At 29.1% G+C, this 144179-nt stretch overlaps 2 protein-coding genes across 3 annotated transcripts in view; both read right to left on the reverse strand.

Annotated features, from left to right (window-relative positions):
• Nucleotides 1-8426: 8426 nt before the first annotated feature.
• On the reverse strand, nt 8427-91003 carry Brr2 (U5 small nuclear ribonucleoprotein l(3)72Ab). The gene is made up of 38 exons (XM_075366036.1): nt 90773-91003; nt 87309-87472; nt 86750-86921; nt 83258-83450; nt 81528-81682; nt 77757-78003; nt 73945-74289; nt 72447-72640; nt 70296-70451; nt 68501-68671; nt 64325-64495; nt 64014-64194; nt 62858-62973; nt 62228-62338; nt 59781-59912; nt 58813-59042; nt 55264-55420; nt 53479-53585; nt 52794-52893; nt 50451-50598; nt 48744-48903; nt 47801-47929; nt 45406-45627; nt 42610-42727; nt 38744-38882; nt 37386-37573; nt 35203-35322; nt 32152-32364; nt 30318-30554; nt 25829-26031; nt 24647-24797; nt 22513-22737; nt 21615-21702; nt 19513-19781; nt 17085-17261; nt 16671-16913; nt 12563-12686; nt 8427-8709 (listed from the first exon to the last, which is right to left on the reverse strand). The coding sequence occupies exons 1-38, from the start codon at nt 90815-90817 to the stop codon at nt 8597-8599; spliced, it is 6414 nt and encodes a 2137-aa protein (XP_075222151.1). The 5' UTR covers nt 90818-91003; the 3' UTR covers nt 8427-8596.
• Nucleotides 91004-101205: 10202 nt separating this feature from the next.
• LOC142324912 (transmembrane protein 245) overlaps nt 101206-144179 on the reverse strand; it is a 60449-nt gene continuing 17475 nt past the window's right edge. The window contains exons 4-14 of one of the 2 annotated variants that reach the window (XM_075366037.1): nt 139899-140080; nt 137753-137937; nt 130703-130827; nt 126390-126518; nt 124553-124720; nt 120699-120891; nt 113789-113973; nt 110108-110208; nt 105439-105569; nt 103511-103685; nt 101206-101794 (exon numbers count right to left, since the gene is read on the reverse strand). In XM_075366037.1, coding sequence (XP_075222152.1) covers nt 101641-101794; nt 103511-103685; nt 105439-105569; nt 110108-110208; nt 113789-113973; nt 120699-120891; nt 124553-124720; nt 126390-126518; nt 130703-130827; nt 137753-137937; nt 139899-140080 — 1728 coding nt within the window. In that variant the 3' untranslated portion in view covers nt 101206-101640. The remainder of the gene's footprint in view (nt 101795-103510; nt 103686-105438; nt 105570-110107; nt 110209-113788; nt 113974-120698; nt 120892-124552; nt 124721-126389; nt 126519-130702; nt 130828-137752; nt 137938-139898; nt 140081-144179) is intronic. The other variant, XR_012756436.1, reaches the window with a different exon arrangement.

Consider the following 144179-nt stretch of genomic DNA (forward strand, 5'->3'; position numbering starts at 1 on the left):
ACTTCATGTTTAACAAACGTAAATCTAACACCATATCTGCAAATCACCTATACAAATACTCATAAATTTAGAAAACTGTTTGATTTAAAATAGTAATATTCAATAGTTAAATAATACTTTGGTTGAATGCTGAACATTAATGTTTCAGAATGTTTTAGAGTAATTGTTAACTATATTTATTACACACTCTGCTAAAACAAACATTTAATTTGATAAATTGCATTTGTGTACTTACAAACACAAACAGTGAATCAATTATTTTAATAAATATCACAAAAACTAACAAACAAGGTACACACTAAAACCAATAAAAAAGAAATAATACAAAAATGAAAACTTATATTAATGCATTTTAATTACACGGATCTTCTAAATATGTGACGGAGACTAGAATTACTATAATTATGATTTCTTAAAACAAACAAGTATATAAAGATTATTTATTAATGTTTAAGATATCAAACAACTGAGTACGGCAAATATTTTCTCATAATTAAATTAACGTTTAACTATAAAACCAAAAATGTAAATTGTCAAAAGTGAAAAAAATATAAGTATCTTTGCAACAGTAGAAAAGAGTTGGCTGTAGATAAACCTTCCTTAGTTGTACTTAACCTTACCTCCTTTCACAATGTTCTCAAAATTGTAATATTAATTTAATAAAAAATGATGGTCTGGAATAAGAAAAGCGGCTAACTTTGACTTGTATTTTTGAAAAATATTCATGTTCATAATAATTTACAAAATATGATAATCAATTCCAGTTAAAAAATATTACTGACCACTGTGTAAAAAATGAAAAAACTACAGAATTTTAAACAATTATCCCTCTACATCTCAAAGACCTAAGTTAGGGCTATATCTCCTCAAATTATTATTACAATAAAGTCAATTTGGATCAATTTATAAGATATAATTCTTATAAAATTTTAATGATCCTATGAACAGTTACAATATCATGGTTTTTGTTTAATAATAATATTATTTAATAAAACTTAAATGTTCCAGAACTTTCTCAACACTGAAATTCTCTGCAATTCATTTAACACACATAAATATGTGCTCAAATAATTTTCATTCCTCCTAAATAATAGATCTAGTTAATTATTTTCTTTAATACAATGTAGGCTTCCAATTAATAATAAATCAGAAACTTAATTTTATAAACTCTGGTTATTTTAACAGATTGCAAATTCTTTAAGGGATGATCAAAAATCAAACTGTACTATTTTGATAAAGTGTTTTAATTAACACTAAGGTTGCCACAATCATTAAATATTTTCTATGCTTACTTGTATTACTTAAAAATGTTAAGTTATCATGGTAAGGGTATTCCATTTTAATTCAAGAAATTTTCAAACATTTTATTGCATCACTATTTTTGACTTTGATGATATTTGGTATATGATAACTACCCACCTTTTAGTGGCCAAAAAATATTGTTTTATATTTTTTTTAAATGTTAATATTGAGTAATAGACTATTTTCTAACTCGCCAACAGCTAAAAACAGCTGTTTTCATCACTTTTTTCATGAGCTATAGCATTCTTATTTTAATCGTACAGAGGGTCAAAAAGGGCTTTTTGGAAACAGTAGGATGTAACTTCATCTTAGTGTACTCAAAATTCATTTTGTTACATAACCAAATCTTGTAATGTTATTGAAGTTACGTTTAGTTTATTTATTTATTTTTTTTTTTTTTTCAAATTTTGGGCCCAAAATAAATAATGGAAGGGCTTAGAGTAACAGGTCTGTTTTTTTATCTTTTAATTCTTAGATACTAGTAGTATTTATAAAAAAAAATTAGACTGTTAAGAGAGTTCTTCATTAAGAAAAAAAATGGCCACCAAATCGTAAGATTTTGAAAATGTCTCGTTTTTGGGGTTCCAAAAACCCCATGTGGGACAGGTGGCAAAAATCTTAAATGTTTACAGCAGTAAGTACATTTTTATGTACTTTAAAACCATATAAAATTTATTTTGTATACTCAAAGGAATTGACGAGTAAATTAAGCCATCAAAACCACTAAAAACACTGTTCCTTCTAACCATGAAAAAAGTATCCTAAAAATTTGTAGCATGTATTTTTTTCAGAAAATAATGTAGGCCTACTATACAAAATATTTTGATATGCCTATAATGAGATAGCCTATATTCTAGATTGTTTTTACTTAAAGAATGACTCATACATACAAACTCATGTTTAAACATGAAAGTGAATAGAGATGCATGGACATGTTTGCATAATCCTGAATGAAAACATTGTAGAAGTTACTGTTTTGATTTCAATCTGATATGTTGTATTGTTAATACTGTGGTTAGGTAATGTACACTTGATTATAAAGTAATTTTATTAACAGTGAACTTCTCTTTAATGCTACATCTTTTATTTTTAATTTTATTAATTAGAGAAATTTTTATTTTAGTTGTAGAGAAACTGGGTAAGACAAAGTGAGGTGTAATTGGTAGTTTTATAATTTATATAACTGTATTGTTATTGTAAGAACCTTTGCATTTTATAAAAACGGATTATGGAGTTTCAATTGGCATTCACACTGAAACAGTATGTCAAAAATTAACTTACAATAGATTTTAAGTATTGTACGATATTTTAGAGTTTACTGAACAGCAAATAGCATTGATATCTTTAAAAAGTGGATGTACTAAAACAAAAAATACCTGTACTTTTCATAAAACTGAATATTTAGATAAATATTTTCATATTAATAGGAAAAGTTGCTCTAACCCATTTCATTGTACATTAAACCAGTTAAGAAATCTCTTTGAGAAATAAAAAAATTCTTTGACATTTTCAACAAGCAATCTAAATTTAAAATTAATTCCAGGCAGAGCCCTGTATACAAAATTCTTAAACAAAATACAAAAACCACAAGATTATACAGAGAACAAACTGGAGTCAAGATATATTTGAGCCTCAATGTATTATAGTAGAGTCGGTGAATAAAGTTTGTTCAGTACTTGGCATTTCATCTGTTAAGGTTCAAAAATTATCAAGCAGTGCAAAGGAACCAATTTTTAAAAATAAAGTTGCAAAAATAGCCATGTCAGTTAGCAGTAAATTAAACAATTTCTTTAATTTAAATATTTCTACAGAAGAAACCAGTTTACTTCCACAAAATTATGCTGATTTGGATAGGTAATATTAAGAAATAATCATTAAAATAAAGGATAAAATGAATAACAGTTACATCAACCCAGGAAAAAATTAATATTTTAAAGTTATTACCAAGCAGCGGAGCATTTCAAAACATTGAAAATGAGTTTAGTGTTAGTCAGTATTTAGTCAATCCAAACAATTAGTTTAAAACGAATGGAATTTTGCCACAAATCGGAAAAAAGAAACCCAGTGAACACACCAACAGATGCCAGGCAAAAAGGATTGTGAAAGACAAACTGACGGGAAGAAAATTAATATTCAAAAAAGGCTTTTCTTATGTAACTAGAATTGTACACAGTCTTCAAAGAAAAATATAATTTAAAAATTGGTTTTCAAAACTTGCTGATTCAAGACCTACATTTTGTGTTCTGGCTGGTGGGTGTGTTCACCCACCAAAATGTTAAACTTATGTTACCTGCTCTAAAAATGAAATTTTATTACAGAATTCTCCTTTCAACCACGGTATATTATATAAAAAATGAAATGTGCATGCTGCCAGTATGAAAAATCTCCAGGCAATGAAGTGCTCAGATTACTGCAATAGAGCTGGAATGATTTTGATTCTGAAATTATCTTCAAACAGTGGGTTTCTATTGACTGTTGTGAACTAACTATTCAAATTCAAGATAAATGAAGATAAACTAACTGAAAATTTAAATAATCTAAAAAGGCATCATTTTGTTGCAAAAGAAACAAGCTAATTTTCTCAACATTAAAAAGAAAAACTTTGAGAGCGAATATATTACAACAATGGGAGACTTCTCTCAAAATTTTCCTTTTGTGATACAGGATAAAGTTCAGTCATATCACTGGTCAAAAATTTATGCCACAGTATATCCATTTCTCATATATTTTAAAAAAGAAGGGAAATTACAAAGCCAAAGCTACTGTGTGATTAGTGAGTACTAGAAGAACAATATTATATCATTCTGCTGCTTCCAAAAGCAATTTACAAATAAAGTAAAAACACTGCTACCAAAAGTTAAAGAATTTTTTTTTTCTGATGGCTCCTCAGTCCAGTACGAAAATAAAAAAATTTTGATAAATTTGTACTACCATCAAGAAGATTTTGAAATCACAGCTGAATGGCATTTTTTTGACTCATACCATGGAAAAGGACCATGTGATGGTATTGGTGGAACTGTAAACAGGACTGTAACTAAAGCAAGCCTTCAAAGAATAGTCAACAATCAAACTGTTTCACCTTTTGAAATGTACAATTATTGCCAAGATGATATGAAAAATATAGCATTTATTTCTGATGTAATAAAAATGTTCAAGAGACTGAAGAATACCTCAGTTCTCGTTATCAGGAAATCACAACAATCCTAGAAACAAGAACCTTTCACAGTTACGTTCTAACAAGTCAGAAATGTATTTTGAAACCCACCGGGTTGGTCTAGTGGTGAACGCGTCTTCCCAAATCAGCTGATTTGGAAGCCGAGAGTTCCAGCGTTTAAGTCCTAGTAAAGCCAGCTTTTTTTTTTACACGGACTTGAATACTAGATTGTGGATACCGGTGTTCTTTGGTGGTTGGGTTTCAATTAACCACACATCTCAGGATTGGTCGAACTGAGAATCTACAAGACTACACTTCATTTACGGTAGTTACCGGAGGCTAAACAGGAAAAAAAAAAAAAAGAAATGTATTTTGAAAGACTGGGCGACCTCTGAATCAGGACCTATCAGTTCTATTCAATAAAACAAATGGCAGGAGCACTAAGTTATGTTAGTTAAGTTTGTTATCAAAAAGTGCAAGATTTAATCATAACTTCCATTAGCAGGAGTAAAATAAGGTAAAAGTGAATTGAACAACTTGTTAATGTATGTGAATTGGTTATCATTTTGTAATTATTATTTATGAATCTGTAATTGACTATTTATTATCAATTTATTCATTTTAATAATTCCAGTTGTAATTTTTATAACATGAAAAAAAATAACAGTATTTTTGGATATTGTTTTTAGCGGTTTTGTTGGTTTCGTTACTCATCAACCCCTCTGAGTAACAAAATAAGCTTTATATGATTTTAAAGTACTTACTTCTGTAAACATTTCAGATTTCGGTAATTATTTTGTTGAGGTGCCTCACCCCGAAATCACAAAAAACATATCAAATTCATTCAAAATTAATATTTATTCATTTAATGATGTATTTTGGGTGTCGGAAAATAGAAAATTACTAAAAATTTACATAGTGATACAAATAACACATAACACAATGAAAATCGAAAAAAATACTTATATCATAGTGAAACATTATATTTAAAGATATAAGCATGAAAATAAATAATATAATCTAACCAAACTTAACCTACGCTCGCTTCGCTGGCTAAACTTGACTAATCAACAGTAAGCTCTTGATGATTGCGGTTGCATTTTTCTTGCTCAGAGAATTTGTGGTTATTATTGCAGTTTTCGTTAATAGTTCTGTTACTTTTTCGTTTTGTTGTTTGTTTTTAGTTGTTTAGTGATGTTTTTAGTAGTTCTGTTGCGTTTTGTTGAGTTTTCTTCTTTTTTTTATTTCTATCACTATGTAAATTTTTTACTAATTTTTTTTTCTGACACCCAAAATACATCATTAAATGAATAAATATTAATTTTGAATGAATTTGATATGTTTTTTTGTGACTTCAGGGTGAGGCACCTCAACTAAATAATTACCCAGATTTTTGCCACCTGTCCCACATGTGGTTTCTGGGCCCCAAAAATGAGACATTTTCAAAATCGTATGGTTTGGCAGCCATTTTTTTTTTTTTTTTAATGAAGGACACTTGGTAACAGTCCAATTATTTTTTATAAATACTACTAGTACCTAAGAATTAAAAGATAAAAAACAGGTCTGTTACCCTAAGCCCTTCCATAATTTATTTTGGGCCCAAAATTTGAAAAAAAAAAACTAAACGTAACTTCAATAACATTACAAGATTTCATTATGTAACAAAATGAAGTTTGAGTACACTAATATGAAGTTCCATCTTTACTCTTTCCAAAAAGCCCTTTTTGACCCTCTGTACGATGTAAAATAAGAATGCTACAGCTCATGGAAAAAGTGACAAAAATGACTGTTTTTACCTGTTGGTGAGTTAGAAAATAGTCTATTACTCAATATTAACATTTTTTTAAATATAAAAAAATATTTTTTGGACACTAAGAAGGTGGGTAGTTATCATATACCAAATGTCATCAAAATCAAAATTAGTGATCCACTGATTTAAACAGCCCAGCATTTAAATACTCACTTGCAATCTTTATTAAGAATAGTTACATTCTTAATAAATAACACACTTCTATCAAACCAGGCCTTACTATTTTCATATAAGTCAACACAATATTTTGGCTTTCATGAAAGAGCCTTGATATTCTTCTGTTGCCATTTTTAATAAATTACCAAACTATTTAAAAAATCCTCACACCAATTTATTAGAAATATAATTAAAATATTTTATTTTATAGGAACCATATTATCCTAAAATACATCAATTATTATTAAAGCCTTCACATAAAAAAAGAATGTAAAAAAACATTTAATTAGCACACAATATATTAATTATATTTAGTATTATTTATATATTATTTAGTGTACAATTATTTATTATTTAAGTTACTTTTTAAATATTTAATACTTTTTTAAATATTACATGTTACCACACTTCATACATTATCATTATTTCATGTGTTTACTCTTAAAATAATAAGCTTTTCATGATACTCTCCACTGATCAAGGTTTCCCTTGATCCAGCTAAGCAAATGCTGGGACAGTTACTTTTTTAACTGTGGAAAAATACACCTACCAATTCCTGAAGTATCATTATCTACTGATTAAAATAAAATATTAATTTTCAATTTTTCAGTTACACAATTAATTAGGGTATTTATATTTTATTATTATCAAAACTATTATTTATTTGTCTTTGTCCATCTCGCCATACCACATATTAAAGAAGGGATATTTTTTCTCTAATTTAATTATCTTGTTTCTCCCCATTTTTAATCTAAACAATGTAATTTTTTATTTCAGATATTCCAATCAACTTGTTAAGAAGTGAAGTTGAACATCAAGAACTTCTCTGTTCTAATCTGTGTAATTTAAAATGTTGGTAGAATTATTCTTTTTATAAATATATATTTAAATAAAACTATTTTTTGAGCACTTTTTTTTATAAAAAGCATCAGGCCATGAAAATCAAGATAAGTTTATATTTAATATATCAAAATTATTAATACTAATTTATTTTTTTATATAAAGTAATACTTATTTTATAAAATAAGAAAATTAAATTTTATTAACATATTAAGGTTAATAATAAAATTGATTAAAAAATATATTTAAATAATGACAATTAATATTCAAATTTTGTTTATTTTTAAAACCCTCCTTTCTCAAACTAGAAAAAAAATTAATAATATTTTATTACTTAAAATATTATGAATTAAATTCCTTTTTTTTACAGTGGAACAAAGGAGATGTTCCAATATTTTTCCTCTATATACCATAAAACTTTTTTTTACCTTTTTTATATACATCCCACTAATAGTTCTAATTAGTTCAATCCCTTATGCCTCTTACTTTACACATGTGCTTGTTACTATAAAATTCTTGTATTTAATAAATCTGCAAAAAAATACAAATTATTGTAATGTAAAATTTCTGAATTTCAAGTTGAGAAGTATTCAGCTTGATTACTTAAAAATAAATTTTATTTTATTATTATTACCATATTTTTAATTTTGGTTATATCTTACTGTGCATAGTTTATTTTGAAGTTAATCAGAAGTACAGATAGTGTATTCAAAAGAAACGAACCAAGACACCAGAGAACTTATCAGTTTTTCTCAATGATAAAATTTTAATCCTTAATGGACAAGTATTATTCAATGTGCATCAGATGAGGAGGGACAGTGAAATGGAAATTTGAAAATTCTAGTTGTGATCATGGCCACCCAGAGAAAAAAATGTTTTAATAACTTTAAAAATGAATAGATAAATTATTAAAGACAAATTAAACAGATACAAAAGAAAAATGAACAAATGCAAGTAAAATAAAAATGACTTTTATGTAGATATACTTGCTACTGCCCAAACTTTAAGGTATCAATGACATATTCAACAGCGTATTACTTGTAGTTTTACAAGACCTATAATACTATCAAAAGATTAGTTTACTGCAGTAAAACACAATGATAAGTCATACACAATATAAACTGAAAATCATTTCATTGTATAAAGGGAAAGTAAAAGAAAAAGTCAAATATTTTAATGTATTTACAAAAAAAGAATGTAATATCTAAACAGAATATTAAACAGTACAGAATATAATAAGTCAATATACTAAACATAATGTTCTATCATTTATAAACACAAATAATAATTATCAAAAAAAGTATATACAAAAACTTTCATGAAACCTGATTTGCTTAATCACTTTCACTTCCAGATTCATATTCACCAACATCAATGCTGAACTTATATTCCTGATCACAACCCAAATATGCATCACTCATAAAGTAAAGTGTATATGAATGATGACCTGAAAAAAATCATCAAAAACATAATTTAGTGACAAAAAATGTATTTTAGGTTAATGTAAATTTAAAATTCATTTACTTTTCAGCTAAATTGTTTCATTAATAGCTTTGTTCATAATGATTGTAATGTCAAAAACATAATATAAAATGAGAGGATCAGTTATTTCTTTTGGATTAGTCAAATTCTACTTTAAAAAAATAAACAGATAACAGATAGTGAAAAAATTGAGACAGAATGTAGCAGAAGTAAACTGTTAATAAAATTGTACTATAAAATAATGCAACATACATTACGTATTTTACAAACCTATTTCAAAATAAATGGTTTATATATTTTTTACAGGTCTAACAGTTATGCTTTTTTAATAAAATTCTGTTGATTTCTTTTCTAAAAATTAGTTTCTTTCTAATAACATTTTACTTTCTAAAAAAACATATAACTACTAACAAATACAAGTCTCAACAGAAATATTTCAATGGTGGTAAAAAACAGGTAAACAAACACCTTCAGTTCTTTTTTTTTTTGGTCGATCTTGATGACACCTTTAGTGGTTAACTTGCACTGTATCCAGGATGTTAATAATGAATGAAGTGCAGTTACATTCTCCTCAACAGGCTCATATATTCATTTTTCGAAGTTGACACAATTAACAAATTATAATTTTTGTTTTTTTTTTAAATGTACAGTTTCAGTTTCATTTTCATCAGATTGTTCAATTTCTAAACAAAAATTTAACATAAATGAACAGCTTCTGGTCGCATGCTTCATTACAAATTACAAGTATTTATAACACAAACACCAGTATTATTTGTTTTACCTTCAAAGTATACTGTAATGTGTAAGTTACTGACTGTTCATTAACAAAGACAACCTTGACAGGGAGTCTTATTCTCTAACACTTTGGGGGTTGGCATCCCCAAGGCCCTAGGACACTTGTCTGTGCAGCTTTTCTTCCTATTACACACCAACCTGCTGAACTCTTTACACTGTACATATACAAGGGGGGGGTACCAAAAACGTTTGAACTATCACTAAAAAATAATAGAGACAGAAACTTAATCTTTAATTGTTATTCTTAAGATTTCTCTACATCCCTTGAATGATTCACATGACACTTCTCCATGAAATGATATCAGGTTCAGTATGTTATCACACCTCCTGGATACTGCATTACATCTTTTGTGTATTTATAATAGAATATTTTCGGATCAGGTTTTTCCAGACTCTTGGTCAGAAGCACAAAAACAAAAAAAAATAAAGTACCCTGTGCTAGCTGATGGAACGAATTGTTAAATGTTGTCTTAACTGCCTCGAACAATCCAGTTTCCGCCACGACAGATTATCAATCATGTAGTTGCTATTGAATCATACAAAAGAGCCTTCCAATTCCCCAATGCCTTGCTGCTGCATTTTTTGATATGCAAAAGGCATATATGACTTGGCTTGGAGGAGAGGAATCCTAAATAAACTTTATGAAAGGGGTAATCAAGGGAATCTCTCTTTGTATTTATTAGGAGTTTCCTCTGTATTCAGTCCTTTCAAGTTCAAGTTGGAATGTCAGTATCTGAAAATGTTACACTAGAAAACAGAATGCCACAAAAAAAGTGTACTAAGTGTTACCTTCTTTGCCACAGCCATAAATACCATAATAAAGTGTGTCCATAAATCCATTATGCATTCATTGTTTGTATATGATTTTTCAATTTATGTTAGCTACTGGCAAGAGTATGCTCCAAAACACAATAATCCATGTAGAATTGTAATGTAAAATGACTGGATTCACGTTTTTCCTGGAGAATAAGAAATGCATTTGTTTTTCCCACTTGAGGGACTGATGCGAAATCAGTTGACCCACAACTGATTTTACATGGTGAACTAGTTGAACCATGGACACAGGTTAGATTTTTAGGATTGTGGTTTAACCAATGACTGATGTGGATAACACACTTAAAGGAGCTGAAGGTAAAATGTTTAAAAATGCTAGACATGTTGAAAGTTTTATCTAGTACTCTTTGGAGAGCAGATCAAGTATGCATGTTCCACTTCTACCAAGCTCTGATCCATTCCTGCTTGGACTACAGCTGCATGACTTATTTATTCACTCAGACCATCATTCTTAGAATGCTTAATGCAGTTCATTCATCTGTCTTGCTACAGGTGCATTTCGTTCAAGCCCCGTGGTAAGTCTAATAGTGGACAGTGATAAGAAATCTCTCACCGCCTTCTTTTCTCTAAATACACAATCCTCCAGTACCTCCTGTTATTCAACATTATTTCCCCTCTTTGATTACCCGTAATTTACAGGAGGATTATTACCCTCCTATAAATTATTGTTTTAGTCTTTGTAGATATCGTAAAAACTGCATGAATCTGGTTATCTTGCAACAAAAGTTTTATATTATAAATTGCATGAATCCTGATGCTTCAGTTTATACAAACGTTAATAACTATATGACATTAATAAGGCCCAACATATCAACACATACTTGTCTGTTCAGATTCCATAAGTGCACCTTTTATCTCTGAAATGACAAAACTGTGAGCTTCTGCTGAATCCTTAGTCATATTGGAATTTCAGACAATCAGCATGCTGATCGTGCAGCTAGAGGCTTGTTTGCAGCCTCCTTTCACTAACTGCTTTGTTTCGAATGAACCTGTCTGTTTTCTGAAAAGCGTGGGTCATGCTGAGTAGTAGAGTGAATGAAATACTAACAATCAACAATAAACTTTGTTCAGTTAAGGTTACAACTATGTCACTGTGAAGTTTTTCATGCAGGAATAACTGTTGGGAGAAGGTTATTATTTGCCGTTTGCTAATAGGGCACTCTAATCTCACTCATGGGCACTTTATGAATCAAACCAATGCACCCGTTTGTGTTCACTGCAACTGCCAATTAATGATACTCGTTGTGGACTGTTTGTTATGTGGCATTGCATTGGATATTTAGATTAGAAACTATCATCCAAGATATTCTGGGAAATGTGACAATGTTATTGAATATCTTGTTTCTTATTTGAATATTTAATAATTTAATTATTGAAATATGTTTTTGTGTTTTATTTTGTTTTTTAATTTTTTTTTATTTTTCCTGTGACATTTTGCATTTTATTTGGTAATTTTATTTTTTAAATTACTGTTATATAACAGTGATATTTAGCATTTGTTATAACAGAATTAGCTGGTTTGTTGTAGAAGCACTATTCCAGGCAATAATAATGAATTTTCATTGTGCATCCCCAAAAAAACACAAAGCACAGGCAATGGTTTCTCATAAATGGCTGGATAGAAAGAATGACTAGCTAAAAAATATTAAGTACCGATATAATGTAACATATGCTTTTTTCTTTCAGAAGAATGAGCCACATCTAAAATTACTTGTATGTAAGCAAGCAAACATTTAAATTACATTATATGATAAAATGTAATATATTAAATACTACTTATGGTTATACAAAGACCAAAAGCAAAAACTTTTCACGATAGTCAATTTTTCAAGTAAAAAAACTTTAGTGTTATCTAAACAATTACTATTAAAATACCAACATTGGCTGAGATCAGAATAATATACATTTCATGATAATAAATACTTAAATGAAAAACCTAAAAATTAATTATATGTTAAATTCATTTTGAAATATAAAATTAATAAGCTCAATTGAAGCATAACCCCTTGCAAATGGTAATTTCTTATTCTGTACCTATTTCATATTTCCATAATAGGTAATGTGTTAGGAACACTAAGATTAGTGCAGTCATGAGTACATTAACAATAAAATGAAAGAGAATAGAATTCCAAAAAAATGGATGATACACACAAAAAAAATTATTTAAAAAAAAGAAAATACAAACTTACCTGGGCTAGGAGCAACGAAATCTAACTTAACTTTTGCCTTTTGTTGTAAAGTTAACCTCTTGATGGACAAAAGTGAATTGGCTTTTGGATCTCCAATTACAACCCACCATCCTTCTTCACGTTTCTGTAACAAAATGAGGGTCAATACATATTTTTTTTTAGTTCAATAATTCTGTTACAAATTCAGCTCATGAACCCACAGTTACAAATTGTAAAGGATTCATAGTCTTTATCCTAATTTAATAATAGAACTGTCTACTGCAACTTAGAATCATTAACCCAACACTACTTAAGTCAAATTTCTTTGGGTTAAAATACAATCTTCACCACACTCAAGCTATATCAGTACCAAAGAAAAAGAAATCAAAATCTACAGTAACAAAAACAAAATGTTAAATAAAACTCTGTAAACAATTAAATAAACACAAAGAAGTACTACTAGAATACCCTTGATATTCTACTAACTAGTTTTTTTTTAAGAGTAAAAAAAATTTATAGGTCTATTCTCTTAAAATCATTTACATTAAAATTAACTATTTATACCTTATAACCATTCACATCACCTGATGCAAATATATTTTTAACATCTGAACGTTATATAAGGTATTATTAACATCAGTTATAACGTCAAGTTGACAAAGTGAAGTTCATGTTCATGGAGGAGCGCAATACAGTTGTTTTATTTGATTGTAGACAGAGGAGATATAACACAACAGTACAGTTTAAACTTAATACTACTGAACAAAGTGACAAGCTTGTCAATCCATCCTAAACAAGAAATGTTGTGCGTTTAAAATAAGTTACTATATTTTATTTATTTTAATTAGAAATAACATGTCTACAAATTATGTAATGCTTATAACTACATGCCTATTTTAAACGTTTAACCCATAATTCTATGACTCGCGCATCTCTGTTTGTCATATCATTACTTAAACTAAAACAAATTGTTTTAAGAAGTTTATACTTTATTTACTTGTATATAATTTTTTTAGTACGATATATTTTCATCATGCTTGTGTTTTAAAGTACATTAACTAAGAAAACAATTGCTCTTATTACAAAATAACAAACCAAAAGATAAAATTCATTTTTTATACAAAAATTGTAGTATTAAGCAGAAGAAAAACTGGCATTTTATTATTAAACAGTGAAATTAAAATGACATCAATTAATTAATTCATTAATATGAAATCAATATAAATAAAGCCTAATAAATAATATGCTATGTAACACTATCATGGTATGTGTCTGTGTCCATACACACAGACAATAATGTTCAAAACAATAATCTCACAACAGAAGTCACAGTTACTTTACTCTAGTACCACTGGAATGTGACTGTACACAGCAGTAGTTTGTAAACTCTCAAAATATGAACTTTGCTTTGTCGAGTTGTAAGTTTAAAGTGTAAATATTTTTGAAATTTTACAAAATACTTATTCAAATAAATATAGGTATTTATACATTTACATGAACATAAGATAATAACAAATAATTTAAAATAAACCATCATAGCAGTAAAATAACTTTAAAATTATTTTAATAACTTAAGGCTATTTTAACAAAATAGTTAAAATAAAATAATTTTATGATAAAATTATTTTATTTTATTTCAGAGGATTTATGAGGTCTTAAATAAAGTAATGAGACTAGGTTTTTTTTTTTGCCTGCCAAAGTGGCAACACTTTTCTTTTCTTTCTTTTTCCTGTTTAGCCTCCGGTAACTACCGTTTACATAATTCTTCAGAGGATGAATGAGGTTGATATGTATGAGTGTAAATGAAGTGTAGTCTTGTACATTCTCAGTTCGACCATTCCTGAGATGTGTGGTTAATTGAAACCCAACCACCAAAGAACACCGGTATCCATGATCTAGTATTCAAATCCATGTAAAAATAACTGGCTTTACTAGGACTTGAACGCTGTAACTCTCGACTTCCAAATCAGCTGATTTGGGAAGTTAACCACTAGACCAACCCGGTGGGTTAAAGTGGCAACACTGTAAAGTTACTAGTAAACACATGGTTTTATGAATAGCTGATTTATACTAGGTATGTATATTTTTAGTCTATTGTTGCCACATGAGATGTAAAAAACTTTTTGTGAAACAATTTTTTGTTGTGCATTACAAAAATTGGTGAATCTAATTATGTGGAATGTTGTGCAATCAAGTTTTGAGTTAAACTCGGTGAGAATGCTGCTGAACGTTTTCAAAATTGGAAAGGGCGTATGGAGATGACACTCTGTCATGAGCCCAAGTTTTTAGATGGTTTAAAGCATTTTCAGATGGCCGGGAATCAGTTACGTACAATCCACACTCTGGAAGACCGTTGACATAAAAAAATGACAATGTTGAGCGAGACTTGGTATGGTATGACTGGCAATTAACTGTCACAATGATTGCAAAACAATTGAATTTGAACTATATCATCAAATTTTGACAAACAAATTGGACATGAAAAAATTTTGAGCAAAATTGGTCCCAATAAACCTCACTGTTGAACAGAAAAAAAACAACATGAAAGTGTGCTGCAATCTTCTACGACAAATTGAAACTGATCCTGATTTTCTAAAAGTGTTATTACTGGTGATGAATCTTGGACATTTGAGTATGACGCAGAAAGGAGTGGCACACTTCAAACTCACAAAGTCACAAAAAATGCAGAAATGAACAAATCAAAAATCAAAACCATGTTTATTTGTTCCTTCGATAGTAATGACATTGTCCATAAGGAGTTTTTGCCTACAGGACACTGTACATCAACATGTTTGCCAAGAAATTCTTGAAAAACTGTGGAAAAGAGTTGCCCACGTGAGACCAGCTATCAAAGACAACTGGATGCTGCATCATGACAATGCACCTTGTCACATTGCACTCTCAATTAATGAGTTTTTGGCCAAGAAAAACATTCCTGCATTTCTTCAACCACCTCATTCACCTAACTAGAGTCCCTGCAACTTTTTCCTGTTCCCGACTTTAATAAAACACCCCAAAGGACACCATTTCAGAACAATGGAAAACATAAAAAAATATAAACAACCATCTGAAGGATATTCCAGTTTCTGAGTTCTAACACTGCTATGAAGAGTGAGAAAACCATTTGAAGAGTCCATGTATAATTGGATTGTAAATAAAAAGTTTTTTCTGAACCAGTCTCATTATTTTATTTACAGACCTCATATATATTTAATAAAAGACATGAAAAATTATTAATTCTGAAATGTAAGGAAAAGATATCTAAATATAAGAAAAGATCTTCTTCTAATTGTTTCATAAGTCTGGTTATCTACTACGAAAATAAAAATTGTTTACAGATGTCAAAAGTAATGTTAGATGGTTTATTTAAAGATAATTTTATTTAAAATCAACTTTTGATTTAAATTTATAATTTCACCAAACCAATTATCACAGCATATTTTTATCTATTCCTATAATATTTCAAGTTTGATACTTAAATTTCTTACTAACTTCTAATATGTTATATATTTCATTTTAGTGTTTCAATTTTTAGATAGGAAATGTGTAATTCGATTTTTGTTGTCATATATCCTTCCAAATCTTCCTCATAACGTTTTCTGAACTTCTAATTGTCATACCAGAACACTTTTTTGTATAATTTTTGCTACTTTCATAATTTCATTAAGGAACAGTTATTACTCATACAATTGAAATAAATTGTACATTTGGAAAAAGAATACAAGGGCTCAATTTTAAAATGATAAAAAACCTTAAACTTAACTTGTCTAAAATATTTTATTTCAATAGTATAATAAAAAAAATACACCACTCTGAAAATAAACAACTGAACAATGAATAATAAGTTAAGAATGATAGTTATTTTAATAATTTTGTTTTTTAATGTTACTTTCCGTACACTATCAAAATCAAAATAAACAAAAAACAATACTAATTTTTATAGTTAAAGCCACTGTTTCAATTTTGGCATCTACCATCAATTAGTTTTGACTTGATGTGATGATAATAATAAACAGAATTCAATGTAATAATAATCTTTCACATGTATTTTCAAACATTATAATATAAAAATTTCATAAAAATAAGAAAAAACTACTTGGATGTAACATTATATTTTTAGTACATATACCTGAGGGAAAAATGGTGCAATAACAGGCCCCGTGACATCATCCTCTCTCTCAAGTGATACAATTACATTTACAGAAGATCCAGAACTAATACGATCTTTTTCTTGTACTTCGTAACTCAGTTCAATATTTGGATAGCGATTGCAGAATCGAGCAACATCAGTCATTTGAGCATCTGACAGTTGTAATAACTTAATTCGGTCATCATCTTCTAATTCCATCATATCAAAGACGGTCTCAACACCCTAAAAAAAATCACAAAATTCATTGAATAAAATATAGATTAATGAAGAAAAATTTTAATAATAATTATTAAATTATTTTTTATTTTTTTTAAAAACTAAACAATATTAAAAATATGATTGCACATAAAATTTGCACACCATTGTTAAATTTAATAATTTAAAAATACTGACCTTATCAGTACATCTCTTTATTATGTCGGGAGTGAAATGAGGGAGCTGTTTCAAATACGAATCCTTGCTCCACATAGCTTGTGTGACCATCTGAGCCAACTCCATAGCAGCAACTGCAGGTGATAACCAGCCATTTGAACTGAGTACATCAACACATGCTTGAATAAGACGTATAGCCTGCAAAAAAAAAAATGCTAGCAACATTTATTACAAAAAAATAACCTTAAGTAATGTTTACGTAATACAGCAACAAAAAAAATTGCTTTTAGCCTATCTCTTCATAAAAAAAAAAATGTATGTGTACGCACATACATACATATGTATATATGTATGTATGTATGTGCGTATGCATCTCAAATAACTCAAAAATGATTAGCCGTAGGATTTTCTGTAGGAAAATTACAATTTCAATTAATGAAACATTTGGATCTTAAAAGGAAGGCACATCGGTCTCCTATATTTTTTTAACTTTTTTTAAATTTTTTATTTGACTTTTTTTTAAATTTAAATATATTGATTTAATAATTAGTAATCCGTGATTGTAAAAAAAAATTTACAATACATAATAATTCAATACAAAATAAAAAATTTTAAAAATGATTAGTGAAATAAACTTTTATGTACTTTTAAAAATGTGTGTAAGTAATTTAATAGGCATTATTGCTGTGTATATGTAATAGATTTGGTGAAACATCTGATCATTTAATATTAATTGAAAATTACAATTTAGAATCATATTAGTTTTGGATTTTCTAGTTTAATATCTGTTTAATTTGAATGATATTTTGAGGTTAATTTTATTTACAATGTTTTGAAGTTCTAATACCTGTGATTTACCTTTGTTAATGTTGTTTGCTAGCAGTGCCAAGTCAGCAAAACCAAGAGTTTGTTTTGATTTTTTGGCCTATTTCCTATTTTAACTTTTGGGGGCATTTTTTGAGCCATTTCCTCATTACCATTTCAAGAGCACAGTTGAATGTAGCGGTGAGAGCCCATTGCCTTGGCGCAATCCTGATTTGATCTCAAATGGTTCTGAGGGCTCGCCTCTGATTTTTACCTTTGACTTAATATTTGTGGTCAGCTTTATCATGTTAATTAATTTGGTATGGTTCCAGGTGTCTCAGAACTTTTAGTAGGGCTTCTCTGTGGATGCAGACATAAGCTTTCTTGAAATTAAAAATTTTTTTTAAAAGTTTTGTAGTAGTCTCTAGACTGAGTTTTATTGAATTTTTTGTCTATTGACTTCAGTGTGTCTTTATGGTATTGTTTTTTATTCTCCTTATGGTTCAGGTGGTTTAGAATAGTTTGAGTGGGTTCAGATGGTTATAGTATGTACATGATGAACACTAAAACAAGTAGCATAAACAATAAGAATTCAATTCTTTCTTCCCTGTACAGATGCTGTTGTATTGAAATTACTATGGGACTAATCTGGCTGAAGCAACCAGTAGGAGATTCATTATTTTTATACATTCTATGCAGAGATCAGGTCACAATAAACAAAGTGATAATTATTTTTAACAATATCTCAATACTGATAAATCAATATTGATGGAAGGCTCATGACTGGGTGGCTGGCCACCCAATCATGAGCCTCCCATCACTGCAATCTATAATTAGAAAAAAAAAGCATGCTTTCACAGTCAGGCTAGGGTACCATCAAGTGAAACAAGATATCCACAATGGCAAAAGAAGATGACTGGCCATGAGATCAACATAGGAGCACTCAACAACTGTCAACCACTTCAGTGATTTTTGTCAAACAATGACAAATGCAGAGGGTTTTCTTTTCAGAACCATTTTAATGTTAAAGCCAACAACACTGGTTGTTGACCATCTGACAAGCCAATATAGTCCTTTTAAGAACTAATTTGAAGATAGGAGCCATTCCAATTAGCTATCAATTCAGGCATTCACCAAACCAAATGGCTTATTTTCAGAGCCAACCTATTAATATTGAAGCCAAGCCAAGTCAAGCTTCCAATTTTAGCCATCTGATGGCCTACCAAGACACGGTTCTTTTATGAATCAATTCAAGATTAAGGCTTCCAGAATGGCCTCGGCCATCACTTGACAACCCGAGAAACTCATACACCAAACAACTCTTTTGAAAATCACCTATTAAGGTTGATGCAAGCTTGCCACATTAAAGTCAGGTTGATGCAAGCTGACATTAAATTACCCTTTTCAAAGAAATGAAAATTGTAAATGCCTCCAGCGACACCTTGTTGATTATTTTTCATTTTCAACTACAAAAAAAAGACAGACAACTGAAGTTCAAAATTTCAAGCTTACCAGTAGGAGAGTTATTACATTAACAGTAAAAGTAATTATTTTAAAACGTTTATAAACAATGAATATATATATATGTATATATATATATACACTTTATTCTTAAAACAACTAATATAAAAATAAAATATAACACCTTGCCCAATATCATCTCAGTGTCACCCTGCAGTTCAGCACCAAGCTGTAATCTTGATAAGTGAGCTTGTAACAATAGATTAACTTTAACATGTGGATCATTGAATTTAGGGTTGCCTTGCAATTTATTGGGTAACCGTGCCGCCAATGATCGTAAAACTTGATCTTCTCTATGTCGTACTGGAACGCTTTCATATTCAGCTGCTGATGAAATGATCTCAAGAAGACCTCTGATCTTTGTTTTGTTATTCAGTGACAACGAGAACAATTCTGAAAATAGAACATTTTACTCATTTATTAAAAAAACATATAAATATTTAAAAAGAAATAGGGAGTTACTAATTGAAAAAAATCAAAACAACTGGAAAATATAAAATTAAATGAATCTAAATAGATTAAACAATGCTCCGGAATACAAGCTACATTCCACATTTAACTATGTAAAAATAAATTCATGATAATACAGGAAGTTCAACTTAAGAAGCCCCAATACTCAGTAGTTTATACCAAATGCATATTTATGTTAAAATGCATATATTGGTGTGAGATGAGTAAAATAATGTGAAAGATGTTGATATAACTGGAAATGGCACGAGGGAGGATGTTTATTGCCTGCACATTTGAATATTGCCAGTCTGTGTCGAGCATTGGCTTTTGAATAAGATAGCGTAATCATGGGTTATTGTTTGTTATAATGTGGTTAACTGTTGAAGAACATGTATTTGTGAAGGAACCTTATTAATAGACGAATTCTCATGTTGTGTGATGGCAAAAGTTCAGGGAAAAAATTTGAAAAAGAAGCAACAGTGAAAAGTGTTATTCAGAAGTTAGTTGCTATAAGATTTTTCGATGGAAGAATAATTTCTAAAGAATTGTGGCCACCAAGATCCCCTGAGCTGTCTAGTCCAGACTTTTTTCTCAGAGGTTACTTAAAAGAAATTGTTTATAGGAGTGATCCACATACCCGGCAGGAATTGAAGATAAACATTGCCAATGTCATCCAGGAAATAGATAGGTACAGCTAACAAGAGTGGCCAGGAAGGAACATAGTCAAACACGTTGAAAGTGCAAAGAAGTGGATGGACCTCATTTCAACACCTTCTGTAAATTATTATTATGCAAGTGTTACCAATAAACTGTTATTTATAGACTAAACTAAGTGACATGGCTTCTTTTAAGTTCAACATCCTGTAAATAATCAGCTACTCCTTAAAAATGCAAAAAAAAAAAGTTTAAGGCACAAACCATTTTACTGGATAGAAATGAGCAAAGTAAGCTCACCTAATCATGATGGTTATTACCAACATTGAACATAAATAAGAAGCAATTACTATATTGCTGACTGCAGATAATATCATACAGGTTGATTAAAAATACATTTCACTTATTTACAAAACAGTGTATTTTTTTATCAACAATCACCTACTTGGCTTTACATACATATTTGTAATGGTTCTATTCTCAAAATATTGATATATCTATTTCCTTCAAATTTCTATTTAATATAGATTCCATAAAATAAAATGCTTAAACATGCCAATCCAAAGTCACAAAATGCTTAAATACACCATTTTGGGTGCAGACATCATACTAACTTTTTATTCATACCATTTCTCTTGTCTTAAAAGAGACCTTTTTTTTTCTCTTTTTTTTTAATCTCCAATTTCACCACTAAGCATTCTTCAGAGGATGAAGATTAATGATTAATAGCATGTGTAAAAATGCCATGCCTGACTGGGATTCGAACCTGAGACTTCCGGATTCGAATCCCGGTCAGGTATGGCATTTTCACACATTAAAAAGATCTATCACACAAATGGTGTTACCATCTAAAATATTTGAGTGACAATTCCAGGGCCAAACCCCAAGAAGGGGGTTGAATTCTATTTCTCATCAAAAGATAGAGTAGTTTACAGATACCTTATCCTGAAAATTACAGTATTCTATCTGGAACATTTTTAAAGTTGTTGAGCGGTTTCCATACTTTTGACTAAACCTATATAAAAAATATACATCATCAAGTAATAATTAAATAATACTAAGGATTTCTCATTTGTAAACACTCTCATTCAATAAAACTAATGTAACATAAAATGTACATACCAATTGTGGTGTAATTAATATAATAATATGCAGCAATCATTCCCAGGTTTAATGGGAGACAATCCATTTCATCTTCAATACTGATACACTGGGGAAAAAAAATAGAATAAATCAGAATCATTTTTTAATGTAACAACAGAGCTATACTAACCATTATACTGCTATCTCTTAACTAATAGAATAAACTGGCCAGAATATGTGATTTTATATCACAAACCTATCAGTTAAGAGTTCCATATTTTTTTATTTAAAAAAACTTTGTTTAATTATCACTAAAATATTAGTCATTCCAGCTTATTGTACATTACCATAGTTTGAATCTGATAATGAATAAAAAATTAAAATAAGAACTTAAGTATATTTTGCTATGGCCTAAAACTGCTTATTCACATATTATCATTATTTATTCATACATTAGTAACAGATCATTAAAATGTTAAATAATTCTTGGGTAAAACAAGACATATTTAAAACATTTTCATGTCAAACTTTATAAGCCCATCAAATTTTCAACATTTCTTAATAATGTCATACATAGCAAAGGGTTAATCTTTATTTTTCTAACTCTCCTAATGAACAATTATTTTTGCCTTAAGTATAACATAACATTTTCATTCTTATCATTTTTTTTATGATAAGAATTTTACAAGCAAAATTATTAGAATTAAACATTATCTGGTTTATTTTATAAACTGAACTGGCTGATGACAAGCCAGCCACAAATCAAATAACTTTTGTAACAATCTAAAAAAAATTGCAAAACTGACAATACTAGAATTATAACAAATTCATAATCTGAAAGAAAATGAGGGTGATCACTTCATTTTTTTTCAGTTCAAAAAAAGAAATATTCAAGTAAGACATGTGATGAGCAAACACCAAATAAAAATATACTAACCTTGGAATGTTCAAGATCTTGAAGTGTATTCTCAACAAGTTCTGACAAATGATCAGAGAGATGTCTGTGTGTAACACCTTGCAAATTATAATAATTAGGATTCTGAGTCAATCTGCGATAAATGAATGTCCATGTAAGATAATCGACTGCATCCTGTTTGTTTTCAATAGTTTTGGTAACAATCTCAGCATTAAAATGATCATGTAACCTATGATCAAGATGGCTCTGAAAAAAAAAACATGTTTAAAACCATGAGAAATTCCATGATTCAAATGTTTGTATTTATATAAAATAAGTAATTACCCCTCATACATTTAATACGTTATTTATTAATTTTAAAGTGTAATTTAGAACATTAATAAATAACTTTGAATATTTTTTATAGTTATGCTGCAAATTACTACTTTTTTTTTTTAATCTTAAAAAATAATACATAGTTAATACAGAACAGAATATACAAGGTCTGTTCAAAAAATACGTAGACTAACATCATAAAACAAAATGTAATTTATTTAGAGGTTACTTGTCTGGGTCCCCTTCAAAGTAGTCTCCTCCCCGACGCACACACTTATCCCAACAGTGTTTCCACTTTTGGAAACAGTCCTGGAACGCTTCTTTTGTGATGTTCTTCAGTTCCTTTGTCGCATTTGCCTCAAGTTTTCCTTGCCATTGTTTTCCTGTTGCTCAGTGTCTATCTGAACTTTTTTGGCTTGTTTGGAGAAGAAGTGTGCATCTACTGCTTAGACTGTTCTTTGGTTTCGGGATTGTCATACTGGATCTGTCTCATCGCCAGTAATGATAACTTGAAAAATTCTTCCTCCTCATTATCATAAAGCACGAGAAACATTAAGGCTGACGCCATTCACTTCATTTTGTGATCGTCACTTAACATTTTTGGATCCCAACGTGCACACAGTTTCCAGTATCCTACACAACTGTATACAGAGAGGACGTTGAAATTTCTTACAGTTCTGCAGAAAGTTCATTTATCATAAACCTCAGTTTGTCATGGACAAAATCATCAGCACACTCAACCAGACATACAGTAGCAACAGAGTTGCACCCTTGCCCACCTTCATCATAGACGTTCATTCGCCCTTCTTTAAATTTCCTACACCACTCACGTACACTACAATCACTAGGTAAATTTTCACCAAACACTAGGCTCATTTTATGATGGATTTCAGCAGCACTACATTCGTCTGCTTGCAGAAAATATATCACACTTCGCAACTCACACTTGGCGAGAGCATTAATCATAGCAGCCATGTTCAATTGCCCGTATCTTGACTCAGACTGACGCAATAAAGCTAGCAACAACAGAGGTTTGGTGGGGGGGGCGGCGCAATCGCATGTCGCACAGACCTGGCTCCTGCCTATCTCTTGTTAGGTGCTTGATCAGAAAAAAAACAGCCCTTGCAGTTCAATATCTGAACACTGAAATAATGTTAGATTTATCATTAAAAAGACTCAAGCAGACTGTTTTCAAATGCTGAAAAAGGTTTTTTTTTTAAATGTACAAAACAATTTATGGGAGTCACAACGAGAGTTAAATTTGACATTTCTAAAAGATCCTGAAAATTAATGAAATCATTCAAAGAGATTAACACCTGATTATCAAAATGATAACAAATATGATAAAAGCAAATTTGTGAGGAAAAATCAACTTATTTAATTAAACCTTATAACTGGATTCTTCATTAAAACAATGCATTACACACTCTGCCTTACCTATCAAATAGTTTTTGGTTAGAAAATTCATCATAATTTTGAAACATTTGCCAGATTTAATGACCTGCAACTTCTACATATTCTTTAAACTCAAAAGTTAACAGATGTAAATTGGTATTGGAATAATGAAAGACTTGAAAGAAAAGCAATGCTCCACAGGTCTTTCAAATGAAAAGAAGTTTGAAGTGGAAAATAATCTGAAATAATGTTATAGTCAGATTTTGATTCTAATATATTATAAAGCCCAGTGCTGTAATTTATATCACATTTAATCATGTAGAACAAACCCCCTGCCCATTATATAAAATATTGTACAATAAATAAATATGCTTAATACAAAAATATTAATTAAAAATTAATATTAAATTAATTATGCTTAAAAAAACAAAAAATGTATATTAACCTCTACAGGAAGAGACTCATTAAGGAATTTCTTAAAGAAATCTTTCTTTGAACTCTGACACATAAGTACACATTTTGCATCATCATCTTCTAATGGTCTATTGGCCCTTCCAACCATTTGTAAAACATCTGTTATCGGATAATCTTCATACCTAAAAAAAAAAGTAAATTACTTCAGAGAAAAATAAAAAACAAGATAACCAATGGTAATTTCATGAACCTGCATTAAACACTTTCCATGTTAATGGAAGGATCCTTACATACTGCTTACTGGAAAAGTGTGTAAGAATCCTGGAAGCAGTGTAAAAAGTGGAAGGATATCAACTCTACATAAAAAGAAACCATTCAACATTGTAATAAGAATGAGCAAGATTTTGAACTTTTCATAAAATTTGACAAACCCATTGAATCAGGATGAGTCAGAAAGTAGCATCTAAAACCCATGGGTGAAATAAACCAATGATGTTATTATCCTCCCAAAGGAAGTGTAATACACCAGCAATGTAATTGGAAATGTTACTAATTAAAAATTCCACAGCTAATAACAAATTAAAAAAGAATTTTCAAATAATGGCATACTGTAGCAAATGTAAATGAAGCAAAGGCTTTAAGAAATACAGGAACTTACAAAAATAGAAAAATATAAAACTAGGCAACTGTGAAACATCACTAAATGATAAAAATAATTTACCAAAAATGTCATATTAAAAAAAAATAATAAAACTTAACAGAAAATACTTTAGATAACAATGAAATAACTTTTTGAAAATTCAAATAATTCAATAACATACTGACCACTGTGCCAAATAACACAATAACCACCAAACACAGTAACAGAACCTAAATAATAACTACAAATAATAATAAACTAGAATAATTCAGAAAAAAGTAATAACAGGTAGTCAGCATCTCATAAACTGAACATTTGTCAGTAAACACTTAATAATATAGAATTTACTATAAATTTTCAGTGTGTACAATTTACATACCTTGTATACAATACCAGAAAAATTCCTTCACTAGTACTACTAATTACAGCTACATTATGGTGAGGTTGATGACTATGATAAGAAGAACAAGTTATTATTTACTTTAATATCAAACTAAAAAAAAATATAACATTCAAATTATGCTCACAGATTTTGAATAAATAAAGAAATTATAAGGAAATTAAGTAGCTTACGCGTGAATTTTTCCATTGTAGTATTGGGTATCCATTATAATAACAAGGTGAGCACTGATGTTAAGACCCCAGCATAAATTTCTGGTTACAACAGCCACTTGAACAGCACCAGAATCAAACAACTGTTCAACCAGTCGATGGTCACTGGCTGACAAACCCTCATGAATGTACGTCACTCCTTGTGATAATGTTTCTTTTAATGTCTGTAAGACACATAATTACAAATTACAAAATTATAAATGAATTCACACGTTATTATATTCTTACCAATTATACTTTATAGAAAAAATAAATAGTGAAAAATTAATAATTCAGACAAAAAGGTTAAATGAAAAAAAATTAAACAAAAATAATAAAATAACAGCCACAAAAGATCAAAATGTTACAGGAAAACAATCCTGAAATTAAACGTAAAAAATATATCTTATAATCATAAATAAAAAATATTCATAAAAGTAAACTAGAAGGATGATAAAAATCTTGTATTACTACACACAGATGAGGAAAAAATAATAATAAACAATGATAAATATACCAAACTCCAACTGAGAATCAAGCCAAATTAAATATGTTGATCGCTGAACCAACTGGCTGACAATTATTACTAATTTAAGCAAACAAAAATTGAAATCTCAAGTCTATGTAGAAATACTTAGAAATTGTTAAGTTTTCTTTTACAATGAAAATGAAACTATGTAGAATACTCGTTTTTCTGTAAATTTGCTTCTCTGTTAACTTATGAACCACTGATAAGATATGAACAGTTTCATTATCAGAAAAAGTGATAGCAGAATTCACAGCATTTCAAAAACATGCCTGCCTGAAGTGGTGTTCCTCTCTATTACAATAGCAAAATGCAAATAACTGGCCAAATAAATTTTATAAATCATGGGGCAGAACTCTAACTTACTATTGGCAGAATATGCATCCTTCCTACTTTGGAATCTTTCTATTTCTCATACTTTCCTACAAAACACATCTTTTTCTGTTATTTCAATCTCTTTTACATTGTTTCTTTCTAGACCTTTTTTGATATGCTGAATCCCACTTGTACTTGAAGTACCAAAAAAGTATTTGTACCCAAAAGTACTTGAAGATCTAAGTGCCTAAAGAAAATCAATGTTTTTTTTTTCATTGTTTCTATAAATTTTTCTATCCTTTTATATACTTCACAGCTACTTCTTAATTTCCAGCCTTCATTTGTTTTTAGTGGACCCAATATTTTCCTAATAATTCTTCTCTCTAATGATTCTATTTTATAATAACATAATAGGCACTCACAAGCATATAAACATTCTGCTTTAATTATAGTGTTATAACGCATTATTTTTGTATTTTTTGATAAGCATTGTTTGTTAAAGATATTCTTAGTCAGACCATACACTCTTTGCATTCTATGAATCCTATCATCTATGATGGATTTCTGTAATCCATCTTCTTGGATTGTCTCTCCTAAATATTTAAATTTTTTAACCTTTTCTATGAGACTATTTGTTAACAAAATCTTGGTGCACTATTTTACATTTCATTGTAAAAAGAATACTTTTATTTAGAACTGAGTTCGACCCTACTCTGGTAAAAATGTTAGTACACAAATGAAAACTTACACAACTTACATTCTTTGTCTAAAATACTTATTGAAATATTGACTTGGGGGCTTTGCCATCCCCTAGTAAAACATAATTTTCTTGTTTTTTCGTGTTTTATTAAAACTGAAGAACAAAAAATATTTTTAATTAATATACTTTTTGTCTAACGCATATTTTTTTTTTTTTTTAAATTTCATCCCTCTTTGGTATTATTAAATATTAACCTGATTTTTTCCATTCTACAAAAAATGAATTTTCATTTAACCCTTCACATTGTTATTTAAAAAAAAGATATTACAAACAAAAATAAAATCTGATTCCCATAACCCACCTCTCAATTAAAAACGGCTCCCTTTTAAAAACCAGCCTATTGGACATTCACTTATCCTTAACTTTAAGCAACCTTTTACTTAAATGACTGTTGATGAATACATGAAGGATGAAAATTACAGGGAATTTCATGGAGAATGAATATATTTGTACTATTATACAACATATAATAATAAAAAAACAAACAATTGTGCCACAGGTAAAATTTTAAATCACGAAAAAGTATGATAAAAAATAAAAGAATAAATATTTAGATTTAAAAGATTACAGAAAATCACCCAGCATCAGAATTATATGAATCTGCTAAAATAGTTTTACTACCAGTGGCCCAGGTACATTTCACATTACCATGAAAACAGCAGATTTTTAAGGATTTTATTGAATACATCAACATTTTGTTATCTGTTCAGTTATATTTCTCTAAGACCAAGGCTATTACGAATAATATTATCATGTACCTAAAAGAATAAATCAAACAGAAATATGGAAGATAACAAAACAAGAGCAGGCTTCAGGTTGAAAATATGAAGTTGCTGAGTTATAAAAAATACAAGAAACCAACGAATACATAATGATTTTAAACACAAAAAGAGTGATACAAGAAATACAAATGATGGAAGAAAACCGAAAAAAAAAAAAAGAAGACATCTAAGGGCAAAGTAAAACAGAATTAAACAAAGTGTGAAGAGAAGACAATAAATTTGACAGCAAGTGTAAAAGGGAACATGGTGAGAGAATAGGAAAATTTGGAGAAACGTAGTGTGCATTCCCAAACCATGCAGATAACTCCAATGGTATCAGGATATGTATGAAATTTTATTTTATATGAAGTTGATATGAAGGATGGCAATATGAGTTCATGCAATTAGTTATTACACTATTGCTCAGCTTCAAGTAACAATAAAATATAAAAAATTAAAAGTAATCTTTAGATGCAAGTAGTAAATAAGCTCAGTCTTTCAGATATTCTGAAATTTAAGTCTAAAGCATAACATACAAATAAGTCTAAAGCATAGGTACAAATAATGAATAGCCCCTTCTTCTAAAATAAGAAATGTAAAATACAAACACACCAACTACATACGAGGTGTGATCAAAAAATACAGTGAATAATTTTTTTTTAAAAAAGTAATAAGGTTACATAGAATTCGATTTAATCTCCTTCAAAGTACTGTCCTTGGCTAGCAATGCACTTATCCCAACGTTGACTCCATGACTGGAAGCACTTCTGGAAGGCGTCTTTCGGAAGGGCTTTCAGCTGCTCGGTCGTGGCCCTCTCAATGTCAGCAATGGTGTCAAAACGTTTTCCTTTAAGCACACTTTTAATTTTTGGGAAGAGCCAGAAGTCGCATGATGCTAAATCTGGTGAGTATGGCGGATGTGGACAGACAGGAATACTTTTTCGGCCAAAAACTCGCGAATGAGAAGCGAGGTGTGACACGGCGCGTTGTCGTGGTGAAGAAGGAAGCCATTGGTCCATTTTTCTGGTCGCTTTCTTCATACGTTGTTTCGCAAATGTTGCAGTACACCCTTATAAAATTCAGAGTTTACAGTTGTTCCCCTTGGAACGAACTCTGATCGCACTATGCCCCCACTATAGAAAAAAACGAGCATGACCTTGATGTTGGATTTTGACTGACGTGCCTTTTTAGGGCGAGGAGATGAACTGGTTTTCCATTGGGAACTCTGCATTTTGGTCTCAGGGTCATAGCCATAGACCCAACTTTCATCTCCAGTTACAATTTTGGTCATGAACTCCAGATCTGCATGAAGACGACCCTTCAACTCCATGCAAATTGACACACGATTTTCCTTCTGTTCATCACTCAAAAGTCTGGGAACAAATTTTGCACTCACTTGTCTCATTTGCAATTCATTAGTTAAAATGCTTTGAACGTATCCATGCGAGATGTTAAGGTCTTCCGATAGCTCTCGAATAGTCATTCACCTGTTTGAACAAACCATTGTTTCCACTTTTTGCACATTTTCAACTGTTTTTGAGGTTACTGGACGTCCCGCACGCTGCTCGTCTTCAACAGACTCATTTCCGTTTTTAAATCGGTCATACCACTTGTACGCAGTCTTCAAAGTTACCACATTATCGCCATACACCGATTCTAACATTTCGTGAGCTTCTTTGGGATTCTTTTGCAACTTAAAACAAAACTTAATGTTAATGTGTTGTTCAAAATCAATGTTGCGCGACGATAAACACAAACCCACTATAGCGGCTCTGGCAGCTGACTGGCAAGCTCAAACGTGTTACAAATTGTTCCTGCCTGTCTCAGTTGATCACGCTATTGGACAAATTACAGCATATGTATGTAGCGTCGGCAGTTGCCGCTATAAAAATTCATTCACTGTATTTTTTTATCACACCTCGTATAAAACTTAAATAATTTAAAATTCATATGCTGAAATAACAGAACTGTTTAGATAGTGCTCATCATTAACTCAGCAATGAAAGTAATAATTACAGGCAAATTTTTGCCGCACAAGTTAAATTACTAAAGATACAACCATAATTATGAAACAGAACATAATATTAATAGTAAAAATCAATTACATACTTTATCTGTCATTCTATCTAAGAAAGGTTTAATATCATCTTCTTCAGCATGAAAAAATCTATTCGGTTGACTTTCAGCAGCAGTAAACGTCAGTAAATCAATTGCAGTAAGTCGTGCTTGTTTTCTTGATGGTACGAATACAATGACTGGTTTATGTGGACTGTGTTTCAATATAGCATTATACACTGGTTTTGCCATAGCTATTAATCTTGATCCATTATGTGTGATATTAAATCCCTGCAAGAATGAAAATTAATAATGAATCAAAAACAAATATTAATTATTTCAAGAGTATGTAAATGATGGACATAAATTTACAATTTTTAAACTAAGTCATATATTCTTTATAACAATTTTCTAGCAAATATCTGACCACATTACTCACTCTTGTCAATACCATCACAGCCTCCAAAAACAGATTTTTGTCAATGATTTTTTGCCAAAGATCTAGCTTTTCTTGGCAAGATAAAACTGCCTTTCAATCAACAAGAACAGTAGGATACAAAAATACTCAAGTTATAATTTTTTTTTCTTTAAATTACAAAATAAGTTTTATGACAACAAAATTTATCACATAAACATGCATCTTTTAATTGTTAAATAAAAATTATTTACTAAAATCCAACACATCTATAAAAAAAAGGTTCGTTAACAAAACTTTCAAAAATCTAAATGAGATCAGTGAAATACTCTTTTTATTATTTTTTAACACCATTAATTTGTCAAAAAAAAGTTTGTTTCATTTTTAATAACAAATTAGTGAACCATAAATTAAATATAAATAACAAGATTTTAAGTGGGACACTTATTAAAAAAATTCAGTTACTGTGAAATAAGAATATCGAGGTAAAGCATAACAGTCTACAAAAGTTCTTTTGTATAAAGCAGTAAACTACAATCCTTTATTCTGCAACTTTTGCAATGTCTCCTCCATCCTATAGGAAATACCTTCCTGGAAATTGAATATCTTTAGAATTTCAATTTCCTTAGAAAAAGAAAATATAAAAGAAAAATAGCTTTCCTTATATAAAAGAAAAATAGCTATCTAAAATGTCAACAGCATCTAGTGGTGAAGCTGGTGACCATAGCAAAGGATGTCAAAATTTCATAACAGTTCAATAAACTGGTTCCAGTACATCACTTACATAGAAAAAATCAATTTTTTTGTTAAGATATATATGCATTTATTATATACTAATGACCATAGTAATGATGCCAACTGAAAAAAAAAAAAAAATTTTTCATATACTTTTTAATATTATGATGTTCCCATAATATTAAAACAATGCAAAGTTTTTAAAAAATTTATTAGACAAAAGTTCAGTCAACTCCCAACCATAATGATTTAATTTTATTCATAGAAAATTTGAACGCCATAAATCAAGCCCTCATCATCAAAAAGCAATAGTAATCACAGCTTTTCAACTACATCCTGATTCAGTATTTTTCAGATAAATTTAAATTAAATCACATTAACTAACCAATTTGATTCTTAGTTGTTCTACATTGCACTGAAACATGGTTACATTGTTTCATTAGCTTAAAACTGCAAGTTTTTTTTTTTTTTTGTCTCTGTACTATGTTTAGAGTAGTATATGTTTCTAATAGGAGCCTTCCACCAATATTAAACATCAAACAATTATATCACATGTAATTAATTGCCTTTTAGACAGGTTAAATTAATTACACAGTCTTAAATTAAAAGAATTTTTACAACCTCTAAAATTGCACATTAAAAATTAAAGAAAACCAAAATTTCTACATATGTAAGAATAACTTTACGGTCTATTACGTTATGATTTATATATTGTAAAACATATATACATATACATACCTGAACATGCAATTCTAAAGGTACAGGTCGAACACTAGGATGAAAATTAAATGTTGCATTAGGACTGCAACCTAACCACTGTGCTGCATCTCTTGCATCAGCTAAAGATGATGACAGTGCAACAATCCGTACTTGTCGTTCTAACTGAGAAGAAATGTATCTCATACGAGAACACACAACCTCAAGAACTGGGCCATCTTCTCCTCCAATTAACTGTAAAAATAAAACATAGAAATGTATAAGTAAAATGGAATAGTGAACACCAAATTAGGCATAATAATAAATAATATTACAAAAATTTATCAAAATTTGTAAAAACTTGCTTTATAATTTATATATATATGAGTGATGACAAAATGTTGTCAAACTTTCACATCAAGTTTTTGTCATTTTTTTATGTCAACAGCTATCGGATTTGTCATCTATAACCCCAAAAACCCTGCATAGCCGTTTTTCAGATTTTGCAATTTTTTTACACCTACACCCTTAATTTACCCCTGTACAGGAGGATTTTTGCAAAAGTAATGGTAGAATACTTTATTATCATCCGACCTTAGTAACTGTGCAAAATTTCATCAACTGGCAATGTCAGGAAGTATGTTAAATTAAGGATGAAAGATTTGAGAACAAACATGAAGAAAAAACATTGTGTTTTAAAGAAAAGCGAGTAAAAAAACACAGATTTAAAGTAAGAGAAAAATAAAAAATTAATGTAATAAGAAAATAATGTCACAAATAACTAAAGAAGAGGAATTGCTTATAACTTTCATCATTGTGTTTTCTATAAAAATTATAATTTAAAGTTAAAGCCTTCAATTTTCATAAACTAGACACAAGTTACCAACATACTTCATTGGATCTTAATTGAAGATGGTATCTTGAATTTCGCTTCCATTGAACAAACAGTATGCTTCATTCTCATAGAACTTTCTCATATTTGATTCATATTTCAAAATTATATTACATATTGAAATGAATAAACTGATCTAGTGAGTACTAATAAATTTATTAGAACAAACAAATTTTTCATAAATTAAAATAAAATATTAATACTTTCAAAACAATACATTAAATTGTTTATAAAACTTACAAAAAAAAGCCAAAGTTGCATAAGCACAACATTTAGAAGACAAACATTTCAAGTCTCAAAATTTTCTGTAGAAGGAATTAATTAAAACAAAAAAAATTTAATTCATTAAGAAACAAAAATAATAAAATAAATTTCAGACATTCTTTCACAGTTCTTACTTCTTAATTCCAACCTTATATAATGATATAATGGTAAAATGAAATTCCCTAAGCACTCTTTTCATATTTTATCTGCTATCCAGTTCTTTAAAATATTTTATTATTGCCTCAAGATTTAAATTAATTTCAACAAATTTATCCACTATTTCACCTTATTATATATTAACAATAAGTTCATCAGGTAAAATAGTATAAAAACTACATCATAAGAAACATTTTTCAACTGTTTATAAGTTTCATATCAACCCTTCAGAGAGTTCCTAATTTTTACAATGTTTACAGTGTTAAGTTCATGAAAAAGAGCTATACTCATTTCTTTAATTTCATTTTCTTCAAATATTTTCTAAGAAAAAGAAGCATATTTCCACTTTCATACGAGCTTTTGAACAGATTTATCCATTGCTATATCTCACAGCCTGTATGAACAGTGTTACAATATAACACACCATTATTGTACATTTCAGATTTTTCCCTATAAATAATATTCTTGTGAAATAAATTACTGTTTTCTGTAGTCTCAATTTGAAAAATTCTATCATCAAGCATTCCCAACCCACTTGTCATTTAGTATTCACCACTTCCACCCCTCTTTAATTTTTTGCACTGCATATAACAATTATTTATATTACCATCTCTCCCAAAACTGCTTACTGTTAAATCAACCAAGTCAAGCTGTATATACTGACTGATTTATGGCACAGAAAGAAATTACTCACAGAATAATTTTTTTTTAAATTCTTGGAGGAAATTGTGGCTTGATAAAAAAATGTTAAAAAAATAAGAATATATAAACGATAAGATTTTGCTTTAGAAGACTGAAAAAAGTGATACATAACATTCCCGGACAAGCAAAATATGTAGAATTAAACAAAGAAGAGATTATTAATATCACATTCACACAATATAAACTTCCACAAAGGTGAGATGACACTAATGAAATTGTAAAGTTAACACCTGAAACTAACAAGAGATTTCGTATCATGGAAACATTTATGTCATTGTCTGAAGAAGTCTTAAGTGTAATTGTATAGAATTTGTACTATGATCAGAAATGTTCAAAAATAAGAATAAGGTTTCTCTTCCTTCATTATGCCTATAAATAAAATGTATTTGCTCAACTAATACTTACTATGGCAAAAATTATTACTAATAGTAATTAATTAATTTTTTAATGCATTTTTAAACTCATAGAACTTTTAATTTCATTTTTACAATCTATATTGACACATTTTATAATTTTGTTGTAAAACAGAAAACTGTAGGATCACATTTTATTTTACTGATTAATTAAACAGTTTATATAAGATCAGGAGATCAGAATAGTATTAATACAGCTTGTGGCAGCAGAATGGACATATTTTTCTTTCCATAATTTAACAGTACCAGTAAAAAAATTATATGATTAAGTAAACTGTACACCACATAAAAAGCTTAAATTGATCACTAGGAATACTGTTAAATCTTACGTTTTAAAGGAAATACAAGTCCAAATAAAACATGGCTCAGCAACACATCAATCTTCTTAATATGAGATACTTAAGTATTGGAATTCAATGTATTTAATTTTATGCTAATCCAACATGTCTGATTCTAATTATCACTTTTTTAACTTTCAACTTAACCTGTCATTTTAAGAATAATTGAACTATTTATGATTAAATTAAAAATAAGCATCAAAACTCAAAGTCAAAACATCTTATTTCAAATTCTAACTCAGCATCTTAACATCATGATATATTAACAAAACAACACAAATATATTAATCTAAAACATATAATAATGCTGTATAAAATGTAATGTTACCTGTAGTTCATCAACAATAAACAGTTGGATATTTTGCACATTTTTCCTTTGTTTCCATCTTCTTGATAACACATCCCACTTCTCAGCAGTACAAATGATAATTTGTCCCTTGGCTAACAGCTAAAAACAAAAATAAAATATTTTATTTATGATGCATTCATTTATTTATGCACTGTAAATTACACTGCATTTGTGTATTACTTGGAACAAATGGGAAGAAAATTAAAATTAAGATGTAACGAACACATGAGATCTTTTAAAAATCAAAAGCAAGACTCTAATTATGCAATGCATTTAATAAAAGGACATAGACCCAAATGAAAATGTAGGAATCAATGAAATGAATTCACAATTGCATTAAAGGAACAAGAAAGAGCATTTTAGAAAATTTAGAAACCTTTAAATTAAAAAGTAACAATAAAACAATCATAAATAAACAGATCAACAATCAAGCGGATGTCCTTTTCAAGAACCTCAATTTACTGAGAACAGGAAATAGATAAATAAAATTAAAAGATAAATATAACCATTAATAAAAAATAACAAGAAGACATGACATGAAATAAAGGGAGGGGTGTAAACTAAATGCTATATAATGACTAACAGAAATTTATAAGTACCATACAATAAATTTTGACAATGGAGTTGTGAAACACACCTAAAAAACATAGCATAATCAACATATAAATCATCAACATATAATAAAAGAACAAAGCTAAGAAAGGTAAACATTACTCAACATAGAAATTTCTCTTTTTTTTGTCAGAGCTGTTTACATATTTGCATCTGACAAAAAAGAAATTACCTTCTTTAATGTTAGTTAATAATTTTATTAAAATTTTTATCTTTAGAGGAATGTTCTGTTGCTGAACATTATAGTGCTATTGTTATATTTTTGACAGCAAATGTATAGAAATTCATGAAAGAACCTAACAAACTTTAAAAGTGGGTAAAAGATTTAACTTTAACCAGAACTGGTTAAAGTTACGTATAACTTATAAGATTCATAAAGAAAAAATAAGAGTACAGAAAAAGGACAGAAAAAGAGATTATACAAGGTGGGTGGATACATGACCTGAAAGCATAATATCACAAATCAGAGATTTCAAATCTACTTCTCAAAATCAAACTACGTGTGTTTTTATCAATTTTTAAATTGAATTGTAAACCATGTTGAAATTTTGATGTACTATTCAGATCAAAAAAATTCAAATTTAGAATTGAAAGCTGAAAAGGAAGTAATTTAAGTGAAAGTTATAAACATATAAATTTTCCTCGCTGTTTTGGACAGGAATGGCAATTTATGTTTTATTTTTTTAATTTATAACAACTTTTAGAAAATAGAGTAATTCTGCTGCAAATTAATGGCCAACCACACATCACTGTAATCACACAATAAACTGATAAAAATCAGCTGAAATATTTCCATACCCAGCCTAAAATCTGCATTTAACACCATACAATTTCCATGCAAAAAGAAATTCTTCATGAGATATCAATAAAATAATTTCCAAAGCAATGAAAAAGGTATGCTTGATTGGTTAATATGTCTAGAAATAATTTTTCTTATTGGTAACGACTTGGGTAAAAAAGAATGTGACAATTAAAAATAACATAATGCATCACAGTAAGTAAATAATACACAAATAGGGTAACCGTAAATTACAGTAAAATAATTTAATAGTGTTGCTCTTTAACATACCATATTTATATTTTAACAAGCTATAACAACTACATAAATAACATCAACTTGTTTCAAAACAGTTATTCTTATTTGATATATTTGCATAATAGATAATTTGCATTTTTACACATAACATAGAGTGACCATTTAAATTGTTTTGTGTATATCTTTCCTTATCATTCAGAAAATAAGAATGAAATCTAAAAAATGCAAAAATGTTAATAATAAAAATAAATGAAAATGATCAAAATAAGTATTTTCATAAAGTACTGATTATTCATACACAAAAAAGTTCAGCACAAAATCAAATAGTTCAATTTTGAGATATAATAAAATTTAACCTTAAAAACTTTTCAAAAATGTTTTAGAAGACTAATTTTTAAATTCTACAATGAAACAGTCAGAATAAAACATTTAAAAAGGTATTTCAAAAAGAATAATTTATTAAAGCATGTATAATTAAACACTACTAAAGAAGATGTAAACAAGGAAAGCTCACCTTTAGATCAGTGCCTGTTTCTCCAGTGAGCAAGACTACTTTTTTGCCCAAAGTACCACCAAATTTTTGGTGCCATTCAGAAAAAACAATTTCAGCCAGCGATTCTTTTGGTACCAAGTACACACATCTTCCTTCAGAATGCTGTGATAACATTCGAAGTACAGCAAATTCAGCAATTGTTGTCTTGCCTAATTAATAATACAAAAAATACATTAATCTTAACAAGTTGACTGTGGATTTATTACAAGGTAAATCACCTGTTACATGAGAGGTTCAACTCAATTTTTTTTTTAATTTATTTTCAAATATATGCATGCTAAGTATTCCTCCTAACAAAGAGATTGACTGCATGTGAAAGTGTTTTTAAAAACTAAATCCCTAAAAAAACAAGCTTTTTCAGTTTTATTATTACAACCTCAGGCCTCCTTTACATATTTTAATGAAGAGGATGAGACGGAAGATATGATCATCCCACCTTGATAAGTATGCATGGTAAATACATACTATGCATGTAGGACTATAATTAGGACTATTTTAGTCCTAATTATAATTTAGGTTATACTTTATATTCCTAATTATAATTTAATTACATTTTAGGACTATAATAGTTCTAAAATAATATGCATGGTAATGAGGTGGCGAGGTGGATGGGAAGGGGAAGGGAAGAGAGAAGTTGCCCTTTTGCATTTTGAAATTTAGATTTATTTTTTAATTAATTTTTTAACATTTATTTTACTCTTTCCAAAATAAATTAGTTTAATTAACGAAATAAGTTAATTAGTTCATTTTTTTTACATCCCAATATTAAAAAAGACAATTTTCAACTAAAAATTTATTTTTACTGTTTCAAATAAAATTAAAAATAAATTTAATTTTTTTTTTTTTATATATATTGTATGCTGCAGTTTAGATTACCTGTATGATTAATTACAATTCCACAACTAGTCTTGTACAGTTTCTGGTCAAACATTACAAAGACATCACTGTTAACTGAGCCCTAATCACTTAAGAAAACCTGTGAACACATTCAATCTAAATCTTTAACTGGATTTTTTTTAATTACTGATTTATCACAGAAAGATGAATGCTTACATGTAGAGATATGTTATACCATACAAAATGTTTGTTTATTTTGTGAAAAATGCCAACTCTGATCAGCACTCAAATTCAGAAACTTCCAGATTAAAGGCAGAAATGCTACTATATTACCTGCCTTAAAAAAATAGGCAAATAGAAAATTCAACTAAATATGAATTTTTATCAATACGTTGAGCTGTGGATCACAAAACTTCATTTAAACTATGAACAATAGGAATTTAATTAACTATTTATCACAAATTATTAAAAAAAAATATTACCTGAGCCTGTTGGAGCACCAATAAATACATTATCATCACTGTTATAAACAGCATTAAACACTTGTGTCTGAATTGGGTTAAATTGTGGAAATGTATCACTATACAAACTCTCAAATAATGTGTTCCGCAAGGCAGTAACCTACAACATAAATAATCTTAGTTACCAACTGACACTAAAGATAAAACATTTAATAAAAAAAACTTTCAATCATATGTCATTATTTAGGCAAGGAATTCTCATAACGCTTTCACTGAACGCAAGCTGTACATAAACAAACCATTAATAAATCTAACCAATCACAGAAAAAAAAGTTGTTCTTAATATATTCACTCTACATCTCCCTCATTTCAAACCTATCCAAAACTATACATCTTAAAATTCTATATGCCATATTATTAAATTAAATTAATATCATCATTTACAAACATAAATTTCAAAACGTATATTTAAACAGAATTATTAAATCAACAGCTAAACAACTTTTAATATGACCAGAGCCTCTAAGATCACAATATATATTTTTTTTAATAAATAATACAGACATCATTCTTGAAAACAAATAAATTCATAATATTTTTCAAAATGAATTATCAAAAAATTTTAACAGCAGAATAACTTTTTTTAACTGTATCTTCATTAAATAGGAAAAAAATTATTAACATGTTTACACGACACAGATTGATTATATTGAAGCAGTGATAATAATTATGTATAATTAAAGAACTGTTAATTATGAGGTACATTCAGAAAGTAAAGTTACAAAAATTGAAAAATGCCAATTTATTAATGAAAATTATATAGCAAGTCACACAAATATACCACTATTATTCTTCTACATATAAGCCATTCAGTTCCAAGTATTAGGTCAGATTGGATATTAACTTTTGTATTCCTATCACTTGTTCCTGCCACAATCTCCTTTGACCATTCCTACACAATGCAGAATTCCTTGCCTTGTCATCAGCTGAAAAGTATTTTCTGCCCATATGGTCTTTCAAAAGGCAAAAGGGTAAAAAGAAAAAAGTCACATAGTGCCAGAGTGGGACTATAGACTGGAAGATTCAAAATATCCCAACCAAAACTATTGAGGTGATCAGACTGTTTTGTGTGTGATGTGAGGCCAAGCGTTATCATGGAACGAAGAACTCCCTTTGTTATCTGTCTTCTTTTTTCTTTTTTTGCAACAAAACTTTCAGAGTCTCACAGTATCTGTCGGCACTTACGAATTAAACTGGAATCAAAAAATTGATAAGAAAAATTCCTTTTTTATTCCAGAAAAAGGCACCATTATTTGTGGAATGTTGGGTTTTGAATTTATATGCTGACTGGGAACTAGTATGCTACCACTGTATAAACTGCCTTTTGGATTCTGAAGTGTAGTGAGCCACCCAGGTTTTACCATGAAATCACAAGAATCGAGGAATTCTTCACACTTGAAGCTCATAACAGTCACAAAACTCCCAATCTGTTTCGCTGAAACTCAATTTGTTTTGTATTCTTCTGTAAACATTTTCGGTACCCACTGCACAAACAGTTTTTGAAAATTCAAACTGTTGGTTACTGTTTCATACAGTAACCAACTCAATTTAACCAACTTCTGGCAGATTTCATGAAGTTTTTCCACAGTCAAATGGTGATCTCCACGAATCAGCCGTTCGAGCTCGTCACAAGTGATGGTCTTCTGTTCCTCTGTTCCTCTGTTCATTATGAATGTTTGTTTTGTCATATTTGAACTCCCTACACCTCTTTGTTACTTCATCACATGACATCACATTGCCATAAACAAAACAATTACGTTGTGGATGTTGAGGAGATTTTCATTTTTAGTGATAGTGAGATGTTAGATGAGGGCTCACACTTTACATTTTGCAGGATTGGGAATTGTCAGGTTCATGTTAAGACATGATACTGATGCAACCAATCAAGCAACTCATCCCCACCTAGGCTTGTTCTCTTCACTTCGACTTCCCCTTCACGCAGGAATGCCAACTTTGAAATGAAAAATTTCCCTCATAGTTACAGACACATAACCTTACTTTCAGAACATACCTCGTACATGAGCAAGTCAATAAAAATTTATTCAGTAAACATTATTTTAAATGGAATAATGCTGTTGATTAATTTTGTATAAACAAAATTTACAAATAAATATACAGAAACTTGTAGAAAAAACTGTAGTCACAGGTTAGACACAAACTTACACCCAAAGTAAGTTTTAATATGTACAGTTCATTATTAAAACTTTCTTTTAATGAACACTATATAACTTTAAATTTATTTTAATGAAAACTGGAGGAAAGTGTAATGGACTTAATTTCAGTTAGTAGAGTGACACAAAAACCAACCAATATGCAGGGAACATCTCCATATAAAACAAAAGTAGTAAAAATGTTAAATATTTTAAATTACAAAAGATATATATCCAAGGTGTCCCACGAAGAAACAGAGAAACTTTCAGGGCATTTCTACTGGTGAAAATAATGAAGAACATTCTTATAAACATATGACTGGAAAAGCTTTGTTTTCAAATTATGGCTAGCAAATGATTTCGCCCGGATTTCAGCTCTTCTAATAAAAGAAGCCCTACTGTAATTTCTGGGTCCCAAATTAAGAAGTAGAAGTTGGTGGTTTCTTATATAATTTGAGCAGGGAAATAGGATAAAATGGATTCCTAAACGCCAGTAGTTTTCATGAAACGTAAATCACAAAATTCAGTGCATAAAAATAGATTTTTTTTAAGTTTGTAGTAAAACAGCTTTGTTAAAAGACTAATAAATGCAGAGCATTTAGTAACAAAACTTGTAAATACAAGTAAAAAAATACAATGTAAATACAATCAACAAAAAATAAAATACTTTTAAAAGTAAGTTTTTTATTGAATCAAAACAGACGAAAAATAGACAGAAAATCCTATCGTAAAAAGATATAACAGCATTAACCAATAATCTAAAAATTGAACACACTCAAAAAAATCACATTTAATATATTTAATTTTAACAATATTAAATATGTAGAAAAAAACAAGATAGATCAAAAATATTCCACCTCAATCAATGTACTTTTGAAATATCCATTTAATAAAATAAAAAAAAGAAGCAATCTACAACAACTAGTGTGGGAATCAAAATGCATTAACAATAACATTAACGCTAATCAATGCTAGTCATTAATGATAACTTTGTTCAAATGTTAAATGTAAAAAAGTACTTTTAAAATATGATTAATTTATTTTTTAAATAATTCCTGTCTTAATAATCTGCATTATCAATTGATTGTAACAACAAACTTATCAGACATAATTTTTACATTGACATGAGATTTTACATTTAAACACTGTGCTGGTCTGTTACAGTAGTATTTTAAGTTCATTTAAATTTCATTAATACCTATTATTGGTTTACATTAATTTCAAATAATTTAAATTAATTTCATTATATCACTGAATGAATAATGCAGCTTTGATAGAATGTTTCTTCATTCAATTTATTTTAATTACATTTTATCAATACTATTTGATAAATTAGTATTTTCAATTTCTAATTCTATATAAACTTTTCTGTAGTGTGTAAAATAAAATATGAAGCTTGTCTGAAGCCATATATTTCCAAAGTGAGATCACAAAAAATTAAAACTTGTCTTTAAACCTAGTTCTTTTTTAATTAATTGTACAATATGACTGTAATAAATAATATTCCTTCACAACACATATTCTCACATATTTTAATACGTCCGCAAATTTTCAGTCCTTTTTTTATTATATCTATTGTTAATGTAAATGGTTTCAAATAAAAATTTGAATAATACAATAATAAGTAAATAATAGTTGACATTTAAACAAATTTTTAATAATGAAAATATTCTTTACCGGAAGAGGTTGAAGATCAAGCAACTCAGTTGGGGGAAGATTTTTTTCTGGTAATATTAAATGTCTAAAAGACACAGGCAACTGTGTTTCAGCACCAATCCATCTATCTGATACAATTCTGAAAGGAATAACAAACAAAAATTATAATTTTATTTTTTTCAAGAGCTGAAAGTTTAAAAAAAATATCCCCAAAATTGTTAAATTAATTGTAGTATTATGTAGAAAATATATTATTACAGGAAAACAATAGTATGGCTAAAAGAAAGATAATGAATTGTAGCTTGCAAGAGCATGAGCAACAACAGCAGCAGTTTTATACCACATACTTTGTTTTGCTATAATAAAAATTATTAAAAAAAAAGATTGTAAAAAAATTTAAATATGTCACAAACAGAATTTCTATGATAGGTAGAAAGATATCTAGAATATTTTCATGTAATAAAAATCACCAAGATATATTTGCATGTGTAAAGAAAAAAAATAAGAGAAATATATACAATGTGTAAACAAAAAAAGAAAATAATTTCAAATTTCTGTTCTTAAACAACTATAGATTGAAATGTACCAATATCTTGGAAGATTGCATTGATGTCATATGATGGAGTAGATAACGTTAAACATTTTTTTTTGTCAAAACTTTAAACCAAACCTGTTTTACCGTCTATTACATATAATACATACTGTTATAAGTACGAAATAATAATATTTTGTTTATATTATAGCATATAATTTCACACAACTAACAACTAAATGAACAACTCAAATAAAAATGAATATTTAAACGTAATTTTTTACATGAAAAGATTTTATTTACACCAGTAATTTTAGCAGTTGTGAATGTGTAATAATAAATGAAATAAATACTTAAATTAAAAACTGATCTAGTATTTCTCTCTATAACATAAACAGAGTCAGTTTTTCTGTGCAGCTTGGATAAATAGTATACTTTGTTATATTACAGGTTAAATATAACTCTATGACCACTAAAAGTAATAAATCCTACAAATGAAGAAAATTTAATAGCAGAAAAAATTTATTACTAATAAAAAAGTATGAATTTAAAACCGAGCAATCAAAAAGCATCTATCATCCATTCATGGAAATTTATAAGAAAAATATGATACTTTCATTTTAAAATCTGAGTTAAAAAACAAGCAAGTTCTTGAATATTTATGATGATAATAGTTCAGTTGCATTCTTTGCTGTGTGGATTAAAAAAAAGGGATAATCCTTTAAATATGGACATTATCAACATTTTCTAACCATTACATGTGACTGCATTTACATTTTAGTTAGTCCCATGTTATGATATTATTTCATTCCTACTATTGTAATATGGTTCTTTGTCCATCAAAAATTTATTTAAAAAAATCAAGGATACTTATAAAGTTGAAAAATGTTTGCTCAAGTTTTAAAAATAATTAGATTGTTAATTTTTGGGCAGGAAAACGGAGTTGAATTTTTAAAGTATAAAAACTACCTAATAATATCAAAATTATGTAATTCTTACAACTATTCACAAAATGAAAACGTAATTTAAAAAATCTATTATTTATGCAGTAATAAAATTAATTAATTCACATTTTGAATTCTTAAAATGGTACATTCTTAAAATGGTTCTTCTTAAAATGGTACATTCTTAAAATGGTTCTTCTTAAAATGGTACATTCTTAAAATGCTTCTTCTTAAAATGGTACATTCAGAAGCAATACATAAAAAGAAACTTTCAATAGTACAGTAAGTAAAACAATCTTAATGAATGTAAATCAGTAAAGTAACAGTAAAAACAGTAAATTTATAAAAATATGATATAAAATTATAATGCATTAATGAAGATATTCCATGAACCAACATATTAAAGGTTTTAGAATATTGAACAAGTACTTGTTCAACACCATGACATACATAATTACCGTAACTATTATAAAGTAAATAAGATATTTAATTTTTTTATCAAATACACATAATGAACCAACTTTGAAAAAAAAAATTATTACTTTTTTTTTTTAAGGAAGCATACTTTCTTTACGTCACAATATGCCTGTTAAATATATTTTCCAAATTATTCTAATCATATGATCAGTTTTAACTAAATTATGTAACCCTACTTTACAAATTATTAATATCTTTGTTTAATTTTAAATTAGATTAACGTTTAATTTAATTTAGTTTTATTTGTATTAATTAAATTGCAACGCTATATTTTATCAAGAAGTAACTTGCCATTTTTTTTTCTTTTGAATTATAATTCAAATGAAAACAGAAACTAGTTGATGTATGGGGTAAATATACAGAACCAACAGATTTGTCTATCTGAACATGTATTTTTCATCAAAGATCAAACCAATTAAATATTTTACTATTATTTTTGTATCTTACATATTTGAAAAACGCAGTCTACAAAGATGATTAAAACTTTTTCTCTATAAGTTAGGATGAAAATAGAGCCAATTCAAACTAATAAACAAGTGGTACAAGTCTCTTAACAATGTTGTCAATAATTGTGATAACTACACCTCCAAAAATAGGTTGAATCTATTCCCAAAGATTTAAACATTTTTTTTATTATCAATAACACTAAAGAGCACTCCACATGATTTGAATCCAGTAATAAAATAGTGAATTATGATTGTTACAACCAGGTTAATAATCTAAAAGGCTAAATGCAATGGTTTGAAGAATATCCAGATTCGATAAAACAGTATTTTTTTAATGGTAATTTAGACTAACATAAATTGCTTATTTTTCTACAGATATGAAAACAAAATAGTTTTTTTTATATATTATGACACAAACCTAAGAAAATACTGAGGTGGTAGAGGGTCAAAAACAGGAACAAAAAATTTAACAAGGTGTTCATCCTGAGCATACTTTGACTTAAGTAAGAAATATTCATGATGTAATATAACTTCTGAATCAACATCTTCAACTAATATCCAAAATGCTTCTGAAGCACCATGTAGTTTTTCATCCCACTGAAAATCTGGCGTTATAGTCAATTCAACCCGTAGAGTTGACCTGTAAAAAATTTTAATTTACAAGAATTAATCATAAAAACAACATTGCTTCAAGAAAAAAAATAATAACACCCTTAAATACTAAAGTGAACTTACTTTAAAAAATAAAATTTTTTATCATAACTACTACAGTCCTGATTTTATAGTTTATCATGCACAATTCCTTCCCCCTGCATCAGACAGTGCTCAACAAAGTTTTATTACAATACAAAAATCTGAGTTATGAACAAGGGCTTCTGCCTAAAGGAAATGTTGAGCCTAGGAAATGTCTCAGGCAGCTCTTTCTGGAGGAAAAGAAGTTTGTTGTAATACACATTTGAAATTGGTACACTAAATTTTCATTTGTTTATCTGCTGCTCCCAACCTGGGTAACCCATCTCCTCAGAGATTATAGGTAGAACACATTTCTGCTGTCAGTACAGGGCCTTGCAACATTTTTTTGGAAGAGCTGTTTGTCTTATTTTGCATTTCTTTTGAACGTGGATTATCATGTACCACTACCCACAACTTTACCTCATCCTTGATTCCTTCTTACTGGTGTTTAGTAGGATTTAATTAGATACTCACTGGATCTATTCTAGGGGCATGGGAACTTATACAGTTATTATAGCTTTAATATTTAGCTAGTTTGTTATGGTCAACTTTCTCTGTAAGCATATTCTGGGGCACTGTTTCTTAATTGGTGATAGGAATCACTATAAAAAAAATCTATGTTGTACATAACCAATAACTTCAAGCCCAAAGGTTATCCATCATACACTATAATGGGGTAAGCCAAGGGAAAGTAATTATAGGAAAAGTAAAAACATATTAAAAAAAAATTAACAGGTGTAGCAACTTGGTTGGTAAAAGTTGTTTTTTTATAAAAAACCATGCAGATAAATCTGTCATCATACAAAAATGATGTAAAATTTAAGTCAAATGTTTCTATGAGATTGGGCTGGTAGAAGAAAGAAAATTCTGTGGCAGACCAACAAGTTAGATATTATCACACAAAAACAAGATGTTGAAATCTTAGCAGTATGCTTTCAGTAAGAATGAGCAAGAATTTGTAGGTGAGCTTTGAGGCAGTTTATGGAAGACTAGAACTTTACCAAGAGACTATTGGACTTTATTGTGAAACAAATCCAAGATAGTTGAAAGTTGAAAATGTAATTCGATCCACGAGAAGTCTTGATAAATAATTGAAAATCAACAACATATTAAACAATTTAATTTTGATAAGCTACTTGGGATGATGACATAGGCACATACCTAGAGGAAAGGAATCAGTAGAGAAGTCAGCACTTTCTTGAAGAAGGGTGTGGCCAGTTCTATCACCATCAGTGCATGTAGAATAAGGTTAACTGAAGCTGTTTACAAAATGAAGGACATTACTTAAGAACAATAATAACTTAAATATAGTGAATAAATTACATTTCTTTAAATTGCATCCAGTTGTTATTTGCGTTAACATGAAAATTAAATTTAACAAGAAATTCATTTAATTTTTTTCACTTCTAATGAAAAAAATGAATATGTTCCCTCCATTACTTTTTTTTCAACAATAAAGGTCATTAGCCCAGTGGAAATTTGTAGCATATGAAAAGATGCCATGTCTGACCACAATACACACACGAGACCTCTCCGTACGAAATGCCGAAACAGTATATTTAATAATTACTGTACACTGATACCTTGTATTATACCAAGAAACAATTCTGGGTATTTTAATAGCAATGCTAACGATACTACAATAAAACATGGAAGTGCTAAAATGAATTGTCATCACCCAATGAAAACTGTGTTAAAGGAAACAAATAATATATAATTAAATACAAATAAATTTAAGACAATAATTTATTTCAGAATATTTTTTTTTTAATTCATAAGAAGAATAGTTATTTACTACTAGAAAATGTACAGTAATAAGTATTGCTTGGAAGATGTAAGTAACACATGGGGCAATAATCACATGCAAGCATTGCACAGAATTATATGTGTTAAATTACTTTATATGCTGCTTTACAAAAGACTGTTCTCCAAGCTGGTTGGCAGTTCGTTTTGTTCAGACTCAAGCTAAGCCTACTTTTTTTTTAAATAGTAAAATGCAATTATACTCATATTTTATATTAATTTGAACAAAAATATTCAATCATGACAAAAAATAAAAATGATACTACAAACTGTTTTACCTGGTAATTGGTTGAATATGTGTTGACAATTCCAATTTTGGAAACTGGTGAACATACTTATGAATGGTTTTACCCAGTTTTGGAACACGTATCAATTCACCGATTTCATTTGGTCCCAAATCATATAATCTGTAGGGGAAAATCAACAAATAAAAACAGTAAAATAACAATCCTCATATTCCAGAAAGTTTTTAATTCAAAATAAAAAGGAATAATAATAATTCCTTAAAGTAAATACACTAGCAACATCTTTATCAAATTATTATTCTCATTTATTCTGTTAGTGACTTTTTTTTTTTAATTTATAAAGGCCAAAAAATGCATCCTAGAAAGTTAAATTTTAAAATGTACAAATTAATAATAAAATAACAGAAACAATCATGTTAAATGACTAATTAATTTTTCTCAAAATATTTGTTTATATATGTTGGTGTATCATTTTTAATTACAACTAGTTTCCTTTTTATTAAAATCAAGATTTTTTATCACTTATGATTTAATGTCACTCAAAAAAAAAAAAAAATATATAATGAAAGTTGTGAAGATGAGAAATATAAAAACTTATAAACTCCTTTTGGTTGTGCATTTTTACTTCATATTTTTATACTGACACAGTCCAATAACCTACAAGAAACAGGTCTGGTTGACAACTACTTACATATCCTTCATGTCTCCATCATAAAGATATTCCTTATATTTACAAAATACAGTATTTAATGAGATTTTCCTAGTAGTTATAAAATTATGAAGCACACTAAATGAGGTTTTATTTACAATCAAGTGAAATTATGTAATACTCTAAAAAATTTCCATTCTAATTGGAACATAATGGAAATTGTTTAAAAAATTGAACTTTTTGATACCATCTGGTACACGTTCTGTTCTTTTTAGTTTTTCTGATTACAAGAAAAATCTAGTTAAACGAAGTTAATATTATTATTACCTTTCCCAAGGAAAATTTTTCTTTTCGATTTTCTTCACAATTTCTTCAGGCATCTTTCTAAACTGACGCAGTGGAGACATCGACTGCCACATACGTCTATCAACCATCTTGCAAAGTGCTAGTGCTTTGTCAGCTAATTGGGCCCAACCTCGATACAATACTACGAAAAAAATGACAAAAAAACCATCACCAAAAATTAATATGCTTTACTTAAATGAATCATTTATAAATTTAAATTAAAACACTGTAATAAATGATGTAATTACACTTACCGCTTCATTACTTTTAAGCAGACTGTAGTCTATTTATTAAGTACAAAGATTTTTTTTTATGTAACATTTATCTTAAATGTGATTACTTCTCCCTTGGATCAAGTATTATCAGACACTGGCATTAACTATAATATTAAATTTCGTCAATTCATAAGTATTAAACATCTTTCTCTTTGAACAAATTGACATCTTTTAAGAATTTGTGACATTATAAACTTACTCCGCACAAATTTTAAATTATCAGCTTTAAGTTAAAGGAAAATAAGTTCATCCGATCATCAAGGTCACTACGCACATATGAAGAAGTTTCTGCTTTCTGCCTTCCAGAACAAAAGAACCTTCAATGAGGAAGTTGAATTTACATAAAAAGCATTTTGACACTCTCACTCTTTCTTTCTCTCCCTCTCTCTTTTTCAATCCATTTCTACCAAGGTAATTGTTTCATGCTAAAAATATTGAAATAGTACATAGATTTTTGTAAATGATAAAGTTATCATGGTAATGATTTTATGATTATATATGTTTCTTTTTTATATAATTCGTAATTGTTGTTTAAGTTCCTTAAATTCAAATTAATTTGTCTGAACCTTATTGTGATCTGTTTTATTAAATAAACTTGCAAAAAAAAGTACATCTTTATGGAATTTAAATTTGATTAGAAATAATTAAATTAAACATTTTATTTATTTATAGAAGACCATGAATGAATTATTTGATATTAAATATATTTTTATAATTACTGAAGCTATAATATTTTACTGCTAAAATGATCTAAAGATTTAATAATCCCAATGGAAACTTTTTGATTACCTTAGAAAAGCTAAAACACCCAGACAAAACCTAAACACCCAGTGATTTTTTTTTTCTTTTTTTTCACCTCAAGAAATGGCTTAGTTTCTCAACACTTAGATGTATTAAAAAAATTTTAATAACAATATAATTTAAAAAAATAGTATATAAAAACTAAACAAGTAATAATTTTATTTATTTTTTAAATGAGCAACCAACTTTTACTTATTCAACTAATGTTATTCACATCTGAATGGGATTAGAGTTCGCAAATACATCCACCAAGCCAGCCTCTGTGGCGCAAGTGGTAGTGTCTCAGCCTTTCATCTGAAGGTCCTGGGTTCAAACCCCAGTCAGGCATGGCATTTTTCACACGCTATAAAAATTGTCATCCATCTCATCCTCTGAAGCAGTACCTGAACGGTAGTTCCAGATGTTAAAAAAAAGAAAAAAAAACATCCACTAAGTCTTGGAATACATCATCCAAAGAAATGAGGGAAGACTAGTGATAGTCCATAAAATACTGTTAAAAAAATTAATTTAAAAATTGTTTGAATTAAATTGTATCCAAGTGTATAATTATACATGTACACATAAAACAATAAATTAATTATGAAAATAAATTTTTTATGTTAAGGATACCAACCAATTTCAAATATAGCCCTCATAAGACGTGCAGCAGATTGAGTAACAAATACCATATCAGACATAAGAGCAAACCCTTCAAGTTTTAATTGAGAAATGTAAGCTTGCAAAAGAACATTAACTTTAGCACTTGGTTCTTCAATACTTTCCTGTAACAAACAAATCAATAAAACATAGTTGAAAAACAACTAACTGTTACTAGTAAGAATTCACACATACAATGGCAAACAGATTAATCCGAACACAGTATTTTTAAAAGAAAATTTTATTTTTAAAAGAAACAATGTTTAATAGTCAAACTTACTCAAATCTAATAGTTTATGTGTCCTCCTTTGTTTTTGATTACCTCATTAATCCTCTTTGGCATTGATTCCACTAAGGTAGAACAATGATTTCTGATTTTTTCATCTCGAAACCAAACCTGTATCACCAAACTAATAAGGTCAGTTTTTGTGTTACAATTCATTTTCCCAAGTCTTCTTCTTAGTGTAGCCTATAAATTTTCAATAGGATTCAGGTCGAGGGAGTTTCCTGGCCACAACAGCACTCAATGTTTTTGGTTTTTGAAGAACTGTTTTGCTTTCTTTGACATTTGACATGGTGCAAGGTCCAGTTGGAAAATGAGTTCTGGGTTCTTCTGCATAAGTGGGATTATTTTTCTTGGCATATGTTAATGTATTAGTCCAATTTCATCATCCCATCCACAGGCATAAGTGCTCCTGGCCCTTTATATGTAAAACATCCCCAAAACATCTTTCTAGCTGGGCGTTTGGGAGTTTTTTACAGGTGTGCTGACATAGTAGTCTTCTCATCTAATGACTTACGAATGTAGGCTACTCTATCCCCTTGGACAAAGAAATGAGTCTCATCTGATAAAATAACTTTTTTCCATATCTCAATAGTTCATTCTTTTTGTTCCTTCGCTCACTGAAGTCTTTCTGTCTTCATAACCTGTGTCAGTAACTGCTTCTTTTTATGTTTCAAAGGAATCTTTCCATTGCCAACAATCTTCTACAAACTGTCATATCAGAAACATTAGTCCCACTGGTTCTCAAGTACCTATTAAGGTCAACAGCTGACAATTGTGGATTAATTTTGCTTTTTTTATTAGTAATCGATCCTGTGTAGGCGTGGTTTTCTTTTTCTGTCCACACTTTCCTTTTCTCTTTGGAGATAGAAACTAAACCTCTCACTGGCAATCTGTCCAACAAAGTTGATACTGGAAATTGATAAATGTCTGTTTGACTAAATGAAGTTGAACCCAGTAAAATACTTATTCCTTTAGACACATTGATGTGCGTGGTGGGTGAAGAAAGACTTCAACTTGTCGGTTGACAGACCAGCTGAGAACACCAAGTCAAAGTCTATCTCTCCCCCACCACACGCATCAACGTGCCAAATGGACTAAGTATTTTAAGGGTCCAACATAATTTAGCTTACAGTGAAGAAAACTAAATCAATCACTGCGAAATAGTTTTTATATTAAAGTACAAGTATTCGAGTACAACTTGTGCAAATTTCAGACCTTAATATTGACAAATGAGGTTGTAGAAGTTTTTTGAAAAAAAAAATTATCTTTGCTCTAGTAGGTTGTAGAGCAAAACTTTTTTTTTTAAATTGGTAGAAAAATTTCAGCTATCGAATGGTAATAATGCCATTTCGATCAAATTCCAACTTTAAAAAATAATTGAAGTTTTTTCTGCCAAAAAAGTCTATGTTTTAGTCGACTTTTCGCATATTTGCAATTGCACACTACTTACAGAAGTTAGTATAATTCTTAAAGAAAATTTTAAGCCCCAGATGAGCCACATAGGTGCATTACAGTATGAGTTATTTGAATTTTAAGAAAACATATTGTTTTTAAAACTTCATTTTTGCAAAAACTATTGATTATTTTACAAAAGTAAAAAAAGGTACTTATTCTATTCGCCTACATATTCTAGAAGTTTTGTCAGAAAATCTTTTTTTCACTTTAAAGATATTAATAATTGAAGAAAATGCTATTTTTAGCAGTTTTTTTGCAACTATTTTATTTGTTGATCAACTGACATCAGGCAGAGCTTAAAATTTTTGTTTCAAAAGGTTCTACAATGTTTATTAAAACATTTTTTCGTAAAACATCTAGTTTTTCTTTAAAACGAAAAAAAACTGTTTTTTGTCAATTTTGGACTCTATTTTGAAAATGATGTGGAAAAATGAGAGGGTGGAAAAGTAGTTCATTCAATTCTACGGATTTTTCCTATTTTATACATGTCTTACCTAACAGAAGTTAATTTTGAAAAAAAACGAGTTATTTTTGACAATTTGAATGGCATATAATAGCAAGGAAGACTATGTAATTTACCTTTATTGGAATTGGAACTCTTTCCATCAGTTTTTGTAATTCCAATTTTTCCTCTTCACGAACTGTTATATTTTTAAATTCAGAAGAAAGTGAGAACACTCTGAAAAAAAAAAATATAAATTTATCAAATAAACAAAAAAAATGTTTGATACACTGCTGGAAGCCATGTTAATAGACTTCTTATATTTTCTACAAAAAAAAGTCAACGTCATACAAAAGTCATATTTTCTTAAGAAAAAACAAAAAATGATATACCTTTGATTTCTTCATCATTTAAAATACTGTAAAAACATTTATGAGCAGCTTTCATTGGTTTTTTAATGTTTCTTGTTCGATTTTAATCTGCTCGGTTTGTTATTTATTTTAATATAAAAAAAACACAATTAATAATGCAAAGTAATGAAACCAGTGTTCCTGTTAACCTACATTTTCAGTCAGTTTATATTTTATAATTTGTTTTTAAATAAAAATCGAAGAATAATTTTTTGTCGCTGGAAATTATAATTTGGTTTTTTGAAAAAAGTTGTTTTTATTATTCTATTTTTGACTGAAATATTTTAATAATTACCCAACAGACAAGACTTTAAAAATTAAAATGGATGTAAGAAATATCAGAAAATTAATATTTTTGTTAACATCAGGAAACAACGTAATTAATTTTTTTTTAGAAATAATTATTACAAACCTGAATAGTTCAATTTCACTCAATGTAGGTTTAAGTAACTGATTATATGTTGACATTGTTTCATGGGTACAATAATAGTGACTTGCAATTCTACCTAATTCTGTTACCTAAAAAAGACAACAAAGAATGTTATTCAGACAATAAAACAAAATACATTCTTAAAATTTATTTACACAGGTTAATTATAAAAAAGAGGATTGTTTTACCTAACATAAATAAGTCTTCAGAAAATTACCCAATGAAAGAGAAATTATTAAGAAACTAAATATTTTTAAAATAAATCTAAATTATTAAATCATACTCTTCTAATAAGACCACATATTATCAACATTTTAATCAAATATAATAAAAATATCCATATCTACATCCGAGCAAACAGAGCTTCTAAAATTATTACAGAATAATAAGAAGGAATTATATATTTTATTACTGTGTTCATAGATGACATCAGTAACTTAATTTGTTTTGGAAATTGATAAGCTGAAAGCTTGTGTATTGAGAATATGAAATGGAAATTTTAAAGAAAAATGCCATGCTTGACTGAGTTCGAATTTAGTACCTTCTGGATGAAAGGCTGAAACACTACCCTTCTGTCCTGAAGTTTGGCACTATTATACTACTGCATAAGTATGCACTCAAAAATAAAAGCAAAAAAACAATTTAAGATGTTGAATCCAATACTGAACAAATAGAGAAACAAATAACATCAATTAATATTCGCAAATAAAAAATTACAAGTAATTTCTGTTTTATTTATATTTCCACTATTTATAAACTCACAAGACATTTTGTAGAATTTAAAAACTAAAATAAACATGTGCACATTGTTATTAGTGATTTTTATTATTTCAGCATGTACGTCACAATCATTAAATATATGAATAAATATATTATATAAAATAATATTTAATTTAATCAAAGGAATTTAAAAATTGTTATTTTTTGTTACAATCTTAAACAAAGTAAAGAAACATGGAAAAAAATAAGAACATTGTAAATAACATACATCAACAAACATTTGAGCTGCTGACTTGTAATATCCTTACATTACTAAGCAAAAATATTTTTTTTGCATATTAAATATAATTAAATCATATTAGTTATAATAAAATGGTGAAGAGTGACTAAAGAAAAATATATGAGTTTCTAATATTAAACAGAACTAATATTTAATTACTATTTCATTTATAATTGAACAATTATAAATAAGTGCAATAACAGTAGATCACCAAAGTTTAAGAATACTAGGTACAGCGCACCTTTTTACTGTAAATCTTTATTTGTAGCTAATACCACAACACTAAAAATTTCACTTAAAAAAAGAATTCATTTTATTTAAAAGTAATATACTTTCAATGACTATAATTTATTTTTACACAACAGAATATTTAAATTAGATTTATTTAATAAAATCTATCTTAAATCATAACAATCAGCTATGACTAGCAATTTAAAGAACAACCAATTGACAATAATAATCCCAAAAATTTGTTAAATGAATCAACACAGTTTAGCCAGGGTTAAATTAAATAGTGATAAATTCCCTCAACTTCCCTCAATCGTGATAACTTCTCTCCATCAAATAACTTAGTATCGCCCAACCACGTAAAACCAACTGAGATTTTAAAATCTGGACGTATTCAGCACACCTTGTTTTACATGCATCTTCCTTAATAGACAATAGACCACAACTGGGGAAAGCATCTAAACAAGAACAAGTGAGTGGAAAAGAAAGGGAGATGGGGAGAAGTTTTGCTTAAGAATGAATAAGGTATCACAAATTACCTGAAAATGACCTGATTTTCTATCATATTTAATTAGACCACTGCGCTCTAAATGTAATGCAGCAGTATGGACTAAATCGGCACGATGCTGCTCCAATAAAGGATCCTCTTTTAATTTATCTTGTGCAATTGCATATAAACTAGGTGCTCGTAACATTCTGAAACAAAAGAATAATATAAATTAATAAAGATGAAATAAGAGTAAACATATTAGAAAAATATTTCATACAAATACAAACAAAATTTCAAATTAATAAATCATCAAACAGTGTTTAATGGCGACAAGTCTTATAAAAACTTCAACAGATAGCAGCACTCATATAATAAATGAATATGTAATTTTTATTACTTTACTATTTTAATTTTTATTACACATTTTAACTAAATTATTTCAATCATGCATGACTAAGAATTCAGGATCATGCAAAAGGAACTTCATGGTAAAACTAGAGATGAAAAGAAAACTAGAAATGACAGAACGTTCTATTATATGTGTAGACTCTGTTAGTGAAAGTGAAAACAAAAGTGACAGTGACAGTGATTCGTTTAGCGAGGATGGTGAACTTGCTAGAAGTTTGAATTAAGACGCGTGAAGAAAATTCAATTAAACTTTTGTTTATTATTAAAAATTAATAATTTTTGTATAAATAAAGGTTATAAAAGAATTAATTACATGTTGTTTATAATCAGTAAATGTAAGTCATGACAGTTATTACCACGTACAATATGATAATAAGTAATTCTTTGATTTGATACGTGGAGTTGATGTTTTCAGACCGAGTAGTAATACGCAGTCTGCTCATGACATCACAAGCTTGTGATTTTAAGTAAACATTATCAATCTTCTGTTTTATGTATTGATTTTAAAGTTATTGTACTATTAAGTTTTGATTTTTTTTTATGTATATTATCAATTAATGAAGTACTATATCCATTTTGAATTAAAATTTGTTTTATAGTATTTATTTCTGTGTTTAATTTTTATTATTTTGTGTATAATGGATATCACTGTTAATCATATTTGTATATATGTTAATTTTATGAGACCAAGAATGATTCGATTTTCTACAGCTTGTTATTTTATTGACTGTAGTATACCTAAGTTACAATTATATTATTTTTGTTAATTTCAATACTAACATCTAGAAAATTTATTGTTCTGTTTATATCTATTTCATTAATTATATTAATTATTACTACTGAATTATATTATTATTCACTGATACACAAGAAAATTCAAAAACTTATACTGAGTTTTTAAATTTAACAGATGTTAACAAATCACCAATTTGTTATTCCTAATGCTTTTAAATTTAATGTTTGATAATAACAAGAATAATATTATCAAAAATAATATAGCTGAAATAAAAATTAATGAAATAAATATGATTCTGAAATAAATATTAATAAAAGTAATCCCTCTAATAAAAAACAGTTATAATATTATTAGTAACAATATCCATAAAATTAAAGGTATAAATTTTATTAACAAACCACTTATTAATAAATAAAGTAATTCACTATTTAAAGATTAGATTAAATGAAAATAATTGTATGATATTAACATCTGATAAAACTAATACACCTGTTATCATGTATATTGAAAAATATAGTATTTTGATGAAACAATATATAATTAAAAATAACTTTAAAGAAATAAAAGCTCCTACTAATAAATTTCTAAAAATAACAAAATTACTTTGAATTTAATGACAAGTGTTGTACACAAGACAATACCTTCCTTATAGGATTTCCCCTTTGTCAGCTCTTATGTTGGAGATATACTTACAAGATTTTGAGAATAAAATATTTTGTGGCATTATTCACATGCATAAGGTTTAATTATGGATTCCTTGTTGATGTTTTTTGTAATTTATGATCTAATCCGATTATAAATAATGAACACTTCATAATTTTAAATCCAACTTATTTCATATTTTAACAATTTAAAATTTACTTATGAAATAAATATAAACTGAACAATAAATTCTCTAGATATTAGTATTGAAATCAACAAAAACAATGAAATTGTAACTTCAGTATATAGGAAACCTACATCCCAACCCCATAGGGAAAGACACCTTCCTTGAGACACTTGGTTGTTACACCACCCTCCCCATTCATAGCCCTGCTGAATAGGAAACCTACAACCAATAAAATTGGCTTAAAATAAAACAAAGTAAATAAAATGTTATTATTTTATAGGAAACCTACAGCCAATAAAATAACAATCCATAGAAAATTGAATCATCTTTGGTCTCATAAAATTAACATATATACAAATATGGTTAATAGAGAGAACTAGCCATTATACACAAAATAATAAAGAAAAATTAAACACAGAAATAAATATATAAAACAAATTGGAATTCAAAATAGATACAGTACTTCATTAATTGATAATATACAAAAAAACAAATATCAAAACTTAATAGTACAATAAATTTTAAATCAATATAAAACACACAGAAGATTGATAATGTTTACTTAAAATATTGATGCACACAGTATCGTAGAATATATAACCAAAGTTTATGACAAGGATAAATTTAAACATGCATATAAGACTAACAAACACGTAATAAAATATTTAAAAAAACAATAATAATATTGTTTTATACAATTTATGTAGAGTTTATAAGATAAAGGGTAATGATTGTGAGGATATTTATATTATAGGTAAAACTAATAGATCGTTTACAGCCAGATTTTATGAACATTTTAGGTACTATAAAAATAAAAAATTGGGTTTCTCTAATGTTGTGGATCACCTCATAAACAATAAACATTCTATTTCTGATGTTAATACTAATTTGGAATATTAGAAATTAAAAAAGCAGACATAAATAAAAATCTAGATGTTTTAGAAAAATACCATGAATATAAACAAAGATTCAACTTAATCAACTTACAGACAGAATTTGAAGGGATACACTCATGAAAGCTACAATAGATAGCAGCACCTTTATAGATATTACATGAAATATTTATTTAAATAGTACAGTATTTTGCTAGCCATATGTCATTATATATTTTTGTTTTTATTTTATTTAATTGACTTCACATGTTTTTGTATATGTAACTGTAATTTTAATCTTATAATTTTAATTTCAATTTTATGTTTGATACGTAATTTTATATAAATATTATACACGACTGATGCTGATCCCACAAAAGTGCTTTCATAAAAAATTATATGAAAAAATAAAAGCTAAGGTAAGAATTGCCTTATTTCTGTAGTTGGGTGGATTGAGTTAGATATATATATATATATATATATATATATATATATATATATATATATATATATATATATATATATATATATATATATATATATATATATATATATATATATATATATATATATATATATATATATATATATATATATATATATATACATAGAGAATGTAGATATAGAATGTTCTAATAGACATACATTAAGACTAGTAAGTTTATATACTTGTAGTTCAACCAAATTAAAGATATCATAAAAATAATAAACAATATGACAATTAAAAAAAATATAAAAAGAAAAAGGTTTTACCTTATATAAAGATACGTATATCCTAACCAAACAACAGCATCACGTACATTCTGAATAGTTCCAAGAACAATTTCAGCATTTAACATATCTGGCATTTTTGTAATCATCTGCGATTCAATTGGCAGTTGTTGATTCAACAAGGAAAGATAATATTGTAACTCGCTATGATTTGTTATTAATATACCTTCGCCTTTAGTATCATACTGAGGTCTACCAGCTCGTCCCAGCATCTGAAGTAGAATAGTAAAATCAGTTATAACAAAACTAAAAAAATGGAAGGGTTACCTACTTAATCATTTTTGCCACTGGATTCCATACAGTATTATAATCTAAGATTAACTTGAAAAAATTTTTTTTTTTATTCATAATAAGACAGACCATTCTACTATGACAGTCATCAAATATATACTTAATAAAAAGGTTCTGTCGTAGAAAAATTAAAACTAAATAAAAATATTTTCTTTACTTTATTTACAGGAAATTTTAATTTTTTATAATTAATTGTATAATTTTTTATTTTAAGAAGCAAAATTTTACACTATACTTACAAAGACTGTATTTCCCAGAATAAAAAATTCACTTATTTACTTATTTTGAAAGCTAAAACTTCTCAAAATAACTCTTTACTTTTTTAATCATTTTTACAAAAACCATGACTGAACTACATGACTAACATACATAAATCTAATTGTTTTTAACAAAAAAACATTTTTTTAGAAGATTAAGCAGATACTGAACAGAGATATGAAACCAACTCATAAAATAGACAATTTTTATTGTTAGAATCTTTCTGATGATTACTGTAAACCTGTAACAGACAGACAGTTTCTTTGATAAAGAGACTGTTGCCAGACAAGAGCAAGTTGTATCACTCCCTCTGCCTTGTCTCACACTTGCTCTTGATATATATAACTATATATAACTAATGTTTTTATAATATGGAAGCCTTCATAAATTATAAAATATACCTGTAAGACATCTAATGCGCCCAATTCAACCCAACGACCTTTTTCTGGATTATATACTTGAGTTCCTTTAATAATTACTGTATGAGCTGGTAAGTTAACACCCCAAGCAAGTGTAGCTGTTGATACTAACACCTGGAAAGAAAACAAAATAATTTAATAGTAAAATAATTTTAAAAGTATTCTAAATAAAATATTCAAGAGATGAACATAGACAATCTGAAGAGAAAATTACCTTATTCAGAATATCATGTATCAATATCCCAAATGTTTTATAACTTTTTTTTAAGCATAATGGGCATCCCAACAGAATGTGACAATTTTCAAATTTATTTAGCGAAGGGAGTCAGAGCTGCATGAAAAAAGTAACTAGGACCATAACAGAAGATTTTTTATTTATAGTTTAGTATAGTATACAATTTTCACTTTTGTAAACCACTTCAGTTAAACGGCAACCCTAGTGACAAACACATGCATTCATTCATTCTAGGAACAAAATCATTCTTACACATTTAGTAAATTAACACTTATTCCCAGCAGTTAAAATTCATTTTTGGGGTAAGGGGAATAAGTGTTAATTTACTGAAATGTGTAAGAATGATTTTGTTCGTAGAAAGAATGAATGCGTGTGTTTATCACTAGGGTTGCCGTTTAACTGAAATGAGTTTTAACTGCTGAGCATTTTGTAGTTTGGTAGCGTAAAATTTTGACTTTTAAGAATCTCCAAAAAAAAGGTCTGGTGCCATTAGGTCCAGAGACCTTGCTGGCCAATTAATGTCTTCAAATCTTGAAACTGCATGCAGTGAAAAAAGTGTATACACCACTTCCTCTGACTTGTGAGGTGTACACAGTAAGTCTGAAAATTTCCAAAACTAAATTTCTGTAATTGATATAAGTAGCGCCACCTCTCAGACAACCAAGGAACTATGTAGTATGATGTCTGACGAGTGTATGTACAAAAGTTTCATCACTCTAGTCTCGGAGCCTCTAGTTTCTATATTCAGCCGCATACATTGTGTTCATGTGACCTTGTGCGAGCTCACAACATGGAAAAGAGAAGCACAATAAAATGTTATGTTAGACTTCAAAAATCTTTTGTTGAAACTTATTCTATGACACAGCAAGCATTCAGTGATGAATCCACATCTTGAACTACAACATAAATGTGGTGAAAGCGGTTTAAAGACGGTAGAGAGTTTTTGAACGACGACAAACGAAGCGGGAGGCCATCAACAGCTGTTCATGGTAAAAACATTGCAAAAGTGCACTTGAACAACCTCATCAATTCTAACGGAAAAAATCAACCAGCAAAAGATGCGCTCTCGTTTCGTTCAACACTTCTTGACTGAAGAACAAAAAAGGTGCATATTTCTTGTGCTCAAGACTTCGTTAAAACTGCCGATAACGACCCAAATTTTTTGCAAACATTTGTAACTGGGGATGAAAGCTGGTGCTTCAGGTATGATCCACACAGAAGTGTCAATCCACTGCTTGGTTGAGTCCTAAAGCACAAAGACCGGTGAAAGTCAGCCAGCAAAAATCAAGAGTGAAAACGATGTTGATTGCATTCTTCAACTCAAAGGGCCTGATTCATCATGAATTTGTCCCAACTGGTCAAATCATGAATTCTAAATTCTATTTGAAGTAATGAAATGCCTGATGCAACGCATTCATCGAATCTGGCCAGAGTACCGGGATCCGAACATTTTATCTTCTGCGTGACAATGCCCTGGCACAAATGGCAACAGTTTTAACACGTTATTATGCCACAAATCAAAACACCATCTTATCACACCCACCCTATTCAACTAACTTGGCTTCAGCAGACTATTTTCTGTCCCTGAAACTCAAGTTGAAGATGAAAGGCTGCTTTTTTCAACAACAATCCAGCCATCCAAAGGGCTTGAACAGAGCAGCTGAACGCAATCCCTTCAACTGTCAATCGTTAAAAACAATTAATGATCGAAAAGGTGTTTTGACTGCTAAATATTAGGTTCTGATCAATTGTTCATTGGGAGTTCAGTGTTAATATTAATAATCAATAATACACAAAAGATATAGTTTGAATTATTTATAAAACAGTATAGTGACTATTATTTATAAATAACAATATTATTAATAAAATAGTATAACATAGCAACTCTTGTTTTATCAAATTCTACATGAGATTTTTAATTTATGGTTCCCTTGATTAATCATAAATTGTAACTCAAATGTAACATGTAATTAATCATACATATGTTTTAAGAATATAAAATTTACATTAAATAATCGTAGTCATTTCTTATTTTCCCTTACTTTCATACCAAAACAGATATCACTAAAGCAGATACCTATGCAGAGGGAATTATCAATGTTCTATTGTATATGATTTCTACATAAATTTAATTTATTTAAAATGTTTTACAATTTCATTTTGTTAATTTTTACAATCACAATTGACAACAGACCTGTATATGTCTATCAGCAAACAAATCTTCAACCAGTGTTCTGTCAACACGCGTCATACCAGCATGATGAATAGCAAATCCATATGGAAGTAAATCTTTTAACTCTTGATTCTGAAATTGAATAACATTAATTACTTTTAACATTCAGCCACAGTAATTTATAAAATAAATATTAAATTACTATTTAAATTAACAATTACTTATTCTGTATCAGAAAATTATTTTCTGAAATTGATTTTCTTGAAAAAAATCAAAACTTTTTAACGTAGCTAAAAGTTATTGACTTTTATAAATGCATTCTTCATTAACAAAATTTTCTTCAAACAACAAAAAGAGAAAGTGTTCTTCTTTTTTAAATAAAATGTAGGCAGTAGGTAGCACCAAGATGTGACAAGTCAGTTATGAAATAGCAGCAGAAAGGTTTACTAAACAATATTAAACAAACAATTTTGAATGAAAAGCCATCAACTAAAAGAAAATTCAGTATATATTTTATGAAGCTTCTCAATAAGACAGTTGAGATAAGGGAATGACAACTCAAAGGAAAAAGTCAGGTCAAAATTACTAAAGAACTACTGATTAGTTTATATAAAAATACCCAACAACTAGATAGAAATTATTAAAAATTACCTTGACTTGTTCTGCTTCAGTTCGTAAAACTTCCATAGATGCTGAACCTTCTCTCAAAAACTGCCCCAATGTATCTTTTTCTAAACACATATCTCTAATAGCTCTAGCAGTTTTACCTGAAACATTCATAAGTGTCACAAATCTAATAAAATAATTGAAAAATAAACACTAATCAACTAATGAAACTTAAAGGTCAAAATATTTAACAATAATTCATACAATTTATAAATTTACTTACTACTCTATTTATTAGAATTAGAAAAAAATGTTGGTGTATAAATCAAAGTTTCAGACCTAAAAATAGAATTAACATTTTCAAACAATCAAATGTAATTTGTGAATGCACTGGTTGAAATACTCCCCAGCACCAATGATCTAAGTTAAATTATCCTTTTTTAATAAAAGGCTGAATGTTTTATTTTTGTAACTTGAAACTTAACTGGAATTTATAACTTTTTCCAACCATGAATTTAAAACTTCATAGAAAAACTTAAAACCAAGTGGAGTAGAATACTTAGCAAGAGATCAATACTTAGCATGCAAAACAAGAAGAGATAGAATGAGGAACTGTAACATTTGAATGCATTAAGCTGAATATTATAAAAGAAAAGACTGATAAAAGTTAAAAAGTGTTTCAATATGAAATGATGGAAGATGTGAGGCTTTCTGAGAGAATAGAAGATATGCAAATGGAAGAAAGGTTACTAAAATACAGATCACAAATGAGATGGAGACCAGGAAGAATGAGGAGAGAGTGTTTCATGGAAGATAACACGAGTAATATTTTGGAGTAATATGAATTGGCAAAGTTTTGATTAATACTAGACCCATACCTGGAGCAGGAATCAGATAACAGTATATGATAACGTAAGTATATATGTCCAAAAAAAAAGGTGCGCTTAAAAATATAAAACACACTAATATATAGTACAGCAAGAGCCAGACAAATGCAAGAAAAATATTACTACTATTACATAAGGCAGGTTAACAAGTTTAATAAATTCACCACATACTACCTTATTTAAGTCTTCTCATACGATTACATGAAATAAAACTACGTATATATGAAAATGAAGAAAAAATCTTTTAAAGGTTTCTTGGTATAAACTAAACAAAATATTCAGCAAAAACAACTTAAGATGGGAATAAGAATTACCAGTTTCTTTCCTTGAATGCACAAATACAAGAACTTGATTTCTTCCAGCATGCTCCATAACCTTTTCGTACACTATCTCATTCATTACTTGGAATCGCTTTAGTGCTTTTTTCTCTGTTACTCCTATGTACTGTTGTTCTAAAGCAACAGGACGGAAACTGTTATCAAAGTAGAATAATCCCTGCAATAAAAAAATACAAATAAAATTAAACTGCGTGAAAAAACTCAACATCAGATTTAAATAAGTAGAATAACATCACTTATTACAATAAAAAAATTCAGATTTCTAGTATATTATCAATTTTATTTACCGTTTCTGGTTTGATACGCAAAAGTGTTGCAACATCTTGATAATTTGGTAGTGTAGCACTAAGTCCTACCAATCTGACATCTTCCTGTGTTGTTTCAATATTACGAATGGTTCTCGCAACCAATGCTTCTAAAACTGGGCCTCGTTCATCATGCAGCAAGTGGATTTCATCCTGTCACAAAAAAAAGATGTCAAAAAGTTAATAATACAAATCAAATTTTTAATAATTCAACAAATGCAGTTTTATTATTATTGGCTTTAGATAGAATTGAAGAGAGTAATCGCATAAACCTAATCTAATTTTAATAAAGAAAATGGAGGTATTAGGGAATGCTGAATTTCATGGAAGAATAAATAAATATATAAATAAATAAATAAATGCTGAATAAACAGAGTAAAAGTCCATTACAGTTTACAACATACGTAAAAATATAATCAGTAAATACGATTATAATACTGTTTTATTATATTATGCAAATAATAAGGAAAATAAACAATATTTAATTAACACAAGGTACAATAATTATTAAATTAATAATTAGTAGCAATTTATTAATATTAACGTTGGTAACATTTTAAAAAATAAAGTAGTGTAACTGACAAAAGAGACTGAATCTCAAACAAAATATGGAAATACACCATTATATGTAGCATAACAAGATTAAAGAGAAAAAACTAGCCAGAGAAAAAAACTTTAATTTCCCTTTGAAAATAATTTTATAATATAAAGTTTATCTTTCACTTTTGTTTCATAACAATTTCACAACTATTTCACCAGTTAACATGCCACGTAATTGAAAATGATCTACCTTTAACAGGTTTATAAAAGCCTTTTCAACTTTGTGTTAAATGTTATAAGACATTGGGCCTTCAAAACAAGTTTGCAGGATCTATTGCACACCAGTATGTAACCATTCATTTGCAACAAGTTTTGCTGACAATTACAGCAAAACATTGACAGCTAGGTGTCTTACCTGACATTTGGACATAATGATCTTGCCATCTCTGTTCAATCCTAAGCCTAAAAAGAAGAGAAATGAAAAACAAAAATCCAATAAAAAATATTTTAAGTACAATACGTTTGATGTTCAAAATAGATATGAATTACCAAATAAATCAAATTCTTAATTAGAATTTGAAATTATCAAACCACTACTCAACACGAATAATATCAAGAAATGAGTGATTCAAAAACGAGTTCACAACTTTAAAATCACATAAAAATTTATTTAGGAAACATACAGATATGGTTGAGGTCTCATTTTATAGTAAAACACATCAAGTTTTGGCTCGCATAGTTCATTAGTACTGAATTCGGCCACCAGCACTGTAACTATAATTGTTAAAAATTATTTACTGATATGGAACACAATTGATATGGGTTTCACAATTTGCAATCAGCAACTGCAGTTCAATATAAATTTCTCAGAGTATAGTAGTAGGAAGCCTCCTACTAAGCATTCTATTTACTCTTGGGACCAAACTTTCATTGAGACAAGGTGTTCTGTTAAACATACAAGATCACTAGGATGCCCGCGCATGCCTGAAGCTGCTGTGGAACAACTCAAGAAAGAAAGCTTCACATATAGTCTGAAGAAATCAACTCAACATGCATCATATGAGACTGACATTCCACAAACAACTTTTTGGCATGTATTATGTAAACAATTGCACTTAAATACTAGTCATGGTTCAACACATTATAGATGATGACAAAGTTGCTTGGCTGAAGTTTTGTGTGAAAATGATGAGAAAATTGCGGATGATACATTTTTAGACAGAATAATTTTTAATGATGAGTCAAACGTTTCACGTGAGTGGCAAGGTGAACATCCATAACTGCAGAATATAGGGTAGCAAAACCCCTCATGAAACTTTGCAGCATGTTTGTGATAACCAATCTCAATGTTTTTTGCGCCCTAAGCAAACAAAGACTGTACGGCCTGTTCTTCTTCCACGAGGCAACCATAAATGGTAATGTTTATTTGGACATTCCTCAATTAGACAATGATGACCAAGATGGATGCCATAGACAGGGCACCATCCCAACTCTGTAGGGGGAAGACACCCATCCTGTGATGTTACCGGTCGCCACACCACCCCCTAGAAGTCCACCTAACTACTGCCTAGAAATCTGAGATTCTCCTGATAATCGCTTCTCACATCAGTGTGGATTGGTTGTGAAGGTCTAATTTCATGGCCAACTCAATATTTAGATTTGACCCTGCTAGATTTTTTTCTTGCAAGGTTTCATTAAAGATCAGGTTTATGTACCATCCTGCCTGCTAATCTTGTTGAGCTAAGACTTCAAATTAATACTGTACCTGCAGAGGTAATGCCAGTCTTGCTGGCTACAGTCTGGAATGAAATCGAGTGTTTAGTCTGTATGTCGCATTATAAATGGAAGCCATATCAAACCAAAGTAAATGTCAGGTGACAAACTTGATGTATTTTTCTATGAAATGAGACCTCCTCCAAGTTATCTCAATAAATTTTTACATGCTTTTAATGTTGTGAAGGCCTTTTTTAATCACCCAGTATTACTCATACTGATAACATTCCAAACAATGTTTTGAAGTTTCTAAAATTTATTAGGTACTCAGATATTCCAATCGTCCAAGTTTCACCTTAAAATAAAGCTACACTCCAAATATATACTTTCAAAAATGTTTTCCTGACGTTTAAATTAATTTTTGATGTATGCAAATTATACTTTTGACTGAAAACTTGTTTCGCCTGTGCTATTCAAAATTTTAAATTGCTCCTGCTTTGTCCATCTTTAATAATTCTACTTCCCAAATAACAAAATTCTTCTACCTGCATAATCTTTTCTCTTCCTATTCTTAGATTCAGTGGTCCATCTACATTATTTCTACTACATTTCATTACTTTTGTTCTTGTTTATTTTCATGCAGTAGTTCATGCACATGAAAATAATGGATGGATGCAAGGGCTTCATCCATGCCATCCATCCATTTTTCTCACCAAGAATTACTACAGCATCGCAAATTGCAGCATCTTTATCTTTTCACCTTGCACTGTTACTCCGGATCTAAATTGATCTTTAACTGCTAGTTCTATGTAAAGATTACGAAGTAAAGGGGATAGGGAACATCCTTGTCAGACTCCCTTTTTTATTACAGCTTCTTTCTTATGTTCTTCGATTATTACTGTTTCAGTTAGGTTCCTGTAAATGTTAGCAATTGTTCTTCTATCACTATAACTTAACACTATTTTTTTTTTATATGTTATATTGTAATATTTCACTTATCTATTTTCTCATTTAGATTTAATAAAATATTTTTTTATACAGTATTCATTAGCAATTGAAATCATTTGAACAGCTAACCACTCAAAAAAAGTGATGCCACACTGTACTTTTTAATAAATCTAAATAAAAACTGTCTACAGATATCACAACACTGATGCTGTACTTCTTACTGATTTTAAAATGCTATTAAGTACAGAGTATTTCCCAAGGAATATCTTCAAGACAAAAAACAACTTTTCGGGACCAAAACAAACTCAGATTTAAAGTGAATACAAAATACAATCTAGTTTGAGATTTTTTTTAATGCACAGAATCATGAGATCCTTCATTTTTAAAATCTTACTGGATGGTCAGGGTTTCTCATTATAACAAATTGCACAATTTATATTTAAATAAATATAAATTGTATCAATTATCTTTTAAAAACAAAAAAAAAATCATGTACTAACAACAATCTTTATTATCCTTCAATCCTATCAACAGTCTACACTGTAAAACAATTCTTTTTTCTTTGGTTTTTAGAGAGAAAAGTGTTTCCAGACTACTCTTATAAAAAAAGTGTTTTCTTTTATAAAATGTGATAAATAAGATTGTATATATAACTACCACCTCTAAAAAGAGTTTGACATTAAAATATAACTATAGAAATGGAAACTAAATTTAAACAAATTTCTATAAATCAACTTGATTAAACAATGCCCTTATGATGAATGACTGAAACAGCATTCTCTTTACACGTAGTAACTAGGATAAACCCAGTGCAAACATCATATCAGTATTTTTAAGTGGAAAAAATTGCTATAACTTTCCATAAACAATTATTTTAAGCCTAACACAACTGCATTAATATAAAATAAAATAATTTAGTAATAATAGAATTCAAAGATATGGAAATATTATACTCACTATAATAACAAGTCTAACAAGTTGGGTGAAAGTTTTCTCGCCTCCTTTACGTGTAATTATATCCCACTTTTCAGGAGTACAAACAATAACCTGTGTTGCTTGAATTTGTTCTCTAGTAAGCTGATGATCACCAGTTAATTCAGATACAGTTAAATTGTAGGAGCTCAGACGCTAAAAATGAATAAATATATATATATATATTACATAACAAAAATTTACATTAAAAAATACATCATATAATAGTCCGACAGCTGTTAAACATTTTAGAGTAGGAATTGGGGCACTGTGAAAATTTATGTAATATTTATTTTGTAATGTCTGAATATAAAATTGAAGACCTGGCTGAAGGGTAGTGGGATCTACCCAACCCTTGGATTTTTAACTGTTCAAATTTTTATTTACAAAAAAATGCTCGAGGCATTTTGAAAATTTAATACCTTCAAATTTAGTACCTACTGAAACAATTATTATTCAATTATTATTATTTTAATAAATAATATTATTCAATATTATTTTTCAATGCTGGAGAAACCTATACCTCATATTTTTAAGAATGGACAATTTCAGACCTAATGCTTTGGGTCAGTAACACTGTATCCCAATATAACCTAAAAACCAGATTTTTAACTGTAACTTCAATACCAGTGAACCAATTTTTATTTTAGTTGTACCAAATTACTTTTCATTTAAAGGGCTTTCTAACAAGGTCTCACAAGCTACATCGTCTCATTTAAAAAAATAAGTTTACAACACTTGAAAATTTAGAAAACATTTAAGGGCAAAATTATGTTGGTAATTTGAAAAATAATTTTTGCATTTTTAATCCACAGGTTATGATTATTTCAAATGGTTTAAGAAGTAATATCATGTAACTTTATAGTTACTTTCGTTGGACTGAAATTTAAAAAAGTACTACCCCAGATGGTTTTTAGCACCTACTGAGCAAAGGGGTGGGCAGATTTGAATTTTCTTTTCACCAAAATTCATTTTTTTTTCAGGTTGTCAATTAATGTAATTAAATGTTCCCACTACATTTAGGATTTTTGAGTTGGTGTAGGTTAAGCAAAGAGGGTGGGTTCCACCCCTCCCTCAAATAATTTAAAAAGTTTTCTCCTCGAAAATGGTATACATGCCTGCAAACAAAAATATGATGGGACTGATTGAATAATAAATGTGGTAACTTTTCAAATGATCACCTGGTATATATAAGTATAACATAACCTACACATAGCGTTACTTACCCGCACTCACATATAACATTCCCGATCACTTGGCAGGTAAGAAGTCCCACTAAAATGGCCTGTTGTTCTATTAAAAATATTTTTTCTGGATATAAATATTACTCTAAGCCTAACCATGCCTCAAATATATTTTTTCAACATTTATGAAATACTATTTTGAAACAGCCTGGCAAAATTTTAAACCCGACTAAATAATCTAGATTTTTTATTTTAGTAAATACTAAATTTGAAGAAAATAAAATTTCAAAATGCCTCAAGCATTTTTATTGCAAAGTTAAAATTTCAAGGGTTGGATAGGCCCCAACTACCCTTCAGCCAGGTCTTTTGTATCGAGACATTACAAAAGTGTTACACAAATTTTCACAATGCCTCAAATACCTACTCTAAAATGTTTAACAGCTCTCCTACTATAATAACAAACTGAATATAATTCATTACTGACTTTCAATGAATATTAAAATAATTTCAAACCGCTAAAAATATTTAATGTAAGGCAAACAAAATAAAAAAATGAGATTAGAAAAAATATACTTCGTAGTATTACAAATACTAACCTTTCCAAAGTTTCCAACCATTTCTTGTACAAGAGACCTCATAGGTGCAACATAAATCACTTTAAATTCATCAGCATTTATAGTTCCATCAGCATTAATATGTTTTCCTATTTCACGCAGCATACACAGCAATGCTACATTGGTTTTACCAGCTCCCTATAAAAGAAATAAAAATACATTTTTTTTTTTTTTAATTTAAGCAGCAACTAAAGAAAAAAAATCAGAATGTTGTGACAATATATCTCTTATTTACAAGCATTCATACTATGAACTGTTTTAAAGAAAATTCAAATATATTGCTGAAAATGAATAAAAATACTCAAATTTTATTATTTTTTTTTTTTTGTATTTTTTTTCCACCTTTACATTAAAAACTTACTTTTAAAACACAAACACAATCAAAAAAAATCATGACCATCTACAAATCTATTTCATTAACACCAACTTCAACATAAATTAACATTTCAGATATTGTATAACTTCAATATTCTAGACTAATTACAACTATTAAAATAAAAGACTAAAAGAACATTTAATTTAATTGTCACAAAGTAACATAAAAAACTATATTTATATACTTTTATTGTCAGAGAAAATTTGCTAGATAAACAACATAACTTGTAATTTGTATTAAAAAAAAAATTATAAATCATGTTGAAACACAACACAATAGAGCTAAGCTACTTTTGCCACTACATTCCATTGCTTTTTAATTTGATAGCAAGTCCTTAGAGAGAAGATATAAGACAAATGTTTTATTAATTACTGCACAACAAACCATCTGTGTCAATCACCTTCCTTAGAATTCAGACAACACTAACAGTTTTGGTGTTTTAAGACTCTTTTAAATTTTCCTACAGTTCTGTAGTACTTTGCTACAGAAGTGTAGATTTTAGAATGCTTTCTAATATTTTTTTTAGAACTGATAATAAAAATAACAGCTTTAGCTTCATCAACCATAAATATTAAAACAAACAATTTTTTTTGTCTACTGATGTACATCTTTATCATCTAACTTAGATATTATATAAAGTTATAAAGAAAATATTAAAAATGAACACTAATTTTAGAAAACCTAATAGAAATACTAGTAAATATAAAATAAGCAGTACTTTGTGTGTAGCCACACAATTACCATGAATGAGTATCCATGAATCAGTGAGAACACTGAATATTATTTCTGTTTAAAAAAAATATATATTTCTTTAAAATATTACAAATATTATAAGTAAGGAAATTAGTAGCAGTATGCTAAGAAAATTTAGGTACAGTGGTTAAGAATCATTTGATTTATTATTAGTAATACAGAACAGTTTTGTTCTGATTATGTTGTATTGCTACACACAAGCAACAGAAGTAGAGTGATATGGCGTGTACATATACCACCAGTTTGATATGGATAAACTGTACATGAAAATAAAAATTATTTATCTCATTCAACACCTTGTAATTTATCATCTTCAGTTTGGTAAGATAATTTGTTTACATTTTTTTCTAAGCAACGTCTAATATGTGACCCCTATTCTACACATATAACTTTTTATTCACAATTAAACAATTCAAGACAATTTTTTTTATATTTAGAAATAAGTTTTTTTTTTTTTATTTGAGTTAGATAGTAGGTGAATCAATTTTATAATCTTGTTCTTGAGTCTTCTTTCATATAACAGTTTTTAGTACTTCACTGTAGCAACTTTATGTGGACAGTCTTGAGCCAGCATAATGCCATGTATATAAAGGCACTCATATAGTTCCTTTATGTGAGTAGATTTTATGAGCAGATTTCTACAGTTACGATATTGATTCATTAAAATGTCGGTTTTTGCTAATCCTAGTAGAAGAATATTGTGCTTGAAAACTTGAACAAATGGTCTCAATGGGAGCCTACAGACGCATTATTCCTAACACCTAGCTGTCAATAAGATTTTAATAGTGAATGAAGTAGCCAGTATATGAGACCAACAATTATTAAAAGCATATTACCAAAAGAAGAAATATGTACATAATACTTATACTCCATAAAAAAAAAACTTTATATCATCTGGTTTTTCAAAGTTAAATTAGTAATGCTCTACTGTATGACAATAAAAAATTCAATACAGATTATGTACATAAAATATAAATAATAGAAAATATTAAAAAAAAACTTACAGTTGGTGCACACAAGAGTAAATTTTCATCAGATTCAAGAGCTGTTTTGTACAGTCTACTTTGAATTCTATTTAATGTTTTAAAATCTTCAAATGCAGGCTGCACATATTTAGGCAATTTCTCTATCTGTACCAGTGTTTCATCAGGTGCATATGCTTTCGGCTTTAAAGCAGGTACATGAACCTCCTCATATCCTGTATTCATTCAAATTGAATATGAAATTAAAGCAACAAATTATAACAACATACAAAATAAAAAGAAAAAGTACCAAAATGATATGAAATAGTGAAATAAATTGTAGACTAAAAAAATTTTTTTAATTATATCAACCGAGTACAAATGGCAATTAAGTTTTAAAATTGGTAACAGTAAACACAATAAATCGATTAAATATTTTCAGAAAGAATTTTTCTTAATACATTTTGGCAATTTACATGCAGATTAAATCTTTTACAAAATGCTACATCCCAAATCATTATCAATAATCAGGTGGAACCTCAACAACTTTACTATATGAATGTACTGTAAGATTGTAGCAGCTGAATAGAATTGTGTTTCTAGAGAAGAGTTTATTTCATAACACCTCTCTACAGTTAATTTTAGAATAGGATAGAATAGTTTATAAATCTTCAGGATAAGGTAATGGCAAAGGGTATACACATTAATATAAGGAAAGTTGCAAATAATATGTGTTTTTATTGTTTTAACCGAACAGTAACTGTAATGTCATGTTGGCTCCTTCTAATAGTAACCAATAATACTTTAACCAGTTTCTTTCTTGAACGAAGTAAGGTAGCAACCCTCCATGCTTGCAGAACTGCTAGTTTCCTACCCAGGGGATTGTAGAAAAAGTCAAACTAGCAGAAGAGATGCTTAACTGGTAGACAGGCCCCCTATAGCTCATAAAATGTAATTTAATATCTCAATAATTCCTTCAGCTAAACATTATTAAAGAAGGTAAACTACATTTCAGAAAAAAATCCTCCCTTTCAACAACACTACAAACTAAACAAACCTCACTAAGATAATTTTTCAAACTTACTATTGTAACCCGTATATAATTTATGTACAGAAATTACTATTCTTACAAAAAAGGAAACTGTTCATTAATTCACAAAACAATTTCAGAAATAATTTCATTGTTAAGATTAAAGTTGTGTAAAAGACACAATCTTTCCAGATACAGGTCAACACATCAAGGCCTGAGAAGGAATACAAGAGTAAAATTAAAACATTACCAATTTGCAGATTTAGACCCACCCCTGGTCAATACTTGTGTAAGATTCTACTGGAGTTACAATACCTGTCAAACAGTATGTAAATGCTAAATGTACTTTTAACTTCCTAATCCAACATAATACACTCATAAATTATCTTCATCAGTATTATAGCTACATGTTAACTAAATAAAGAAAATTGGAGGCACCATACATCCTGAGGATTCAGATTACCATACAACTCATTTAATTTCATACGTTAACTAATCCATCAGTATTACCTTTTCTCTGTTTACGAAATGAACCATCTGGAAGCTGACATCTTTTATTTGACATGAAATGTGAACCCTGAGCGAACATTAAATCTTCTAAATCTAATACTTGACGCACACCAGCAACCTGACCGCTGCTTGAAGTTTCTGACACACTGGATGCTCCAGCATTGGCAGCCTCTTTTCTACGAGATGCTCTAAGGGTTGCACCATCTTCACCACCATCATCGTCTCCTTTACCTGTTTCCAGCTGTCGTAATATTCGTGATAAAGCAACATCACTGTTCATTTCTTCAATAAGTTTCTGTTTCTCAACCTCACTCTGTGATGATGCAAGTAATGTGCAATACAAAACTGAAAAAAAATCAGTAAGAATATAATGTTAGTAAATATTTTATTTAAGCAGCCACACTTGAAAAAAACATTTTCAAAAAGGAGAGCGACAATAATTTTAATAACATCTAAGATGAACTATTCTAAAAAAAATATATATTTTAAATATTTTGGAAAAACATTAATGAGCCTAAGGGATAGTTCCTGATGCAGAAACAATAATTATGACAGGAAGCCATTTTATAGATAACTTTTAAATTATTTATTAAAAAAAATCTGTTTCACAAGAAGACATTCTTCTGACAGGTGCCAGCTACAAAAGATATGTAATATCAGGTTTTATAATATACAAATACTAACACTTAAATATATGAAGAAAAAACAAAACAAACTGAAAATCATTCGTTTTTTACATAACCACCAAAACACAGATTCTTGTAAAATATTCAAAATTTATAAATTTTATATTTAAAACTTATTCATGCTTTGTAATCATCAAACCAATTCCAATAATAATATCCAAATGATATCTAAACTTTATCCTACAGTTAAGCACAAAGAAATTAAGTAAATTACAGAGACTATTCAAAAATAAATTCTGATTTGTTATTAAAAAAACACCAATCGAAATAAAAATAATTTATATAAGATATATAATATATATATATATATATATGTTATAGCTACATATTTTAACTACTTTTCTTCATAATTGCCATCCAAACTGAGGCACCTGTCATATCTGTAAACAAGTTTTTAGAATACCCTATCATAAAACTCTGCCACCTCTACCATTGTAATGTTAAGTTACATACAATGGTAGCAACACAGTTTTTCAAATCACCGTCATTTTCAAAACACTGCATCACTATCCGTTTCTTCAGTTTCAGGAAAAGAAATCACTGGGAGCCAAATCAGGGCTGTACAGAGAACGGTTAAACAACTCCCATTTGAGACTGTTGATTTGGTATTGAGTGCATCATTGCAGTATGGACGAGCATTGTCAGGAAGAAAAACAATGCCTGAATTCAGCAAGCTGCGTCATTTGTTTTGTATAATCCTTCTAAATTTCTTCAACATCTGACAATAAGTTTGAATGTAGTCATGCCTCTTCTCATATAATCAACCAAGATCATACATTTATGGTCATAGACCAATACTATCAGCTTTTTTGAAGAAAGTGTTTGACGAGCTCTAACGGGGTTTGAGGAAAACTGGTGTGTCCCCACTCCATTGACTGAGCTTTTGTTTCCATGTTAAATTTAACCCATGTCTCTCACCTGCTATAATGTCATCAAGGAATTCATCCTTCTCATTATAGTAATGGTGAAGAAAGGTTAGTATTGACCCCATCCTCTTTTTTGTGCATTCATCAAAAACAAGCTTAGGCACCCAGCAAGCACAAAATTTGCAAAAACCTAAGCTATCAGTTATGATTTCATACAGCACTGTTCGCGATATGAGGGAAAAATTTGGATAATTCTGTAATTGTGAATCAATGATTTTCTCTAATTTTCACATCAATACTTGCAATAAGTTCATCTGTGACAACTGAAGATCGATCACTTCTTTCATTGTCGTGAATATTTATTCAACCTTCCCAAAACACACAGCGCCATTTGTCTTACCACACCATACTGGCACTCAAGATATTACCTCTATATACTGAACAAAGCTCACAATGAATTTCAGCAGCTGACAAGCTTTTTGCAAGAAGGAAATGGATGACAGCACACACTTCACAGTTGGTAGGATTTTCTATAGCAGCCATGTCAAACACGAGTTTTACAGGAATAAACAAGCAAGTGATCATTTCCAATAACACTACTAAAACCACACTGAACTGGGCTATTCAACTGTGCAAAGATAGAATCGCTACCTCACTCCACGCAATACCGAAGACCAAAAGTTAATTTATGAATAGCCCTTGTATTTCATGTAATGACTAAATTTTTTTCTTATACACACTTCACGCAAAACACATTAAAAATAGTTTTTTCTTTGCAATTTAATCAAAAGGTAAATGTAATCAAGATAAATTAACAGATTAATAATAATATTTGTCCTTTTACTGCTCAGGCATATTTTTAACATTCAAATTATCAGGGTATAATTGATCTATATAAAGATTTTATATGACTTAAAATATGAATTATATTTTATATGATTCTATGACTGAATTAGAATATTTATAATGGTCTAAAAAATTACTTAAACAAGGGATACATTTTTTGTATTTAACTTTTTACATTTTTTTAACTTTTTTACATTTCTATTATACAGTGAAATTTCTTTAAGATAACCAACTATGATTCTAAAAGATATTGTTAGTTGTAGAGATGGTTACATGGAAGAAAAAGACTGCTGTATTATAGTAACAATTGATACTTTTCCTTTTCTGCAAGACAAATAATTTTAGGAACTAAGTACTATTTATCCAGTACAGAGAAATCATTTAACTGATATAAAATCTTTATTCCTGTTAACCAATGCTCTGTTTCAACCATCTATATAGAAGAATGGAAAAATAAATACACCTACTTTTGTAATAAAAGATTACCAATTAAGTGTAACTGATAAATCAGTATAGTTTAGAATCCTTGAAGAGAAATTACATAATAACTACAATGAGCTCCATTTTGAAAGACTGAAATGAATCGAAACCAATAAATTTCAAATGTTACTCTTATATGTAACACTGTTGGAAGCACGAATTTAATCCAAAATTCTCTTGAAAGATTTTTGGAAAAATAACTGAATTTACGTAATATATTTATTAAGACTAGTCAATGAATACAGAAGTGAATTGATAAAATTTGTATAAAGAATGGGAGTGTGAAAAGGTTAAAGATATGGAAGCAAGAGAATATTGTTAGCAACTAATTGTGGAACAAATATTAAAAGATCAGAAGGTTTAGGTTCTGTTTTAAAATATCATAATGTAATTTAAACTTAGCTTTTAGCTAAATAATTATATATGTTACAATTTTTTTTTTTTTTAATTAACATGTATTCCTACAAATTTCAGCATTTTGTTAATTACATGAAATAAGAATTCTTATATATATCATACTTATTATAAAACTTATTTAATTTATTCTCAAAAATTTCACTGTACCTAGAATTTCTTCTTAAATGGAAAGGGGCTATCTCCATGCTATAGTTAAACAGGGTTGTATTCTAGAAACAAAACAATCAACTCAATTCACTGATCATTTTTAATTAAATATATATAATTATTAATGTTCTGCGAATAATACTACTACAATATTAACTAAATATTTTAAGTATAATACAACAATATTAACTGTAACTTGTGGGTTGTGGCTAGAACAGAAATTATGTTCATAATTATGCAATGTGCACACAATATGCTATAATGTAAAAGGTCATAATGCAAAGATAAACCAATCCCCTTTATGAATTCAGTGATTTGGTATGCCAATTAATGTAATATGACAACAAAAGAAATAAAGAAAGTTACTAACTCATTTGCCGGTGTTTTTTCAGGAGCTTAATGAAATCAAAACAATCATATCCAAGCAGTAAGACAAGCTGATTTTCACAATCACGGTCATCACCAGAATCTCTTAGAACAGCAAGTACTTCACCAGCTTTGGCTTGAGAGACCATAGCATCATCATAAAATTTTGATAATCTCCTCTGAAGCCAATATGCATCAATGTCTAATGGATGTAATGACTTTTCTTTTTTTGTCTCCTCACCACCTCCTAACTAAAAATTAAACAATAAATTGTTACATTAGATTTTACAAAAGTAGTAAAATAACTTATTTAAAAACCTAAAACCTTAATATAACCAGAACTAGTGGAAATTACTATTAAGGACTGTTAAATTACTACTTAGTGGAAATTGTAAAGCATAATAAAGATGCTAGAGCATCTAAAGTACAATTGACACTAGTCATAGTTTTCTCAGAGATTAATTACATTATCTTGAGTATATGAATCCACCTCCTGCATTTTGGAAGCTTGCTTATGCTGATATCAAACTGTATATTCAGTTAAATGAAAAAGGCAACAGAAAACTATTTCTTACTTTTTCCTGAAAGTATGGATGGAATTTTTCTTATTTTTGGGAATGATTGTCATTTTTTGAAGTGGCTGGCATGGAAATGTCTTACTCTAACAATTATTTGTTTACAGTACTCAACATATACACACTGAGAATCTTATTGTCAAACAATGAAGTCCGGTTTTGACAACTCAGGAAAAAGTACATACAGGATGAACAGAAAGTCCCTTTACACTAGTTATGAATTATTAGAATAGGTGGAGCTTACCTTCTACGGATCTAAAATGTCTACGTGGGTTCCACATGTTCAAAGCACCATATCTGGTTGTTCATCCACAACAGCTTATCAGGCGTGATCATTTAAAATGCTGACTGAACAGCATCTTGAAGCTGCTTGTAGTTGATGTATTTGCATATTCGGATCTCTTTTTTATAAAACCCCAGAGTATATTGTCTGGTGTATTAGGTCAGGGCTTCTTGCTGGTAACTCTTCTGACCCACGTCCAATCCAACAATTCGGGAAAATTTCATTGAGGTATCTACGGACATTCTAAGTAAACTGTGCTGGAGCACTGTCTTGTCTTGCTGAAATGTAATGATGACAATGATTTCTTCTGCCATTAATTCTAGAAGCAAACACTGGTCAATCATTCTCAGATAACTGTGTTGATTAACTGCGCTATCAAAAAAATAAGTACCAAGGAGATGTTCAGCTATCATATGAGCCCAAATCATAACAGGAGGCAGATGGTGTGAGATGTTTTGATTTCCTCAAAAACGTGAGGTTTGTCTTTCACCCAGAAAAAAGCATTTCAGTTACGAGAGCTTTGACAAATCACACACCAACCCATCTGAGAACATGAAGTTCTTTTTATCATTTGCTCTCGGAAAGCTTTCAAGCAATAATTGACATACATAAAACACATCAATCAAAGTCATTGTCATTCAACTCATTAGTTGTGGCTGAATGAAAAGAATTAACTTTGAAGTCCTTCCGCATATGATCTCACATTGTCAATCTTGGAGTGCCTAATTCTGCAGAATTTTTGAGTATTGATTTCATAGTTGATCACTGAATCAAAGCCTCCACTGCAGCACACATCTCAGCTCGAGTCCTCGGCCTCCCACTGCATGGGCAACAGGAAGAACAATTCTTGTTCCAAAATCCTTTTTCTCCCGTGTCAGTAAAATGTGCCAGTATGGTAACGATTTCCCAAAATGCTCAAAGAAGTCATTCATAATGTTCTCCAATGTTTTACCAGTGTGTAGACATTTATGGACCCACACATAAACTAACACTCTTCGACAGTAAATGCACTCTCTCCCACCATTCCACACTACTAAAATCTTCCTACCACGAATAAACATAATGGTCGATTCCCACCACAGCTTATCCTCCCCACCTTTTCTGTGAGAAGTGGCAGTGAGAATTGGCAGCAGCAGACCTGATTTAGGCTGGATTTATTACAGTGTACAGGAACTTTCCATGTGCTAGATATCCTTCAGGAAAATAAAAAAATCTTTGCAAAAAAGTTTTTTTCTTTTTTTTTAATAAAGCCCATGAGTTTGTAAAAAAACTTCAAATTAACAAATCAATGTATTTTCATTAACTTTACTTTGTGACAAAAATCTCGAGTATAGATCTTGTATGAGATAAAACATTTATCCATACTTGTCTAGTACTGACAAATTATAGAAATAAAGTTATAGGCTACTGCTAGAGAAATAAAACAAGTAAGACCACCTTACTGAGTAAGCATAAAAGAAAAATTGATCAAATAATCTATAATTTAAATAAAGAAATCATTACCACAGTAGATGGCAACCTTTATTAGACTACCTAAAAAATTAAGTTGATATGATATGCTACCCACAATTCCTGAAATTGAAATGTCCCGCTCAAAAGGTGAGTAATGTAAAATTATACTGCTAGTGACACCTACAAGTCCCACTAAGGAACTGGTTTAGAGCTTGCTGTTAATAAAATAATACAAATGTTTAAATTATGATCAGCAATATGACAAACTTCAAAGACTAAAAAATAAGTCTTAAATATGTTTCAAGATCTGGAAGAGAGCAGAAGAAACAGAACATACACTGGCACAAGCTTTTAGTGATTGAAGCAATACATCATGTTTAAAAGAAAGTGATTAGCATTCCAAAATCAGCAGAAAATCCAATGGAGATATGACACATTCTGAGAATCCTTCAACTAGCTTGGTTTCTTAAACAGGCCTTGCCAGTAGATTTTGTTCGAAAATTTAGAATAGACCACATGATACAAAAATTTATGTTCCAATTCCGAATGATCTACAAAAACAGTACCATGTTAATGTACACAAGCAGGTCAAATAAGACTTCAGTACATCTTACTCACTTGACCTGCTGCCTGAAAATGTGTTTTCCTACCCCAAAATGAAAATAAAGGTCAAAGAGAAAAGATTCAATGTGAGAGAAGAGGCTCAAGAAGTACAACAGGACATACTTTAGTTAACAGGAAATGACTTCAAAGACTTATTTCAGAGAACTAAAATTGCATAGGACTAATCCATCAATGTATAAACAGTAATAGGAAATGATGAAAGTAATTTTTTATAATCAATAAATGTCTGGTATTTTTGTGAAGCACCTCAAATGTTTTATATCTATCTTTAATGAGAAAATTAACCACCATTTCTATGTTAAAGTCAAACTTCTGTTATTAAATCTTTTATTATAAAGTTTGGAACATTACTAAATATAAGAAATGAGTAGGGCAGTGGTTCCCCAGCTTTTCCAAAAAAAATTTTCCATGGCACCCTACCCTAAGTAAATAAGAAATAAAAATAAATAAAACTGGTGTATTTTCATTATTTTTTTTACGTTATTAACATTAAATTAATAATTATAAATCTTGGTTCAATTAATTATGAAGCTTTTACAAAACTTCACAGCACCCCTGTGAAGAGGCTGCAGCTTCCTGGAGCACCACAGCACACAGTTTGGGAATCACAGGAGTAGGATGTAAAATATACACAGGTATATTTTACCTGTTTCTGTTAATCTTTCTACAAAGTTCTGAGGTTAAGTATAAGAAAATGTAAAATTTATATTTAAATTGCAGTAACAAAAATCAAACTTAACATCAAAGCTGTACTTATATAATAAGAAAATGCACCAACTAGTAATTATAGTTACATAACTTCTTTAAAATTATTTATTAAATTTCTGAAATAGTAACTCACATTCTCAGCATGTATTGCTGTATTTAGTTTAGCTTCTTCACCTTCTTCTTCCATCTCTTCACCTTCCCTGACCTCACCATAAATATCTTCATCATCCTCTTCTTCAGATTCTTCAAACTGGACATTAATACCATACGTTTCATCTATATTTTCTTCTGCAATAAAAAAAATAAAAATTATTGAAATATCTTTACTTATATAACATTAAAAAAGTACAACACCAAATTTCAAGAAAAGAAGAATAAAAAAGGATTATTAATTACTATCTAAGTATGATAAAAGATGACTATGAAATACATGAAGATCTGATAATTAAACATACATATATAAGATATTTAGATTATTGATTATATAAAAAATATATTAGTTTTTATTATAGAAACAAACATGAGTAACTATTACATATTTAGGAATTATTAGACAACAGTTCTCAAATTAAACCTTTAGTATAATTCTACAACTGCAATACTTCACAAAGGAAAGTAAGATTGATCAACTACCCAACACAGTATTATGAAATGTATAAACTACATTATAGAATTTCAAAATGTATACATATCACATATGAATAAAATTATTAACTATTTTATTCATAAAAAGTCATTTTAAAAATATTAAATAACAGATATAGCCATACTGTGTAATAAAAACATAAATCTGCTGTATAGAAAAAAATTATGCCTACCTAAAAATGATGCCTAAAACCTGCATCAACAAAAAGTGCCAGAAAGGCAAGTAATGGTGGATCATGCCCAACAAAGTTGTGTACATCAGTGAACCCATCACTGATACCATGCATAAGAGAAGACTAGGATTCTTTGGATATATCACAAGGACGCAAGATTCAAGACTTCTGAAACAGCTGGTACAGTACAATCTTGACTTGAAAAACACAAAGACAGGATCCAAATGCATCAGAGAAATAAGAGAGGATCTACAGGAAATTGAATCTACACCAGAAGACACCACAGGTAAGACAAAATTAAACAAAAAAAATCAAGGATAAAAACACTCGCTTCACACGTACAAGAAAGAAACTCATAACACGAACATTTTCAACACCACAAAGGGCACAGAGATCAGAATGTATAAAAATTATTGGAAGAACCACAAGGCCTGAACAGTCCCTTCGAACAGCCTTGGATAATGGACTTACTAAAGTGATCCTATACAGTCAAAAAGATGAAAAAAAATTTAATTAATAACATAAACAAAATTGTTTCAAGTTAGCACGAGTAATTAGAAAAAGTAATAACAAAAAGTACGAAAGTAATAGGGAAATTACAAAAATTAAAAAAACAACTTTTATAGTATATAGTATCAGCAATTTTTTTTTTTAAATTGAGTAAATAAAAGGTAAATTAAGAAGTTTATATAAAGTGAATTTAAGAAAGGGGGTTTATTATTGTAAAAAGATTCAGTGAATCTGATTTTAGAGAAAAGTAAGAACATTAAATATATGCTTTGCACAAAACAAAAATAATACATGAAACAGATAACAGGATGAAGAATGTAACAGCTGAGTGAGGACTAAAAGAATGACATCAAACAAAAGAATGGAGAAATGTATCAAACCCATAAAACATGCAAAGGCAAAAGAAAAAAGACCCTACACATCTATGAGAACAAGATTGATGAGAGAATGATCATATGAAGCACAATCATTTACTTTCTTAGTAAACATTACATAACGAAAAAATACAGGTAATTCTCCTTTGCAATTTACATACCTGCTATATTTAATTTCTCTTCAGTACCAAAATCTGTGATCTTCTTTCCAAGATTGACAAGCAGGGCGAACCTTTCTTCAGCAAGAACACCCAGCAAAGCTTCTGTTTCAACTTTTTTCTCTCTCTCCTTTAGACGATCATTCTTTAAAACTGCTAAAACTTCATCAGCGGCTCCGCAAAGTATATCACGTGGCTAAAAAGATATAAACAATATTTTATTTTCACATGCAACAAAATTTCACATCCATATTCCCACATACAAGCTTTTCTGTAAGCTTCTGCGGCAAATTAATTCATCAAGAAAAAAAAGGTCTTACGAGATATCCTAATTAAACCTTCCACCTTCATATAATGCAATACAATTTTGTATTATAGAATACATTTAAAACATGATAAAAAATCCTATTAACAGTAATAACTACAATAAACAGAAATAGTATCGAATCCCCAATCATAATCAAATGTAATCGAAGGGAAGAATGTCCGAATGTTCAAAGGGAAAATCATTCAGTACATTTTAGGGATTAATAAAAAATGAACAAAGAAATGTAGCGCATATTCATTTTCTTCAAACAGTAACGTGTAGATACTAGAGTTACTGATAATGATAAACTATGAATATGCCAGCATCATGTAATGATTGGGGGGATTGTCAGTGGAGCAATGGCTTTTGTACAGGAGAAAGTAATGTGCACACTATGGTTTCATGAAAGCGGATCTGTTATTACTGTTTGTATGTTTTCATTTAAAGTATGGCTGTGATCCTCCTAATACAGACTATTATTAAATGTTACTATCAACAGTTTAAGGATACGTAAGTATAGTACATAAAAAAGGTACTGGCAGACCTTCTGTCTCCAAGGAAGTTGTGAATCGAGTAGGAGAAACTTTTCAGAGAAGCCAAAGTAAACTGACTTGTCAAGAAAATTTAGAACTGCGAATACGCAATCAACAATTGCGAAGGTTTTACACAAGCACTTCATGCATACAAAACTCAATTGGTGCATACAATTGAAAGTGACAATAAACCATGCCATTACAATTTTGCCGTGGACATTCTTCATAAAATGAATGAAGATAATGAGTTTTTAGAAAAAGTAATCTCTAACAAAGCTACCTTCCATGTTCCTAGTTATGTTAACCGTCATAATTATCAGATTTGGGGTAATGAGAACCCTCATACCGTTTGACAAACACAATGTGATAATCCGAAAATTAATGTTTTGTGTGCGTTGGCTGCATATGAAGTTATCAGACCATTCTTCTTTGCCAAGACAATGGTTACTAGTGCTAGTTATGTAGACAAGTTGCATGAATAAGCAGTACCACAGATTGAATACTGGAAATCCAATGTTTACTTCTAACAAGATGGCACACTACCTAGGGTTTACATGTTAGAGACCATCTACATGAACAATTTCCTGGATTAGCCATGATCGACCAATTCCCTTGCCAACTCAATCCCCTGACCTTATGCCACTTAATTTCTTCCTTTAGGGATTTGTCAAATGCAGGATGTTTACAATGAAGGTTGTCAATATCACTGATGAATCAAGGATCAATTTACAGAAAAATTCCAGATATTTTTCGTAATGTGTAGCGTGAAACTGAATATCGTCTAGACATTTTACGGACCACTAAAGGTGCTCATGAGGAACTTGTTTGATGTTAATAAGTGTTGTAAATAAAATGTTTGAAATGCCCTGCTCAACAATAAAAAAATGCATGTATGTACACTGCTTTGTTATTTTTTTATTAACAGATAACACGGCCTTAACAATTTATGATCACCTGTAAATCATTTTATGAAAAAATGTAAGCATGTAAATAATTATAATTGCTTAACGAAAATTATAAATATTAAATTATAATCATAATTACTTTACTTAATTAAAAAAAATTAATGAGAAAAAATAATGATCTATATTTAGTTAATAATAATTCACCACATTAAATAATTGGATCTTATGATAACAATAAAAACCAGTATTTTCTTCTTTGGGTACCATCTCCTTTAAGAAGATTGACAATCATCATAGTTATTTTGACTTTTGATACTGCAGTTTTAAATAATTTTACAGAATTACACTTACACCACTATCTCAAACTGTTGAACCTAGAAGTATATCTTCTATTTCAGCTATATTTGCTTTGTATCTATCTTTCACATAATAGTTTGCAGCAGATCTGTAACTTATTTTAATTCCAATTGTCATTTCTTTCTTATTCTTCATCCTTCTGAGCACTTTACTGTTTGTTAATTTATCTACCCACCACAATTTCAAGAATCATATTCCACATGTCCACATTCCAAATGTTTCCTATCGATAGCTGATGCCTTTCTTAATCGTCCATATTTCCATAGTAATAATAAAAGGGTACTTGTGCAATAACCTGCACGCATTATTTTAGGTTATGTATGGTTACACGTGTGCACATGCATGCGCGCACACACACACACACACACACACACAATTCGTCAGTATACAGAATAAACATAATCTAATCAAACATAACCCATGCTCACTTGGCTCATATTTTCACTTAAAATAATGCTATCTTAATCATATTTTTCTCTGGTGAGTAAACAGAAAAAAATTTGTCATTTACATATACTAAGATAGGTTTAATTTTATGTAATCTTTTGTTTTTTTGAGGAGGAACATTATTCGTAAAAAGTAAAAATTTAGATAAAAGTTTCAAATGTTTATTTGCCAAAACAGTTGAAAAACCTGGGATTGCAAATAATTTTTTTTTTTTATTATATACATCATATTTTGTATAATATACATATTATATAGATATTTTATATAATATACTTCATTCCATGCAAAATGTAGACTACGATTAGTAAAAATATTACATTTCTATCTGCTGGTTCCCAACCTTGAAATTGTGAACATCTGTATGTATGTATATATCTCGCATAACTCAAAAACAATTAATTTTAGTATGTTGAAATTCTCCCTCTATGAATCATGAGACCTTGCTGTTGGTGAGGGGGCTTAAGTTCTCAGTGATACAGAATAGCTGGACCAAAGGTGCAACCATATCGGAGCATTATCTGTTGAGAGCCAGACTAAGGAATGATTCCTGAAAGAAGGCAGCAGGTCTTTCAGTAGTTGTTAAGGGCATAGGTCAGGACGACTTAAATGGCTATATCAACATTACTCAATCCTCTGAGTACTGCGCAGTTGAAAGCAATGGAAAACTACAGCTGCTTTTTTTTTTTCAAAAATGTAGCTCTGCATTTTCATACAACAATGATGGAGGCTCCTTCCTTGGTAAAATCAGATATAGAATCTTTTGGAAGAACAATTTTTAGAAAAATTTGAAGGCTTATTGTAATATTGTGTAGTAAATAATTTTTTTAAAAATTAGAATTAGAGGAAAACTGAAATGAAACAAAAACTGTGAACTGTAATAATGACATTAAATAATGCAAATAAAGACACTAATTTAATGCAAAAATAAATTATATATACAACTCACTTGGTCACCCAAAGCTTCTTGTATAAAACTAAGAAGTACTTCATAAGTCTGTCTTGTTTCTTGTGTTTTTGGTCTATATAAAATTCCAACCATTTCATCAACTCCCTCAGAAAGTAAAGTAGTTCCTTTCATACGGGTAAAATCATATTGTGCTTCATCCCTTTTTTGTCGTCTAAAACAGAATACATAAAAAAAATTACATTCATCCAAATCAGACACTATGTAAATTTGCTGTCTAACCATCAACTCTACATTTCTGACTACAAAGGTACAACTTTAGAAAGTATAAATAAATCAATTAAAGTAACTGTAAAATTAAATATTTAATAAACTAAAAGTGAAGTTAGAGTTAAATAATTTTTTTTTAATAAAGCAGAGATTCAAATTATATCATAAAATTTTAATAACTTTGGATCTCAAATAAATCTATAAAATATAAAAATAAGTAAACACATTCAAAAAATTAAGTAATAATAAACTCAACTAGAAATGTCTCATTTTTATTTAAGTAAAGAAATCTTATGCATAATCTGTAACAGTTAAGTAAAACAAAACTTACTTGACTTTTCTTTCTTCGGCCTTAACAGGTTTACTTCTCTGAAATCTATCACCCATTCTTGTTCCATCCAATCGGCCCACAAGGGACATAACTTCTCCTGTAGCTTCATCTCGACTCCTCCTTTCAATAAGACGGACATCGGCTTGAAGTACAAGATTTGAGTTCTAAAAGAAAGTTCAAAAATATTACATGAATGTAATATAAAATATGAATAATACATGTACATAAAGTAAATATAAGTCACACAAAACCAATTATCTGTAACTGTTTTATGTAGAACTAGTTTAAATAATCAGTATTTAAATTTTGGGTTAATTCTTGATTTAAATCATTACAAAGGTCTTATGTGTATTGCTAAAACTTGTGCTGAAATTCACATACTGTTAGTTGCTTTAGTTACATAGCTTTATCAATAAAAGAATGCACAAAATAATCAAGTATGTTTTAAAAATCACCAACATTAATAAAAAATATTATAGTGCCAGTTTATCACTATATCACTATAGCTAAAAACAGACATCAACGTGAGGGAAAGGTGTAACGTTATTTAACCCCTTTGAAAAACACATGATATATAGTAAAATTTCTTAAAAACATAAATTCTGGGTGTAATAGAAATACTTGTTACATTTTAAGGGTGGCATACAGTACCATCTGGAACAAACTGCTCATGAAACCTTCCTTTGAAAAAGTCAGTCAAAATCCTTGCATTCTTCTAATTTTTATTATGTACTGGCACACATTTTGATAAATCTTTAATTGCTTACAGTTTTTTTCAATTTTTCCTTATAAACATGGGCTGAATATGTTCTCCAATTGCACTGCCATATAATGCATGTCCTATCTTTACTGTTTTTGTAGCCACAATTTTTCTGATTTAGTAGAGATTCGTCTTTAAATTAATGCCTGTCTCATCAAAAGATACCTCATATATCATTCTCCTATCACCACTTTTCACTAGATAATCATGCTATACTTAAAAAATATGATACCACATCAAGATTTCTAACAGTCTAATCAATCTTTAAGATCACGGAACTACAATTATCATGAAGGTTATTATCTAAAAGTTTTGTTTTGCTTTCTATTGAATAACAAGGTCCTGACAAAAGGACACCCTTCCTCTCATTGATAAAGAAAATATCGTGATTGACCACTCCCAGGTTTTGAAAAGAACTTAAATAATTTTTCATTATTATTCAAGCTTTGACAATAAAGATTGGCTGTTGTTGTACAAAACCTTATTTTATGTTTTAAAAAAACATCCTTTTTAGTATTCCTTCATCTTAAAGGAAACCATAAAGAGAATAAAGATCAGATCCACTGGCAAGAATGTGTATTCTGATAAATGGATTTGATTTTGTGCCAAAGAATATTCTCAAAGGCAATGCTATGAGACCAAATTCATTATCAAAAGCAAGTTTCAAGAGATGTTAGCAAAAGTTTGCTGTTATTGTCTAATTTTTTTACATAGCCTTTTAAACAATGATTTTGCAAACAGAATACAGTGAAGCCTGATTCACTGTTTGATCAGTTGGTATGAATTCACAATAACATAAAAACAAATTGCAATATTAGTCGTCTATCCACTATTATCACTTCATTTGAATGTTTATCTATATGATGAGGGTTGACGTATCATCTATAGTAACATACTTTCTATTACTTCAGAAGATGAGAGGTGGAATGCCTGGAAACTCTCATCTTACCTCTGCTTTTATTCACCACAGAACTGTTTCAGCAACATTTTTGCTCACATCTCAATCATGCTGATATTTTCTTAATTGTTTTTTTCTATTGGTGTTCACTTCTCTACTCACAAATTGACAATTTTCTCATAAAACTTGACAAATTTTACGTTTTCATGAATTTTGCTTGTTGCTAATCAACCTGACATATCATCAGTAATACTTTCTCAACCCTAAGAAAACAATTTTACCCATTTGTACATAATGTTTTATTAATGCCAATTACTTATTCTACTTGTAAAATATACAATCATTCATACACTTTAGTTCTTTATGAGTATTTTTTATCTTTATACATGTGCATATTATGTACATGTACAATATTAGATTAATTTTGATTTCAATCAGTGGACAAGATTTTCTTTGCCAATATTTTTCAGATAATACAATTAATGTTCTTTGAATAAAGTTATATTCATGCAGCTGTATTGTTAAATTTTCTGTAATGTATTGTATATTTGTTTTTCTTTTTTAATAAATAAATAAATAAGAAAAAAGGGGATTGTGAAGTAATTATTTGTAGGTATTTATTACTCAGCTGAATATTGATGTTGTGACCATTATTTCACACATACAACTGCTTTCTATATATTACAATTAAATTAAGCAATAATAATTTAATAATAAGTAATAAACTAAATACTACTCATTCACTTTAGTAGATAAAAATTTAAAAATAAACTCATGCAGTATTGAATATGCATTAGGTAGCACTGACATCATATCAGTCAATTATGCATCGTACTTACAATCCCTATTGTGCATTCTACATGTGATAATATCAATGACCTTTTCATTAATTTTGGATAATTTATTTATAATTAATTCACCATAATGCTCAAAGCTATGGCATGGAAATATGAAATGGAAATTTTGGAGCATATGAAAAATGCCATGCATGACTGGGATTAGAATCAGATAATTCCAAATAAAGAATTCTGTCCCATTCTATGAAAATGTATTCAGGGTAAGTATTTGATCATTTTTTTCATTCAAAAAAACCCATGAGACAAAAAAATCAGGATGTGTAAATTTTTTTTTCTTTTTACATTTTTATAAGACAACATAACAATTATATCTGATACACAAAAATGTGTTACATGAACTACACCTTTTTACTACATTTATATTAATCTTTCCAAATGAAAATGATAACCACAGTCTGGAATCACAGAATTGCAACAACAGCAATAATCGCAAATAGGAACTAACTACATCTGAATATCATTTTATGGGTAAATATTTATGTACTGTAGTATCTCACATACATACTTTAATAAAGGCTTACATTGAAGCAATTACGCAATAAATACGTAAAAAATGTAGCTGTATTTCAAGTTAATTTCAATAAATAACAGCTTTTGTGTGAAATGTAAGAGTATGGATATTGCATTTAAAACTTATCCAAAATAAATAAAACCAATTTTATCACCTAGCACTCTAAAGTTATACATTGGTAGCACACTAATGAACCTATAAATACAAAACAAAATTTATTTCAACCTAGTAAAGATGCATAGAAATTACAGGAAAAACTTTGAAGAACTGGGCCTATACAAAACGTAAATTAAACGTTACAAACCTAACCTCAAAACTTGTAAACCATTCAATAACACTCAAAACACAATTTAAATAAAACATTATCTAATAATAACAATTATCTGGTAAATTTTAATTAATTTAATATTTTTCGGTTATAGATAAAAATATATTTACCGCTTTATATTCATACTGCAACTGCCTAGCCGCAGCATCCGCCATGGCGGATTATTGCAAAATTACTGGATCTGAATCACTTAAAAAACATGTATTTCAACAATTAGTTTTTGTAATAGTACAAAATCTTAAAAATGTTTTCTTTGATATTAATTTGCTAATACAAATAAAGGAATATCAAATATATAACTCATAACCACATGCAATTACAGATACACAAACACTGGACACTGAATAATATGTTATTGAATACGCTAGAATGCGTGCGTTACTTTACGCGGTAATTTCGACTGCTTTTGAGCAGGCTTACGAGCTTAAAATTTGCATTAATGCAAAAAACTTTTGTTGGTCGATTTACGACCAAATAAAAACTACATGCCTTTTAAAATTGAGATTCCAATTGAAATTTTTGTGATTATATCCAATTACAATTTTTTTACAGTGACGGGGTAGTATCAAATTCCCAATTATTTAAAAATATAAATAACAGTAATTTTACTTTATTTAATCTATAATTTTTTAACAAACATATCATCTAGTCATAACAACTTCACTGCATTACAATACAATTGGCACCCATGCCACAAAAACAATTATAATTTTAAAAACAGCTTACCAAATTCTATTTGATTTTCTCTAGCACTTTCGGTTATTCTGTAATCTTCAAGAGTTGTATAATTATGATTAACATATATAAGATTATAATCTTACATATTTAAACTATATATAACAACTGATCATCATTTTGTTAAAATTCATGAAAAGTTAACTTTTTAAGTCACGTGACTACATTTAATAGTTATTTACCAATAGTGCCATGTTTAAAAAATTAAACATAAAAACAACAGTCATAATTTTCAATTAATAAACTGTTCCAGCCAGTTTTATTCCTTGAGGCAACAGTTTAATGATGGAGTTTTTAAAATAAAACTTCCTCAAATTTTCAGATTGTTCACATAAAATCATATTCAGTCAAAACTCAGCAACAAAAGTTGAAGGGAAATAATTGTTTTATAAGCTATTGAAATTTCTAGTTTGGAATTTGCAATAGAGATACAAGCTGTAAGGCGATGAAAAAGAAACAAATAGAATGAACCAATCTCTAAACTTGTTGGTTAATTTATAACTTCATAATAAAACTATTAATTACTGTTCTATTTAAATGTTTTACTTAATTAAGAAGAAGGGAAATAAAAGAAATTCAAATAATAAAGGCTTTCAAGTTAATGAGTTACTGACGTTTGACTATATTATTTATGTTAATCAGTGTATTTCTTTTGAGTAATATTTTTTGTCATGCAGTAATAATTTGGTTGATTCTCTAATTTACAAATTCAATTACTTTTTCTCTTCTAAAAATTACATACAGTACTTCTGTATGTGGCACGCAGTTAAAAAAACTAATCTTTCCCGCTTAAGGTTTTTAATACTGAAATTTCTTCCTGAAATTGGTAAATACAATTCTAAAATGTTTATTTTCTTTTTGTTTTTAGATAAACCTGAAAGAACAAAGATTGAAACTTGATTCTTGACATACTTTGTTTACTTGATATTGCATAAGAAAAGAGAAAAATAAGGTAAAAACTGAGGCAAACTCTTCTCAAATTTTCTTTTCCTGCACCTTCTAGCTGAATTTACATATACTCTTAACCACAAACCTGATCTTTCTTCTTTCTCTTCTTACACCCACTGTTCCTTAAAATATAAGCTTCAAAACCACTTTCTTGCTTCAATAAGTCCGCAAAATAGCCCATTTTCCTACTTATGATGGTTAATAGGGGTCCACAAACACCTATGATATGCTGATTAAATAAAATAGAACACATAACTAATTTAAACTAAAATTAATAATACCTGGGTGATTTGATCCCATACCTATTTCATCAAGGGGAACTGAACCTTAGGTATGGGCCAGGTCGGTCGCAAGAGGTGAACACTTCATCAGACATGGTGGGCCGCTGTGAACAAGGGGTAACCTGAAGACAAGCAGTACCTGACCACAAGGGACAGGAGGGAGCCTATGGCAGAATCATGCCCTTCAAATACCTCATAAATCATTGATGATGATATGCCATGGCAAGTATGTGCTGTCATTAAATAAGCACATACTTGCACTGCCTTGTAGGACAGAAAATGGAACTCAAATAAATATCATCTGTTTCATACTGAGCAGCTGCAAACAACGTCAGACCCAGAGTGGGCAGCTAAGTAGGCTTCCTATGCCTGTATGGACAGCGACAGGAAACTAATACACTACTTTTCCTAGTAGATCATGATAACAAATCTCTATATAAAAAAATTAAGAGGCAAAGCTCCCCCTCACATGGATCTCCAGGAGGGGGTACATCATCGAGACGAATTGCAAAGAGCAAAGAAGAGATGAAGATGGTAGAATGTAAGAGAAAGAAGGAAACCCTTAGTATGTGCTAACCCTTCTTCAGCAGAGTAAACTAGAAAATGACAAACAGGAACTTATAAAAAATAAAACTTGATATATTAGGAATAAGCAAATTGATATGGGAGTGGGAAGGAAGCTGAAATGGTAAATGGAGAACACACAATATATTATTCAGGAGAGGAGTGTAATGGACAATATGGAGTAGGTACACTAATACAAAACAAGCTAAATATTAAAGTGGAGAAGGTGGAATATGTCAATGCAAGAGTAATCATGCTGAAACTAAAAAGTAAAAAAAAGATCTTGTAATAATACAAGGATATCTGTCAACCAGTCAACATCTAGAAGAATAGGTAGAAAAGTGCTATAAACAAATATAAGAAATAAATGGAAAAGAAAAGAAAAATGGTTGTATTGTGGTGATGGAGACTGGAAAACTGCAGTGGGAGGAGGAAGCAACGATAAAACAGTAGGAAAGTATGAACTTGGAGTTAGAAATGAGAGGACAGTTCCTTGTTGACTACTGCAAAAGAAACTGCATGATAGTAAGCAATATTCTGTTTAAAAGATGCAGGCACACTTGGAAAAATAAAATAAACAAAGAGCGTTACCAAACAGACTATTATACTAATATAAGAAAGATATATATAAGTAGTCTTAAGAGTGCAAAGAGTTATCCGGAACTCAATCTAGTCATTGCAGAGCTGTGTATAAAATAAGAGAGTAAAAAATGGTATGAGAAACAAAGAAATATTTATAGGCAACTAAAAGTTGGAAAGACAGAGTAATCTAGGAAAGATTATCAGAGAAATTAAGTAATGGGAAAGTAGGAAAAAACAATGAATGGGGAGAGAGAGAGAGAGAGACCTTCAAAAGTAATTAAAAAGAATCAGCTAAAGAAATGTTAGGAACAAAAAGAAGAAGAAGAATAAAGAAAGAATGGTAGCAGTTGAAATGGTAGATAAAATGGAAGAAAGAAGGAAGTGGGAAAATGTAAATACCAAACAAATGGAAAAAAGCATGTACAAGATTAAACAAGGAACTAAGAAGGGAGATACGAGTGCTAAGAAAAAATGGATCAGAGAAACCTGCAGCGAGATAGAAAGTTAGAGAAGATAAGTAGATTTGACCTAATGTATAAAGAAGCCAAGGAGATTTTGTTCAAGAAGGAAAGAGGAGGAAGTGGTATGATAGAGACTGAAAGATTGGACGAAAGTATTTCTGGATTTCAAGAGGTCAAAGATAGGTGGACTAATTATATTTAATGCCTTTAAGACTTGAACAACCGCAGATGAAAATTGCATAGATTTAGAAAAGGAACAACAAGGTGGAACACGACAGAATTGGCTTTAGCATTTTAGATGAATAGAAGCAGCTATTACAGATATTAAACTTGGAAAGGCACCAGGAGTAGATGAACCACCAGTCAAGCTTCTAAAAGTACTTCAAGAAACAGCCAAAGAATCATTTGTTAAACTGTGCGGAAATATTTACTTGAAAGGAGAACACAAGGATATTTTTCAGGAACAATAATGATTCTGATACAAATGAAGAAAAATACAAAAAGATTTGAAGAATGAACATTGAATTAATCATATGCAGCAAAAACTTTGGTACGAGCAATAAGAGTGAAGAGAAATGTGGATTTCAAAAAGGAGTTTTTGGAATCCACCTTTTCCTTTGAAAAAGGTATGAATGAAAACCTTTAACAGTCCTATTGCATAGCTTTGAAAAAGATATGCAATAAAAAAAGATACGACTGTTAAAGAGTCACTGGAAAGAGACAAAGCGATAAACAAAAAGGTATTTGCCATTTTCATAGACTTGGAAAAGGTATTAAGAGAGTGGGATAAACTTATGGTCATACAAAAAAATAGTGGACTAGACTGCAAAGAAGAGACTTATTTAGGAATTGTAATATTATCAAAAGGTTGGAGTAAGAATTGGAGAAGAACTGACAGAAGAGACTGAACTTGGTGCAGGGTTAATGCAGGACTACTGCCTATCACCAAACTTGCTTTAATGTCTATTTAGAAGAAATAATTAATGAATGTTTAGATGGAAGTAGAGAAGTGTGTATTGAAGAAGAAGAGTGAACTGTATAATATGATTTGGGAATGACATGATGTTGCTGGCTGAAAGAAGCAAAGAAATAACTGATGTAATTGAAGGTCTGAACAAAAAATGCAAGTATTGTGGGATGAAGATCAATAAAAAGAAAAAAATTCATGATAATAGGAGAAAAAGGAACAAAAGTTTCCATACAAGTGGATGAGGAAGAGAGAGAACAAGTAAATAAATTCAAACACCTTGAAAGTATTATAATAGAAAACATTTACTGTATCATAGATGCAAAATCTCGAATAGCTATTGCTAAGAAGAAACTTTTGCATAAAACATTAAAGAAAAAGCTTAGGAAAAGACTAGCTAAATGTTATCTATTGAGTATTGCTTTGTATGGAGCAGAAACATGGACACTTAGAAAAGAGGAAGAGAAAAGGTTGAAGGTGTTTTGAGATGTGGTTATGGAGAGCCTGTCTGCTGAGGAATGCTGGTGGAGGAGTGGTTGATGAGGACAAGAAGAAGATACCAGGTAACATCAGGCTTAAGTGGAATGAAGTGAAGAGCTGAAGATCGAGAGACTTTGAGGTTTCTGCAACCATGATTGGACCTGCCATAAGGCAAATTAACTGATGATGATGGGAGATTTGTTACAACAGTTTATTTTTATTAACTTTATTTTAATTTATCTTCTTCTTCAAAATATTCAATTACTGATTAAAGTAAATTAACCAGTTAAAATAATTTCTTTTTAATATATCTCTATGGAACGCATTAAGCAACATTATACTACATATTCCACTAGAGATTTTTTGATTGGCAAATTAATGAATTGTAACTTTTAATTACTCTACGGCTAAATAATATTTATTTATCTTTGTTTCTAGTGTTGACTATTTAAATTATAAATATGTTTTCTGTTTTCAAAAAACATAATTGTATTAACGTCGCAATTTATGTTTTCAAGATATAAACTATTTCAGATATAAACTGTAATACCATTGATTTAAAAATAAAGATTTTTACATAGAAAAAGTATTAGTTTCTAGAATGCATTTTTCCAAATAAATATCAAATATAAATTTTACACGGGTTGTTTTATAAGTCCATACAAAAATAAAGAAGACATCATTTTTCAGGAAAAATGGTTTTTTTAATTCTCAGTATAATCTAATTTTAAATCACTTAATCCAATGATGCTCAAGTTTTTGATCCTATCCTATAGCATGATTTATTCAAGTGTTCAAAATAGGTGGATATTTCAGCAGTAAACCATCATAAATCTCTTTCCAGCAAGGCACTTCTTCACATTTGGAAACAGATAATTTTCCAAAGTCTGGAGAGTACAGGGAATGTGGAAGAATTTTATGAAAAAATTTTTCTGTCAAAATTGCAAAAAAATGTCAGTGCATTGCATTTGTGAAAAAAGAATTCTTTTTTTGTAGAATATGGTTGTTTTCTCCCTCATTTACGTAAACCAGCAAAGATGAATAATACTAATCTTTCGCAATAAGTCAATAAAGTTTGTTTTTTTTTTTGTTTGTGGGCGAAAAACGCCTGGGCGTTATCATCGCCCGGTAGTTATTATTAAAAGGTTTATTATCCAAAATAATAAACCACACAAGGTGTAAATATAATATTAACCATATAATAAAAATTTATTAAAACAAGCCAATAAGACAAAATAAAACCCAAAACTAATATCACAGACAAAGTTGATAAAATATAAAAGCTAAAATAATAGAATAAAGAAAGCATAAAAACTCACCCAACTCCGATGGGTTGTGCAAAAATCCCCTCCCTGGATAGTAAAATTAAACACATAGAACTAACTAAAAAATCAAATCGAAAATAAAGGTTAAAATTATTAAAAAAACTCTCTCTTTAGAAAAACATATATGAGTATATTAAATCCTTTGCAGTAACCCAATACTATGCAAAAAGAGAAACATCTGTTCCAAAATCTCGTCATCATTGCACAAGATATCATGAATGCTGCTGAGTATATTAAACTGACGACGCAACGCTGCATAACATACGCAGTCCACGAGAATGTGGTGCACAGTCATGCGGCAGTTGCATCGTGTGCACAGGGGTGGGTCTTCTCCTGACATTAGATATTCGTGTGTGATCCTCGTATACCCCAACCGTAACCGGCAGAGGACCACTTCCTCACGAGAAGAGTTCAACACTGAATCTTTAATCTGTCGAAGTTTATTATCGACGGCAGCCGTCCAGCCACTTTGCCACCTTGCTCGCAGTGATTGTTTTATATGATTGATAAAATCAAAGGTAGTAACTCGGGTGGTGAAAGGAGGCTGAATACACACACGCTTCTTTCGCAGCAGAATCTGTCCTCTCGTTAACTAGAATTCCAACGTGGCTAGGGATCCAGCAAAAACTACCCCCCCTGTTTCGTTTATCTAACTCAACGATTTTATCATAAATGCCAATGACGACAGGATGTCTGGAATAAAGGTTTTCCAACGCCTGGAGAGCACTGTACGAGTCACTGCAAATAAGAATACTCCTATATTTAGGGCCAACGATACTTAGAGCCCTATTCACAGCGAGTAGTTCCACGGTGAACACACTCGTAACACCGGGTAGGCCAAACATATAAGTCTGTTCATCGAAAACAAAATCACAACCAATGTTACCGTCATGTTTCGACCCATCAGTGTATACCACCACGTCTGGGTTCGACTTGGTGAGGAGAAACTGAAACATCTGCTGGAAAACAATAGGTGGCGTTGATCGTTTATCATACGTTGTAAGATCAAACGTAAAATTCACATGGTTTATTCTCCACGGGGATTCGAGCATGGACATAATGGAAGGAACGGGAGAGTGCCAACATTCATATGCTGCAGCAGATGTCGTGTACGAACACCCACAGGCGCAGTACAACGTGGACGGTCCTCATACTTACTCAAATTAGGATTCCTATGAACTGGGTCAAAAGCTGGGTGATTCGGCTGTCCGCTGAGACGGGCAAAATAAGACAACAAAAGCTGGTCTCGTCTATCCCAAAGTGATGGCCACTGTCTACAAGTAAGCTTGCGATAGGGCTCAATCTAAACGCACCTGTGCAAACCGAAGAAAAGAATGATGCACACCGTCCAGCATCTTAAGTACGGTTTGATGGGCTGAAGAATAGGCGACACAACCATAATCGGGAACGAACAAAGGAGTAGTAAAAGCACAACATACATGACCAATCGGCCACCCAGTTAGTGTTACTAAGGACCCGCATCATATCCAAAAGTTTGGAACACTCTGTCCTCAATTCCCTTATATGTGTGACCCAGGTAAGATGGCTATCAAAAAGCAAACCCATAAACCTGACGTAAGTAGAGACAGCAACAAGCTCTCTGTTCAGAAAAAACCCGCGGATTAGAAGGGTTCCGTAGCCGAGAAAAGACTACACATTTCGTCTTGTCGGGTGAAAATGTAAAACCAGTAGTCCCTGATCAAGGCGAAATATTGTTCTGTATAAGTCGCTCGGCAGTGGGTGTAGAGCGGCTCGCAACGTAAATAACAAAATCATCAACGAAAAGACAACAAGAGACAGGAGCCTGTACACAATCGGTAATGCTGTTTATGGCCACAAAAAACAAGGTGGCACTTAATACACTTCCTTGAGGTACCCCATTTTCTGAGACGACACTGTCTGAAAGTGAATCGTCTACACGAACACGAAACGTCTGGTGATTCAAGAATCCCCGGATAAAAGCAAGCATATTGCCAGTGATCCCCCACCTCCTAAGGGTGTTAATGCCACTTCGCCAGGCCGTGTCGTACGCCTTTTTTATATCGAAGAAGATAGCAACGAGGTGTTGGCGGTTCAGGAAGGCGTTTTGTATGGTTGTCTCCATCAACACCAAATGGTCAATGGAAGATCTCCCCTGTCAGAAACCACACTGTTCCAAAGAAAGAAAGCCATGTTTCTCCAAGTACCATGCAAGCCTGCAGTTCACCATCCTCTCCATTACTTTACACAATACGCTTGTTAAAGAAATAGGGCGGTAGCTTAAGGGATCGGTTTTCTCTTTGCCAGGCTTTAGTACTGGTATAATAAATGCTGCTGACCAGTCGGGCGGAAAGACTTGTCCAGAGAATAAACCATTGTAAATACTCAAAAGATGTTGTAGTGCTGAGTCAGGAAGGTGCGAAAGCATACAAAGGCGAACGTTATCTGGTCCAGGGGAAATGTCACGTGAGTTCCGACGGGCGTGCAACAATTCTTTAAGTATGAATGGAGTGTTCAATTCACCAACCGAAACACCAATATTCAACGCCAATATTTCCATCTGTGCTTTGTACCTCTGAAAGTCGTTACTATATGACGAGGTGAGAGACACCGAACAGAAAGATTTCGCTAAAGCATTTGCTACAGCCGAAGATGATGTAAGGAGTTCTTCCTCATCGACGAGACCGAGAATAGATTGCCCTCGCGACCTGAAAATTGCATGGATTTTTCTCCATACAGTAGACGTGGGAGTAGTACGTGAGATGGAGTTCACATACTTCGTCCATGAATTCCTCTTAGCGGTCAAGAAGACCCGACGGCACACCGCCCTAGCTCTGCGGTACATATCTAGATGTTCAGTTGTAGGTCTATTATTGAATTTGCGTAGTGCTCACCGTCGATCCCGAATAGCACACTTGCAATCATCAATAAAGTTTGTGCCACAAGCGTACTGTAAGACAATGGCCTACAACTTCCTGCAAATAAAATGGTTTTCTTCCTTTTTTTTTTTTTTTAAAGCAAGTTCCTGTTTTGATTGTTCCTCAGATTCAATCAGTAGTGATGTATCAATAATGAACTGAGAAATTAAAATTTTTAGAGTGGTTCAATAACTATGTTGTGAAGATCTTCAAAAATCCATTAATGGTCATAAGTGTAATGAACTATTTCATGTTTACTCAAAAATAATAATCTAGCTTCGAAGCAAGATTAATATTTTTCTAACTATATGGTGTACCATCCTGGTAAGTATCTCCTTGCTATAAAAACAAAATTAAATCTGGAGATAGGTTGGATAAGGAGTACCATTTGTGCTGCTATCAAGTCAATATATTACAGCCTTGATAGTTCTGAGATGTGTGAAGTAAAAGGTTTACAATGTGAAGATTTGTAACAATCAGCAGGAGAAAATAAATTAAATCATAAGAAGCATTACAACTGATACTGGGATAGACATTAGTAAAATTTGGATATCCTGAAGATGTTTTTGAGGCTGTAAATTAATTTTATTTTTATAATACGAGTATATTAAAAAACAGAAAACTCCAGATATCTTTTGTAAATGTAAAAGGTGATTGAAAAGTCCACGTAAAGTCAAGATATGATGCTTGTAGAACACTTAAGTCATTCTTAGTTTCTCATCTTGTAGAAACAAGTATTATGTAGAAGTACATACCAAATTTCAATTAGATACATTTATAAATTCTGTTTGGCAACATGTGATTTTTAAAAAATGGACAAAAGAGAATTTTATGTATTTATCAACATAACTTTTTGAAAGACAAAACAACACAAAAAACTAAAGCCAAGCAAGATAAATACTACAGTAACAGTTTATAAGAGATTTGGCTATTTTAGTAATGCAAGCACAAATAATAGTGAAAGTTTCAGATGGCCTGTTGAGGTTACAATTACAAAGAATATTGAAAAAAAACCATAATAGTGATGAATGATAGAAGATTGAAAGTGTGTGAGATCATTGACAAAAGATAACTCAAATAAAAAGGTACATCATATTTTATACTAACATTATAATATAATGATACATATTTTATATAATATTATACTAACATCATAAAATATACATTTAAATTGTATATTTTATCATAACATTTTTGCATTTACATAAACAAAAACCATTCAAGATGAGTGCCAGGTTTGCTCACAATTGATCAAAAGCTTTAAAGATGAAGTACCTTAAGTAATGCAACATTTTCAATATGTAAATAATTATTAAGTTATGTTACTATGTAAATATTTATTTGTGTAGCAGTAAATATAAATGTGTATACAATCTTATAAAATAAATAACATTTAGTTAAATAAGTACATAACATGAAAAAATAAAACAAAATTAATTTATATAAAAATATATAAATACAACAATAAAAATATAAAAAATATATTAGTTTTTTATTCAATGCAAGCATTACAGTTATAAGCGTAATTTTAGAGAAATAGATGGTAATAAATTCAATATAACTACTTTTTAATTAAATTAAATTGTTAACAATAAACAAAGAGATCATGAAATCATATACATTAAAAACCTAATGTATAAATAAAGCACAAAAAAATTGTTAAAAATACCATAAAAAGAACCAATTATACCTTTACAAATTACATAAATTTATACTAATACTACAGATGTTACAGATGTTATACTAATGTTACAGATTCTTTTAAAAACCCAGATGACAGATTGATAATTACAAGAAGCCCGCAAAGAACTAACGGTCCCATAATAGCTCCTTCTGCACCCAAACACAGAATACCACCAGCTACAGAAAGCCCAGTCAAATAAGGATGACCTCTACAAATGAAATAAAAAAAAACAGAAATTTATTTTCTTTTAAATAATAAGAATTAATATTTAAAAAATTGTTTAGTTCAAAAATCTGAACTTTGTTATCCATTAAGTTTTGTTTTGAAACTATATTCAATTTAAAATTTATAATAAATATAATTATTACATATACATACATGCGCGCACACACATGCACACTTAAAAGTCAAATAAAAAAAAGGATAAACTCAATAAAAATAATTCATTAAAACTAAAAAATTATTTGGAAAAAATATGATGTTTTCAAACAAAATATATTAACCACTGTTAAATCTGTGAATGTTTGTTAACTTAATATTATGACCAGACAATTGTTAAGAAAAGTGCTTGTGCAGTTTTTGTGGTTTTGATTGTTACTCTCTTCTAATACTTATAGTACAAAGATATTAATCTTATAGTAGAAAGATAGTTATCACTTAATCCATTGAAAACATTGGTACTTAGTTTTCTCTGACTATACTATCTAAGCCAGCATACATATAACAGGGATAGTTCTGTGATATCAGTTTTCAACAATGTTGTATTTATTATAATACCTTTGTTTGCAAGTATAAATTCATCAGATAGTGTAATATAAATCAATATATATGTAAATATGGATACTCTCGCACTAAATATAAAGTAATCAAACACTATTTTGTAAAATATTAAAAAATGAAATTTTAAAATTCCATATATAAACTCCCAAAAGTAGTTTAAACTAATGAAGGATGATGATGTTACAAACTTTAATACAATTTATTATCTGAAAATATTGTGAATGTTTTATATAGAAATTTCTAATTTACCTTAATTTGGTAACATAATACCAGTAATTGAATAACTGCTAAAACTAAAAGGTATTCTTATGGGATCCAACAAATCAGCATTTCAATAGTGCAGATAATTTTTTTAAATCCAAGGTATTATTAGGATCGATTATCATGGCATATATAAATGCCGTGATAAATCGTTAGAAATATTCAGGGTAAGGTTACTTTATTATTTTGATAAAAATATTTGAAGTACGATTTTTAAAACTTTTTGAAACTAACATATTCATAGATTATTATAAATGAACAAAAAAAATATAATTAGAAATATACACACTTACTGAATATTAATAAACCTGGGAACCCTTAAACAACTTTTCTACAGTTAAACATAGAAAAATGGGATTTAGAAAATTCCTCTATCTCAAAACGGAAATTTTTGGTATGAGACCACCATATATCTCAAACACTCAGGGGACCTCCATGGAAAGGCAACTCAAAATTTGTGGTTAATAATATCTCTTCATAATTTTCTACTGTAGTAAAAGTTAATTTTGTTATGTGCAGTGCTCAGATCTGTCTGTATTTTTGTGTTTTATAAAAACTCCTTAATTGTCAATCTTCCAAGATGTTTTATAAAAACTCCTTAATTGTCAATCTTCCAAGAAAATGAACTGAAATGTTATGATTCTATATTTAGTATTTAGTGTTCATTTTTAAGGAAAAGATACAGTAAACTGTGAAGTTGTGATTGGCAAAAGGAAAATTTTGGAAGGAAGTACAATGTTGCTGAAGTATTTAAACAAAAACAATGGAAAGGCTGAAAAAGACAAGACATCAACAAGCAGTATCCAACCAGAAATTAGGCTTAAAGATTGCAGAAGAAAACTCAAAAACTGGAATTTTAAATAACTTATATATAAATACTTACCCATGAATTTCATTGTAAATTGTGGTATCAACAATAGTTGTCGGAAGGAATTGGCAAACAGCCAAACCAAGCGCATGAAGACCTTTACCCTGAGCAAACCAAAGATCTATAACTCCTGGCAAACATGCCCAGTATGTTCCAAGAACTGGAACTACTGCCAAAATTGCTGCTAGAACTGAAAGAGAAAAGAATATAAATGCACCAACTGCAATAAAATTTAAAAGGATTACTTTTCATTACAATCTAAGTTCACAAATGACTGTTAGCATATTTTGAATAACAATAAATTATCTCATTTATCAAACAATCAACCAATTCCATCTCTATGTAAAAGAGAGAGAAATATTATCATCAGTAAATAAAATTGGCCCATTTCACATTTTTATCTTCCCTGAGCCCAAAAATATTAAAACCACAGTTATATATTTCTCTATGTGTGCAAACATGTGTGAGTATCTAGATGTCAGCCTTTACTCTTCTTTACTCCTATGATTTGTTGAAATTAATGAAACAATTTGGGGTAGCTTGTACACAAAGAGGATTCATCAATTAGGTTAAAAAAATGGGTAGTGGGGTAGGGAGGTATTGAAAAAATACTAGGTTAATATTCAAAATACTATATCTAGAATGAAAATTGAACTGGTGAATAGTTTTTAACTTATCAAAAAATTTATTTTAAGTAATATCATAGAAAGATTTGAAATAATTCACAAAACTGCTCCACCATTAAACATTTTACTAAATAAATTCTTTAACTTTTTTTAATTATTTCAACTACCAATTTTTATTTTTCTCTAAATGAGGTAATATCAGAATAGGAAATATTCTGTCCTTATCAATGAATTCAGGGGAAGATTCAACCCCTACCTTTCAAGTATGAGTTAAACATTTTATTTTACCATTTTAAATTATTTTAGATTTTCATTGATAAATTAATTGACTATTTTTAATTTTTATTTTATCCAAATGAGAGATTTCTTTATATGTGGCTTAACTTAGCAGCGATTGGAAACATTATATTTTTTTCTAAATGAAGCATTATCAGGAAACAATAGTTTCTAAAATTTTTACTACAATAGTAAGTAAAATGTGAAATTTTTTTAAAAAGTTCAAAATATTGTTGATTAACAATATTTAAGGTGAGGTAATTAAATATGTTTTAATTCAGTTTTAAAATAATTTTAGACAAAATTAATTTTGGGAATGAGCTTGAAATATATAAAATTATAAAACAATTTTATAATTACTATTTCATAGGAGAATAATAACTAATAAATAATATGAGAAAATAGTATAATGGTAAGTAACTTTAATACTGGAAAAGAAATAAATGTTAACCTCTTTGCAGACGTCAAGTAAGTAAAAAACATTACTTCCTGATTTAAAAAAAAAATATTAATTACAGAATATTTCCTTTATTATATGTTTTCTTCATTAACTGTTCATAATTAATCATGGAAAATAATTTTAATGATAAAATTCACAGAGAATGAGCGAAAAAAATGTACGCAATGATTTATTATAAATAATTAATGTACAGAATTTCAAAGCATAGATAGAAAATGTGCAAGTTTCCACACCGCGCGTGTGCGCGCACACACACACACACACACACACACACACACACACACACACACACACACACACACACACACACACACACACACACACACACACACACACACACACACACACACACACACACACACACACACACACACACACACACACACACACACACACACACACACACACACACACACACACACACACACACACACACACACACACACACACACACACACACACACACACACACACACACACACACACACACACACACACACACACACACACACACACACACACACACACACACATAAAATAAGATTATATATGTAACAGTTAATTAAAAAATAATTACAAACCTGATGGCAGATAAATGATATTCATAAGAAATATGCTATGAATGAACCACGTCCATAAACCATAAAATATTAACAACTTAAATGAAGCAACTAGAACTTCCTTTGAAGCTGTTTCCATCGCAACCGCTAGTCTGTTAAAAAAAAGTCAATACAATATTGACTTTTTGTTCTTTATACCTTTACAAATTACATAAATTTATACTAATACTACAATAATGTTACAGATTCTTTTAAAAACACAGATGACAGATTGATAATTACAAGATATATATATACTTTTTTTTTTTTAAACATGTCCTGTGTTGAATTATAATTAAAATAAAGCAAGACTGATCTTACCTTCAATCTAATAAGACCTTTTCAAATCCTATATTTCATAATCAGTTATTAAAATGCCATAATCATCATTAGCACTGAGCTACTGTCAACTAAGTCATGACTGATTAAAACTATTAGTCAGATGTTACAATTTTATTATACAGGCCTACCAATTTAAACGGATCATCCTGCTCAAAATTTACCTGGTGGTTTATTAAATTGAAATCTTTATATTTATAACTATAATATTTCTCCAAATGCTCCAGTTTGTTTTTAACAATAGAACAAATTTTAAGATTATTTACTAAATCAGTAATTTTATGTCCATTTGAAATCAAGAGATCTTTATGTTATAAGGAATTGATTTATAAAATGTTCTTTCATCCTTATTTAAGTACCATTATATTTTTAAAAGAATTGTTTTTAATTTTTATGATTTGATAATAGAAATATGCTATCATCTAATGCTACTTTGTTAACATTATTCAACATACTAACAATATTTCAAATAAAATATTCAACATTTGTTGAATCTTTATACCTTTCTTCATCAGTAAAATGTCAAGCTACTTCTTTAATTCTAAAATGAATTACATAAAATACTTATAATGACAGCAACAAACTGTTCAAAATTTAATTAACAAACTCTACAATATTAAAAGAATATAAAAAAAACTCAATAAATTCTTACTGCTTAAGAGTGAATTTTTCTTAAGTAATGCTATTAAATTAAAAAAATAATAAGTTAATAAAATCTAATTAAAAGTCAATGTCAAAACTGATATTTCTTTTTAAAAGTTTACTAAGAAACCACTCATGCTAGTTTCGTGTAAAGTTGTTCAGATTTGATGAGGGAAAGTATAAAAGCATAAAGTAAAAATGATTTAACATCTTAATTAAAAACAAGATTCATATTCCTCTCTGTATCTTTGCTGGTTGATATATTAATTTAAGAGTTTAAATTGTATAAAAAAAAGAACAGACAAATCAACAGTTATAAATTTTCACTTTATAAGTATTAACTTCATAGTTTTCTTATATTTTTCTGAAAAATATTAAAAGTTGAAATCATTTTATTACCTGCTCAATAAAAAACCAATAATTACTAACAAGAATCATGAATTTAAACAATTTGAACAGAGAACTACAGACAATTTCCATTTCCTTCTACTAAAACTGAGATGAACAACCTACAAGGGTTGTCTGAATAGTTTTGAGCCTAACATAGAAAGACGTATTTTTTCTCTCAAATACAGTTTTATTTTTCAACAAATTCTCCTTTCAAGCCAATACACTTTTTCCAGCGATGCTCTAACCTCTTTAATCCTTCCAAATAGTAGTTGGTGTCTTTCTCCACAAAATAGGCATTTATGTAAGCAATAACCTCCTCGGCCGATGAAAATCTCTTTCCTCCAAGTGAAACTTTAAGGTTAGGAAACAAAAAAAAAGTTACTTGGAGCCAGATCTGATAAATATGGTCAGCGGTCAACCAATTCAAAGTGCAATTCATGAATTTTAACCGTGGCGACAGTCGAAGTGTGAGCAGACGCATTGTCCTGATGGAAAAGCACTTTCTTCTTCAAATGTGGTCTTTTTTTGTAATTTCTGCCTTCAGCTTATCAAGTAATGATGTGTAATACTGTCCCATTATTGTTTTACCTTTTTGAAGATAATCGATAAACAAAATTCTTTTACTACACAAAAAACAGTTGCCATCACCTTCCCGGCCAATGGAACTGTCTTCGCCTTTTTCGGAGCAGATTCACCCTTTGCAGTCCACTGTTTTGACTGCATTTTGAATCCATGTTTCATCTTATCAATCGATGCAAAAAATCTGATTCAAACTGCTGCAGCAAATGTTCATTCAAGTGTGTTTTTAGTCCAAAATGAACAAATGCGTGGATAGCTTACGCACATCCAATTCTTCAATTAATTAATGAAAAACACATTCTTTCAATATGCCCATAGCCTCTGCTACATCTCTAATCTTAATTCATCGGTTGTCCAATACCATTTGGTGAACGTTTTTTATGATATAGGTGGTGGTTGCAGTTTTTGGCCGTCCAGGAATGCTCATCATCAAACAAGCTGGTATGACCATATTTAAATCCAGCTGCCCATCTTTTCATAGTGGTAAATGATGCACAGAATCCCCATAAACAGTGTCCAACTTGATTTTAATTTGTGTAGGTGCATTGCCTTTCAAATGTAAGTATTAAATCAAGGCATGATAATCAATTTTATCCATTTTCACAAAAACACTCACAATGACTTAAACAATTATCAAACAACAACTGAGTATCAAAAATGGCTGAAATTTCAGTGACTGCCTTTCAATGAAGCACAAATACAATCCCTACCTTTTGTTGTTGAGTGTTGCCATCTTCATGTTGATGGTCAAAACTTTTCAGACAACACTCGTATGTACATCAATACTGGGTTTACACGACCAAAAATAATGTACACCATAATATAAACTCACAGTTTACCATAAAAAACTACAGAATATGTCACAAAAAAAGGTTGTCTTTGAACTGAACAGTTATCCCTTATGTAAACGTCAAGTAAAAAATTGAATACTTAAAGCTATACTACACTATTGTTGTTTGTGAGTTACAATGTATTCAAAAAAGAACTGCAAAAATAATGAAATCAAATATATAAATCCAAAAGTTTGTGGCAGGTTCTGTCTGTCTGCAATAGCATCATGCAAGAACCAACCGACTGATTGCTTTCAAATTTTCAGGATATATTCATGTTACCCCAGGAAAGGTTTTAACCCACAGATCTAGGTCCTAGTCCCTTTGGGATTAAAATAATAAAGAAAAAAATAATACTTTTACTTCATTATATTCTTTTACCATGGCAACAGAAATATAATGAAGTAAAATGATTACTTTTTTCCTTAATGAATATGAGTAAAATATTTAATATTCTCTCAACCATGAAGATAAAGAATACATTGGAGGTGCAGGGGTTGGAGGCCACTGGCTAGATGGGAAAGGGCAAGTGAAGAGAGCCCTGACTAGCTAGTATTTTATACAAAAAATATTCTATTTTCCCCCTCTTTTCATACGGTACACTTTTAAAATTCCAAAATTTGATAAGAGGGTATTATATAAACAATTAAAGTTTAAGTAAAACCAAACAATTTTTGTAATAATCACTTAATACTCCAGCTGCTAAAAATATTGTATTTCAGCTCTCAGTAAAAATAAGGAATTTATTTTAAAATGAGGTGTGTTTTAAAAATTAGAGTACATATAAAATCATAATTTCAATTAAAAACAAAAATATGATAGAAAAAGGGTTGTGAAGAAAATTTAGTCATTTCAAAGTACATCAACAAGTAGTAGAATAAATATAAAATCTAATCTGCTTACCTGAAAAAATAGTTTTTTTCCTAATAGACAATCAAGATTCTTGTCTCTTCAATATTAAGTTCTTTTTTGTTACAATTATATTTTTCTCATGCAGATGCAGATATACCACATCAGAAAAATCAATGAAATTAAAAAAAAAAAATGCTTTTTATTGCTCGTTTTATTTATTTTCTTTTTTTTTTTAAATAATTTTTCACAAATGTAGCAAGAAATAAATGGCATTTTTTCTTACAAAATCTTCTACTCCCTACAAAGTTTATCATATTCTTTCTGATATCAACACAACCCTCCAAAAGAAAAATAAGCAGTCAAAAAATAAATAAATAAAAAAATAAACAGTTACATGAATTTATCTATTCATGCCTAATGTAACTTCACTTTGGTGATTGTGCAGATTACCATAGCTAAGAAATAAACTAGTGAATAAATAGATTGGAAAACAAAGAAATCACTAAAAGATGGTTTTCAAAAAAATGGCAAATCTAGAACTAGTTGGCCATTTTGTTTTTATTGTTATCACAATTCTGTAAAGAGATATATTTATGTGTATAGCAAGTTATTGCATTTTTTATGAAATAGATAATTTATAATATATGTATAGATAGATAGATAACGAAGAAACAATAATAATTAACACATAAAAAACACTGCTACAGTAAAGCTTAAATTATACTTTGTACTTAATTTTTTAAGGAATATTATTTCTTGATTACTATTTTTTCATTTATTTATTGTTTTGTTACAAATAATATTTCCTCATTACTTACTTATAATGTTATACTCAGAATATCCATCTACTTTTAGATTTGTCATTTTTTTGTGATAGCACTTTCTGTTATCAAAGTTTACAGAAAACATTACATGAAAGTGTTCTTTTTTTTCAAATAAATAGCTTAAGCTACATTAAAATAAATTTAATTGATTTTAAATTGATTAATTTAATACATCAATTTTATTTATTCACTTACTTGTTACCATACTGTGGTATAATATTTGTTATAATTTCAACAGGTTTATATAACGCCCTGCTAGAACTTAAAAGATAAAAGAGAGCCGTCAAAAATATAATCTGTAAAAGAAAAGAGGAATATTTCAATTTAAAAAATAAGTCATGCTTAATCAAATTAGCCTCTATCTCAGTTTTCATAGAAATAATAATGACATACAGCACATTTTGTGTTTGCCTCACAGTATTTATTTAATCTCAAAACAACAAAGTTTACACCCACATCAATTACTTAAAGATTCTTACCCAAAAACTTTCAAATAAAAGGCAGAGGTGCTAACACTCTGTTGCACAAGTTGTCAAAGGGTGTAAACATAAAGAGAAAATAAGGAAGCAAAGCTTTACCTCAACAGCATCTTTGCTAAAGGTTGGGCTTTTTAGAGCTACTGGACAGGAAACAGAGACCATACTTAATTCCCCCACAAAACCAACACATCAAATCAAGCAAATACTAAGAATATTAAAACTCTACAAGTTATCACATTCTTATTACAAATCCAGTGGTGTCTGTTTGGCCAACTGCATAAACATAAAATATATATATATATATATATATAATGAGAAACAAACTGCCTGTCCAAGGAGATAATGTAACACGGAAATAAACAACAAACAAGAAACCTTTATGAAATATATTAAATGAATTGAAAAACTTATAACAACAAACTGTAATTTTAATTTCTAATAATTATTTGATGAAAATTATACAAAAAAATAAATGTTTCTAGATTTATTAAATACTTAATAACTTTAAACTTAATAACTAACAACTTTTTTAATTACCTTAAGAAATAATGAAAATCAAGAAATTGTTATTCATTTAATAATATAATTATAAAATCAAGTTTTATGAGGACAAGGTCATATTTAAAAAGAACACAAAATAAAACATTTTAATAAAATCATTTATAAAAAATTACAGATATTTTGATTTTAATACAAAGTGCACTTAACTGCAGTTAGCAATAGAACATAGTATCAGACATACAAGTAATATTTGTCTGATATGCCATCAGAGTATGTCCCATAACTCTAATGGCATACTCTTGATATTGCAACAAAATTTTTATTAATCTTTCAACTTAACTGAAGCTCAATTATGCATATGTTTAATTTTTACTTCAAACATTGAACTTTTGGTGATTTTTTTGTAACAAACAAGGAAGAAGTCACATTGTTTCAAATCATAAGAACTTGGTAGCCAGTTCTGATGGCCATTACATAAGATAAGACAGACAGAAAGTATGTCGCAATGAATCACCTGCTTAGTGCACAATGTGACCAGTTGCACTGTTTTGCTGAAATTACATATCTTCCAGATTCATACTGTACCAATTAAGGCCACTATTATGTTGCATTAACATTTTTCATTAATTGCTAATGCATCTCCAACCTTATTTTCAAAAAAGTATGGTCCAACCACTCTGCCAGTCCAAAATCCACCCAAATAAGAACTTATGAATATAATGTCTTCTCATAAATTGCTTGAATGTTCCAAAAATTTTGTTTGTTGAAGTTCGTATTCAATTGAAAAGTGTCTCAAGAGTTAAAGATGATTTTCCTCAAAGAACTGCTGTCATCCACTTCTTGTTTTTTCAAAAATTCAAGTGACAGATTCTCAGCACTTTAATTGTTCTGCGAACTGGAGTTCTTGTATCAATTGAATATTGTATGTATACAAACACATTTTTATTGAAATTAGCTGAATTGTTCTTCTTGGAATGGCTAATTTGTGTTTAAAAAAAAATATATATATAGCAAATCGATTTCCCCAGATTCACATGGACACTTTCTTTTGTGACAACTGTGTTGACTGATTATGTACATTTTTTTTAAACAAAGATTCTTCACAGTTTGCAAACTCTCTGCATAATGTGTTTCATACTTGTAATTTGTTTTCACTATAAAACAGGAGCTCTTTATTGTAACATTCCATGTTAACTATTGTAATTAAATTGATACAAGGGTTGTCTGAAAAGTTTTGAGCCTAAACATGAAGGTGGCAGCACTTGTCAACAAAAGTTAGGAATGTATTCACACATGCGTTGAAAGGTACTCACTAAACTTTTAGCCATTTTGGACGTTCAGCTGATGTTTGATAATCGTTTGAGTAAGTCATTGTGAGTGTTTTTGTGAAAATGGAAAAAATTGAATATCATGCCGTGATTAAATACTTGCATTTGAAAGGCAATATGCCTGTACAAATTAAAACCGAGCTGGACGCTCTTTACAGGGACTCTGTCCCATCATTTACAACCGTGAAAAGATGGGCAGCTGGTTTTACCAGCTGGTAAATCAAACACGCTGGTCATACCAGCTTGTTTGATGACGAGCATTCTGGACGGACAAAAACTGCAACTACCACTGATATCATCAAAAAAGTTCACCAAATGGTACTGGACAACCGATGAATTAAGGTAGAGATAAAGCAGAGACTATTATTTTATTTAAATATTATTATTTTAAATAAATAATATATTTTTATTTCGAAAGAATGAATTTGTCATATATTAACTGAAGAATTGGATATGTGTAAGCTATCTGCGCACTGGGTGCTGCATTTGCTCACTATGAACCAAAAACGCATTCGAATAAACATTTCCAAGGCCCTGCTGGAGCAGTTTAAGCAGAACAAGTCAGATTTTTTGCATTGATTGATAACTGTAGATGAAATGTGGATCCACCACTACATTCCTGAGATGTAACAACAGTCAAAACATTGTACTGCAAAGGATGAATCTGCTCCGAAAAAGGCGAAGACAGTTCCATCGGCCAGGAAGGTGATGGCAACTGTTTTTAGGGATAGTAACAGAATTACACATCATTACTTGATAAGCTGAAGGCAGAAATTACAAAAAAAGACCACATTTGAAGAAGAAAGTGCTTTTCCATCAGGACAATGCGCCTGCTCACACTTCGACTGTCACCACGGTTAAAATTCATGAATTGCACTTTGAATTGGTTGACCGCTCACCATATTTATCAGATCTGGCCCCAAGTAACTTTTTTTTTGTTTCCTAACCTTAAAGTTTCACTTGGAGGAAAGAGATTTTCATCGGCCGAGGAGGTTATCGCATACCTATACACCTATTGTGGAGAAAAATGCCAGCTACTATTTGGAACGGTTAAAGAGGTTAGAGCATCACTGGAAAAAGTGTAAACTTGAAAAGAGATATTGTTGAAAAATAAAACTATATTTGAGAGAAAAAATACGTCTTTCTATGTTAGGCTCAAAATTTTTAAGTCAACCCTCATATAAGAGATAATTGCAGTGCCACTAATCAAGCATGGCTTGATTACATAAGCCTTATATGGTGCTCCAATAAATTAACATTAATAAAACACTCAAATAAATTAATAGTGTTTATAATTTAAATTTTTCCTAATAGTTTGTTAATAGAAACCAAATAAATACAATTCAGACTACTTTAGTTTCATAACCTGTAACTTAAAGATTAGGCAAGTGAAAATTAAAGAAAGAACGCATTTTGTTGATTTTAAAGCAATGAAACATCCTATATACTTCTATGTTTTCTATCTGTAGTACTTTTCCAATAATAAAAATATTTTTCTTCATTCTCATGAAAAACATAATGAATTTTTCAGTAATTGAAAGTGAAAAATGAAAAACATTTTTACTAACCATGTTAATGAAGAATCCAAGAAGAGCTGCACCATGGCTAACAACAACAGAAAGCAATGTTGACACTGCTTGTAATAAGAGATTAGCATTACCTTTCACTAAAAGCCAGACAGATTCTAAAGCAGAACTTAAACTGGCCATATTATCCATTAACAATGAATTCAATTTCCCCAAGTTTATTAATCCTGTATAAATAATAACAAATAATTAATATTCACAAAAAAAAAAATATGTACACATATATGAGAGGACCATCAAATATAAATTGGGCACATAAATAAAAATCTTTAACATTAATTATAACAGAATAAATATACAAAACATTTATTGCCTTTCTACATAGTTTCCCTGAAGTTATACACATTTTCCTCAACACATGGGTGCGCTTGAAGATTTCTTTTTTAATAAAAAGTTTGAGGTAGTGTCATGAGCCAATTTTGCGTAAACTTCTATACTTCACTGTTGCACTGGAATCAATGTCCTCCCATTGCCTCTTTCAACATCCCAAAAAAAAGAAATTGCAGATGCCTTCATTTGTAAGAAACTTAACAAACATATACTTCACAACCAAAAATGGTACCTCTTGCTCTTACACAATACCTCTGATGCAAATGCATCTCTCAGTGTTGGAAGGTCTATTTTCACTATGAATATAACTCTGTACCAGCCAATACACGTGCACACACACACACATATATATATATATATATATATATATATAAAAGGTATATATATATATATATATATATATAAAAGGTATATATATATATATATATAAAAGGTATATATATATATATATAAAAGGAGGAAAGAGAAATAATTTGTGAACTGATTTTAAAACTTGAAATAAGAAAAAAAATTCATACAACACTTTGTTATTGAGTTACAGCTAAAAATTTCACCCAGATTTCAGATCCCCCCCAAGTGAAAAGAGGTCATATTGAATTTTTAAGGCACTATATGAGGTAAACAAAATGGTTTCTAATATCTTTTGACCTAAAAAATTGAATAAAACAAGTCCCAAAAATGTATCTCCTGTAGTTATCATTATATCCAACATAAAATAGAAAAATTTGGTAACAAAAAAAAATATTTTAGGTTTGAAGTACAATAACTGTGTTAAATAACTAATAAATGATTGTATTACCAAAACTTGTAGAGAATTTTAATTCTGAGAAAATTGATGTAAAAAGTCAATGAAAAACAAAAATCAAATTTTATTATTAAAAACAAAACATAACAAAAAATGTTACGAATTTGTAAAAAATCTGATGTGGACACCACATGATTTACTTGCACGCTCATTAAACTACGTACACACATTTTTTTTTGTAAATGTGTACTTCTGATATTTTTTCATATTTTTTTTTTTTATTGTTATTATTGAATTATTACCTATTGTAATTTTTTTTTAGGTTAATAAATATTAATAAATCAATATACTTAAATTTAAAAAAAAGTTAAAAAAGGGAGATGAGATTTGATTCAAACCGATGTGCCTTCTCCTTATAAGATCCAAATATTTCATTAATTAAAATCTTATTTGGCTATAACTCTGGAACTAATAAAAATAAGTATCACTTATGATATATCACTGAAAAGCTCTCTCACTGCAGTTAAGAAAAGGTACTGCTTTACTGCAGTTAAGGACTTATTACTGCAGTTAAGAAAAGTCCAAAATTCAATTTTTGTTTGGATTTTGGGCTTTTTTACACTTTTAGTTCAGTCAATTGCAATTAAAAGGGGAGGTGCACAACAAGATGTTACAACAGAACTAAATCCAAAATTTCAACATACTACAGCTAACATTTTTGAGTTATATATGCATACATATGTACATATATACAGTAGTCACGCCAAAACTAGTCAAAATGGATTCAGAAATGGTCAAAATGGATATTTCCATTGAAATCTGAAATTTTTCACAATCACAATACTTCCTTTACTTTGTACAAGGAAGTAAAAATTAAAAACAACTGTTTTTAGTACAATATATATTTCAAAAATTAGGTTGGCAATACTAACTGCACGCTTTAATTTGAAATACTAATAATTGTAGTCATAAAATTCTGTTAGTAATAAACATTAGTGGATTAGCTGACTTTGACATAATTTTGATTATGTTTAATTATTTTTAAGAATAAAAGTTATGTAGTGTTTTTGTGTTTGTTGTACTCTTAACTATACCAACATTTTTCCAATTGAATCTCAATTAAAAAGTGAAATTCATTTTGAATTCTTTGTTTTGAAAAATACTGTGTCTCTTCATTCATGCAGAATACGCTGATGTGATTTTTGTGTATGACTTTTCTAGTGGAAGTGCTCCTCCAGCTGCAGTGGAAGAATACTAACATAGGATCCTGAACATGGAGTTCCAAACCGTAAAATATTTTATAAAATTTTTAACAATCTTTGTGAGAACAGTACATTTCCCATCACTCATATTCTATCTCTTCAACTGGAACATGGTGATGAAAGGGAAGTCATTCTTCAGGTGATATAGCTTAGTCCTATAATGAGCACGCAAAGAATTTCTACAAGACTCAAAATTCTAAAAAATACAGTGTGGAGAACAATGTTCACCAGTCTGTGCCCTTATCATGTTCATAAAGTTCAATACCTCCAGCTTGGTGAGTGTGCCAGACAGCTGTAGTTTTGTCAATGGGTTAATAATAATTACCACTTAATCTCGTTCATTCATTCATTTCAGATGAAGCTTCTTTTACCCATAATGACGTATACATGGAATTCACATCAGTGGTATGAAGAAAACCCACATGCTGTAGTCAAATCAAATTTCCAGCAACGATTTTTAGTGAATGTTTGGTATTTCATGATCAATAACCAATTAACAGGCCCTATCATACTAGAACAACGTGTCTCATGTAGAAATTATCTGGAACTTTTAAACAATGAATTTCTTACATGTACTTGAAAATTTCTCATTGGCAAAAAAATTGAAATATACTATCAACTTGATGGAGCACAAACACATTTTGCGAATGAAGTAAGACAATTCTTAGATGAAAAATTTACTGATACAAGGATTGGCTGTAAGGGGCTGATAAATTGACCACCTAAATCACTGGACCTTACTCCCTTAGATTACTGTTTATGGTGATAGATGAAATGCTACGTGTACAAGCAAAAGGACACACATGACAGACTGATAGCTCATTCTCAATGCTACTACCCTCATTAAGGAATACAAAGATATCATTAGGTTGGCAACAGAAATGTAAGGAAAATGAGTTGAAAAGTGCATTGATGTCAGTGGTGAAATTTATAAATATTTATTGTAAATTAAAACAGTATAAACCACAGTGAGTATTTTTTTAAAGTGAATTACTGTAATTTTACAAAGGTCTAAATTTATTGCACTAAAAATAGTCGTTTTTAATTTTTACAAATTCATAACAACTTTCTGTAAGTATTTTTTTTTTTATAATAATAAAAGTAGATTTTTCTTTTTATTCATAGACTTTATTAATTAAATTTTCTCATAATTAAATCCTTTACAAGTTTTGATAATAAAATTGATAAACTTAGTTATTTAGTGTACTTTAAACCTAAAAAAATCCTTGTTTTTTGTCACTGAATTTTTCTGTTTTACGTTGGATATCATGAAAACTACAGGAGATACATTTTTGAGACCTATTTTATTCAATTTTTCAAGTCAAAAAATAAGAAAACATCAAGTTTACCCTTTATATAATGCCTTAAAAATTTCATTATGACATTTCTCCAGAAATGAAATCTGGATAAAATTTTTCACTAACTCAATAACAAAGCGTTTTCGAACATATATTTATATGAATGTTTTTCCTTACTTCAAGCTCTAGATTCAGTTCCCAAATTATTTCACTTTCCTCCTGAATCATACTCCTGATTTTATGTATAAATACATATATATAAAATCAGTAGTTTTTTTGTAATTTTTAATAATAAATACTAGCAACTTATTTTAAATATGTACGTATAATAGGTGCTACAGTCATAAAAACTGTAGAAACCTAATATTACACATAAATCATTTCTAGAAAAAACAATATCACACTGAAGAATTCATGCCAAGCTTACCAAGGAAGTGAGTAGTGAAACGGTTTCTTCACTGAAAGCTTCACTCTGATTATTACAAGAACTGGCTGTACAGTGAGCATCATAATTCTTAAAGAAAGTAACTTTAAGTAATATCTCTAGTACCTCAGATGTATCACTGTCAAAAGAAAGTCAGGTAAAGACAGTTAAAATGAACAAATTTATGGACCCTTTCCTGTTATACAAAGTGGTTATAATAATCTGAAACTATTCTGTACTTCAGTTTCATAAATAAGTTCTAAAAAGAAAAGAAGAGAAGGAAAATTATTCTTTCTGTGCTAAACTACTTATAACCTCGTTGGTGTTTCCAGTGTCTCACTGAAAATAGTTTTAAATTGCTTAGTTTTCTAATACTGTGATATCAAAATGATTAATAATACTTTCTCCTTTATAGAAAAAATCCACGCTATGTTATCCTCATTCATAGGGGATAAAATCCACAGAATTACTAACTGAATGAAACAGTATAACATGTTAGTTTTCAAGTTGAAGGAAAATCTACAAGTGAAAGATCATTTTTAAGATTGGTTCGCAGAAATACTGGAAAACTGACCACACATTTAAACTGAAAAATTTCTTATGAGATAGAATTTTAAAACTCATTAATTATTTACATATTGTCAAAGTAATATGTTTATGTCCAATTAGTTACTTTATAACAGATGAACTCTGTAGCATATAAAAAATTCAAAGTCTGACTGAGATTTGAACCCAGAACCTACCACATGAAAGGCAGAAATGCTACCATTCCATCACAGAAGTTTGCATTATGATAACATTATTGAGATGGAGAAAGAAAAAACAACTTACTTTTGTAAATACAGAAAAGGTACGAAAGACTATTCTGAGTGCTGGTGCCCACCCTGATCTCAATAGGAGATATTTCATATTAACTCTACTGTATTTATCCATCCCTTAATCATTTAATTTATTCAGTACATAGTATTTTATTTTGTAAAGTAATAATGATATCATGCAATTAGTTATGTAATAATGAAGGATAATTTTTTCTGAATAACTGATTGATGATATGAATCTAAAATCTTCTAAATAAAAGATAAATGCTAAAAAAGATAAAAATCAGTATTCAAAATATTTTTATTTCATTTTTACTGCACATCAGCTACTCATCTATAAATATAACTTGCCAAAAATTCTTCAATTGTAACATTCTCAAACAAGAATTTTTTTTCAGTTTTATCTATAACTACGATATACTAATTAATTACACTCTTAATAACTTTATGTAGTGCCAAAATAATGATTGAAGTTTTCATTGAATAATTTTTTTACTATTTAAAAATTTAATCCAAATAGTTTTTACCATTCCTTACTTTTAAACTACCAAAAAGGCAATAATAAACAATTATTGAAAGATGTGAACTACTTGAATCTATTAGAAAAAATGCATACGTTCAACCGAATTAAGTAATTTTTTCTAGTTTTATAGAAAAAAAAAACAAAGGATTGTTACCAATGAAAGGGACAGGGTTTTATTTATTCTGTTTATTTAATTTTAAACACGTCCAAATGGAGCCTATCTCTTGCAAAATTTTCAGATTTTTGTAATAATCATTTTTATTCATTTTGCAACATTACCCATTAGTGTATTTAAAATACTTTATAAACTCAAATTGCAAGAATTATGAGGGTGAATCAAATTTAAATTGTAATATTTTACTATTCTACACAGCAAGCAGTTCTGAGCTGCATGGCAAAGTGGGGGGTTAATGTTCAGTCATGTTAGACAGGGGAACCAGCTTGGCTAGCTCCTGCGATCTCTTTTGTCGTCAGTACAGCCATGAGTGAGTAAGAGATTCCATTGTCTGTTGCACAACATATAATCATAAAGTTTTTAAACTAATGAAGGTGTTAAACTCTGGAGAAATTTTAACTTGTTTAAAGGTATAGTTAGGGGAAACTACACTGTACCAGAACTGAGTGTATATGTGGGCCAGACAATTTAAGGACAGGCAAGAAAGTGTAGAAAATGAAAAAAAAAATGACAATGCCCAACCAAGGTCAAGTCTCACAGCTGACAACATCTGTACCATTCGAGAGCTTATCGAAGGTGATCTCGCCAGTTTACTGTTAAAGAAATCACATCAGAACAAGGGATAAATTGGAGAAGCTGCACTAGGAAACCCTCAACCACCCTCCCTACAGTTCAGATTTGTCCTCCTATGACTATTTTTTGTTTCTGTCCTTGAATTGAAGGAGAATGACTTGAAAACAATGAAAACATCGAGGAGCACATACACAATTAGTTGACGACTCGTCTTTAAACTTTTTATGAACAAGGAATATTCAAGCTTCCAGATAGTTGACAAAAGTGTGTATAATGTGCAGGAGACTATATAGAGAAATGATGAAGCTATGAATTGTGTATATTATTAATCAATAAATTTATAAAAAAGAAATTACTGTTTATATTTGATTCACCCTTGTACGTATGGTTTTTTAACAAATGCAGTCAGTCAATTTACATAGAAATGATAATGAAGTATTATTATTTTAAAAGTAATATCTGATATAATAAAATCCTCCAATTGAAAAGTTACATAATTATTGAATGAGCTGAATTCAATCAAAAAATAAATTTCTAATATTCGAGGAAAGCCATTTCAAATTGTTATACAAACTTTCATTGTAAAATTTGTTGAAATGCCATCCAAACAACTAAATAAACACTTTTTTGTCTGAAATGAATGATTCAGTGAAGTGAGCGATTGATTCACTTCACTAATAAGTTCAATGATAATGTATAAATAAGGAAATATAAAATAAAACATAAAAGTGTAAATTATTTTACCTGGTGTTTTCTGTACACCATCTATGAATTGGCACCATGTTTGAAAAACAGCTGAAGAAGTGACTTTCGGTCCCATACTTTGTTCTAATGATGTCATTACCCAAGCTTGATAGACACGATCCCACAACTCTAATGCAGTTTGTTCTAATTCTTTAGCCTTTTCTTCAGGGACACCCTTTAGCATTTTATGCAACTAAAACAAATTTCTTTTTGAAACTTCACTTATTATATTTCAAAATATACAAAATTGAACTAATACAAGGATTATTCAATAATTAAAGAGGCAAATGAAATTAACTTTGTTTTCAACATAACCCCGGCTACATTTAGGCTTTTTTCCCCTTTTCTGTGAGCTTTTGTAATCCAGTAGTAAAAATTATCCAGTAGTAAGAATTACACCTTTTGAGAGAGAACAGAGATGTTTCCTTCTAACTGCAGTTTCATTTTATTTTCTAGCATCTCACAATAGTACTCTTTAACTGCTGAATGAATATTCTTCTTCCAAATAATCACAATAAATTGGGCTTTTATAATCCCAAAATAAACATTACTTTACTGGCTGACATGGAGGTTTTGAATTTGGTTGTTCTCGTTCTATATTCTCACAATTGGGTTCCTGCTCAAAACGATAATTCCAAGCTTCATCAACAGTTATTATGCAAGCTAAAAATGCATTGCTTAAAAAACCATTGCTTAAGTTCCATATATATGTGAATTCAAGTCTTAGTGATTTTGAGTCGATTGTCTTGGAAGATATTTTCCAGTAATTCAGCTTATCATGGAAAATAGAATGGATAGTGCTAATCACTAGATCTCACACCAGATATTTAAGAAATCTCAAAAATTTTTACAGATAGGTCCTTAAGAATAATATCACTAATGCGATTTTGTAAAGCATCAGTTGAAATTTCCACAGGTCTTCTGCTATGATGAAAATTGTTGACACTTCTTCTACCTGATTTAAACTGTACAATCCATTTATAAAGATGTGAATGGTCAATACACTTTTTAATATACATATTTTTTAACATCTCTGAATGAATTTTGGGGAATTTTATACCTTCAGAAGATAAAAATTTTATCTCCGCATGTTCTCTTCCGTGGTACATGTTTCAAGAGGTGCCAACATTTTTAAATAAAAAAAATTATAACAATGAAAATTCTTTTCCAACAGCTGATATTATCTATGTCAGGGGTGCCAACTTGAATATCAAACAGTTATAGTTTATTCTAATAAATAGTTTTTCTGTTGTTTCCATTTGTCTCTTTTAATTATTGAATGAACCTCATACATCATTTTCTTAGAAGTTAAATGTATTATAAATTACATACCAATAAAAGAACTTATTTTCAAAAATGATATATTCTTTACTATAGTACTGGTTATGTTAAAATATTATATATAGTTTTGGGCAATAAATGACACATCTGCTTTATTACAATATATCAAATTATTAAAAAATCTATAACAAGGGAATAAAATAGAACCCACACACCTGTAGTTTTCTGCCATCAGAATATTTTTGATACATACTATTCTCTGTAATAAAATTTCCAAAAGTAATCAGTTAATAAGTTTTAAAATATGTTTTCAAATCACATTCAACTAATATTTCAATATTATTGAATAATCAATTATTTATATTTAATTCACTAATTATCCTTAACAAATTTATTTATATGTAGTTAATTTCTGTAATTTCTTTTAAAACTGTTTTACATAGAGAATAATAGACATTAAAACTGTGGCAATATTAAATACATGCACTGTTGTTTAATGGGAATTCAATAGTCATAAACATGTTCATAATGTACAATACAAATTATGATGAATCGTTTTTCATAGATAAATATTAAGAAAATTATAATCAATGGTCTATTAAGAAAATTATAACCAATTAGGCCTAATTGGTTTTATTTTTTTTGGTTTTCTTACAAAACTTTAGAAATGTAAAATTCATTACTCTTCATTAATTTTACATCTTTTAAATGACTTAATTATAAATTAATATTTATTTACTACCTATGCAAAAATACATTTAACTGCATTTTAAACTTATTGCATTCACTGCTTTTTCTTTTTCCGTTTAGCCTCCGGTAATTACCTTTCAGATAATAATTCAGAGGATGATATGTATGAGTGTAAATGAAGTTTAGTCTTGTACAGTCTCAGTTCGACCATTCGTGAGATGTGTGGTTAATTGAAACCCAACCACCAAAAAACACCAGTACCCAAGATCTAGTATTCAAATCCGTATAAAATAACTGTCTACTAGGATTTGAACACTGGAACTCATGATCTGCGTTCACTGCTAGCCATGTTTAAGGTAACTATAAGTATAAGGAACATTTGTTAAAACTGCACACATAGTAAATACTGTATATTAAAAAAAATGATTTTTTCATAAATTAATTTATTTTATTTTCAATTCAACAAAGAATTTTAAAGAAAACTTTACTTGAAAAGAAAACTGTAGCTTGTAGTTAATACAAGATAACATGCAATAAATTTAAACTTATCATAACAATAAATTAATACATCAAAAGATTTTCAACTTCATATTCAAAACCCATGAGGAGTATTCTATAATATACAGATTTTCAACAGTTCAGAAAAAAAGTGTAGAAAGCCCTTTTATATGGTGTGACAGGAGTAAAATAAATATAGATTAAAAATTTGAGTTAAAACTTGGTACTTTGGTAATATTCTTATATACAAGGGTTAGGTTACAGCACATTGCAACTGAGCAGGCCAGTGATCCTGGCCAATTTAATTTCAGCCAGTCTAAAATTAAATTACTCTACTCCGTGGGGTTTCATCAGTTTGGACGCTTTTGAGTTGTTCCTGAGCCTTTTCTAAAAATGAAAATTCTGTATGGGAAGTGAAATCAATTATTCAGTTTCTTAAATGTAATAAATCTGCAATTATGAGAGATTAATCATCAGAGTAAAAATGTTTATAATGTGTTTACGAATCAATAGTGTAATAATGGTGTCAAAAACGTCAACATATGGAGTGAGAATGGCTATGATGATGAATTAGGCTTTCAGTTGACAATATGAATGATTTACTGCATCATGTCAATACATGAATGAGTTCATCAGGCACGATTGGTCAGATATTTTATAATATTTATGAAAATTCAACACATTTCTAGAGCACAGTAAACCATGATATTATCACTACTCATCTTGAGTAAATAAAAACTTGAATGAGATGCATGAGTTTCATGCATTTTAATTGCACGTACAGCAATGCTGTTGTTTCAAATGAGAAGTTTTTTATCTTCCATCTATAACCTGGACTTGGGCTTCAGTTATTTTCACCTTTTCACAAAATTAAAGAAATCATTAAAATTTGGTACACTTTGTAAATGATCAACAGAAGGAAAGTCATTATTTTTCTGAACAGCTCATGGTGTATGAGTATCACAACTTATTTCACCTTATGATATGTGCCTTAAGTAGAAGTAAAAAAAATTTTGTACGGAACCTTCTATTGGTTAATAGGTTATTTTTAAATATATTTTCAGTATAATACCCTATTTACAAAAAGCATCATCCATTTTTGAATAAACCTTAAATTAAAAAGTTATTCAACATATTTTTTCTTTTAAATTATTTATTGCTGTTAATTAATAAGAGCACAACTTAAGTGAATATAAGTAATGGATACATTGCATGCATATATCATACTAAAAATCAGAAATGTTGAAATTATTTTACATGAATTTTAAATTAGAAATATCTATTTGAATCTGTTAGTAATTTTAAGAAAAAAAAGTATTCAAACGATAAAAAGAATTAATTTAAAAAAAGAAGATATTTCTTTAATTTTTTAATGATAAACTTACCATGTTTGATAAATATTCCCTGCCCCAGGTATATGCACTATTGAGCACAGAATCGAGTTGATTTTCCCATCCTTCAGGTAAAAGCTGGGTTAATTCAGGATTATGAACAACTGTCTGATTTATAATTTGACCACCAACTTTAACCATGTAAAAACCTTCAGTATACATCTATAAAATTAAATAGAAAAACTTGGTCATATAACATGGAAATAAATATTTTTCATTAGTAACTCCAAATTAAATTAAACACTAGTAAATTAGTTCTCTTTCAAGCTTAGTTCTCATTAGTTACCTGCTCAAAAATACTGCTCAAAAATTTCTGTACAGCACAGTTATTTCAATTTAAATATACTTTAAACACTGTTCAGCTTCAATCAACTGTTTTACATGCTCAAATATTTGTTTCCTACTCTTTCTTAACTACTACTTGAATGAAATTAATTAACTCTGAAAACCTTAAAATATTACCAAAAAATCTAATCTCTTTTTTTATTTTCATTATAAATCTTTTTTTCTGTTGCAACTAATTATTTTATACATATGGTTATTAGCAGCCAATGATCAGAACGTTTTTTCCTGCCCAGAAGGGGTTTATAAAAAAGTAAAAATAATAGCTAATGTGCCTATTTGATGAAGCCAAGTCTGCTACATCTCCTAAAATTTAAAACTAAACAGACAAAAACATTGTCTTCCTGTATGTAAGTATAAATTAATAAAGTAAACAAGAACAATCTTTGTAAGACAAAATCAAAATAGAGCAAAATAAGTAAATTAGAAAATTGTGTAACAAAACATTTATAATAATTATACAGATTTTCAAAAACACTGGAAATAAAAAAAATAATAATACATATTATAACAAGACCAGTTAAAATTATTTTACATAAATTTTAAATTAGAATTATCTATTTGAATCTGTAAGTATTTTTATGAAAAATAAAAAGTATTTAAATGATACCTTGTTAGATTTCTTCCAATTAAGAAGAAAGAAATAGAAAATAATAATGATAAGAATAAAAAAGGAACTAAAAGCAATTATTTTCTTAGAATAATGGGTCCACTTAACAATTTGTTCTTTGTAATATAGAACACCAAAAGCACCTCCAAAAGCTCTTGTTCAACCAGATGGGTTACCAAACTAGGAAAATTATAGAAAAACATAAGAGCATAAACAATGAAAATTATTATGCTTCAAGAATTAAAGAGACAAGTTGGGTACTGGTTCTGTAGATCAAGAGATATAAATACTGCCAGGGATCAGCAGAGAGATTGAGTAGTTCGACAGGGCCACGTTCGTCACAGTCGTTAACAGGGGTAGTTATGCAAGGCCGTGTTCAGCGCAGTCATGATAACAATATCAGCAAGCACATGGTAACTACGAGTGAAGAGTACATCATGAGTTTTCCAGTGTGGATAGAGGGTGAATACAAAATTTTCGGTGAGTTATTGGTAAACAATAATGAAAGTGACAGTATTACATTCATTCATAAAGTGTAGGGTAGTTCTTTTATAAACAGTAAAAAGTAATAATACTTGCAAAAAATTGGATTGCATGAACTTTAGACTTTAGTCTCTAGCAGTTATTATAATAATGTTTTTAGTAAATTGGACTATATTTTGTTATTTATTAATTTAACTGTCATTAAATAAACCTTGTATTGTTCTTTACTAGTCTGTATATACATATTGTCATATTATTATTATTTTTATTATTTATTTTGTTTTTATGTCTAGACTAATAAATTGTACTTATTAACATAAAAATTTTGTATAACACCCAATATCCTTGTCGAACCACAAACACACAACAACATATTTAAAAAAATAAAACAGGTACCTGAATGCAAAGAAATGATGAAACAAAAATTGTTGCACCAAGAAGAGCCATAATAACAGCAACTGAAGCAGCAGCATCACAACAGTCTTTTAAACAACTAAGAGTGAATGCTTTTACAATAACAGCAATCTGAAAAATTAAATAAACCATACTGACATTTAAGATCAACGAATGAAAATATAATTTACAACAAATGTTGACACAATGTTTTTATATACAAATTACTTTTTTAATTAATTTTTAATAAAAAAATTAATGCAAAGTAATTGTTGCTTATAAATATTTATTTATAACACTCATATTTAAGATCTTATTTATTTTTATTTTTTCTATTATTTTTTTTTTTTTCTATTCCTAATGTATACACATTGCAATCTGTTTAACTTGTGAACAATAAGCAACCCCATGGTCCAGTGAAACGAGGATATATATATAAAACTATCTTACCTTATTAAGATTTAAACCTCAGAACCTTCAACTTCGAAAATTAGCTGTTAAAACAGATTTGCAATGATGATTTTACCACTACACCAACTAGGTGGGTCTATATTTTATATATGCATAGTTTTACTAGTAACACTAATAATTTCACTGGTTTACGAGAGAATTTTGTACACAAGATAACTTTGGCTTATTCTTATGTATTTTTGATGCTGAATCCAAATTTGACTTCATAATTTGTCCTAAGGGATTCATTTTTTTTTTAAATTATCACTCATAACTCTGAAAATTGTTAAAAAAATTTATTATCTACATTAAGACTAAACAATAAAATTAACATTAAGACTACATATTAAAACATGTTTAAGATATGTCTTAAACATTAAGACTAATAAAGATTTGTTGTGAGTCAATGTTTATAAATAATAACGAAACATGAATGTGTCAAGATATTTATAAATGGTTAGGAGTGGAATAATTTGAAGGAGTGACCATGTGCCTAATATGGTATTATCTAATAGAATGACACTGATACTATTTATTATGAATAAATAAATTACTATGAATAAAATAAATTTAACACAGTAATATGATTAATTAAATCAATAGCCTTTATAATAACATCATAATTGATACAATTTCAGTTACTATTTTATAATCAGTTTCATTTCAGCTTTAATGGTAATACCACTGTAAGTTTTATTTTTTTTTTATTCCTACTTTTACTACTACAATGCAAGTGTGATACAGATGTGTGTGTGTGTGTGCTAGAATTTTTTATCACTTCATCCTCTCAACATCTGCATGAGCACTGTCCAAAAGAGTTAAATATAACCTCTAAATCTTCCTTCCAAAAAAAAGTTGATCCATTATTAAAATAGTGTCCCTTTTTATAATCTTATATTAAATATAAATTTTAATTCATACACATGTGTAACATATTTATAAGAAAAAAACTTGCAAGAATAGTTTCATCTCATGTAGCATTACAGATCATCCCTAAGGACTGTTGCATTAATATTAATGGCTTGAATAATAAATAGTGCTTGCATCACCAACATATAAAAATGGTTTTATATATTCAAGGATGTAACTGAATCATTTATAATTTATAATTATCACGTTATATTTAGTATTAATTTGTGTTTAGAATTTAAACTCTACAAATCTATGTTTCAATTATCTTGAAGAATTAATGAATAATATGCATATTTGTATGAAATGATTATATTCTATGTTCAACAATAATAAAATTACATTAAAATAAACATTCTTTGTTTTAGTTCAAGATTTTATCCAGTTAAGTACTATACATGAAACTGGTTTAAAGGTCGGTCAGCAAGTTACACTTAAACAACTTTTATTTTAAACTGCTTGCTTATTGTATAATATTTCTTTGATAATTTCATTTTAGCTATGAGCATTGCTTTTTAACATAATAACTGTTATAAAGTTCCATAATACTACAAATTATAATAAGCGGTAAAGTAGTGACAAGGTATAACTAGCAGGATTGGATAAGGTCATCTAAATATGAAAAATGTCTTTAATTAATAAATTTAAAAAATGTATATGATGAAACTATATAATAGGTAAGGAAAAATGGTGTTAAAGTCTATATTAAAAAAAAAAAAAAAAAATTTTAAAAGTAATGTGAAATTGCTCATTACATTAACAGCTGATAAATGTTTTTGAAAGCAGTGAGTATAAGATAAAAAGGAGCCAACCCACCAAAGAGCCTTTAATAACACCAGTATTACGAAGTGACATTAATTGAAATTTACTGCAAAGTTTTGTTAAGAAAATTCAATAGAAATATAAAAACCTTCAAAAATCACAATAATTTTCATAAGATTACATTAAAATTTAATGTCCATTTATTAGCCATACCAGGACTAATAAAAAAAGTAACAAACCATTATTTCTCTGGAGCTTATAGAAATTTTGAAACATGGGGTGATGTCAACGGGGTTGGCATCACTTTATAGCTTATAAACTACTAGACAATCCCCCACCACCTGTGTTTTTAAACAAAAATTAGTTTTTATTGCAATGTTCATTTGAAATAAGTGTTGTTTGATGTTTTTGACAATTTTTTGTAATGAGTGACTTACATAAAAGGTCAAGTGAAATTTTGTATTAAGCTTGAGGAAAACTTTACCAAAACACATGAATGTATTGAAGAGGCTTAAGGAGATGGCTCTTTCATCCACACACAAGAGTATGAGTGATTCATTCTTTTAAAAGCATTCAAGATTCTACCAAAAACAATGCCCATCTAGGAAGACCATCAACAACAGAACCACACAGCCCACATCACCCAAAAGAAAAATTTAGTGCAGTCAAATGAACATTTAACATCATGTAACCGTCACTTAGGAACTTTAAATTTTCCAAATGAAAGCTTTGTCGACGATAATTAACTGGCAATGAGATATGGGTGTATGGATATGATGTAGAAACGAAATCTGTTGTAATTGTAATGGATCAGACATTTTTGAATAATTATTATTGAAGAATAATCATGTAAATTTAATACACATCCTACTAAAAGTGATAAAATTATAAGATAACACATGAACTGTAAATACAGTAATATTTCCAAAACATTGTCACATATATAACAATATAGATCTGTTAATTATACTGTGTTCATTGAGATTAAAAATTAAAAAGCATACACCCATATATATGCACTGGTGTTCTTCTTCAGAGTTCCTAGTAATAATAACAAAACAAAAAGAAACATTACAAAAATAAGCATTGTCATATTTTGAACTTCACCTCAACTATTGACAAATCAACTGCCACTCCCAGGAATAAGTTTGATAGCCAGCAGGTTTTCTTATTGAAATTAAGAGTTTTTAGAATCAGTCAGGAACTGCAAGTAATTTTGGTTTATGTTTGCTTATCACCAAGCATACCAAAGGCCTAAATACTTATGCCATAATAGTGATATTATTTTGTGGTATAATTTCATATAGTGTAATGGATAGATTGTTAAATATTCTTCAATTAAATTTCAGAGGTTTTTCTATTACATAATTTTTGCACTAACATACTTTTTCAAAAATATTTTGTAAAGTGATGTAAAACATGGTTAATATGCGCGGCCATATCTTCAAAAATATTTGCAAAGTATATTCATTTAAAGGAAGAAAAACCTGAAGCAGGATGTAGTTCCTTCTTGACAGAATACAACAATTAAAACATCCAGTGCCATGACTAGAAAGATAATTCCTCACTTGCTTAGAGGCCATTGAAAATCATCCATCTCTGAATATAACAAATATCACTATTCAAGTGTTTCTGAATAAAAGACTGCATTACGGCTCTGAATAGAAATTGGTTTTTCCTGTAGTGAGAAATGATAGCAAAGAAAGTTATGAACAACTGATTAAAAGCATCCCTGATATTAACATTAAATTCACCCTGACCTGTTCAGAGAACTATAAGTGAACAAACAATAAGATGAAAAATACAGCCTTCTGAGTAAAGATAAAATAATGTCTATACAATGACAAGATTCACATAGTTACTGTGATATTAGGTATTTTACTTCTTCATAAGATAAGAATGATGGATAGGTGAATTTACCTGGATAAATGGATAACAGTCCTGATAATAATTCAGTAACCAAGTAACATTAAATAAACTTAAATCACTCAGATCCAATTAATTTATTATATTTTTTTTTTAAATTAAATAAAATTCATGCTAAATTTGAATTAAAATTTTATTAGACAAATTGTTAACCTAAATTAAAATAACCATCTCACAGAATACCCTTTCCTCTCAAAAATACTAAATTATGTGGTTATAACAATTAAAAGTTTTGAGAATGTTAAGACAGAACAAGTAAGAAAGAAAACCTTAAAAAATGCAGCCACAGGTGGAGGAATCAAAACATCACGTCTACAACAGTACCATGTTTCCACTTGGTTTCTAAATCTGTCCCAGAAATCTTGTACCAGAAGCCAAATTCCAAAACCAATACCTAAACAAATAAAAGTAGTTTTATACATATTTATGAAAAGAATATAAATTAATCATACAATGTACATAAATGGAAACATATAACAATCACAACTACTTATTTTATATAGGTTAATAATTAAATAACCATTCTTGTTTTAACCATATATAATTACATATTATGCAGATTAGTAAGCAAAAATACAACTAAAAAGAAGTTCAGGAATAAGAAAGTTAAACACTAGTTCAAAGAAACATTACAGTACTAATAATTAGAAATGAATTATCTACTCAGATATATTAATAAATAGTCAAACAAATCACACCCTAGCAGCAGAAAATAATTTAGAAAACAAATTTCATTCACTTAATGCTAATTATTTTTTTCTCTCTATTAAGCACTTTCACAGAGATCTCTACTTCATCAGAAAGCATGAATATACAAATTCTAATATCAAATTATATTAAATATGATATAACGTTTTTATAGCAGTGACCAAATTGATTATATAATTATATCTCTTTATATTTTAATTTATTTTTTAACTGTGGTTTTAAATCAAACTTTATATATATGAGGCTTTAATGAAGCAGAAAGCACTCAAAACACACACACACACACGCGCACACACACACACGCACACACACACACACACACACACACACACACACACACACACACACACACACACACATACACACATACACAAGTGAGGGGGAAGAGAGAGTAATAAGCAATAAATGAATAAGAATTTATTTTTAAAAAAACTCACAATTATATGAATAAAAAAGGCTATAACATACAGGGCATTGGAAAAGTTAATTGAAACATAATGATACTCTCATGCTGATTCATTGTCTAATATAATCAATCCTTTGATATCACATTCTGATTCTACCTCTAGTTTTTCATTAGTATTCAAATTATAATGTCAACAATATAAACACAGTAATTAATTTCCACACCCATTTAATATCACCTTATAATTAACTTTACTATAATTGACAAAGTGAGCATGTACTTGTTATAAAATATATTGCTGAGTCGTAAAAAATTTAATCATGCTTCCTCTAATTAATTTAGTCACATCTAAGACCAAACATGTAATTTTCTTACCTGTTCTATAAAAAACCACCACTTCTATGAAAAACTGCACAATCATTTACAGCAGATTAAATTAATTGGAACTGACAGATAGGGTGCTGAATAAGTAAAAATGGTTAAATATAAGTACCTTTACTTTGGTTATTTTTGTCTTTTGCTGCATTTTACTGTTCTTTATTTGTACAGCTGTAAAATTATAAATTGCATAGGTTTTTTCATATTTATTGTAAATAAACTGTGCAACATAATTATGAGCAAGAAATGTAAAAATGTTGTGATTTCATTTGATAAGAGGTTGGAAGCATAAGAAAGATTAAATAAAAGTGAGCAAGTCAATGAAGAAATTTTCAATCAATCAATTTTAAAGTCTGTGAATCAACTAAAGATTGAGAAAAAATAGACAAAATCTACTTTTTGCCTATACTATTCAAGTATATCCCTTAAGTATACCCCTTAAGTTTATTTACATTCCTAATACTAACTAAAAAACCTAATTACAAAAGAAGGTTTTTGTTATATGCTGCTTTCAAAACCAAAAAAAAAAATGTTTCAGATTATATGATAACAAAAATACACTGACCAATACAAAACCCCATGATGTATTTGGATTCTGAATAAGATGATAAAAACTTCTCTTAAAACCTGATGGTCCCACAACACCTACAAAGTTTCTAGGAGTTTCACTGTATGCCATTCAAGATTTTTAATGACTAATGTGACAGCATCAGTCAATGTCACTGCAAACTGACTGCAGCAGTCAATGCCATTGCAAACCTACTGATACACAAATTAAATTGCAGTGATCTCATTAAACATCACATCAGGCAGACTGGATTTATATTATCACACACATTAAACACATATACAAAATAAAGTACAGAATCAACTTTCCAAAACACCTCTAAGAAATAAGACACAAATGTATATCCATTTAACATAAAGCAGATAAAATTTCTAACTCCAGCAAGCTTGAAAAATATGTAACTGAAAACACTCAAAATTTGACAAATACAATATATTAAACATATAAAGACAATACAGATCAAATACAACATTCAACTAAATACAAGGGCTTTTTAATAAATTAACCTCCAGTCAAATAATATAAATAAATAAACTATAAATTTAAAAACATTACAAAAAAGTTACATACATACTTATACACTTCTCAACATTGTCCCTGCCGAAATTCAAGCATTTGTATCTTTCCTTTTCAAAGAACAGTGCCATAGTACCCATCCATTCACTGACTCCATCCTTTAATTCATCATTGCTTTTGAAGTGTTGAGTAGCAAAGTAATTCTTCAATTTTCTGAACTGACGATAATCAGATGGAACCAAATCTCAGGGCTGTAAGGAGATGGTAAAAATTCTTCACTTAAAACTTGTTTAGTACACCCTTAGTGCTAGCAGCAGAGTGAAGCCTTATTGTCATGAAAAAAAAAACAATGCCCTTCATAGAATCCATGTTTATTCTGTATCACTCTCCTAAGCTTTGTCAACATTTCACAATTAATATCTGAGGTTATTTTCATATACGGCTTCATAAATTGTGCCAACAAATTTCCTTCATAGTCCCAAAACACAGTTGCCCACATTTTTTTGTTCAAATTGGTTTGTTTAAATTTTTAAGCTGGTTCGGCAAATGTGTATTTATTCAATGTTTAAACTGGCCTTTTGTCTCATTACTGATGAACCAAATCCATGTCTCACCCCCAAGAACAATATGTCAATAAATTCACTTCCTTTATTCTGGTATTGCTGAAATAAAGTCAATTCCTCCATTCTTTTTATTTGGTGGGCATCTGCAGGTTGTTTCGGTTCCCATTATGCAAAATTATTATGAAAACTCAATCTGTCTGTAATAACTTCATAAAGTACAGACCTTAAAATTCGAGGAAAATTTTCCCTAAGTTCAGCAACTGTGAAGCAAAATTATCATAAACTGCACGTTCAATTTTTTTCAACACGTTCATTATTCACAATGGACTGTCACCATATTCTTTCTATCCTTTCTCATTGTACAGATTAGTTTGCTCTTCACTGAAATTTCTGCACTATTCTCTTAAAGAACCATCACTCATTACATTATTACCATAAACTACCGACAACCAATAAAAGATCTCGGCTGTAGATGTTCCTTCTGCTTGTAAAAAATGGATGACATTAAATACCTTGCAACTGGAAGGAGCTGTAACAATCGTCTAAATATTTCATTACAAAAACTACCTGAGCGATAAAAAATAAAATTATGACTGACTGAATATATGATGATATTTTAGGCGTAGTTGATTTCTACTGAGCATGCAGTGTTGCTATAAAAAAAGCCAAACATTAATGGGATTTTTTAATGACTTCAAGATGGTACTGTAACAACAACAGCAACTCCACTAAAAAAGGAGTCATATAATAATTCAGAATAGATCTTTTAGAAGCACAATTCTTCTGCATATATTTAAAAATATTTCATCAACAAATCACACTGAAATAATATTTTTAAATTAATATTACATCACTCTTACAAAACACTTGAGCTGTAACTTTGGCATAATTTTAATATTAAAACATAAACAAATTTTTATGTTAATAACTTGATAAGACAATAGTATTAATATTTGACTACAGTATTAAAATGAGACAATATTAATATATTGTTGACTCAACAGTATTGATATTTGAGATTTTGATTCTGAATTTATGCAGACTGATTCAGTAATTTATGCTCTAAGAAGCAAATTAACATAAATACATACATAGATATACTGTTTCATAAATAACCCTATTTGCCAAAGTATGTTAAAGTGGATCTACATCAGATCGCTAATTAATGCAATACACTTAAATAATTATCAACCATACCTGCTAACATTTATTAAAATTCATTATTTATAATTATATTTGTTATAGCCACTTTTGCTAATTTTGCACCAGACAAAGTGTCTATACAATACATGAAATGTTAAACCACATTGGAAACGTGCTGCGATCAATCTTCAAATCAACAATTATAATGTCTATCCAAAAAATGCAAATTTTATGAATTATCAGGAAAAGGGTTGGTCGTTGTTGTATCGATCAATTTTCACCCTTCTTAGGTACTCTTTGAAGAAACATAAAATGTTTGAACTGTAATGTAAATAAATATTTAAAAAAAATATAATAGTGAATAATAAGAGAGAAAATATCTTCTTCATTATTTAATTAAGGTTTTTAGATGACATGTCTTGGACTAATATTGGCAATGAGTTGAGAAAACTTAAGGTGAGAAAACTTAATTGATATTCCAGAGGAAATATTATAAAACTTGGCAAAAGAAATTATGAAATTACAGTAAAGGACATTTGTGATATAAATGATAGACATAATTTATATTTTTAAAAATTCAAATAATTCAGCAACATATTGACCACTGCTAATTAAATTCAATAATAAATTTAACCACCAACACAGTAACAGAAAAACGTAAAAAACTTTGCAAATCCCACATCATCAGTCTATGCACACAATTCTATAATTACATCAAACAAATAATAAAAACATTAAAATTTAGAATATATAAACACATTAATAACCATAAAATTATCTAAACTTTAAGTTTTTTATTATTTGTTTGATGTAATTATAGAACTGTGTACTGACTGATATGTGGGATCCTGCAAAGTTTTCTTAGGTTTTTCTGTTACTGTTTGGTGGTTAACTTATTTGAATTTATATTTAAATGTCATTTATTATACATTTCAAATTTTTTACGCATTGCTTGGCCTTTTACATTATGAGGTTAAATAATGACAAAAGAAAACTTACTTCTTTTCCTTAGCAATGAACTTCCCTCATATATTCTCCATTTTTCCCCTCATAAGTGAAATTGTTTATTGAGTTTCTTCACACAATATGAGTGAAATTTCTTAAAAAATTTGCATTTCTAATAATCACTGGTAACATAGCAGTAGAATTACTAGAATTGTTTATATTCTTGTCATTTCAATAAAGAATTATTCAAGTTTAACAATATTCACAAAAAAAAATAACAATAAACTAAACACATTACAAAAACCACTTATATTGAAAGCAAAGAAAACAAGAGTATACAAAATTGCAATGGTCTGTAACACGTTCTGTCTTAATAATGAACAAAAACAGTCTTTATAGTATTGAAAGCGTGCCTGTTTCAATCTGTATGGGAAGTGAAGAATTGTTTTCTGCAATGTGTCTAACACCACCCTAATTCTTTAAGTCTAATTTTGATACAGCATCTGTCAACCCATTGTACCCAATATTTCTGGGTAGATATTGTAATTTTTTATTGGAAGATTGAATAACCAGGCGAATCCAGTGTGGTTAGACACTTCATGAAAAACCAAATTACCACATACGGCTGTATCATATACAGTCTTACGGTTTGTTTGGTCTATTTGTTCCAAACCAATTGCCCTTGGTTTATCTTCTAAGACTAACCTCAACATGTCTTAAAATTTATTGATAACGGAGAAGTGAATACAATAAGTTCTCATAACCTGCTGTCCAGTTTTATGTTGTTTCATCATATTTGTAATGTATAAGTCGGTGAGAGTAATTTAATTAAAGCTCTGTATCTTTTGCTATTATGTTTCATACATACAAATACAAGCTTTCTGCAAAATATTGCCTCTAATGTGAATATGGAGATGTTAAAAACTGGCTCAAACAGTAGACTTTGTAATCAAGAATGAAAACTTTGAAGTAGAAATTGTAAGAAGACTAAAGATGCAGTTACGAACAGTTTATTTGGTATGACACTTTCTTTTTATTTATTTTTTATTTTATTTCCATTTTGATTTATATCAATGGAAAGTTTTATTTTTCCAAAAACTGATTCAGTTTCTGGTATGTTTTAATACTATCTCATAATAACATAAAGTAAAATTTAAGTAGAGTCCCAAGCAATTCACTATAGAATTACTTAAAAATAATTAATTGAATGGAATTTTTTTAGTCATAGGATTTTTTTAACCTTTTTTCTTCAAATAATTACCATTAACAAAGGACAACTACCTTAAATCCACTGTGTATTTCAGTTGCTTTACTTTTTTTTTTTAATATATCTCCACAATAACATGATTAAAACAAAACCTAATCTTCAATATTATATATCTTCTGATTAGGAAACCTGGTTTGATTAATGTTCTGTTTTACAAATTAAAAAATGCTTGTTCCTGAGACAATCAGCTGTGCTGGAACCATCACATTTTAAGATTTGTAGTTTCCATTTGAGTAAAGAATATAGATATTAGCTTTATAATTTCATTTACCTAAAAGATACAAAACATTACATAGTAATCTAGTGTAATATGTTACTTTGTCAATCTTGCAACATCCCGAGCCCACATGTTTATCTTAATAAAAATAGCATGGATAACTATAACACAGAGATCCATAAAAATCAAAATATTCAATCTGCAGATTTACAGGTGAAACGAAACACAATTAGCACTTATAATAAATAAAACTCGAAATTATAAAAACACTTAATTTTATTATTTTTACTAACCAATATAAAATAAATATAGAACAGAAGCTGAAAAAAATATTAATTAAAACTAATGAGGGACAAGTTTTATAAAGCATAGTATGTCTCTGAAGGTCTACAATTAAACACCACCATCGTCTTCATATGCAACTGTTTTTGAATGATTCAATTTCAATCACTCAAGTTATTCTTAACTTCAGTGGCATGTATGATGTCGGCATAGAATCATTTGCTACATAATTTTATAAAATCCAAAGAAAGCAATATTTCTGAGTAAAATATCTTAAATTATAATCGAATAAAAAGAAAAAAGAAAATATATAAGAGTATACTAACAAAACAATCTGGCCAAATGTATAACAAACAGGAAAGCAATGAAATAGAGAAGCCATAAATTTTTTATGATAACAGTAATACCACATCCAATGCACACTATATATATGTACAGATCGCTTGTATGAGGATTTTGAAGTAGTGCACTTAAATCTGCTAAACATCTGAGATCTGAAGATTCATCCTGGCTGCAAAACAACATAAAAAACAACATGAGTATATTTATAAATAAACAGATAGATCCCTTTTAACACAGAAAAAATAAATAGCATAACAAGAAATTTCAAAGTTATATAAAAATATTGTTGCAATAGATTATTCTTTTAATTTACATATACCCACATACAAATTAAAAAAAAAAAATGTTCAAAATAAACAATAAAATTGGAAGATCAGGAAAGAGAACATACAGAAGAAAAGAGAAATGAATGCAAAATGTTGCTTTCATGTGGACGTCAGTTAGCTAAATAAAAAAATTAAAATGAAATCTGCCTCATTATCATGGTGAATTAGCACTTTCTTTTTAGACACACATAGACATCGAGCCTGAATAGCATTCTTCAATCAATCCAGAATTGAAGTAAAATACTTCCTGCTGACTTTCCTGCTTTTTCCCAGGTACTCTATGAGCATCACATCACAATAATTTAAAAAAAAAGGCTGACCCAGCCTTTTTCAAGAACCAGCCAGACAAGAGCTCTTTTTTGCACTTTACATATTACTCATTTATTTAATTCTACCACTTACCTGTGATGTCATGAGATAGTAGTAGTTTAGAGCATTTTTTGGAGTGGGAGTGTGATTTTGCAAAAATGTTTTTTTGCAAATATTGTTATTTTTTAATTGTTAACAAATCTCCCTAAGAAAAATATGACCTTAATTCAGTGAAATAATATGACCTTAATTCAGTGGGATACTGAGTGTGACCTTGCGTTACAACCTCACCCCTTTGACCTTTTAAGTTGAAAATTTAATGGCATCAATGTCCCTTATATTGAAGTAATCTGACAAAGTTTGGTCAAAATCAGTCCAGTAGTTATGGAGATAGAAGGTGATTTAGAGCTCAACACTGAATACACATACATATGAACATTAACATTTGGAAAATTTCCATCCAGTTTTTTGGGTTCCTTATGCATCAAAACTTCATGATCCAGTGAAAAGTGCTTATGCTCAAGTAGGGCCGATTACGATACTTTCCCTTCTAGAGTTATAGTTCTACTACAGCACTATCTAGATAAGAAAGTAAAACTGTACCTATATGACTCATCTACAGATGGAACCATTTTCACTTTCTTTGCCACATTTTTACCTGCTTTCACTCATTGTTTGGTCTATGTCATTTAATGGTGAATCAATGTTTCATCTACTGTGATAAAATAGTATAGGGAAAGAAACTCAGCAAAATTGTGTTAAATAAGTCTAAACATCCTTGAAAGTGTTCAGTCAAATGTGTTTTTGGTCAACTGTTAACAAACTCGGCATTCATTAAGTGGAAAGTATTTTCATACCAAAATCATTGTGAAACTATAGTAAACACACAATCTATCAAGATGTTTGTAATATCAGCAAGCTCACATACCTTCAGTTGGCGTCATTTAATTCAGCATTGTCAATTTTTGTGATGATTTCTTCAGTAGTAACAATTTTTAGGAGTATCAAGCGTCATCTTGAATGTATGTATGATTGTTTAAATTCAGCAGTCCACTTTTTTACTGTCAAAAATTATGGGGAAAAATCCATTGGATTATTTGTTTTACTCAATCACCACAAATAAGCAACTAAATGTAAATGTTTGAAATGCTGCAGCAAATCATTCTAAAGGATCACACTTGACAAATATAATCATTTGGTCGTACTTGCACCATCTAAGAACTTTCCAACCAACCCTATGCAAGAGTGAACTCTGGACACATTCATAAGCACAAACTGAAAACTGAACAAAATATAGATGATGTAATAAAATAAAAATGAAGAGAAAACTTTTAAAATTAAAGCAGTAGATGTTCTTAAAGTTTCAACATAAAATTTTTAACTAATCGGGAAAATGTTTATCTTAATAACGGCAAGACAATTTATTTTTGCATTACTAGCCTGAAAATAAAAAAAACATACCAAACACATTTTTCCAATAAAAACTTTCACTTACTTTATCAAATCACCTGTTGGTGAAGTAGTCCCTTTGTTTTCAGATTCAAAATCGTAGTAAGTATATTTTGATTTTTCCAAAGGATTCACTTTAGCCCCAATATCAAAATCTGTAATACGAGAATCGCCTAATTCTTTAGTATCATCTAAGCTTTTCAATTTATTTGAAATTTCCTCATTTTCCTGAAAATATCAACTAATTAAGACTTACAAAAATAAGATTATACTAATTCTTCTCTTCAAAACTACCAAAGAAATAGTATCAAACTAAAAGGAACTAAACTTAAATTCATCAGGTTTTCTTGATAACTATTTTAATATAATCTTGTCATAAATATATATATATATATTATTTAAATTAAATTTTTTTGTAGTCCATACTTCCTTTGTATATAAATTCTAGTTAGTTATTCAGCCACTCTCCAAAGTATAGAATTAAAGAACATTCTTACCTTACTTTTTTTTTCATTAAAGCGTTTTCGGGTCTAAGCTCATCTTCAGTAATGTTTTTTTAATTTTTTTTTTACATTTACACATTAGAATACATAAAATACATTAAAACTTTTAGAGCAAATATATGTTCAGTCACAAAAAAATTAAAATTAATAAAAAATTATGTTTTAAATTTAAAAAAAAATTATTCGCTGAACAAATATTTGTTCTAAAAGTTTTAATGTATAATATGTATTCTAATGTGTAAATGTAAAACAGAAAAAAATTTATAAAACATTACTGAAGATGGGCTTAGGGCCTAAAGCACATTAATGAAAAAACATATTTATATATGTTATATATTTATATATATATATATATACATACACACACACACACACACACACACACACACACACACACATTAAGTTAAATTTAAACCACCAAAAAACAGTAATCAGATAAGTTAAAACTTACCTTATTAATTCCCAGAAAAATTTTCACAGGATCCTGCATCTTCAGTTTGTATTTAATACTATAATTAAATTGAATTAATAATTTATAATTACTGTTTTTATTATTTTGACAAATTAAAAATTCACAAATTATAAAAACAGTTTATAAAACAATTACAAAAATTGAAGATGCGGGATCCTGCAAAAATCAATTGGAATTAATATTGGAAATTATTGAAATTAATTTGGTAAGTTTAACTTATCTAATTACATTGTTCTGGTCCTTCAAATTTAAATTAAATTCTATTAGCATAGTGGTCAATATGTCAATGAATTATTTGAATTTTAAAAAAAAATTTGTGCGCGCGCGCGCGCGTGTGTGTGTGTGTGTGTGCGTGCATGTGTGCATATAATTTAATACCAATAAAATAAAATAAAAATTAAGTTAAAAATATAAAAGCCATGTTAAAAAATATATTAAATATTTTAAAACATTTAAATAATTATTCTTACACTAAGTAAATGTCATCATAGTTAGACTAAACTTAATTAGAAAAAAACCTTAATTTAAATAAGAAAATAAAATTTTTAGAAAAACAAAGCAAATGTTTTTTAAGCACACATCTTTTAAAATTCATGGCTTAAGTTGCTCTGAGAACCTTCAGCTGATAATGAAGTCAGCAAACATGACGATAATATTTTTAAAACTCTGTATTTAATAAATTTGGTTAAGTTTCCCATTTTAAAATTTGATAAGGTTTAATAACTTTCATCAGTGACCATCACGAACAAAATCATAGCTTTTTTATAATAAGTGAATGGAGCACTTGAAGGTTTCATCATTAAAGGCAATCCTTTTCAACTGACAATTGTTTGTATTGTGCTAATAATGTAATTTAAAATATAGACTATACTAATCAATTCTCTATCACCTGCATAAAGTTTGAAAACAATATTTTGCAACAGGCAACAAATCAAAATCAGTAAACTAAATACATAAAATATCTTTTTAAACCTTATTACCTACTCAAGTTAATATTAATAGTTTAATCCTTTAAACACATCAACATATAATTAACAATTTACATCTCGGCAAACACATGAACAAACTTTCACAGCTGCCTCATAACAATAAATTATATAAATAATTGCAAATAAAAGTTCATTAAAAAAAAAATTATATAAACTGTCCAGTACAAACTTATAAACATTGTTATTGTATAACTCGCATGAACAATGAACAATAACTCGCAACAACAATGAAGTATAAGAACAGATACTTTGCAGTAGGTAAAGGGGCTTAACATCATTTGCAGCATAAATTGTCTGTTAAAGAAAATTTAAAAATCTGATTAAAAGTGAAATAATTTACAACCATAAATTTTTAAATAACAAACTGGATTAAATTTAATAAATACACTGTTCTTTTTACAACAATATTTCTAAGTGTTTTCAGTTACATTTGTGGCAATCTTAAGTGAATGGTGCTTTTTCCTCACCCTGACATCAGTGAATTTCTGTTGGTTTTAGAGTTGTACACATATTTAGAATATAGTTAAAAAGTATGGTGATGAATTTGAACTGTATCTGTTTATTTACTGCATCTCTGTTATGTAGTCCTTTTACAAATATCTAGAATATAAAGGTTTTAATATTAACATGTTATTACTTTTGCAATTTGTGTAGTTGGAAAATGTTGACTCTATGTTGCTATGTCTTCATAGCAATTTTATTTTGTTTTAAGCTATATCTTGTTTGACCAATATAGATCATTGTACACAGTTGGCTATTACCTAGTGCAAAAACAGATACTTACTACACATAAATGGAAGTAACAGAACACTAACTGACATATTACTACGAAAAATAGACAAAGATAAAAGAAGGGGGGGAAATATATATGTATATATAAACAAAGATTCAGATTAACCTCATAAATTTTAAATAATCTATGTATAACATAACCTTCGTAAGAATAAACACAAAAAATCACTATACACAGGATACAATCATCATGAATGTATAAACTTAGAATATATAAACTGAACTGCTATGACTTTTCACAATGTTTTACATTAATCAAATGGAGCACAACTTCAAACAAAAACGTAATGAACATTAAAAGACTCACTATAGAGCACAGAGCCAACATTTGCTAACCATTTCAGACACAAATCACAAATCCACTAACATTATTTATAACCTTGATATTCTATACATATACAAAAGATTACATTTCAACAGACTTGAACATTATCACCACATAACCACACAACAATATCAAATGAAAGTAAATAAATTAAAACATTTAAATAGGTATTAAAAAACTCAAAAAGATAAAATAAAACCAATATCAGCTGATGCCAGGGTGAGAACAGCAGCAACAATTTTTCATTAGCGTCTTTTTAAACTACTTAGTTCATAACATTTTTATTTTTATGAATTACTTTCAATTTTTTATTAAAATGGGTTGCAGCCAGTTATTCTCTACTATGAACTACTCACTGCTGTAAGAAAAATTATATATCATATTTGTTGGTTATTTTCAAAAAAATCAATAGCTAAAGGGATAATTACTTTCAAAGATCTATCTAAAGGTGCAATATTGAACTTTTAAAATAATGAATAAGAATATTTACTATTTTCACAATTAAAAATGTCTTAAAAATTTATTTCACTGCTACCAGGAGCTAATTGACTCTGGACAATTTTAATTGTTATTTTGAGACAAAACATTATTCAATTATATTTCTACTAGTTTTTTAATAAGTACATCTCCCCTTTGGGCTCTCTCCTATTTAGTAGTAGAAATATCACTATTATATCTGATCAGCAAACATTGAAGAATCTCTTCCACTTCCGAATCTCTTCTAAACAAATCACAGATTGTCCTCGCTATTTTACATCTTTCTTTTTTTTCCACCACTGCTCAATTATGAGCAGTGGTGAAAATTAGTTCCTAATTGCTGTTATATTCTATAGTGTTTTTTTAAATCTCCCTATTTCTAATGTGCCTTTTAATTCTTAATGTTTCTCTGGAAAAATATTTTCCTCTATTTCTGTCTTTATTTGCTTTACATTATAATGAATTCAATTTTTCTTGGTTATGAATCCTTTTCAGTCTATTTTCTTTTCCATAAGTTTTTTTAATAACTTCCTTTGGGATCAGTTGTTTATCTCCCAATTCTTTCTTCCTATTTAATAACTCTCTTATCTAAATAGTTTGAATTAATTTTAGCTTAAGTCCTTTCCAGTTCTGTTTCTTCATTCACTTTACTATTTACAAAATTAATTTTTACTATTTTGTCATGGTTTTTATCTTTTAAAAATTACTTCTTGTGTAGTTATATTTTTACTTTAAAATTCTTTTCTCTATAATTTTAAAGTTAATTAAT

The sequence above is a fragment of the Lycorma delicatula genome, chromosome 5 (assembly GCF_047948215.1).
Source record: "Lycorma delicatula isolate Av1 chromosome 5, ASM4794821v1, whole genome shotgun sequence".
Lineage (NCBI taxonomy): Eukaryota > Metazoa > Arthropoda > Insecta > Hemiptera > Fulgoridae > Lycorma > Lycorma delicatula.

Excerpts from the sequence above, each read along its gene's own strand:
- Brr2 (XM_075366036.1), bottom strand. The coding sequence starts at position 90,817 with ATGGCGGATGCTGCGGCTAGGCAGTTGCAGTATGAATATAAAGCG. Across the intron at positions 35,323-37,385 it reads AAACAGGCACTGATCTAAAG|CTGTTAGCCAAGGGACAAAT; the intron begins GTGAGCTTTCCT and ends TTTTGTTTTTAG. Across the intron at positions 22,738-24,646 it reads ATGAGTCTCTTCCTGTAGAG|AGCCATCTTGATCATAGGTT; the intron begins GTTAATATACAT and ends TTTTTTTTTCAG.